This window comes from Aegilops tauschii, unplaced genomic scaffold (genome assembly GCF_002575655.3).
Source record: "Aegilops tauschii subsp. strangulata cultivar AL8/78 unplaced genomic scaffold, Aet v6.0 ptg000261l_subseq_110980:251851_obj, whole genome shotgun sequence".
Classification (NCBI taxonomy): Eukaryota; Viridiplantae; Streptophyta; class Magnoliopsida; order Poales; family Poaceae; genus Aegilops; species Aegilops tauschii.
This window is the reverse complement of record NW_027332533.1, coordinates 1-140,872: the sequence shown is the minus strand read 5'-3', so window position 1 is coordinate 140,872 and position 140,872 is coordinate 1. Positions and strand designations below refer to the sequence as shown.

General features: G+C 45.2%; 2 protein-coding genes, 2 long non-coding RNA genes and 1 other non-coding gene across 5 annotated transcripts; 2 read left to right on the top strand and 3 right to left on the bottom strand.

Annotated features, from left to right (window-relative positions):
• Nucleotides 1–38,835: 38,835 nt before the first annotated feature.
• LOC141028626 (uncharacterized) lies at nt 38,836–42,089 on the bottom strand. The gene is made up of 2 exons (XR_012190851.1): nt 40,148–42,089; nt 38,836–40,073 (listed from the first exon to the last, which is right to left on the bottom strand). It is a non-coding gene; the product is annotated as an uncharacterized lncRNA (long non-coding RNA).
• Nucleotides 42,090–95,401: 53,312 nt separating this feature from the next.
• Nucleotides 95,402–99,974, top strand: LOC141028628 (uncharacterized). Its single transcript, XM_073506109.1, has 2 exons — nt 95,402–99,745; nt 99,961–99,974. Exons 1-2 carry the CDS (start codon nt 98,455–98,457, stop codon nt 99,972–99,974), a joined length of 1,305 nt encoding a protein of 434 aa, XP_073362210.1. The 5' UTR covers nt 95,402–98,454.
• A 21,123-nt stretch (nt 99,975–121,097) lies between these two features.
• On the bottom strand, nt 121,098–126,312 carry LOC141028625 (uncharacterized). Its single transcript, XR_012190850.1, has 2 exons — nt 122,362–126,312; nt 121,098–121,560 (listed from the first exon to the last, which is right to left on the bottom strand). It is a non-coding gene; the product is annotated as an uncharacterized lncRNA (long non-coding RNA).
• A 45-nt stretch (nt 126,313–126,357) lies between these two features.
• On the top strand, nt 126,358–127,469 carry LOC141028627 (uncharacterized). Its single transcript, XM_073506108.1, has 2 exons — nt 126,358–126,870; nt 127,392–127,469. Exons 1-2 carry the CDS (start codon nt 126,358–126,360, stop codon nt 127,467–127,469), a joined length of 591 nt encoding a protein of 196 aa, XP_073362209.1.
• Nucleotides 127,470–130,414: 2,945 nt separating this feature from the next.
• LOC141028629 (small nucleolar RNA SNORD36) lies at nt 130,415–130,494 on the bottom strand. The gene has a single exon (XR_012190852.1). It is a non-coding gene; the product is annotated as a small nucleolar RNA SNORD36 (small nucleolar RNA).
• Between the last annotated feature and the right edge of the window lie 10,378 nt (nt 130,495–140,872).

Genomic DNA, 140,872 nt, shown 5'->3' with positions numbered 1-140,872 from the left:
CCTGGTGGGCACGATACACCAGGGCGCGCTAGGCTTGCCTGGCGCGCCCAGGTGGGTTGTGCCCACCTCGGGTACTTTCCAATCTTCGTTTTTCTTCCGTTCTGCTTGTTCCCCAAGATAAAAAATCTATATATACCTCCCAAACCTATTAGCCTCCGTATCGCGGAGAAATCTCATGTTTTCTTTTCTTGTTGTTTTTTGTCAGATCCAACCCACCATGGCCTCTTCAAGACCTTCAAGGACAAGTTCTTCGACAATGTCATCAACCCATATCTGCGGGAGGTGATGCAACACCCTCAAGCTATCCAGATGCGTGATGGGGTGCCGCACATCCACGATGTGCAAGGACCCAGGGGAACTGGATCCGTGGAGGCCAGGCTTGGAACCATGGAGTAGGACATCTTCAAGTGCAAGGGGATGTTGGAGCGTGGACTCAATGCCAATCACCTCATGATCGCGGACTATACCCGTGATCTCAAGGTGGATGGCAAGCCCATAAAGGACATCATCTTCTCCCTCAACGAGCAAATCAACTTCCTCCATAGCCAGATCCACGTTCTTCAAAGCTAGGTCTTTGAATATGAGGCCAGGTTTAAAGGTATGAGTTTATCTTTTGCCTTTATTTTCTTAGTTCGATCATGGTTATCTTTTGCTATTAGATGAATAAAAGTTTAGTTCGATCCTTTCTTTGTGTGAGTTTGCTTAGTGATCAATCCTTGTAATCGTGTGCAATATATAATATTTAGTTTGAGTTTTGCCTTCTTTACTTTCTTGCTGCAATAAGAATAAAGGAAATAAAAAAGAAAGATCATATGCTAATCTTATGGTAAGTGATGACATTACACAAGGAAAAGTATAAGTAGAAAATTTTATTGTAGATTGACAAACATAGCATTGGTCAATGATGCAACACATAAAAGAATTAATAAGGGAAGAGAAGATTCACATACAAATACACTATCATGGAAATCTTTTGTGATTGTGAGCACCCGCCAAAATATTATATGCCAAAATTGTAGACGTTGGACAAGGAAGACAACTTAATGATTTGTGTTTGTTCATATTCACATAGAAGTAATATTGTCATAGATCCTTGATAACCCACAAGTATAGGGGATCAGTTGTAGCCTCTTTCTATAAGTAAGAGTGTCGAACCCAACGAGGAGCTAAAGGCAGAACAAATATTCCCTCAAGTTCTATCGACCACCAATACAACTCTACGCACGCTTAACGTTCGCTTTACCTAGAACAAGTATGAAACTAGAAGTACTTTGTAGGTGTTTTTGGATAGGTTTGCTAGATAATAAAAAGCGCGTAAATAAAATGTAGGGGCTGTTTAGATGAAGACACAACTAATTTAGTTTTAGTAGAGAGCTTTTTGTCACAAGAAAGTTATTTGTCCCTAGGCAATCGATAACTAGACCGATAATCACTATTGCAATTTTATATGAGGGAGAGGCATATGCTAACATACTTTCTCTTCTTGGATCATATGCACTTATGATTGGAACTCTAGCAAGCATTCGCAACTACTAAAGATCATTAAGCTAAAACCCAACCATAGAATTATAAGGCATCAAGTCCTCTTTATTCCCATACGCAAACCAATCACGATCATCTATTAACCCATAGGACAAAACGGATCTACTCAAACATCATCGGATAGCCATACATCATTGGGAAATAGTATATAGCATTGAGAACCATGTTTAAGTAGAGATTACAGTGGGTAAAAGAGGGAATACACCGCTGCATAGAGGGGGGAAGAGTTGGTGATGACGGCGGTGAAGTTGTTGGTGTAGATTGCGGTGATGATGATGACCCCGACGGCACTCCGGTGCCACCAGAAGCGAGGGTGAGAGATCCCCCTCCTTCTTCTTCTTCCTTGACCTTCTCCCTAGGTGGGAGAAGGGTTTCCCCTCTGGTCCTTGGTCTCCATGGCGTGGGAGGGGCGAGAGGCCCTCCGAGATTGGATCTGTCTCTCTGTCTCTCTCTGTTTCTGCGCTCTGGATTCTGCCCTTTCACCGTTTCTTATATATCCGGAGATCCGTAACTCCGATTGGATTGAAACCTTCGCCAAGATTTTTTTCCCGAAAATTAGCTTTCTTGCGGCCAAAGAAGAGCAGCAACCGCCTTACAGGGTGCCCACGAGGGTCAGGGGCGCGCCCCCCTGCCTCGTGGCCCCGTCTCGCGTTGATTCTTATTCCCATATTTCACAAATATTCCAAAAATATTCTCCGTCCGTTTTTATCCCGTTTGGACTCCGTTTGATATGGGGTTTCTACGAAACATAAAACATGCAACAAACAGGAACTGGCACTAGGCACTGGATCAATATGTTAGTCCCAAAAATAATATAAAAAGTTGCCAAAAGTATATGAAAGTTGTAGAATATTGGCATGGAATAATCAAAAATTATAGATACGACGGAGACGTATCAGGTCCCGGAAGAATTGGTCTAAGAAATTAGATGATGCACTTTGGGCTTATAGAACAGCCTAGAAAAATCCTATGGGTATGTCGCCATATAAAATGGTATATGGAAAAGCTTGTCATTTACCTCTTGAGTTAGAACACAAAGCATTTTGGGCAATAAAAGAACTCAATTATGATTTCAAACTTGCTGGAGAAAAGAGGTCATTGGATATTAGCTCATTAGATGAATGGAGAACCCAGGCTTATGAAGATGCTAAGTTATTCAAAGAAAAAGTTAAAAAGATGGCATGACAAAAGAATCCAAAAGCGTTAGTTCAAAGTAGGTGAATATGTTCTTTTGTACAACTCTCGTTTCAGATTCTTTGCAGGAAAACTCCTCTTCAAATGGGAAGGACCCTATGTCATCGAGGAGGTCTATCGTTCCGGAGCTATCAAAATAAATAATGCCGAAGGGACTAACCCGAAGGTTGTTAATGGGCAACGAATAAAACACTATATCTCAGGTACACCCATTAATGTTGAAAGTAATGTTATCCAAACTTTGACACTGGAAGAACACATAAAAGAGTCCTTCCGGAACACTCCAGAATCATGGAAATAAGGAGGTATGTGATACGGTAAGTAAACGGACTCTGAAAAATCCGCGAAAAAATATTTTTTGTCAGTTTTGGAATATTTAGAAAAATATGAAAATAAGAAACTTCTAGGAAAGTGACCCTGGTGGGCACGATACACCAGGGCGCGCTAGGCTTGCCTGGCGCGCCCAGGTGGGTTGTGCCCACCTCGGGTACTTTCCAATCTTCGTTTTTCTTCCGTTCTGCTTGTTCCCCAAGATAAAAAAATCTATATATACCTCCCAAACCTATTAGCCTCCGTATCGCGGAGAAATCTCATGTTTTCTTTTCTTGTTGTTTTTTGTCAGATCCAACCCACCATGGCCTCTTCAAGACCTTCAAGGACAAGTTCTTCGACAACGTCATCAACCCATATCTGCGGGAGGTGATGCAACACCCTCAAGCTATCCAGATGCGTGATGGGGTGCCGCACATCCACGATGTGCAAGGACCCAGGGGAACTGGATCCGTGGAGGCCAGGCTTGGAACCATGGAGTAGGACATCTTCAAGTGCAAGGGGATGTTGGAGCGTGGACTCAATGCCAATCACCTCATGATCGCGGACTATACCCGTGATCTCAAGGTGGATGGCAAGCCCATAAAGGACATCATCTTCTCCCTCAACGAGCAAATCAACTTCCTCCATAGCCAGATCCACGTTCTTCAAAGCTAGGTCTTTGAATATGAGGCCAGGTTTAAAGGTATGAGTTTATCTTTTGCCTTTATTTTCTTAGTTCGATCATGGTTATCTTTTGCTATTAGATGAATAAAAGTTTAGTTCGATCCTTTCTTTGTGTGAGTTTGCTTAGTGATCAATCCTTGTAATCGTGTGCAATATATAATATTTAGTTTGAGTTTTGCCTTCTTTACTTTCTTGCTGCAATAAGAATAAAGGAAATAAAAAAGAAAGATCATATGCTAATCTTATGGTAAGTGATGACATTACACAAGGAAAAGTATAAGTAGAAAATTTTATTGTAGATTGACAAACATAGCATTGGTCAATGATGCAACACATAAAAGAATTAAAAAGGGAAGAGAAGATTCACATACAAATACACTATCATGGAAATCTTTTGTGATTGTGAGCACCCGCCAAAATATTATATGCCAAAATTGTAGACGTTGGACAAGGAAGACAACTTAATGATTTGTGTTTGTTCATATTCACATAGAAGTAATATTGTCATAGATCCTTGATAACCCACAAGTATAGGGGATCAGTTGTAGCCTCTTTCTATAAGTAAGAGTGTCGAACCCAACGAGGAGCTAAAGGCAGAACAAATATTCCCTCAAGTTCTATCGACCACCAATACAACTCTACGCACGCTTAACGTTCGCTTTACCTAGAACAAGTATGAAACTAGAAGTACTTTGTAGGTGTTTTTGGATAGGTTTGCTAGATAATAAAAAGCACGTAAATAAAATGTAGGGGCTGTTTAGATGAAGACACAACTAATTTAGTTTTAGTAGAGAGCTTTTTGTCACAAGAAAGTTATTTGTCCCTAGGCAATCGATAACTAGACCGATAATCACTATTGCAATTTTATATGAGGGAGAGGCATATGCTAACATACTTTCTCTTCTTGGATCATATGCACTTATGATTGGAACTCTAGCAAGCATCCGCAACTACTAAAGATTATTAAGCTAAAACCCAACCATAGAATTATAAGGCATCAAGTCCTCTTTATTCCCATACGCAAATAACCTACTTACTCGGGTCTGTGCTTCTGTCACTCACGCCACCCAGCACAAGCAAATCATGAACATATTGCAAACCCTACAACGGGGATCCCTCACGCTTGCGCGACACGGAGAGCACCATAGGACAGCACCAATAATAAAACATGCAACTCAAACCAATCACGATCATCAATGAACCCATAGGACAAAACGGATCTACTCAAACATCATAGGATAGCCATACATCATTGGGAAATAGTATATAGCGTTGAGCATCATGTTTAAGTAGAGATTACAGTGGGTAAAAGAGGGAATACACCGCTGCATAGAGGGGGGAAGAGTTGGTGATGACGGCGGTGAAGTTGTTGGTGTAGATCTCCGTCACGATGATGGCCCCGGCGGCGTTCCGGCGCCACCGGGAGAGAGGGGGAGAGAGCCCCCCTTCTTCTTCTTATTCTTCCTTGACCTTCCCCCTAGATGGGAGAAGGGTTTCCCCTCTGGTCCATGGTCTCCATGGCTGCGGAGGGGCGAGAGCCCCTCCGAGATTGGATCTCTCTCTCTCTCTCTCTCTCTCTCTCTCTCTCTCTGTTTCCTTCTGTTTTTGCGTTCCTTGATTCTGCCCTTTCACCGTTTCTTAAATTCCCGGAGATCCGTATCTCCGATTGGGTTATACTTTGGATATAATTTTATCCAGATATTGGCTTTCTTCCGGCGAAAGAAGGGCACCAAACACCTTACAGAGTGTCCACGAGGGCCCTGGGGCGCGCCCCCCTTCCTCGTGGACTCCTCGGGCATCGTCTCACGTTGATTCCTTTTCCCAAAAATCGTATATATTCCAAAAAAAATCTCTGGAAGTTTTTATCGCGTTTGAACTCCATTTGATATGGATTTTCTGCGAAACAAAAAACATGCAACAGACAGGAACTGGCACTGGGCACTTGATCAATATGTTAGTCCCAAAAATAGTATAAAAAGTTGCCAAAAGTATATAAAAGTTGTAGAATATTGGCATGGAACAATCAAAAATTATAGATACGACGGAGACGTATCAGCATCCCCAAGCTTAATTCCTGCTCGTCCTCGAGTGGGTACATGAAAAAAAAGATAATTTTTGATGTGGAATGCTACCTAGCATAATCTTGATCACGTAATCTAATCATGGTATGAATATTAAGACACGAGTGATTCAAAACAATAGTCTATCATTTGACATTAGGACAATAATACTTCAAGCATACTAATAAAGCAATCATGTCTTTTCAAAATAACATGGCCAAAGAAAGTTATCCCTACAAAATCATATAGTCTGGCTATGCTCCATCTTCACCACAAAAAATATTTAAATCATGCACAACCCCGATGACGAGCCAAGCAGTTGTTTCATACTTTTAATGTTCTCAAACCTTTTCAACTTTCACGCAATACATGAGCATGAGCCATGGATATAGCACTATAGGTGGAATAGAATATGATGGTGGAGGTTGTGTGGAGAAGACAAAAAGGAGAAAGTCTCACATCGACGCGGCTAATCAACGGGCTATGGAGATGCCCATCAATCGATGTCAATGTGAGGAGTAGGGATTGCCATGCAACGGATGCACTAAGAGCCATAAGTGTATGAAAGCTCAAACTGGAAACTAAGTGGGTGTGCATCCAACTTGCTTGCTCATGAAGACCTCGGGCATTTGAGGAAGCCCATCATCGGAGTATACAAGCCAACTTCTATAATGAAAATTCCCACTAGTATATGAAAGTGATAACTCAAGAGACTCTCTATATGAACAACATGGTGCTACTCTGAAGCACAAGTGTGGTAAAAGAATAGTAACATTGACCCTTCTCTCCTTTTCTCTCATTTGTTTGTTTTTTTGTTCTTGTTTTTATGGTGGGCTTATTTGGCCTCTTTTTTTTATTTGGGCTTTTTTGGCCTCTTTTATTTTTCTTAAAGTTCGGAGTCTCATCCCGTCTTGTGGGGGAATCATAGTCTCCATCATCATTTCCTCACTGGGGCAATGCTCTAATAATGATGATCATCACACTTTTATTTACTTACAACTCGATATCTAGAACAATATGACTCTATATGAATGCCTCTGGCAGTGCTAGGATGTGCGATGATCTAGCATAGCAAAGATATCAAAAAATGGACAAGCCATGAAAATATCATTATAGCTATCTTACGATCATGCAAAGCAATATGACAATGAATGCTCAAGTCATGTATATGAAGATGATGGAAGTTGCATGGCAATATATCTCGGAATGGCTATGGAAATGCCATGATAGGTAGGTATGGTGGCTGTTTTGAGGAAGATATAAGGAGGCTTATGTGTGATAGAGTGTATCGTATCACGGGGTTTGGATGCACCGGCGAAGTTTGCACCAACTCTCGAGGTGAGAAAGGGCAATGCACGGTACCAAAGAGGCTAGCAATGCTGGAAGGGTGAGAGTGCGTATAATCCATGGACTCAACATTAGTCATAAAGAACTCACATACTTACTGCAAAAGTCTATTAGCTATCAAAACAAAGTACTACGCGCATGCTCCTAGGGGAATAGATTGGTAGGAAAAGACCATTGCTCATCCCCGACCGCCACTCATAAGGAAGACAATCACAAAATAAATCATGCTCCGACTTCATCACATAACGGTTCACCATACGTGCATGCTTCGGGAATCACAAACCTCAACACAAGTATTTCTACCAATCCACAATTACTCATAGCATGACTCTAATATCACCATCTTTATATCGCAAAACTATTGCAAGGAATCAAACATATCATATTCAGTGATCTACAAGTTTTATGTAGGATTTTATGACTAACCATGTGAATGACCAATTCCTGTCATCTCTTTAAATAGATATAAGTGAAGCAAGAGAGTTTAATTCTTTCTACAAAACATATGCCCACGCTCTAACAAATATAAGTGAAGCAAAAGAGCATTCTACAAATGGCGGTTTTCTATGTGTAAAGAAACAGGGAATCCAAACTTCAAATGGTATAAGTGAAGCACATGAAGCATTCTATAAAGCCATACTCAAAAGATATAAGAGAAGTGCAAAGAGCATTCTATAAATCAACCAAGGACTATCTCATACTAGCATGGTGCATTACTAAAATAAAAATAAAAAGCACACGACGCTCCAAGATTTACGCATATCATGTGACAAATAAAAATATAGCTCCAAGTAAAATTACCGATGATCGTTAGAAGAAAGAGGGGATGCCTTCCGGGGCATCCCCAAGCTTAGTTGCTTGGGACTCCTTGAATATTACCTTGGGGTGCCTCGAGCATCCCCAAGCTTAGGCTCTTGCCACTCCTTATTCCTTCATCCATCGTGATCTCACCCAAAACTTGAAAACTTCAATCACACAAAACTTAACAAAACCCTCGGGAGATTCGTTAGTATAATAAAGCAAATTACCACTTTAAGTACTGTTGCAAACTCATTCATATTTTTTTGCATTGTAGCTACTGTATTTTAACTTATCCATGGCTTATACCACCGATGAAATCGATAGTTTCATCAAAACGAGCAAAACAATGCATCAAAACAGAATCTGTCTTAAACAGGATAGTCTGTAGCAATCTGAACATCTACCATACTTCTGTAACTCCAAAAATTCTGAAAAACTTATGACAAAATAAAAAATTTGTATAGAAGTATTGTGCAAAAAGTTTCAGAACCGTTTGACTTTCCAGTAAAAAAATGTAAAATCACGCACTACAGCCTAAGTTTCTGTTTTTACACCGCACAAACCAAACAAGCAATCTAATCATCCTAAAGGCAAATCTTGGCACATTATATTTATAATACAATGGATTTATACAAGGGGATAATTATTTTTGTTGAAAAGTTTCTGTAATTAAGATTCACAAAGTTTCCATGGGCATGAACAAAGTTCAAGGCATGCTCCCACTTTAACAATGCTCGTCTCTCTCACTTTCACTTTTCTTTTTGAAAAAGTTTTAGGTTCCCCTCTTTATTTTTTTTGTTTTTAACCTTTATAAAAGCACTCAACAAAAATAAACGACTCTCTAAAACTTCCGGGTTGTCTCCCTGGCAGCGCTTTCTTTAAAGCCATTAAGCTAGGCATATAGTGCTGAAGTAATGGATCCACCCGGATCCCAAGGTATATCAAAGCCAATTTTAATTAACAATGATTTGTAATTTAGTAGTGAGCACAAAGTAACATATATCACGTAATGACGAAGTCTAACTCTCTTCCTATGCATCGGCATGTCATAAAAGAACAATTCATGCACACAAAGTAAAGGCCAATGCATAGTATAAAAAGTTTCTTGCAATTTTATCGTATTGGAAACATAGAGAGGCGGAGATGTAATTCCTCTCTCATAATAATTGCAAGTAGGAGCAGGAAGCACATGCATATTATACTCACCAAAATCATCATGTGTAACGGTAAAAGGCAACCCATCAATACAATCCTTAATAAGCACAAACTTCTCCGATATAGTGTAGTTGGGAGAATTCAAAAAGATAATAGGACTATCATGCGTGGGTGCAATAGTAACAATTTCATTCTTAACATAAGGAACTATAGCAAGTTCATCTCCATAAGCATCATTCATATTGGCATCATGGCCACAAGCATAGCAAGCATCAAGTTCATCAAAAAGGGATATTTCAAATTAATTAAAGGGATCATAGCAATTATCCTTCGGTAAGCACGAAGGGAAATTAAACAATGTATGAGTTGGAGGGTTACTCTCATTAGAAGGTGGGCACGGGTAGCTAATCCGCTCTTCCTCCTTTTGTTCTTCGCTCTCCTCATCATCCTTTCCATCCAATGAGCTCACAGTTTCGGCAATTTCTTCTTCCATAGATTCCTGCAAAATATTAGTTTCTTCTTGGACAGCGGAGACTTTCTCAATAAACGCATCAATATCGGCATTATATTCATAATTCTCATAGCAATATTTAAGCATAGGAAAATTTTCAGGCCTATAAACATCATCATCAAAAGCTTCATACTTTTCAAACAAAGATTCAATTTGATATGCACCCTTAAAAGCAACAAATTCTTCTATTCGTTCCACATCTTAGTAATCATATATACCATTAGCATAAGAAGCCAAGGTTTCATTATCACTAAATTTGCATGAAAAGGGAAGGTGTGGAGCCTTCATATTAGAACAACAAGTATAATTATATCTCAAGCATAGTTGCCGAGCATACCAATGCAACATATGAGTTTGATCCCATAATGGTTTCCTTTTTTGAGTCAAGCGATAATCCCTAAAGTATTCACGTTGATCCAACATGTCTCCCATTATATAGTTGAATGGGGTTTTCTCAGGATTATTAAAGTAGTGCATAATATCTTTCACATAATGAGCATCGAGGGTATTAGGAGGTTCCCCATCGCCATGAGTAGCAAGTACACCTAATTTTTTTGGCATTTCATGTTCCATATCCATAACTAAAGATAGAGAACAACTTAGAACAGAAAATGAAAAATACTTAGTGATAAAGCAAACAAGCACACACAAGAATATTCACCCCACACTATTGCTCCCCGGCAACGGTGCCAGAAAAAGGTCTTGATAACCCACAAGTATAGGGGATCAGTTGTAGCCTCTTTCGATAAGTACGAGTGTCGAACCCAACGAGGAGCTAAAGGCAGAACAAATATTCCCTCAAGTTCTATCGACCACCAATACAACTCTACGCACGCTTAACGTTCGCTTTACCTAGAACAAGTATGAAACTAGAAGTACTTTGTAGGTGTTTTTGGATAGGTTCGCAAGATAATAAAAAGCGCGTAAATAAAAAGGAGGGGCTGTTTAGATGAAGACACAACTAAGTTAGTTTTAGTAGAGAGCTTTTTGTCACAAGAAAGTTATTTGTCCCTAGGCAATCGATAACTAGTCCGGTAATCACCATTGCAATTTTATATGAGGGAGAGGCATACGCTAACATACTTTCTCTTCTTGGATCATATGCACTTATGATTGGAACTCTAGCAAGCATCCGCAACTACTAAAGATCATTAAGCTAAAACCCAACCATAGCATTATAAGTCATCAAGTCCTCTTTATTCCCATACGCAAACATCCTACTTACTCGGGTCTGTGCTTCTGTCACTCACGCCACCCACCATAAGAAAATCATGAACATATTGCAAACCCTACAGCGGGGATCTCTCACGCTTGCGCGACATGGAGAGCACCATAGGACAGCACAAATAATAAAACATGCAACTCAAACCAATCACGATCATCAATGAACCCATAGGACAAAACGGATCTACTCAAACATCATAGGATAGCCATACATCATTGGGAAATAATATATATAGCGTTGAGCACCATGTTCAAGTAGAGATTACAGCGGGGAGAAGAGGTGTTACACCGCTGCATAGATGGGGAGAGAGTTGGCGATGACGGCGGTGAAGTTGTTGGTGTAGATCTCCGTCACGATGATGGCCCGGACGGCGTTCTGGCGCCACCGGGAGAGAGGGGGAGCGAGCCCCCCTTCTTCTTCTTCTTCTTCTTCTTCTTCCGTGAACTTCCCCCTAAATGGGAGAAGGGTTTCCCCTCTGGTCCATGTTCTCCATGGAGGCGGAGGGGCGAGAGCCCCTCCGAGATTGGTCCCTCTCTCTGTTTCCTTCTGTCTGTGCAGTCCCTGATTCTGGCCCTTTCACCGTTTCTGAAATTCCCGGAGATCCGTAACTCCCATTGGGTTGTACTTTGGACACGATTTTTATCCGGATATTGGCTTTCTTGCGGCGAAAGAAGGGCACCAACCGCCTTACGGAGTGTCCACTAGGCCCTAGGGAGCGCCCTACCCCCTGGGGCGCGCCCCCCTACCTCGTGGACTCCTCGGGCATCGTCTCACGTTGATTCTTTTTCCCAAAAATCACATATATTCCAAAAAAATCTCTGGAAGTTTTTATCGCATTTGGACTCCGTTTGGTATGGATTTTCCTCGAAACAAAAAACATGCAACAGACAGGAACTGGCACTGGGCACTGGATCAATATGTTAGTCCCAAAAATAGTATAAAAAGTTGCCAAAAGTATATAAAAGTTGTAGAATATTGGCATGGAACAATCAAAATTATAGATACGATGGAGACGTATCAATCCTTCAACATGTGGTGCTTGCCCCTATCTTTGCTAGCCAAAAATTCCGCACTAAGTAGAGATACTACTTGTGCATCCAAAACCCTTAAACCCTATCTTGTTTGAGAGTCCACCATATCTACCTATGGATTGAGTAAGATCCTTCAAGTAAGTTGTCATCGGTGCAAAAAGGGCAATAAAAATTGCTTATAAAAATGTGAGATCATTTAGTGTAAGGGAAAATCGAGCATTGTACGAACTTGTGATGGTGAAGAATAAAAGCGACAGACTGCATAATAAAGGTTGCCATCACAAGGGGCAATATAACGTGATGTTCTCTTGCACTATGGGGTTGAGCATACAAACAAAAAGCTCATGGCAACCTCTGCTTCCCTCTATGAAGGTCCTATCTTTTACTTTAATGTATTTACTTTTATGTAAGAGTCAAAGTTTTTCTCTCTATTCCTTTTATTTTTCTCCTTTGGCAAGCATCATGTGGTGAGGAAAGATCTAGGCACATATGTCCAGTTGAATATGGCTGGCATAAGTTATTATTGTTGACATCACCCTTGAGGTGAGTGTGTTGGGAGGCAAAACTATAAGCCCCTATCTTTCTTTGTGTCCGGTTGAAAGATTTTGCTCCTGTTTACACGATGAGTATTAGCAATCATAGAAGACTAAATGATGGTTGAGTATGTGTACTTGCCTAAAGGCTCCGATACGTGACCCTTTCTGAAAAGATGATGAATTGTAGTTGCAAAGTTGACTGAGAACATAGTTTGTTGGTTTCCAATAGAGTTTATGCTTTATACTTCATTGTTGTGATGAATTGTCACTTGTTCATGAGAAGTCTATGATAAAAGTTCTATAATAAAAGTTTTATATTGAAGTTTGTTGCTGTTATAATAAGTCACATGATGCTGCTATGTCCGTATTTTGTTTTTATCGATAGCTCTCTCTCTAAGCATGTGGACATGTTTTTCGATTTCGGTTTTCGCTTGAGGACAAGCGAGGTCTAAGCTTGGGGGAGTTGATACGTCCATTTTGCATCATGTTTTCCTACTGATAATTATGTTGTTTTATTGTATAATAATGCTTTTTGGAATAATTCTAATGCCTTTTCTCTCATAATATGCAAGGTATGCACCAAGGGGGAGAATTCTGGCAGCTGGAAATCTGGACCTGAAAAAGCTACGTCAAGCTACCTATTATGCACAAATCCAAATAAGCTGAAACTCCCCGAGGATATTTTATGGAATATTTAAGGAATATTGGAGCAAATAAGTACCAGAGGAGGGCCACCAGGTGGGCGCGCCAGGAGGCCCAGGCGCGCCCTGGTGGGTGCTGCCCTCCTCGGCCCACCTCCGGTGCCCATCTTCTAGTGTATAAGTCATTTTGACCTAGAAAAAATAAGGAGAGGACATTCAGGACGAGAGCGCCGCCACCTCGGGGGGGGGGGGGGACTTGGGCAGGAACACTTTTGCCCTCCGGCGGAGCGATTCCGCTGGGGGAACTTCCCTCCTGGAGGGGGAAATCATCGTCATCATCATCACCAACAACTCTCCCATCTTGTGGAGGGCCATCTTCATCAACATCTTCACAGCACCAACTCCTCTCAAACCCTAGGTCATCTCTTGTGTTCTATCTTTGTGTAAAAACTATAGATTGGTGCTCGTGGGTGACTAATAGTGTTGATTACATCTTGTAGTTGATTACTATATGGTTTATTTGGTGGAGGATTATATGTACAGATCCATTAGGCTATTCAATACCCCTCTGATCTTGAGCATGTTTATCATTTGTGAGTAGTTACTTTTGTTCTTGAGGTTACGGGAGAAATCATGTTGTAAGTAATCATGTGAACTTGATATGTGTTTGATATTTTAATGGTATGTATGTTGCCATTCTCTTAGTGGTGTCATGTGAACGTCGACTACATGACACTTCACCATATTTGGGCCTAAGGGAATGCATTGTGGAGTAGTTATTAGATGGTGGGTTGCGAGAGTGACAGAAGCTTAAACCCCATTTTATGCGCTATTCCGTAAGGGACAGATTGGATCCAAAAGTTTAATGCTATGGTTAGAATTTATTCTTAATACTTTTCTCATAGTTGCGGATGCTTGCGAGAGGGTTAATCATAAGTAGGAGGTTTGTTCAAGTAAGAACAGCACCTAAGCACCAGTCCACCCACATATCAAAATTATCGAAGTACCGAACACGAATTAAGCCAACATGATGAAAGTGACTAGATGAAATTCCCGTGTACCCTCAAGAACACTTTGCTTGTCATAAGAAACCGTTTTGGCCTATCCTTGGCCTCAAAAGGATTGGCTACTTTGCTGCACTTTTATTACTACTATTGTTACATGCTCGTTACCAAATATCTTGCTACCAAACTACTTCGCTACTTTCAATTTTAGCACTTGCAGACATTACCTTGCTGAAAACCACTTGTCATTTCCTTCCGCTCCTCGTTGGGTTCGACACTCTTACTTATTGAAAAGGGCTACAATTGACCCCATACACTTGTGAGTCATCATTTACTGCACATGGAATTAACTCACACACAAGCACACAAATATGATTTTTCAAACCGTTATGGTTAGCCGTTGCATGTACATGTAGTTCTAATTTGAATTATGATCATTAAATGGCAATAAATGACTTAAATGTCTTTAAAAGGTCAAATGACCCCTGAAATTTTCCAAATTTTCACATGACATTTGTATTAGTGCACGTTAAATGTAAAAAAATGAAGGCCGTAAGGGGAAGCTATCTCCCGTTCGTCATCAAACATGCATTGTTCCCTCTCGGAACCACGAGCCTTCTAGTGAGTTGCTTCGGTTTGTGAGGGGTGTGTGTGTGTCCAAACTTTCGCCAAACATGCCAATTTTTTTACCACATCATATTGGTGGCATGACATTACATCAAGCAAGGTTTCCTGTGTTTCTGATCTATTTTTAATTTTTTCGAATTTAAATGCCATGGCAGTCCATGCTTAATTGTGTCATAGACATTAGACCAATATGTTTGAAAATTCCTTCTACTTTACTGCACATGGAATTAAATCGCACACAAGTACACAAAATATGACATTTCAAACAGTTATGGTTAGCTGTTGCATGTACATTTAGTTCAAATTTGAATTACGGTCATTAAATGGCTAGAAAATCACTTAAATGTCTTAAAAGGTCAAATGACCCCTGAAATTTTCCAAAATTTGACATGACAGTTGTATTAGTACTACAAATTTTCTCATAAATTTAAAACACCATCCGTTGCCACTTTACTCCAAATTCGTCTTTCACAGCTAATAAAAATTTCTGCAACATCACACACAGTTGTTTTGTAGGAACCGTTTGCGATGAAAATTTCTGTGTCTATTTAAGTCTTCTTCCTTAAACTTCGCCGGCTCGTCTGCTCCAGTGCCAGCAACCCCCGAATGCACGAATCCCGATCCCCATTCCCACACCCCCTTCTTGCAAAGATGGCACCGTGGAAACACTTCGTGAAGGCCTGTATGATGGCCGCGTCCTCCCCGAGCGCCGCCGCCTGCGCCGAGCGCGCGACCGCCTACGCCGAGAGTTCCGCCGCATCCGCATTGAGCGCGGCCGCTTCCGCCGAGAGGGCATCTGCGCAACCGACAGGGCAGCTGCAGCAGCCGAGACGGCTGTAGCTGTTGCTGTGACGGCAACAGCAACACCGAGAGCGCTCGAGCTGCCGTTCGTGCCGTCGATGTCGCCCTGGCCCCGTTCGAGGCCATCCACGCCAAGATATTCCAGGCACCTCAGAATCGAACATGCAACCCACGTCCAAAAAGGCGGCGGTGGCCATGAAGCACCTGCTTCCTCATGAGATCGCCGAGCGGGAGCTGGAGATCCAGGAGGTAGCGTTGACGAGGAGCACCGGGAGGAGGAGTTGCGCGTGCCTTGGAGGAACCGGCGGTGGAGTACCAACGCGAGCTCTGGCGCAGCCACTACTACGAGTACTAAAACCTTGAGGGTGGCACCGAGGACGAGGGCGAGGACGCAATCGACTTCAGCAAGGGGACGCGGTGTCCAACAACGGCGCCATGTCGCCAGGACAAGTCATCGACGTCTCATCTGACACCGGCGATGCATAGGCCGGCGCAGCGGCGGATTTGTTAAAATTATGCATACTTAGGCTTTGTTTTTAATGCTGCTATTTTGTTAGAGCAATGTTTAGGTAACTGGCTCTATTTAATTACTAAGATTGCTCGATTCAGTAAGTGTGGTCTGTGTGCTGTGCGTTTTTTTGTGTGCCCAAGTTAGCAAGCGATGTTAAATTATGCAATGACGTACCCGGGGCATCTAGTGTGCGCCTAGTAGCATCTCCTTACAACATATAGAGGGGCATTCCCTTACAACATATAGTGCATAAAACATAAAAGGAAAATAATTAACTAGACACGTGCTAACAACAACTTTTATGATTGGATCATGTTTTAGTGCATTTTTTAGTTCACATGGCCACATAAATAAAATGCAATGAAGAAACTTTAGGCCCGAAAAAACATTAATAGATAGCACGATAGAGGGGCATCGGGTACCCTAGTAGCATCCCCTTACAACATATAGAGGGGCATCCCCTTACAACATATAGTGCATAAAACATGAAAAGAAAATAATTAAAACTAGACACTAGCTAGAAGACACGGGCACACACGCCCCAACCAACACAACACAAGCTAGATAGAAAGACTCGGCCAGCAGAACACTCGAACAACTCCTTGTCCCCTCCTTAGTCGGTGCCCCTCACTCGTCGTTCTCCGGCATCTGGTAGGGGAGGGTGTGCATGCCGTTGGGCTCGGGGAAGATGTCGTGGAAGTTGGTGAAGATGTTGTAGGTGGTGAACATGATGAACTCGCATCCACACCAAAACACCTGCCCGAGGAGGTGGTAAGCATCATAGGGGTTGGTGAAGGTGACGTAGAGGCCGATGACAATGCCGTTGACGCCGCCATCATACTTCTCGTGGAGGTGGAACATGGGCGGAGTGCCCGGAGCGAGGTGGCGGTAGCCGGCTTGGAGCAAGAAGCGAGTCAACTCTCTAGGGCCCCTCCACCTTGAGATGGCCCACACCCTCAGGCTATTCTCGACGATGACTCCAGGCGGGTACTCCCTCTCCGTGTCGGTGTGGAACGACACCTATGGGATCACCAGAATCCCTACTACGGTTGCTGGGGCGCAGGGTTGCGAGAAGAGTAGGGCTAGTAACCAGCACAAGGATCGTTTACCCAGGTTCGGGCCGCGAGGATGCGTAAAACCCTAGTCCTGCTTTGGTGGGTGTATTTCAGAGAGTTCTTGAGCTCTCGTACTAGCTGTGGTGAGTGCGTGGTTCGAAAGAGCCGAAGCCTTCTCCAGTATGCCATGGGCCTCCTTTTATAGGTGAAAGGGGCTACCACAGTGGCATCCAGGAGGTGGAAAGGCGTACAGTATTGCGAGCTTATCGCTCATATTACAGGACAAGATGCATTTAATGCGTAGCTTAGGTGTCCCCTTGCTTTATTGGGGACGGGGGCGAGGCCCGTCCCGTCCGCCGCCGCTCCTCCTCGCTCTGACACGCGCCCTGACCAGTGAGGCATGCGGTGCCATGTAGGTAGGCAGGCAGCTGAGGGGGTGCGATGGTGGAGCCTTCATGAAGATCTGCATGCCACCACACGGGCGCTCGATGAGTTGGCCTGGGAGCTGCATGTTGCCACGCAGGTGCCTGCCCAGCTGGTTGGGCTGGCAGCTGCATGTGAGCGGCGGTGGAAACTTGGTTGGTGCGGGCCTGGCGGTGACCCTGCTGACGTCCTTGGTGAGGGCCTTGCCAGGTGGCCCAGCAAGGGTCTTGCCGGGTGGCCCAGCAAGGGTCTTGCCGTGGCGCGCTGTCATCCCCGGCAAGGACCTTGCCGGGGGTTTGGTGGCCTTCCTCGACAAGGATCTTGCCGAGGGTCGTCGTCTTCTAATCCTCATCTGACCTTGAGTGTTCCTTGTCTTCACAAAGATCTGCATGCCACCATGGAGGTGCCTCCCGAGCCCTGGCCCAACGTGATGTTGGAGACCGTGGGCTCAAGGGTGGCTCGCTCTGTTGGTGCGGGGCGAGCTGCCTCGGCAAGGGTCTTGTCGGGGGAACCTGCTTCGTCCCTCTGCTCTTTGTGGTCTTGGCATTGGCGTTGCTCTGATCATCTTGGGCTTCGGTCTTACCTTGGCTCACCTCCCCTGTTTTGCTTGGTGTGCCCGTGGGCGCGGCTCCGACTGCCCGTGCACAGGTAAAAGGGGTACAAAAGTGCGCCCATCTTTTTGTACACCTACAGGAGCCCCCGGGCCTGGGCCACACATAAGCGCGACACATTGTTGGGCCAGGCCCAAAACAATGCGCGGGCAGGCGGGGCGGTTTTTACCGCGGTAAAACTTTTCGCGCGTTGCGCTTCCCACGACCCGCGCGCGGCGCGGCGTGGCGTGGAGGAGTGCGCGTGACGTGGGCGGCATGCGTGGGGCGGTTTCGACATGCATGCGTCACATCGCAATAAAGAGGCGGCTTGTGCCTTCCCCGTAAAAAGAGGCAGGCGTGGAGGCGCGGCTCATTTACTGAGCTGGGCCGGGTCGCGGTCTTCAAGGCGTCGACTCCCCATGATCACGGGGTGGGGAGAGGTCGCTTCGCCTGTCTCCTCGCTTCTGCACGTCCTCCACGCGTCCTTCATGCGCCTGGGGTGGCAAGAGGTGGAGGCGGGAAACCGGGCCGTCACTGGTTGGGGCAACGGGTCGGTGCTGATTCCCTGCGCCTCTGGTGGCTGGATTGGCCGAGCGGGGCGGCCGAGCCCCGTCCCCGCCTCTTTATAAAGAGGGGGAAGGGGGGATGGCGTCCCGCACTCTTCTGTCATATATCTCCTATCGCTTCTGCTTCTTCCTTTCACTCGCCATGGAGAAGGGGAATCCTGGTCCCTCGACGGTGGCGGCGAGGGTCGCCGCCCGACAGCGCGTCCCTCCTCCTCCTGAGCCCGCGATGGTAGAACCGGCCGCGAGGGGAAGGGGGAGGGGGCGAGGTCGTGGGCGAGGCCGGGGCAGAGGTCGTAGTGCTCGGAGAAGAGGAGGACGGGGCGGCGCGCCGGCTTCGACCCCGCCAATGATGCCTTTTCCGACGGAAGGCCATGTTGGAGACCAGCCCCGCGAGTTCTTCATCAGGCTGCACCGGCCTCCGCGTCACCGTCTTCGTCTTCCCGCCCCGTTCGCTCGGGAGATGGAGTGTGACCCGCCCCAATCACTCAGATTGCACATGAGGGGTTGCGGGAATGGGGGCACACGGGTCGACGTCGACTTCCCGGCTCCTCGGGTCATGTACCTCCGTCGTGGGTGGAAGACGTTCGCTCGCATCCACAGCCTGACGGCGGGGCTCGTCCTCTACTTCAAATTAATGGAGGACGGCCTGCTCTCTGTCAAGGTCTTCGGAAACTTCGGGACTCGCCTGAAGTGCTGCGTGGGGAGCTCCTCCGATGGAGATTCCGACGATGGAAGCTCTTCCTTGAGCGAAAGTGATGAGGAGGACAGTGGGGCAGACGGCAGGGACGAGTCCGACTAGGCGTCGGACGCCCCGCGCCTGGGCGGGTGCGGCAGCAGCTGCATCTGCACCTGGCCGCTCCTCCGGCAGAGTTTTGCCGGGGGAGGGGCCAGCTCCTTGAACTTCTCGGGGCCGTCTCCTTGGGCGGCTGGCGTCGGGAGGCTGCGGAAGAGGAACAGGGCGGGCGGCAAGGCCGTCAACTCGGAGTACACAGGCACCGACGCCTTCATCACATACTGCCGGTCCTGCCGCCTCGTCTTCCAGCTCCTTTCCCGGCACCGTCATCACCAGCCCGCCCCTGGGCGGTCACCAAGGTGTTCTCTTGGTGCTTTCTGTTGCTCGTAGCTCGCCTAGGCGCCCCTTTTGCCCTTTTGCCTCCTTGACCTGCCTCCTGAGGAGATGGACAAGAAAGGGATCACGGGAATCTTACCTCTTTTTTAATGTGTAAGCCTTCGGGCCTTGTTAAATTTAGAACTTGTAATCCCCTTGCTCATGTTTTTCATTCCGTATGAACTGTACCTGTATGGGATGTTTTTAATGAAAAAGGGATGCTTGCCGGGTTTTTCGTTCGTGGGTAGACCCCGCGACAAGGAGCGAATCCTTGTTATTATTTAAGATAAACGTTTTTCACCCGGCAACAGGCCTTGCCGTCCCCCTCACTTCACTCGACCATTCTCGCGCTCTTGGCGGAGGCAGGGATAAAGTGGGCTTTAGGCTCCTCGTTCTACCTCCTTGCCGCCGCGGCTACAACCAAACCCAGACCTAGGAAATAATCCTTAGGTATAGGAAAAAGGGGAGCACGGTAGCCTAGAGATAAAACGAGGTTTCACATGCCCCAGTTCCTTTCCGAAATGCATGACAGAGGATGAAAGACTTATCTGGATCTGCAGCCCCCGGGAACCTCATCTTGCCGCGGTTGGATCCTTTTGCTTGCAGCCCCCGGCAACTCTGGTTTGCCGGGGTCGGGACGCCGGTCCGTTTCCTTTCTTCCAAGTAGCTCAGTAGAAGTGCTCATGTGCCCTGTGAACCAAAGGAGGACAGAAAAGAAATAGATAGACGCGTACTCGGCCTCTAAGCTAGGGGTTAGTCGTTGCTGAGCACTATGAACCCTAACCAAGGAAGAGACTCGACCTAGCACGCTTGCTATGACTTAGGGTGCCAGCGCTTAATTTATTTATGCTCAGGGTCTGCGCCTGGCTTTGTACGAAGGGTTACATGCCTTGCCGGCAAAGCTTGTACAAAAGGTGGCTTGCCGGGAGGCCCGGCAAGCCGCGCCTTACGGGTAAAACTTGTGAAGATGCTCGATGTTCCAGGAGTTGCTCACTAGGACAGCATCTTCGGTCTCCAGGCGGACTGTGCCGGGCCTGGTGACTCATATTACCCGATAAGGGCCTTCCCACTTCGGCGTCAACTTGTTGGTATTCTTGGCCGACTGAACGCGCCGAAGAACAAGGTCGCCTTCCTCAAAGCTTCGGGCATGAACCTTGCGTCTATGGTAGCGGTGCAAGGCTTGCTGGTAGCGCGCTGCTCTCACAGCCGCCCGAAGACGATCTTCCTCAAGGAGTGTTGCGTCATCTTGGCGCAATTGCTCTTGCTCAAGCTCATCATAAGCGAGGACTCGAGGTGACCCGTATATGAGTTCCGTGGGGAGAACTGCTTATGCCCCGTATACCAGGGCAAAAGGTGTCTGGCTGGTGGCTCGATTTGGCGTTGTCCTGATCGACCAAAGAACCGCCCGCAATTCATCAATCCAGCGCCTTCCGCTCTTGCGCAGCTTGTCAAAAGTCTTTATCCTTAGGCCTCGCAACACTTCAGCATTTGCCCTCTCCGCTTGGCCGTTGCTCCGTGGGTGTGCCAGGGAAGCAAAACAGACCTTGCTGCCGAGGTCTTGAATGTATTGCATGAAGGTGTGGCTTGTGAACTGCGTGCCGTTGTCGGTGATGACTCTGTTTGGCACACCAAAACGGCAGACCGGCCCTTTGAAAAACTTGACAGCTGACTGAGCAGTCACCTTTCTCACTGCTTCCACCTCCGGCCACTTTGTGAACTTGTCGATTGCAACGTACAAGTACTCAAAGCCCCCGACAACGTGGGGGAAAGGGCCCAGTATGTCAAGCCCCCAGACCGAGAATGGCCAAGAGAGAGGGATTGTTTGAAGGGCTTGGGCTGGTTGATGAAGCTTCTTTGAATGGAACTGACATGCTTCACACTTGGTTACTAGTGCCATCGCATCCTGGAGGGTGGTGGGCCAGAAGAAACCTTGCCGGAACGCCTTTCCGGCAAGGGCCCTCGACCCTATGTGGGAGCCACATATGCCTCCATGTATCTCCGCCAACAGCTCCAGTCCTTCCTCCTAGGGGATGCACTTCAATTTCATGCCGTTCGGCCTTCTCCTGTACATGACATCATTGACGAACTGGTACAGGGCGGACCGACGGGCTACTTTCTCTGCTTCTTCCTGCTCCTCAGGAAGCTCCCCTGTTTGGAGGAATTGGACGGTATGCTGCGCCCACGCTGGAGTCTGGGGCTCGACGGCAAGGACCAAAGGCATTTCTTCCGCCATGGGAGTGGCTCTCTCTACGGCCAGGGCTTGACGCCCTGCCGGAGCCAGTTGCTCTTGGGCAGGCTCAGCGTCCGCGGCAACACCCTTGCCGGCAGCCCCAGGGGGCTCGGTAGGAAAGTACTTGCCGGGACCTGACTTCCTCCGCTTGTTCTACCCCGTTGATGGTTCGATGGATGGTTGAGTTAAACGGAGCAAAAAGGTACCTGGTTCCACACGTAGCTTGAATGCGGCACGCTTTGACAGGTAATCGGCGGTGTCGTTCTCCATTCGGGGGGCGTGCTCCGCTTGGATACCGTCAAAGCGCTCCTCCAGCTTCCTCACTTCATCTATGTAAGCTTCCATCAATGGGCTCTGGTAATCCTTGTTGACCTACCTGACCACAAGCTGCGAGTCACCCCTGACGATGTGCTTCTTAACCCCGAGGTCTGCCGCGATCCTGAGACCGGCAAGCAATCCCTCGTACTCAGCAGTGTTGTTGGTGGACATCTCCCAGGGAAAGTGCATATGGATCACGTACTTGATGTGCTCTCCGGTAGGTGCGACGAGCAGCACACCGGCACCGGCGCCTTGTAGCGAGAAAGCCCCATCAAAGTACATGATCCAGTCGCGATCTGCCTCCTTGCCGGGGAGAGTGGTCTCCTGGATTTCTTCGTCAGGCATTGAGGTCCATTCTGCAATAAACTCCGCCAAGACTCTGCTCTGAATTGTCGAGGTACTTTCAAACTTCAAACCAAAACTTGACAACTCCAAGGCCCACTCCACGATCCTTCCGGTTGCATCTGGGTTATGCAGTATCCGTTGCAACGGGAGGCGGGTGACGACAGTGATCTCGTGGGCTTGGAAGTAATGACGCAGCTTCCTCGAGGCCATAAGAAGGCCGAAGAGCAATTTCTGCACACCGGAGTACCTCGATCTAGCTCCCTGCAAGAGGGAGCTGACAAAGTAAACTGGGTGCTGCATCATCTTCTTCTGCACCACCTCACTTGACTGCGCGGGCACTGCCTTGGTGGCATCAGACTCTGCCGGGGGCCTCGCGTTGCTGGCACCAGGCCCTGCCGGGGGAATCTTGGGCTTGCCATCCGCTGGTTCTGCCGCCGTCACTGCCTCCTCGTTGACCTCCCTCTGTGCCACTAGCGCGGCGCTGACCACTTGATTCGTCGCCGCCAGATACAGCAGCAACGGCTCTTGTGGTTTAGGCGCAACCAGTATTGGCGTGGAGGAAAGGTATTTCTTCAGATCCTGCAACGCTGCCTCGGCTTCTGGGGTCCATTCCATTGGGCCTGTCTTCTTCAAGATTTTGAAGAAAGGAAGGGCGCGCTCGGCAGACTTGGAGATGAATCGGCTCATGGCGGCAACGCAGCCGGTGAGCCGATGCACATCCTTGATCCGCTTGGGCGCCTCAATCTGCTCAATAGCCTTGATTTTGTCTGGGTTTGCCTTGATCCCGCGCTGCGACACAAAGAACCCGAGAAGCTTGCCGGATGGAACACCGAAGACACACTTCTCAGGGTTCAGCTTGAGGTTGATCTTGCGCAGGTTGGCAAATGTCTCTTCCAGATCTTGCACAAGAGTTGGCCCGTCCTTAGTTTTGACTACTATGTCATCCATGTACGCCTCCATATTTCTATGGAGCTGGGGTTCAAAACCAATTTGGACTGCTCTTGCAAATGTTGAGCTAGCACTCTGCAACCCGAAAGGCATCCGTAAAAAGCAATACGTGCCACATGGGGTGATGAACGCTGTCTTTTCTTCATCCTCTCTTGTCATGAAGATCTGGTGGTAGCCCGAGTAGGCATCGAGGAATGATAACAGATCACACCCGGCTATGGAGTCAACAATCTGGTCGATGCGCGGCAACGGGAAGGGGTCCTTAGGACAAGCCTTATTGATATCTGTGTAATCAATACACAGCCTCCACTTCCCATTCGCCTTGCGCACCACTATCGGATTGGCCAACCACGTCGGGTGGAGCACCCCTCTCACCAAACCTACCGCTTCCAACTTCCTGATCTCCTCTGTGATGAACTCCTGCCTCTCTAGAGCCTGCTTTCTGACCTTCTGCTTGAGAGGCCGCGCATGAGGGCAGACAGCTAGGTGGTGCTCAATCACCTCACTGGGAACACCGGGGATGTCGGATGCTTGCCACACAAACACGTCGACATTTGCCCGCAGGAAGGTGACGAGCGCGCCTTCCTATTTGCTGTTGAGGGTGGAGCCTATGGTGAAGGCCCCTCCCGTGCCATCCTCCTTGGCGGACACCTTCTTGGTCTGCGGTGGCTCGGCTCTGGATTTCTTGCTTTTGCCGATAGAGCTCTCTGGCACGTCCTCGATGGTAGCACAACACTCCGAGGAGGTGCGCTTGCCGGAGTGGGTGCGAGAGGTCTTGCCGGGCTTCTTCTTTCCTCCCGGGCCTTCAGCGGCAGGAGCAGGCGCCTTGACGGCAGCTGCTGCAACTGCTTCCCGGTAGAGTTGGTCGGCGAAGATCAGCGCGTCCTTCTTGTCGGAGGGGACGGACATGATGGTCAATGGCCCGGGCATCTTTAGCATGTTGTAGGCATAGTGTGATGCTACCATGAACTTGGCTAGTGCTGGGCGGCCGAGGATCCCGTTGTAGGGCAAGGGGATCTCGGCCACGTCGAAGACGATCCTCTCCGTTCTGTAGTTCAACTCCCCTCCAAACGTCACGGGCAGGGTGACCTTCCCCTTCCGCTGGCTCCTCCCCGGATTGACCCCTTGAAACGTACCTGTTTCCTCTAGGTCTCCATCAGGGATTTGCAATCTTTTGATCACGACAGGTGAGATCAGGTTCATCCTGAGGTTGCGTATCATTGGTGAGACCAACAATGGCAAACACCCGACCGCGGTTGTGCGGTCAGGGTGGTCCTCGGCGTCAAAGATGAGGGGCGTGCTGGACCACTTCAGTGGCTTCTGAGCGTCAAACAACGGCTCTGCTGCTGTAATCTCACGCGCCCACTGCTTGAGCTGGCGGTGAGAAGTATGCAGCGAGGTGCCGCCATCGACGCACATGGCCTCCGTAGCCTTCTGAAACCCTTGCTCACCGGACTCGTCATCCTCGTCATGATCATCGTCTTCTTGTTTCTTGTCACGGCCCCGGGCAGGCCTCTCTTGCTGGTTGTCCTTGCCAGGGGCGGCTTCCTTGGCCGCCACTCTTCTTGCCGGATCCCTCAGCACCGTCCTGGTCCTTCTCCTTGTCCCGCCTCTCGTACTCAACTTTTTGCTTCTCAGCAAGCAGCTCGACTTGTCGGCAGTTCTGGAGGTCATGGCCCTTGGTGTGGTGGATCTTGCAGTATTGCTTGCCGGAGCTTCCTGGCTTGTCGGTAGCCGCCAAGGCCCGGCAGGCGGCGCACCCTGCAATCTCCTTGCCGGGGGCGTCTGCCTTGACCTTCTTGCCGGCACCGGTGTCGTCAGATCCCTCAATGGCAAGCACGGCCTTGCCTTTGCGTTTCCTGTTGCGACGCCGGCCCTTCTTCGTCGGGGTAGCGGCGTCTTCATCGGTAGAGTCGGTTTCCGCGCCTGCGTCTTCGCCGGGGTACTTCCTTCCCTCTTTAGCCCGGGCGCACCTATCGGCCGGAACGTAGAGCTCGGCCACATCCTTAACCTTGGTCATCGCCAGCTCTTCGCGCATCTTGCGATTGCGCACGTTCTGGTGGAACGCGCTGATCACAACGGTGGGATGAACGTCGGGGATGTTGTACTACACCCGGCTGAATCTCTGGATGTACTTGCGCAGGGTTTCCCCTTCCTTCTGGGGAATGATATGCAGATCACTGGCCTGGCCATGAGCTTGGTGGCCTCCTGTGAAGGCGCCAACGAACTCATGGCACAGATCCGACCAGGAAGAAATGGAATCCACCGGCAAGTGCATCAACCAAGACATCACATTGGGCTTCAGCGCCAGCGGGAACTAGTTGGCAAGCACCTTGTCGTCGCGAGCTCCAGCAGCCTGCATCGCGATGGTGTAGATGCTGAGGAACTCGGACGGATGGGTCTTGCTAGTGTACTTCTCGCCGACGTCGGGCTTGAACATGCGGTGGGACGGCCACTGGAACTGCCGCAGCTCACGAGTAAAGGCCGGGCAGCCCACCTCGTAAGGTAGGCCGCCGGAGCCCCCCGGTGTCGGGTAGTCCATAGTGTGTCCCGCCCGCTTGTCTGACTGGCGACGTGTTTCGGGCCGGCGCTCGACGGTGGTTCGAGCGTCTTCGTGAGCTCGTTCCCGAAGGACCTGGCGTTGGTCGCGGAGGGTCCGCGTGTCGGACGACGCTATGGAGATGTTATCACAAGCGTCGTCATGACGGGCCGACGCCCGCGGCGGCTGGCAAGGAGGAGGAGAGTGCACCATGGCAGCAGCTCCCCCGGTCCTCCCAGCGCCAGCATGTGGTGGCTCGGTGGAGCACCGAGCCGAGGGCCCCGTCGGTCACGGATCGTCTTTGTTGGCGACGGCGACGAGGCTCCGGACGGTGGCCCTCCACTCGTCAAGCTTCTCCGCAGCAGGAGGGAAGTCGAGGAGCAGATGCGCATGCGCTAAAGCTTCTGCTGGCGTGGGCGGCGGCGACAGCTGCGTGGATCGCGGCGCGCTTCGACTTCTAACTACGTTGGAAGGAGCTCTGTTACGACCCAGCGGCTGCGTGCCATTTTCGCCAGCACTTCGGCGGGCATGCTGAACCCCTTCATCTTGCGGATGACGCACAGGGCTCTTCCGACGGCGGTGCCCAGGGTCACCAGCGTGGTGACACTGCTCGGCGCGCACACCATGGGAAGAGCGCGCAGTGGTCGCCAGTGTGGACGTCCTGGAGGTCGCTGCGCCGCCCGGAGGTGGCACAACGACACCCCTGGAGGGCCCCGCGCTGCCTGCGGGGAGGGGGGGCAGCTCCGTCTTTGGATCTGGCGACGTGCGGCCGGTCGTCTAGTGCGCGAACGACGCCGCTCGCCAGGCTCTGACTGCCAGGGCGATGCTGGTGCTCGCGGACCGCGGCCTGGGTCCTGTCCGCGACCGGCCCACTGCTCGTCCGCACCGGTACGGGCTGTTCGGCTCCCAACGAGCCGATCGCTGTGGTCGTCTTCTTCTTAGGACCGATGGCGACGAAGAACTGCCAGGCTAACTACTAGACCAGATTCTCACAATTGCGCCCCCTACCTGGCGCGCCAAAGATGTCAGTGTGGAACGACACCTATGGGATCACAAGAATCCCTACTATGGTTGCCGGGGCGCGGGGTTGCGAGAAGAGCAGGGCTAGTAACCAGCACAAGGATCGTTTACCCAGGTTCGGGCCGCAAGGATGCGTAGAACCCTAGTCCTGCTTTGGTGGGTGTATTTCAGAGAGTTCTTGAGCTCATAAACTAGCTGTGGTGAGTGCGTGGTCCGAAAGAGCCGAATCCTTCTGCAGTATGCCATGGGCCTCCTTTTATAGGCGAAAGGGGCTGCCACAGTGGCATACAGGAGGTGGAAAGGCGTACAGTATTGCGAGCTTATCGCTCGTATTACAGGACAAGACGCATTTAATGTGTAGCTTAGGTGTCCCCTTGCTTTATTGGGGACGGGGGCGAGGCCCGTCCCGTCCGTCGCCACTCCTTCTCGCTCCGACATGCGCCCTGGCCAGTGAGGCATGCGGTGCCATGTAGGCAGGCAGGCAGCTGAGGTGGCGCGGTGGTGGAGCCTTCACAAAGATCTACATGCCGCCATGCAGGCGCTCGATGAGTTGGCCTGTGAGCTGCATGTTGCCACGCAGGTGCCTGCCCATCTGGTTGGGCTGGCAGCTGCATGTGAGCGGCGGTGGAAACTTGGTTGGTGCGGGCCTGGCGGTGACCCTGCTGACGTCCTTGGTGAGGGCCTTGCCGGGTGGCCCGGCAAAGGTCTTGCCGTGGCGCGCTGTCGTCCCCGGCAAGGACCTTGCCGGAGGTCTGGTGGCCTTCCTCAGCAAGGATCTTCCCGAGGGTCATCGTCTTCTAATCCTCATCCGACCTTGAGTGTTCCTTGTCTTCACAAAGATCTGCATACCACCACGGAGGTGCCTCCCGAGCCCTGGCCCAACGTGATGTTGGAGACCGTGGGCTCAAGGGTGGCTCGCTCTGTTGGTGTGGGGCGAGCTGCCTCGGCAAGTGTCTTGCTGGGGCTACCGAGGCTGCTCCGGCAAGGGTCTTGCTGGGGGAACCTGCATCGTCCCTCTGCTCTTTGTGGTCTTGGCCTTGGTGTTGCTCTGATCATCTTGGGCTTCGGTCTTACCTTGGCTCACCTCCCCTGTTCTGCTTGGTGTGACCGTGGTCGCGGCTCCGACTGCCCGTGCACAGGTAAAAGGGGTAGAAAAGTGCGCCCCTCTTTTTGTACACCGACACTCCGACACGGTGCGAGGGCGACGGTAGGTAGGGCCGTGGAACTGCATGGTGGCTCGAGTGGTGGATTTGGCTCGAAAAGAAGAAGCGGAGGAGGCTTGAGAGATGAGTGTGAGAGGGATGAGGAAATGGTGCCCTTTTATAGCCGCGTTGCAGCCGTAGTCAATGTACACAATGCCTTCGATCGTTTTCTCTCCTCCGATCGTGGTGGCATAATTAATTGCACAAAAACGGCACATCATCCAAAGAGGCACGGGCGGCACAAGCGAGATGCTTCGTTTTGGACTTGCATCGGCGGTGACAGTAAGGATGCCGCGTGAGAAACCATTCATCCGCGCTCAAGATTCCCGAGGGCCTCTGTGAGCTCGTCGTTCTCTCTGTCCGAAACGAACGTCCCTTGCTGCGCTTTTTTGATATACTCCTGAAGCTTCTCGATGGGTGTGTTCAACTGCTCGTTGGTCCAAACGCACTTCCCTGTTATAGGGTCCAATTTTCCCCCAACCCCGAAGAACCAAGTCCTGCAACGGTCTGGCCAGTGTCGCGTCTCTGGTTCGATCCCTTTATCAATGAGGTCATTCTCAGCCTTGTCCCACAACGACCGGGCTTTCAGGTAGCCACCTGACCCCGTGCGATGGTGATGCTCCTTCTTTGCAGCATTTTTCTTGTTTGTCGCTGACATCTTCGCTGCTCTCTCAGATTTCTTTTTGGTGACAAATGCGGGCCACTGATCTTTGATCTTCTCAAATCGGCCGATGAATTCTGGAGTCTTGTCTTGGTTGACAAACGATGATTTCAGCTCATTCTTCCACCTCCTGAATAGCCCAGCCATCTTCCTAAGAGCATAAGCCTTGATCATTGGCTTTTTAACTGGATTCTCCGGATCTTCCTCTGGCGGGAAGGTGAAATTTTCCTGCAGCGCGGTCCAAAGATCAGCTTTCTGCCTATCGCTGACATAAGACACCTAAGAGTCTATGTCCTTAGGATTCAACCATTGCTCGATGCTGATCGGAATCATGTCCCTAACTAGAACCCCGCACTGAGCATTAAATTTTTGCTTGGTCCGGAGGGGTTCAATCGGTTGGCCAGCGCGATCAATTTCGATGATCGTGTATGTTTCATCCGTGCGCAACTTTCTCTTCGGGCCTCGTCTCGTTACCGAAGTGTTGCTCGATCCGGAGGGCTAGAAAAGAAGAAAAAGAAGAGAGTTAATATGTGTACATACCAAAAACAATTAATGCATCAATTAGCTATACAGTCAGCACATGCTTAATTAATTAATATATATACCTGGCCGGACTCCGTTCGATCACCGGAGCCGTCATCACGGTGTCCTTCCTCCTCGATTCGGTCACCGGAGCCGTCATCACGGTGTCCTTCCTCCTCCATTGTTTGATCATCGTCGTAGCCTGCTTCTTCATCCTGTCTTTCCAGACCATCGGTGCATGTGTCGTTAAGAAACGACAAGACGGCATCACTTCCTTGTGCGATTATCTCCCCCAACACCGCTTCTTTTGCTTCGTCTCGGGGGTGCGGATCCATAGTTTCTGCAAATATTTACAAGATGGCAATTATTATTCAAACATGACAGATGAATATATTAGTGGCAAACGTAGAACTAGCTAGCAGCACAATAAGGAATCATATTAGTGGCCTGGCCTCGACGCTTCTCTAGGGTTTCGGGTGGCCTCGGCAACGCTTCAAGGGTTTGGGGTGGCCTCAATAACGCTTCAAGGGTTCAGGGTGGCCTCGACGACAACGCTCTTTTAACTTGGTAAATTTGGGTGGCCTCAAGAGAGTTTGTCGATCGGGTAGGGGTGCGGCGGGAGGGGGTAGGAGACCGACATCGTTTTTTTCTAGGGTTTGGGAGTCCTCGAGAGTTTTGGTCGAGCGAGAGGGCCGGGGGGTGCTCCCGTGGTATAAGTTATCACGGTCGAGAGGGGGTATATATATCGACCGCCCCTCATGTCGAAGTTATCTGGGAGGGGGTTATATCGAAATTTTGTTCTTTTTTCCTCTTCTTATTTATTTCTCCTCTTCTTCTCCTTTCTTCTTCTTCTTATTTTCGTTTTTCCTCTCCTTCTTTTTCTTCTTCTTCCTTCTTCCTAGCTAGATATATAAAACTTTTCTAAAAATATAACTTTATATATATATATATAACTTTTCTAAAAATATGCATATATAACACTTTTTCTTCTTCTTCTCCTTCTTCCTTCTCGCTTCCTTCTTCCTAAATATATAAAACTTTTCTAAAAATGAAACTAACCTAAAATGTACTAAATCAGAGAACATATATAGATAAAACTTTTCTAAAAATCTAACTTTTGCATATATATGAACATATATACACAGAGAACATACATACATATATACATTTTTATAAAAAAGCAAAAAGCAAATCATCATATATATGAACAAAAAATCTGAAAAAAAACAGGACATATAATCATATATACACACATACATATACTCACACATATACATATAATCTGGAAAAAAACATCATATAAATGTGGGAAAAAACAGGGAGGAAGTGGGCGGCGCTGGCCTGACCAGCGTTGTCGGGGCAGGGGCAGAGCAACAGCGGCGTGGTCGGGGCGGGGCAGGGGCGACGGCGGCATGGTCGGGCCGGGGCAGGGGCGGCGGCGGCGTGGTCGGGGCGGGGCGACGGCGGCATGGTCGGGCGGGCCGACGGCGGCGTGGTCGAGGCAGGGGCGGCGGCGTCAACGGGGCAGAGGGCGGCGACGGCGTTGACGGGGCGAGCTCGGGCAGCCTGGCGGCGTCGTCGGGCCGGGGCAACTGCAGAGATGAGTGTGAAAAACGCAAAGTGTTTTCTTATATACAAGGGCCTTAGTACCGGTTCGTGCCACCAACCGGTACCAATTCCCCCCCTTTAGTACCGGTTGGTGCCACCAACCGGGACCAAAGGTCTCTTTTCGGCAGCCTAAAGGGCGGGAAGCGGCGGCCTTTGGTCCCGGTTGGTGGCACCAACCGATAATTCATTTTTTTAAACTTATTTGAACTTCATAGTTTTTCTGTGTTCAAAATGCACCATTCAAAGCCACATCATCAATTTTCAACCCTTTCTGACTTCATTTGTTATTTTTCATGCATTTACTGATTTTTTCCAGCTATAAGACCCTGAAGAAAAGCACTACAAATAAACTCTGAAAAGGTTGAAAGTTGGCATGGTATCATCCTTTCACCCACATAGCATGTGCAAGAAAGTAGAGAGGCTTACGGCAAAAACTGGATGCACTTCATGTACAAAACAGACAATCTCTTTCGAAGTATCAGGGTTTCATACGGAAACTCATCTGTTACAAAGGGATTTCATTTTTTTGAATTTATTTGAACTCCATAGTTTTTCTGTGTTCAAAATGCACTATTCAAAGTCACATCATCAATTTTCAACCCTTTCTGACTTCATTTGTTATTTTTCGTGCATTTACTGATTTTTTTCAGCTATAAGACCCTGAAATTGAAAAGCACTACAAATGAACATGGATAGATAAGTGACCAAATTAATAGTAGTTCATCATCACATTAAAACCAAAGTACATACATAGTTCAAATTGAACAACATATAGCTCTCCAGAGCATCTAGTTAAACCATACATTGAAACTATGTAAAACCTCTCAATGCAACAACAAATGCGATCATAATCACAACTAAGGTAACAATTGATCCAACGACATAATGATACCAAGCCTCGGTATGAATGGCATATTTTCTAATCTTTCTAATCCTCAACCGCATTGCATCCATCTTGATCTTGTGATCATCGACGACATCCGCAACATTCAACTCCAATATCATCTTCTCCTCCTCATTTTTTTATTTTTTCCTTCAAGTAATTGTTTTCTTCTTCAACTAAATTTAACCTCTCGACAATAGGGTCGGTTGGAATTTCTGGTTCAACCACCTCCTACATAAATAAAATCTATGTCACGTTGGTCGGCATAATTGTCATAAACAATAAATGAACCAAATAGTTATAAAAAGATAATATATACCACATCCGAATCATAGACAGGACGAGGGCCGACGGGGGCGGATACCAGAACCATCGCACTATATAATAACAAGGAATAATAAAAGTAAGAAAATTAGACAAGTATCTACCTGAAGTAAGAATTTTTTTCTTTCAGAAAGAAGATAAGAACAAGAGGCTCACCACGGTGGTGCCGACGACGAGATCGGCGCGGGCGATCGACAGCGGTGAAGACGGGGACGGAACGTGACGGACCGCTAAACCTAGAAAAATCTCGGGGAAAATGGAGCTCGGAGGTCGAGTTTCGAGAGAAGAAATATTAACTAGTGTGGCTCAGACATTTCATCGAACACCTCATGTGCATAGGAGGTGAGCTAGAGCACCCAAATGCCCTCCCTTCGCCGGCCAGCAAAAAACAGAGCAGTGTGGAGTGCTCTGCTCGCCGGCGATGGGCTATATATAGGCAACTCATTTGTCCCGGTTCGTGGCTGGAACCGGGACCAATGGATGTGGGCCAGGAGCGAGGCCTATTGGTCCCGGTTCGTGCCTAGAACCGGGACAAATGGGTCCAGATGAACCGGGACCAAAGCCCACGAGGCCCCGGCCGGCCACCTGGGCTCACGAACCGGGACGAATGCACCCATTGGTCCCGGTTCGTATAAGAACCGGGACTAATGGGCTGGCCAGGCCGGAACGAAAGCCCCTTTTTCTACTAGTGTCACCTTGGCGTTATTATTTCCAGCTCATGCAGATTTCTGGGAGAAAGTGAGGATGTTTTGGAAATAGAAATTCTTGCGCTGCAGGAAAGGATTTCATTAGCTTTGTGGTGGAGTAATTTACCCATTGATGTTGAGTTAGACTGATTGGAGGCGGTGGCTATGGTGAAGAGTAGTGAAACAAATCTATCAAAGTATTCTTTTCTTTCCCTATATATCTTTTCCCTAGTAATAAAGCACGGATTGAGCCTCTCGGGTTCACCATCATAATACGCTTCTTTCCGTGAATTTACGCTTTCGTTATTTTACTTTGCTATCCGAGGTGGTACTAATTTCAAACCCCCGTTAGTACAGTTTGTGCCTTGCTGGGGCCTTTCCCGTGCAACCTGGTCCTCGCTTTGCTGGGCCTATATGCCCAGCGGACTTCCATGATCCGCTTAATAAAAATAAAAAAAGGTGAAAAGAAGGTGCTCATGTAGGATTCGAAGACAGGACCTCCTGTTCCATCAAGAAGAACGCAACCAACTGAACTCCATTAAGCTTATGTTGAAAACTGATGTTCCTTCTCAAATAATTAGTCCCACCTCACTTCTTTGCACTAATTCTCACCAATTTAAATACGGGGGAGTTAAACAAGTCAACAAGCAGCCTCGAGACTTGATATAGAGAGATAATGTGAGAAGAGAACTTGGAAGGGCCCTGTGGAGGGAGAGAGAAGAAAAGGCATGTATCAGACGTGAACAAGGACATGGCTGGCGACTATGTCAGGGAGATGCCGATGAGGACGCAAGGACATGGCTGGCGACCATGAGACGGTGACGAAGACGCTGAAGATCGTGGAGCCAACTTCCCCGAAGGGCAGAGCAAAGAAACAGTGACCTTGCTCAATGGCGATGCAAGAATATGCTTACGTGATTTCCAGGAACAGCATCATTTCCTGACAGATATCTTAGAGCTTTGAATAAATAAATAAAACTGTGTTACCCTAAAAAAGGGGATGGTGCCTTTGCATGGTCTGTACTAGCGTGTTAACTCTCACACCTTTTCCCCCTCTTATTGGGTTATTATTCTGTAATTATTTGACCTAATTTTTTTAATTTATCAACAAACTGTTCTTCACATTAGGTTATCATTTGGTTTCAGAACACACCCAAGAACAACGCACCCATAAATACCTCATATATTTCTTAGAAAGACATAATTTCGTAATATTTTTCTATAAGATACTTTTTAATTTAATCATGAAAAGAGCAACAATGGCAACATAAAGTTGGTGTGACATATACGTGGAACAATCACATTATCAAAAAAAGCAATGACAGCAAAAAAAACTATCACATAATGATACTATGATGTGATTTTGGTGCATATTTTTTTCATAAAAGAAATCCTATGAATTTCAAAAAAACGAATGTTTACTACTTAAATCCTAGCCTGTACAGGTGCATGTAACATCCCAAATTTTCAATTTGGTATGTTATACATAGATCATCATTGCATATCATGTTTTATTGCATTTTGGCAAATCCTCGATAAATCCTAAGCAACTCAAGGACCCTCGGAGAGAGTTGGGGATTTTCTCGAATTTTCATATTTGATTTTCATCAAATGATAAGACGAGGATTTTGGTTTTAATTATTTTTCTCTCCGGAAAAATATTTCATTTTAAAATAAACGAGAGGAGAAAATATGACTTCTCCAAAACAATTGAAATACTGGAGGAAAAATGTTAAAAACATTATTTGGAATTTATTTGGATTTTAATTGCAATTTTTATTGCATTAAAAATATTGCATGTTTTGAAATTATTTATTTTTGATTTTAAAAATGTTCACCCTATTCTAGATTTTCTAACTAGACGGGGAAAATTTATTTCATATTTTTCTGATTTTTATTTATTTTTCTACGCAATATTTTCCGCGGTACTTTTAAAAAAAAACGCGCACGCGCCGACTGGGCCAAAGGCCCAGCCGACGGCCCGCCCCGTCGCCCCTCTCCTCTCTCCCCACACCGCCGCCGCCGGAGTCCGCCAGGGACACGACGCCGCCGCCGCCTCGGGTGCCCCCTTCCCCAAGCACCTCGGACCCCCCCTTCCATAAATAGGACCCCCCTCTTTTTCCTCACCGCCGCCGCCGCCGACATCGCCGCCGCCACCCGCATCTCGCCCGCCGCCGCCGCCTTTTGCCTCGTCGCCGCCGCCGCCGACCCTCGCCGCCGGAGCCCCCCCCCCCCCCCCCCCCCCCGAGCCCCGCACCCCTCGCGCCCGAGCCCCGCCGCCGGAGCCCCTCGTCGGAGCCCGCCCGTCGAGGTACTGCCGCCGGCCGTCTTCGTTGTTGACCGGTTTTTTGTAAAAAAAACCCTTCGTTTTAAAAAAAAACCCTAGATCGGTTTTTTTCGGTTTTCTTATTTTGCGAGCGTTCACCGAACCGTTCGTTTTAACGAACGCGTTCGTCGGTTTTTCTCTGTTAAAGAACGTCCGTTATTTAACCGTTCGTCCGTTTTTCTTTTCGACGGATTTTCTCGTTATTTTCTCAGATTCGATCCCTGATCGAATTTTCGAATCTGTTTAACTTCTCGCTCGTTTATCGGAATCAGGCGATTCAAGCGCCTAGAGTTTCGTCTCGAAATTCTCTTTCCGATTAATCTACTCAAACAAGTTTTTGCTACAGTAAAATTTACCCTAGATCCAGATTAGCAAACGAAGTTTCTTTCTTTCGCCGTTTGACTTTCGTTGCTTCTTTCGAGTTGATTCTTTTTGCAAACCGGAGTTCTTAAGTTGAACTTTCTGGTTGGATCTTTCATTCGAGTTTTACCTGTGCATTAGTTGAGTACTGATTGTATGCTTGTTTGTTTGCGATAGAGTACCCGGAGTGTGCCGCTTGTTACTTCGAATCGCTAGGTTTTGCGGATCATCAGCAAGGCAAGTAACACTTTGATCATACCCCGTTCATACCCAGTTTTTATTGCATTAGATCTATTCCTCAAACATTGCATGATTAGGATCTAATAAACTGTGGGTTTTGGGAAGTAGTTGAGGTAGTACCTATTACCTGTTTTATTATCAAACCCTTGGGAGTTACTTCTACGTTGCTTTTATTATTGCCATGCTATGCTCGTAGACGTGGATTTGGGTTTGAGTGATATTCATGACAGATGTGAGATTGATAATAATGGTTCAACTTAAGGTGGCAACTAAAACTCACATCTGGGTGGATTGAGGCACCTGGAGAACCCAGTGTTGTCTGTATGTATAAGGTCCGCCACCCAGGCTCAAAGGGATCATAAGATTATTCATGCTAGAAACTTCCGTGTGCAGCCACAAGCTATTATGGGCTCTAGCATAGCTGAGTAGGTTACAGGATCTCTTGAAGAGGTGGACTAGCAGATGTAGGGGAAAGTAGGTGTACCGGTCCATCCAGAGTAGAGAGTGATTGTTTCTGAAAGACTGTGTCTCGGTCATCCGTTTCTCAAACATCATGCAGTGCGAGAATCAAGCGGAGGCGATCGAGTCTTGTGGGGAAAAGTGCGCAAACCTCTGCAGAGTGTACAAACTGATCATGATTAGCCGTGTCCCCGGTTATGGACAACTTGAGTATCTAGTACCTGGATTATCATTTGAATCTCATCACCGTGATACTATTAATTAATTTTGTTGGGTTAATGATGACACTTAATTGGGATTGAGTTGGAGGTACCTTCTCAACGTTTCAACCACCATGATAGTTAAATAAAATTTATTCCTTTGAAGTAGGATAAAATTGGCTTTTCGCAAAACTGTAACCATAGAGCTTTCCACCAGCCATATATGCATGTAGTATAGCATTATTATTGTTCATTGCTCTCTATGTGTTACTTTGCCAGCATATTCTATGCGCTGACCCGTTTTCGGGCTGCAACGTTTCATGTTGCAGACTTTTCAGACGACGAGTAAGGTGCCTTAGGTTGTGGTCTTATACTCAGTGATGCCGCTGGAGTTGATGGACTCACTTATCTTCCAAGTCTTCCGCTGTTATCGTTATTAGATGGCCTTAAGCCATGTTTATCATACTTAATCTCTTTGGAGATATTCGATGTAATAAGTGTGTGATTGCTACTCTGTTATAAATCCTCCATTTGTACTGTGCGTGTCAGCATTACTGATCCAGGGATGACACTGGTGCACAGCAGCACAGGCCATTTGAGGTCTGGTCGCTACAGTGCACAGGCTGAGTTTTTAACGTTCCCTTGCGCTGGCATGGTACAATGCGACGTGCGGTGGCTGAGTTCATCGCATTGGGATTTCTTTTTTTTTTGCAGGGACATCGCATTGGGATTGACCATGCTCGGGCCCATTGTGATTTGGTGAACACCGCCGATAAAAAAATAGATTAGGTGAACACCGGGGTCATTGTTTGTGAAGGCGGAAGGACGACAAGTGACGACATGGGTGAGATGTCATGTTAAAATAGAGAACATGGACAGGAGGGGGGACTTGAGCAATGCTTATATGGTTATAGGCCTGCGTGAAGTTTTTTCCTTCCGTTGCAACGCACGGGTCTTTTTGCTAGTATTATATATATCTTTCCTCTTTCCCAAATAATAATAATAATAATAATAATAATAATAATAATAATAATAATAATAATCTTTCCCTAATAATAATAAAGCACGGATTGACTTTGTCGGGTTCACCGTCACAATATGTTTCTTCCCATGAATTTATGCTTTCAGTTTGAATTTAAAACACACGAGGTGGTACTAATTCGAGGAACCGTCTGTAGTTTCGTCCATCATTATGATGATTTCATCCTCCGTCAACGATCCAAGGCAGAAAAAAACTGTTCTTCGGTGGGATAGAACTCAAAACCACCAGACCTAACATGCCAAGCCGTCGCCAGTTGAGCTAGGATGTTTTCGTGTTTGAGAGAAAAGGTTTCGCACCTGTCAAATAATCCCAGGCGGCCGACGCAAAAAAAAATCTGGACTAAGCTGGATTGCAAGATATGAGAATACAATGTTGATTATCCTATTAAATAGACCCACATCGCTCCCTTAGATCTATTTTTCCTAATTTATATACGTCTTGATTTTCTTTTGGATATCGAGGAGCCATCTCAGGAATCATTATGGAGGAAATCAGACGTCTCATAATAAGGAAGGAAAGAGGCATTGAGAGAATATAAGGAAAGAAAGAGAGGGATTGAGATAATAAGTAAAGAACGAGAGATTTCAGATGTGATTAAAAATCAAACAAGGAATGAGAATAAGGAAGGAAAGAGGCATTGAGAGAATATAAGGAAAGAAAGAGGAATTGAGATAATAAGGAAAGAACAAGGGATTTCAGATGTGATTAAAAACCAAACAAGGAATGAGGAATTAAATCATGACCGGGAATGAGAGAAGGAAACTTTCATGTGCGTGTGGAAGATGAGGCAGAAAACAAAGGGATCGGCCATGATGATTGAGGACTACGCCACACTCCATTATGAGTTAGATATATATAAAAAAACATGCGTACAATTTTTTTATGGAACATGCAAGTTGAGACTTGAGCACATACAAAGAAAAACATGAGCATATACAAAATTAGATGTCTTTGCACTGGAGAAAAACTTAGATCGTGGCCAATCATGATTTTGAGTTATTCAAAAAAATATTTTTTGCGGGGGGAGTTATTCAAAAAATTAATGTGATGTGCGAACGCACGGCTTACACAACATCACCCACGGCGGACATGACAGGGCCATGCAATCGGATCATCATCACATGTGCGACCGGTCTACCAGATCAGACGGTCTGGTGCAAAAATATCATGATTTACCTACATGGTCGAGGCCGATGAATTTCTTCTTTTGTGTCTAAATTTGTTGAAACGCTTCGTTTGTAACTGAATTGGTAGGTGTTTTGTTTAGGTGCATATGCCACAGTTGAACCACTTGTTTATATCAGAACTGTTGACGTCAAGAACTAAGATATGACGTTGTAATACTAATATTTGACGTACCGAAATTTTTAACTCAAGAGAAAAATATTACGTATAACACATGCAAAAAAAGTCTAAATCACAATAAAAAGGTGTTCATTTTTTGTTGGTCATGCTATACTTTTCTGAGAACAGAAAACATCTTTACTCTTATTTTTCTGATCAACTCACTAGCACCCGTCATCAAAGTACAAGGAATCGGACTCGGAGTCCCTACTTTGTGCAACTCAAACCGCACTTTTCTCTGTTATATCATAGAAAGATGTGTGATCTTTGTAAAATGCTCCTCATATTATGTTGTTTCTCAAACTCCGCACCTTTCTCTGTTATATCATAGAAAGATGTGTGATCTTTGTAAAACGTTTCTCATATTATGTTGTTTCTCATGTGACAATGTGGAGGATTTCAAGGAGTTTGTTGATATCATCACGGTTCATGATGTGAGCCATTGCATTATTAAAGTGGGTTTTTTGTCTCCCGTTGCAACGCACGGGCATTTATGCTAGTAATAATAAAGCACCGATTGACTTTGTCGGGTTCAGCGTCACAATACACTTTCTTCTCATGTCATAATACGCTTTTACGATTTGTATAGACAAAAGGTGATACTAATTTCATCCGTCCGTCAAAACTTTCGTCGTTAAAATTCTTGCGTTCCTGCGGGCGTTGAGAAAACATCGCCCAACCTAAGAAACGCCCTGATCGTCAGGCTTTGGGCCCTACATGTATGTCAGGCTTTGGGCCATACATGTATGTTTATTTTTTGATGATCTGGACCTTGCATGCATGTGGTCCACCATGCCGAAAAAATAATATGATTCTCTCCAATGCTTGTTCGGCTAAATAATAATCCCACATCGCTTATTTACACCTACTCTCAGTGATTCATATACGTACCCACTGATGATTCAATAAGCGACCAATCAGTGAACAGAGATGCAGAGTATGAGGCAGATGTAAAGATCACATCCGTTCCGAAGAAACACCTGGCCACGCGCACAGGACATCTGTACATATACATCTGACAATAAACTTCGGGCTCCAAATGGGGGATCAAGCAACACCGGGGAACTAACTTCATGACCACCACCTCTCTCCCTGAATTGAAGAACAAGCAGATTGATTTGAGTCGAACGCCACAAATCACAAAGAAAGCATGAGCCGAAGCTTACCTGGGCCGAGCCCGCCTCCCCACCACGAGATCCCGCCGCTGCAGAGAAAACCCGATGCCGCTGTCCGCCAACCGGGCTTAGCCCGACGGCCCTACACTGGCGACGGCGAGGGAAGGCAGGAAGGCTGAGAAGGGGGTACCGGCGACACGATTTGGGGCTCGGCCAGTGTACTTTTCTGGGGACGACGCGAGGGCGGAGGGAATGAGGGAGAGGAAGAGAATGAGTGCTCGGCTTGTGTAGTTTTTCGGTGGTACTTACTTTCTGTCGATCTGATTCAGACTAATCCGGTCAAATGAGGGTTCGATGGAACGACACGTATTGTAATTCTTGTGGCATACTGGCCGCTCGACACAGCCGCCATGCCGTTGGTAAGTTTTCATTATTTTCCTACATAAAAAGCAAGGATAGATAGCCGGATAGATATGCATGGTGCATCTCTCTATTTTTTTTTTTTTTGCGGGTGAAAGGAAGATTTTATTTCATCAGTCAGGACATAAGTCATTCTTACAAATATCAGGGGCGTCTCCTGGTCCCGAACCCAACCACACCACAATGCGACCTTCTATCCGTCCAAAGGAGGCCAGATAATAGCTTGCACCATTCTGTTCCCTACGAATATGAGTTAGCTTGAACATCCTCCCTTCCCTCAAAAGCCTTTGAATTTGGTCAACCAACATGGTATAGCGAGACCGGTCTCTGTCCGGCCCATTAATCATGTTAAGAGCGACAAGGCAGCCCGTCTCTACTTCTATCGGTATCACCGTCCATTGCAGGGCGAGGTTGATGCCCTCCATGCAAGCTGAGAGCTCAGCCTCCAATGGTTCTGTACATGTGTGCAACTTTCTACAGGATGAGAAAATGATGTCACCGATGGAGCCGCGCAGAATCATGCCCACCCCCCAGTTCCCGATGTGGCACAGAACGATCTGTCAACGTTCAATTTTGCCCATCCTTGAGCCGGAGGAGACCACCTAGGTGGGGCACCATTGATGGGCTGAGCATGCGGTAATGGCTTGTTGGGAGTCACCACATCCACAACTTGCTTTCCTTTAACTGGATCCGTACCTGGGTTGTTCTGCACACCAATTAGTGAGTCCATGTAGCTTAGAAGATACCTCTTGGATGCTTCAACTGGGGGGGGGGGCTGCTTATGGTGTGTTATCTCGTTGCGAACGTGCCAGCAACGCCATAATGTCATCATGAGCTCCAATCTCTCAGTGTCCCGCAGGTCGCAAAACGTTTGGGCAAGCTACTCAGGGCCCGTCCATTCAAACGACGCTGGCAGGGGGATCCGCCACTGTTCTGCCATCGCTTGCCAAAGTGCCACCGCTCTAGGACATCTGCAAAATACATGAAACGTGTCCTCCGGCTCCAACGCGCAGAGGGGGCAGTCGTCAAGGACTTCCAAACTACGCCGTTTTTTATTAACCCATGTTGGTAGACAATCTGTGATCACACGCCAAGTGAAGGTGCGAACCTTAGGAGGAGCAGGGCACCTCCATATAGAAGCCCAGACGGCTCGTCGCCCATCCGGTGCCCTGCCCGCCGCGACTGAAGAGGATCGAAGATGATCCTCCAGAGCAAGTCGGTAAGCACTCCGTACTGTGAAGCAACCATTCTGCTCCGGTCCCCACGCAAGAAGATCCTCACCCATACGAGGTGAAGTTCGAATTTTGGCAATCTCTTCTGCATCCACCGGAAGGAACGTGTCATGAATAACGTCCATACGCCAACCACCATGATTATCCAATAACTCAGACACCCGGCGGAGACGGCTTCGGCCTTGTGGTGTCACCGGTCATCCTCCCCCATTCCGTGGAATCCATCGGTCTCTCCAAATTCTAATGGACCTGCCGTTCCCCACGCACCATACTAAGCCAGACTTGAGAAGTTGCAGCCAGTGGCGGAGCTACATGGGGCCAACCTGGGCCATGCCCCCCCAAGCTCACAAGAAAACATGTATATAGTCCTTTGTGTTAGGCATATTTTCCATTAAAAATCTGCTAAAATAGTTATGTTTGCCACCCCCCCTCTAGCCCATGGCCCCCCCATAATTTCGGCTCAAGATCCGCCACTGGTTGCAGCCCATGTTCAACTGTCTGCCAAGTCGCCGAAGCTCCTCCTGAGAAAACCGTATCTTCCAAGCTTCCATTCGGGTAGTACCTCGCTTTCAAAAGACGAGCACACAGACTCTCCGGATTGGTCAAGAGCCGCCATGCTTGGCGAGCGAGCACAGCTTGGTTAAAAAGGCGTAGGTTGCGGAAGCCAAGTCCTCCTTGCACCTTTGGTTTTATCAAATGGATCCAAGCACGCCAATGCATCTTTCTCTTCCCCTTATCAACTCCCCAAAAGAAATTTCGTATCATTCTCATGAGGTCCTCACAAGTGGACGCCGGTAGTTTAAACACACTCATAATATATGTGGGGATCGCTTGGGCGATTGATTTTATGAGGACTTCTCTTCCACTCTGAGCAAGCTGACAACCATCCCAGTCAATCATTCTCTTGATGTACTTTTGCTGCAAGTTTTGGAACCTATCCTTAGACATGCGGCCCCTTGGAGTAGGAAGACCCAGGTAGCATTCCTCAAAACTATGTTGTTGCACCTCCAAAACCTGAATAACAGCTTCCCGGTCATCCACACGACAATGCTCACCAAAGAGGATAGAACACTTCTGCGGGTTGATCAATTGTCCAGTGGCATGTGTATATTTTGCTAGTCTATCCCTAATAATAATAAAGCATGGATTGACTCCATGGGTTCATCGTCACAATACGCTTTCGTCCAATTGTATTACGCTTTTACGATTACGTTTTGGAATTAACCGATGTGGTACTAATGGAACAATTCGTTTTTGCCTCCGTGGTAGCACGATGGCAGACTTGGGCCTGCTTTAGGCCCTGTTTGGTTCATAAGTCCTAGGACTTTTTTTAGTCCCAACTTATAAGTCCGAAGTTCTTAAAAAGTCCCTACCTATTTGGTTCCTGGGACTTATAAGTCTCTATAAGACCATATTACAACTATAAGTCCCTATAAGTCCCTCCTTGAGAGTCTTATTTCATAAGTCTCAAATGCCCACTTTAAGTTCCTATAAGTCCCTCCCATTTGGTTTAGATGGAACTTATAGGGACTTTTTTAAGTCCCTAAACCAATAAGTCCCTAGAAAGAAACACCCTCTTAGTCCAGCCCATACACGATTTTTTTATAATAAGTAATAAAAACTGGTACGCTGGTGGGGTCCGATCTCCTAAGAAGATTATATTCGTTCGTCGTTGTTGTATGGGGTTCGTCCTCCTTCGATCCTGCAGCGCCGCGTCGTCGTGCACGCTGGCTTGTCATCAGCCTTGCAGCAGCGCCAGCTTCCTCCACGGTCCACGGCTTGCAGCAGCCACCAAAACTGGGCGGCGACAACAGCCCTCTCCTCTGTCAGCTGTCATTCACTGGCAGGCGCCGCCGCCGTTCCGTCCTGTATGTTCTCTCCAGTGTGGATCGAACGCAGGCAACGAGAGCGTCTGGACGGCGAGTAGCAGGGCATGCGTGATGTCAGACGGCGAGTAAGAAGCCAGCGCCAAAAAGGGACGCGCTATACCTGTGCCTGGACTGCTCGGATCAGATTCAGAGGGGAGACCTGCGGGTTGCCGATGTGTGCTCAGATCGGGTATCCACACGAATCAGGAAGGGGTGGCAGTTAGGAATTTGAGCAGGTCTAACAATTCAATTTTGATGGGATCGGCACGGCGGATGGCGGTCATGGCGCGATTATTTTTCCACCCTGCTGCAGTGTTGTTGTTGTTTTGATCTGTTGGCTCACTCTCTATCTCCTGGAGGCCGTTGCTAGCTTTGTACTACTACTCCGCAAAAGAGGGAGGCAGCCAGGCAAAGCGAAGAAACTTTCTCTGAAAATGATCATGCCGCATGCCAATAGATGATGACAATTAATCCGTCCCTGATATGTCCAATTCCACAGTCAAAAAGTCGTACTGCTAATCCAATAATTCCAGTGTGATCTATGGTGTCCGAAAACCTAAAGAATCCCTTTGCAGTCTTTCAAGCAAGGAGTTCCGTGCAAGTCTAGGACATATATATAGTTATGTACCTTTGCAACGGGAGAAAAAATACCACACACTCGTAATTTACAAAAAATTGTCTATAATCTGAGAATTTGTAGTTACGGCCCAAACAAAGATGGTCTTAACCTACAAAAGCGCAGTTCAAGATACCACATATATTCTATTCCAACACGGCTTGCATATAGATTTAATCCGTACAAAGAAATGGGCAAGTGATTAGATTTATTCATGTCATGTATGAAATGGGGTATTGTTACGGGTCGGTAAAGGAAAACGATAAAAATAGACGATGACACATTAGCACACTACGGAGACATGTGTGCATAAAGGCCGGTTTTCAGTTTAAGCATCACCAACTTAGGGTAACTCTAGAACACTTTTTTTCACATACATATTTATTAAATACATGAAGAGTTGTTAAAAGATACATGATTTTTTAAGCATAAAGAGAGATTTTTTTTGTCTGAAAAAGAACATTTTTGTATAGTCTCCTATGGACGCAGGTACTTGTGTCCATATTTCATCACTATTTCTTGCCATACATGTCATAGGTATTGGTCCTTAGATAGTATTTTTCTCCAGATTGTTAACAGGTAAAATAACATCATATTCAGATTCTACATATTTTTCTAATCAAAATTCATATATAATATGTTAAATTTGAAGTTACGGTTTAGAAAATATGAGTATTTTAAAAACATTTAATATCTAGAATACCTATTTCTTTTATTAATTGGTATAGATATAGATATAGACTAGCTGCAAAAGCTAGCCGGCAACTTTACCTCTCTATGTATAATCATCTTTCAACGCCCTGCGGCGATTAGAATAGCGATCTAGGTTTTGACCGCCGCCGCCAGCGGCGGCTGTCGTTGATCCTGTGTTACAGGTCATGGGCATCTTCATGCAATTACTTTGATGATCTGACGAGAGAAGGAGACGTGATGCGTTCATGCATGGATGTGTTGCTCCCGGCTGATGCGTTGATGCAGTGTTCCTAGCTACAGCCTAGACGCTGCTGATAATGCGTTGCTCCCGGCTGTTTGAAAGGATTTGACGGCTGCGTTGTTCACGTCCCAGCGCTCGCTCCGCGGTGCTGGTTTTTTGTCCCGGCACAGCTCCACTCAAGGTGCTGTGATCGGTTTATGGTTCTTACTTCGTCAACTACTATTTGTCCCTTCGCATCGCAACTGCGGCAGGTTTCTTAGAACAGTTTGTCTGATTTGTTTCGGAGGAATTGAATGTAATGGGGATATTAAGTTGGAATTGCCGAGGGCTTGGGAACGCCCCGGCGGTGCGTGCTTTGCTGGATGCCCAGTGAAGATGTGACCCCGAGGTGATGTTTTTGTCGGAGATACACCTTGACAGTTATCCGGCTGAGTGTCTACGTCGAAGGCTCAAGATGGACCAGAAGTTTGTTTGTCCCAGTGACGGAAGGAGAGGAGGTTTACTGCTGTTATGGAAAAATAATGTTTTTTTTTTAAGATCCAGCAAAATGCTGGCTTGATTCGATTTAGCAGGAAGCAGCGGAAGAACAACACGATGAAGATCCGAAGATCAAAGAAAAAGAAACGACAGCCCTATTAGCTGCCGAGCTACCATCACAGCCAACACGACTACAAAGCAAAAAGGGCCTGTCCTAGGCTAAGCGTCACCGCCGCGTCACTTGACCAACGCCGGTATCCTCAGAAGACAGCAGCAGCTCCAACTAAGACTTTCTTTGTCAACGCACCATCCACCCTTGAAGCAGAGTGCAGGCAGATGGCGGAACTCGATCGGTCCCAGACAAAGCTTCGTCTTGGACTTATCAGCGATGGCGTACATTGCTCCTGGAGCTTCACCAAAAACAGCGGCGAGCACCGGAGGAGCGCCACATAGAACCTCCAAGCAGTGTCTCAAAAACGTGATGCTCCCAACAAAGGAACGACGTCGGAGACGCCGTCATCACGCCGATCCAACCGGACCTAGGCTTTCGCCCGGAGACACTACCAACCAAGCCCGAGGAAGATGCCGACACACCTCGGTGGCGCCTCCAAGGAGGAAAATGACACCCTCAGGCGCCATCGGCACTGGCTCTTGTTGTGCAGGACTTTCGTCCGTATCGTCGCACACCTCCGCTCAAGCCCTACGGAGCTCGTCCATGTCGTCTCACACCGCCGCCGCCGCAGCACCTTGTTGTTGAAGCCGTGAAGGCATGGTCCACCTCCCCACGGCGAGCATGCAGAGGCCAGATCGGGCCCCGCATCCCGCATCTACCACGGCTGGAGCCTCCCTGCTCCAGCAAGCGCAGCCCTCCCAGATCCAGCGCGGCCCATCAGTGCCCTCGACGCCCTCCACTCGCCGCCCGGTGCAGTGCCGGCGCCGCCCTCCGCGGTGCCCACCTCCGCGCCAGGCCAGGAGCAGCACGGGGCTGAACTCGGGCCCTCATGGCGGCAGCGCGCCAGATCCGCGCCACTGCCACCGCCGGACTGCTGCCCAGCCCTACGCCGGCCAGATCCGCACCGGCCCTCATCCCCGCGCCCTCCTCCTCCTTTACCGTGACCCCTCTCGGCGCCCTCTTCCTCCACCTCGCCATCTCCCGGGCGCCGCACCAGATCCGCTCGCATGGACGCGCCACTCGACGCCGCAAGCCGTGGAACAGCCGCCCATCGCCCGACGAAGCCTCCCCCTGCAGCCAACCATAGAGCGCCTCCGACCCGAGGAGATCCGCCGTCGGGCCGCGCCCCGCCGCGAAGCCGGCCATCCCGCGCCGTCCTGGCGCATCGCGGGGAGGGGAAGGGCCCCGCCGCCGCCGACGTACGCGCGGGCTTTGCCCGGCGCCGTCCCCTGGCGGCGGCGAGGGAGGGGGGCGAGGGTGGAGGGGGGCTGCGGCGGCGGGCTGGGGTTTTCGCCCGGCCGCTCGCGGGAGCGGACGAGCGAGCGGAAGTCTGATGTCTCGTGCAGCACGACCGGACTCCATGGAAAAATAATGTTAAAGTTCAAAGATTAGCATTAGACTCTATGTTCATTGATGTAAGAATTGAAGAAAGTAATAACGTCAGTTGGCGCTTGACTGGGATGTACGGTGAGTTTAGATGGGAAAATAAACATATGACGTGGAGTCGTATGCGACAGTTGCATCGTAGCAACAACTTACCGTGGCTGCTGATCGGTGACCTGAATGAGATCCAATATCTACATGAGAAGGAGGGTGGAAATCCAAGACCAATCCAGTACATGCAGGCTTTTCAAGAGGCAATAGATGACTGTGAATTGCATGACATGGGGTATATTGGTGATCCCTTCACATGGCATAGAGGCAGAATACGTGAAAGACTAGACAGGGGACTAGCCAATGATGGCTGGTCGGTCTTGTTCCCTGATGCAGCCTTACAAAATTTGGAATATAATCACTCTGATCATCGGCCCCTATGTGTGGATACAGACTATTTTTCTCACAATCAGATGGGAGGAAATAATGCACAGGTCAAGCGTTTTGAGGCAAGATGGTTGAGGGAAGAAAGCTTTAATGATACTGTTCTTGATGCTTGGACAAATGTAGGTGCTGATCCTAATGCTACAAGTATTTATGAGAAGCTCAATAAAATGCATGCAATATTCCACGATTGGGACCAGCGTGTCCTTAAGAAACAAAAAAAAAAAGGTTGCGCAAGGCCCAACGTGACCTTGAGAGAGTCATGGCTGGTCCTATGAACGATGATAGTGACGTAAAGAGAAGGGAATTGGCTGAATTGATTGAGTACTTGCTTGAGTTGGAGGAGATTCAAACAAGACAGAGGTCACGGGCGACCTGGCTTACGAGCGGCGACCGTAACACAACGTTTTTTCAGGCCTTTGCCTCGGCAAGGAGGAAAAGGAACTACGTCAAAAAACTGAAAGATGAAGCAGGGAACTGGCTTGAAGGTATGCCGGAATTAAACACTCACATTCAGAATTATTTTACTCACCTGTTTACTTCGGAGGTGCAGCATACAAATCCAAATCTTTTACAAAAGGTTCAAACGCAAAGTAACTGAGCAGATGAATGATTTCTTGATGGCACCATTCTCAGCGGATGATGTTAAAAAAGCAGTGTTTAGCATTGGGGATTTAAAGGCTCCGGGGCCTGACGGACTACATGCAATATTTTTTAAGAAATATTGGCATATCCTAGGAGATGAGATCACTCATGAGGTGCTATTTGCTATTAATTCAAGACAGATTCCGAATGAAGGGAATGACACAACTGTTGGCATGATACCCAAGATTGACAGTCCAGAACGGGTAACTCAATTCCGTCCCATAAGCTTGTGTAATGTTCTTTATAAAATCATCTCTAAAATGCTTGCACTTCGGTTGAAAAATATATTGCCTGAGATTATCTCCCCTACTCAAAGTGCATTTGTTCCTGGAAGGATGATCACGGATAATATCCTTATAGCTTATGAATGTTTGCATAAAATAAAGAACAAGAGGGCTGGTCAGACTGGACTATGTACGGTTAAATTGGACATGCACAAGGCATATGACAGGGTGGAATGATCCTTTTTGCATGATATGATGGTGAAGTTGGGTTTTCATGAACAATGGATTGAAATGATAATGGCTTGTGTTGGCTCTGTTAGATACAAAATAAGGTTTAACTCTCAGGAGACGGATGTTTTCACCCCGACTAGGGGTATTAGGCAGGGGGGTCCACTCTCCCCCTACCTTTTTCTCCTTTGTGCAGAAGGTCTTTCTAGTTTATTGCAGTTTGAAGAAAAAGCTGGCGGCATAGAGGGAATTAGAGTGTGTAGAAATGCACCATCAGTATCACACCTTTTATTCGCTGATGATTCTCTGATTCTCATGAAAGCAGACGTTTTAAATGCAGCTTCCTTACAACATGTTCTAGATGCCTACTGTGAAAGCTCGAGACAATTGGTGAGTTTGGCTAAATCTAGTATTTTTTCAGTCCTAATACACCTGCAACTTCTAGGACTGAAATATGCCAGGAGTTACACATTGATACTGAGGCATTATCAGATAAGTATCTTGGGCTGCCATCTATGGTGGGTGCAGATAGGAGTGACTGTTTCAGGCATTTTTATGACAGAATAAAAGAAAAATTGAAGGGATGGATGGAGAAACAATTGTCTACTGGAGGGAAAGAGATATTACTTAAATATGTAGCCCAGGCCATCCCAGTCTTTGCGATGTTTGTTTTCAGCCTGCCCAAGGGCCTATGCAAGGAGATAACTGATTTCATAGCACAATTTTGGTGGGCGGATGACGAGGAACACAAAAGAATGCACTGGTATACATGGTAAAGCTTTGCTACCCAAAAAGTGAGGCGGGTATGGGGTTCAGAGATCTCTATTCTTTTAATCTTGCCATGCTCTAAAGCAAGTTTGGCGGTTGATCACTAACCCGGATTCCTGTGTGCAAGAGTATTGAAAGCTAAATACTTCCCTAATGAAAGTTTATTACAAGCTACCCTGAAGAGTGGTGCTTCGTTTACGTGGCAAAGCATTATGAAAGGTCTTGAAACATTTAAGTTGGGGTATATCTGGAGGGTTGGTACCGGTGAGAACATTAACATCTGGAGCGACCCCTGGATACCGTCTAGTCCGGACAGGAGAGTTTAATCAAACCGGGGGCAAACACTGATATCACGAGTACATGATCTAATTGACCCTATGACTGGTTTTTGGGACGAGGAACTGATCAGATCTATATTCATATCGGTTGATGTAGACAGGATCTTGCAAATTCCCCTAAACTATGGGGCTTTCGAGGACTTTATCGCATGGCACCCGGATCATAAAGGGTTTTTCTCTGTAAAATCAGCATACAAAGTACAATGGATACGATCTTTCCAGGCACATGCAACGGTGATGGCGCGACCTGGAGGCTCAAGAACTCCAGCAGTGTGGAGTACACTATGGAAACAAAAGGTCCGATGTAAAATTCAAATTTTTTGTTGGCGTGCTCTACATGGTATTATTCCGCTAAAGTCCATACTCACGAACTGTCATATTGGAACTAATGGGGCATGTCCTATATGTCATCAAGATGCGGAAGATTCCGCCACCTACTGTTTGATTGTTGCAATGCCAAGCACCTCTGGGAACGCCTAGGCATTGCGGGAATGATTGAGGAAGCAAAGTTGATTGATCGCTCAGGGTCAGTTATATTGGAACATCTACTCCTTGCACCAGATTTACCCTTGTCACTGAAACCAAATATTACTGTCAAACAAGCTCTTATGGTGGGCAGCTGGTACTTATGGTGGATAAGACGTGAACTCACTCATGATGGTAGACCACCACATCCCACGCGGTGGCATATGTCCGTCCTGGCAATTGCTAGTAATTATCATGAAGCTAATCGCAAAGAAAATGATAATAGAGAGATGAAGTACGTGGACAAAACCAGACCTCATGTTCATAAAGGTAAATGTTGATACGGCCTATTTTGCAGATGAAAGTGCAAGAGCTTCGGCAGCTGTAATTAGAGATGATAAAGGGAACTTTTTAGCAGCACAATGCAAATATATACCTCATGTTGCAGATGCAATGATGGCTGAAGCAACGGCGATGCGTGATGGTCTAGTGTTTGCAAACTCCCTAGAGTTTCCTCGTGTGGAGGCGGAATCAGATTCCTTAAACGTCATAAACTTTTGTGATGGCCAATCTAGATGGTGGGATGCTGCAACAACAATTTTCGCGGAATGTGTGGATGTTTCTTCTTTAATAGGGAAGGTTGTCTTCAAGCATTGTTTTCGTTCTTCCAATCAAGCGGCGCATGTGCTAGCTAACTTTTCTTATTGTAATAAGACCTCTTTAAACTAGACAGACGAGTTCAGGGTTGTCTGATCTCTTCGCTTGTGGACAATGTAATGCCTATGTTAAATCAATAAAGCTAGCCATGATGGCTTTCCCTCAAAAAAAGGTATAGACTAGCTGCCTCTAGTACATGTACTATATAGATTTGTATGTATGTGGTTCCTTTTTTCTGTGGCAAAAGGGTTCAAGGCTAGCATTTTTTAATATATAGCACATTTATATAAAATTTTCTTGCAATTCTCACTGAAATCCATATTCATTCGGTAGTTTTTCTGTAACAATATAAATGATCTTTCAGTCGCAATACCAGTATTTAGAACTAAATCTGATGGGACTAAATTGCTAACAAATCCATGTTGTATAACTTGACACACATGCAGGTTCTGAAGGCCCAACACTCTCCCTTCCTGTTGTTCCAGGTTAGGTTTCCATGGCGCTTGACCAAGACGAAGAGTTGTGCTGGGACAGCAATGTAGTCAGTTCATGGTCACAGGTCTGCGATTGCTATAATTTAGATTAAGTCCCTCCAATTTATTAATTTGAGTTCAATATATAAGCTCAAGGTTGCAAATTCACAACACATCGGCGAGCTACACAATGTCGCTCTAAATTTCTACATGACATTGAACTTCAAACAGAACGCCTCCGTAGTTGAAGATGTGCTCTTAGATTATTAGTTTATTGGAAACGGTGATATGGTCTGCATCCATTAGATTAAGGTTATATGCAAATGTATAGATAGATGTATCAATCCATTTAGACAAAGTTTCAGTTTCTTAGCCTCAATGTGTTTGTAATATTATTATTTTGGAAAAGGATCATTTTATTAAGGCAACAAGCCAACACAAATAAGAAAACCTGGCCGCTACATGCTACTAACTCTAAACTGAAAAGGTTCTAAATCGAGCGACTTGACTGGAGCTCTATCTTAAAGATTTGATCATAATAGAGTTTGGCAGGTTCCCCCGCAAAGAAAAAAACAGAGTTTGGCCGGTTAGGTGACACACGTCATTAGATTTGTTATGAGCATTGCAATATCCCATGTTACACAGCTAAGCAAATTAATCAAGATTTCCATCTAACATGCAGTAGAAACAGATACATGTAATTGTCAATATCAGTGTGCCGGTGAAGAAACTCAGTCACTGCCAAAGTACTGTTCTCTCATGCTAAAGCTTAAAAAAACTGCATGCACAATTTGTTTGTTTCAGCACAAGAAGTTCAAATTTAATATGCCTATCGCATTTCATGGTGTATGATTAACTTGCTTTTTGTTGTTTCTATTTGCCAAAAATTATTATTCATGGTCGGTTATTGACGTTTTAATACAATCAACCTTTTCAAATATATTTAGATTATATTAGGAAACTGCAGCTATGTGTTTCTGAGGTAGAGCTCCTAACAGACTGCTTTTGCTTCCTTACTTGCTTCCATTTTAACTATAGATCGTTATTAAGCTGGACCTCCGAGCCATAGAGTCCATAAGGAAGTGTTGAAATACTTGCAGATCATGCAAGTTAAGAGTGGCTTTAATACTTTTGAGTGGACATAAAGTAATTTTAAGATCAATAGTTGATGTTCTCTCTCTTAAGAAAAGACTGACAATTGATGCCAACGAGCCGAATGGTCCAGCACACAATAATGATTTTTCTTCTTCTTCGTAAAAGAATTATGTTTTCTAATTATTATATAGGAGGGCACCTCCATTCTCTCTCTGGATTTACTAACCACATGCCACTGGTCAGACTAGCTGCACACAGAGTGTTGCAATCAAAAGTGTTCTGCTACCTAATAATATTAATTAAAGGTCGTTTCAAAAACAAATTAAAGGTTGATCTGAGTGAAATACAAGCAATTGAAGATAATTTGAAGATCTTGATCCTGCAGCATCAGACTATATTCTGGTTTTTATAACATGCAACAGACTATGTATAGGAAAGTGTACTTTTTGTGAATCATTTTGTTCTCGCTTCTCTTACTGTACTGTATCAGTTTGTTCATGTTCTGATTCGTCAGGGTTTTGTTCATATGAAAGGAACTTCTGCAAACCATTTTGTCAAATTGGCATGGATATGTATTCTCAAACGCTAACATCAATTTTTAATTTCTGATAGATCCAGCAAGCTGGACTTGACGCTCAAAGGACCTTATAAAGTTCTAACCAAAGATGACAACGTGGATACAGTCAGATTTTAAAGTGTTTTTTTTCAGACACGTGTCAAGTTATGTATTACTTTGTTCTAGAAGAGCGGTGAAACGGTGAGAAATAGTACAAACTGGGGAGAGAGAATCATGCCTTTTCATGTTTCACATTAATCTTTGTGCACGTCCTGATGTCATTACTAGAAAAAGGCTTATCCCCAATATCTCTACTAATGGCGCACCATGATGGTGGTGCGCCACTGCTATATAGCAGCGGCGCATCAGAATCAGGTGCGTCATTGCTATGTTTTTACTAATGACGCACCACAAGAGCAGTGCGCCATTGCTATATTTTTAGGTCGATCTCCCCACCACCAGACATCGCAATTGCGCACCGCACCTAGGTGTGCCACTGCTATGTAGCATAGCAGTGGCACACCTAGGTGCGGTGCGCAATTGCGATGTCTGGTAGGGGTGTGCCTGCGTGTGTGTGTGAGGTTAGTAATGGCGTACCAGGGAGGGTGCGCCATTACTAACGTCTCAGACACACAAACACACCCACCCCCCCGGTGGATCGCCTTTTAGGTTTTTTAAAAAATAAAAGAAAATGATAAAAGATTAATAAAAAATCAAAAAAATAGATGCCCATGTGTTATATATTCTAGTTAGGAAAATTAACAAACATGAATTTTGAATTTTTTTGCGAAAGGCCGCCGTGTTTCGGTAAAATGGCCGTAACTTTTGCATACGACCTTCGATGAAAAAGTTTTTTATATGAAAAATCATCTACTCGAAAAGTTATATCCGAATTTGACGGGCTCTGCCCGTTATCGATTTTCTAGAATCCTCAAAAACCTAATAGAAAAAAATTACGATGCTTTTAAGATCTGGAGGCAAAAAAATTCGAAAAAATAAAAAAATTTAGTAGTGGCGCACCGTGGGTGTGGTGCGCCATTAGTAATTTTCCCGCCTTCCAAATTCAAAAAAATAAACAAAATTAGTAGTGGCGCACCATGGGTGTGGTGCGCCATTACTAGTTTTGAAATTTCAAAACTAGTAATGGCGCATCACACCCATGGTGCGCCACTACTAAGTCTGTAACGTCACAACCACAATATATATTACCTCTTCTTCCTCTTCCTCCTCCCCTCCATCACTTCTTCCCTTTTCTACCTACCTCTTCTTCCTCCTCCCCTCCTCCATGCCCCTCCCTCCTCCTCACGGCTCTCCGACGACCTCCTCCTCCCTCCTCCTCACGGCTCTCCGGCGACCTCCTCCTCCTCCTCTCCGGTGACCTCCTCCTCCTGCTCACGGCTCTCCGGCGACCTGCTCCTCCTCCTCTCCGGCGACCTCCTCCTCCCTCCCTCCTCCTCACGGTCTCTCCTCCCTCCTCCTCCTCCTCCCTCTCTCGTCTCTCCTCCCTCCTCCTCCCTCCTCTCCTCCTCTCCTCTCTCCTTCCTCCTCCTCCCTCCTCTCCTCCTCTCCTCTCTCCTTCCTCCTCCTCCCTCCTCTCTTCCCTCCTCTACTTCCAGCCACATGTGGAGCTCCCCGGCACAAAGAACGTACCAGATCCAAACAAAATTCGAAAAAATTGCAAAAAAAAAATCGTACCAAATCCAGATCCAGATTTCAAAATTTTAGTAGTGGAGCACCTGTTCATCTTACCAGTGGCGCACATGTATGGTTAGTAATGGCGCACCAGGTGGTACGCCAATACTATCTGGATTACTAATGGCGCACCAGAGGTGCGTCATTACTATTTGTTACTAGTGGCGTGTTAATAGTGACGCACCTATAGTGCGCCATTAATAGCAAAAACAGGTGCGTCACTAATAGCCTTTTTTCTAGTAGTGCATGTTATCATCTTTTTGAACCATATCAATAACCGTATTGTCAAGCATACTGTCAGATATAAGCTTCTACTTTTTCCAAATGATTTTGTAAAGGTGAGATTTTGAAAATATGTGTCTCCATTATGTTTATTGTTACCAAACTCGGGATATGGCATGCAACAGTGCCATCAAGTTATGTTCAAGGTGAGAGCTTGATGCACGTAGCTTCTTCACGTCCACTTTGATGCTTCGGGAAGCAACAATAGTGTACCCTTATCATTGATGTTTATCAGAATTGGATATAAGAAATGATGTGTAATGCACACAAAGTAAGTTTTGCGATTTTCTTGCCCGTTCACTAGAAGAAAAAGGGCCATTTGTCCCGGTTCGTAAGGCCCATTTGTCCCGGCTGGGGAACCGGGACTAAAGGGTCGATACTAAAGCCCTATACCTTTAGTCCCGGTTTTTACACCAACTGGGACAGATGGGCCTCCACGTGGTCGCTGCGGCCAGCCCGGTGCTACCAACCGGGACCAAAAGGTATCTACGCGTCAGCAGCTGGCAGGAGCTGAGATTTTTTTTGAAAAAGGGTGGTTTAGGGGGTTTTGGAGGGTTAATTTAGGGTGTTAGATAGCTAATAAATAGAAAGCTCTCTTATCTCCGTGCTTGGTCGACGCTGCGTATTATATGTATAGAGAGGCCCTTGACACGCTAGCTAGTAAGCAAATGAAGGAAACCATTAAGTACAGAAGTTCTTCATGAACATATGCATACCGAGAGAAGTGATATCGACATCTCCTTCTCCGAGAGATTGGGCGAACAACAAGTTTTCGTATATCTATTAAACACTCACATACAGAATTATTTTACTCACCTGTTTACTTCGGAGGTGCAGCATACAAATCCAAATCTTTTACAAAAGGTTCAACGCAAAGTAACTGAGCAGATGAATGATTTCTTGATGGCACCATTCTCAGCGGATGATGTTAAAAAAGCAGTGTTTAGCATTGGGGATTTAAAGGCTCCGGGGCCTGACGGACTACATGCAATATTTTTTAAGAAATATTGGCATATCCTAGGAGATGAGATCATTCATGAGGTGCTATTTGCTATTAATTCAAGACAGATTCTGAATGAATGGAATGACACAACTATTGTCATGATACCCAAGATTGACAGTCCAGAACTGGTAACTCACTTCCGTCCCATAAGCTTGTGTAATGTGCTTTATAAAATCATCTCTAAAATGCTTGCACTTCGGTTGAAAAATATATTGCCTGAAATTATCTCCCCTACCCAAAGTGCATTTGTTCCTGGAAGGATGATCATGGATAATATCCTTATAGCTTATGAATGTGTGCATAAAATAAAGAACAAGAGGGCTGGTCAGACTGGACTATGTGCGGTTAAATTGGACATGCACAAGGCATATGACAGGGTGGAATGGTCCTTTTTTGCATGATATGATGGTGAAGTTGGGTTTTCATGAACAATGGATTGAAATGATAATGGCTTGTGTTGGCTCTGTTAGATACAAAATAAGGTTTAACTCTCAGGAGACGGATGTTTTCACCCCGACTAGGGGTATTAGGCAGGGGGGTCCACTCTCCCCCTACCTTTTGCTCCTTTGTGCAGAAGGTCTTTCTAGTTTATTGCAGTTTGAAGAAGAAGCTGGTGGCATAGAGGGAATTAGAGTGTGTAGAAATGCACCATCAGTATCACACCTTTTATTCGCTGATGATTCTCTGATTCTCATGAAAGCAGACGTTTTAAATGCAGCTTCCTTACAACATGTTTTAGATGCCTACTGTGAAAGCTCGAGACAATTGGTGAGTTTGGCTAAATCTAGTATTTTTTTCAGTCCTAATACACCTGCAACTTCTAGGACTGAAATATGCCAGGAGTTACACATTGATACTGAGGCATTATCAGATAAGTATCTTGGGCTGCCAGCTATGGTGGGTGTAGATAGGAGTGACTGTTTCAGGCATTTTTATGACAGAATAAAAGAAAATTTGAAGGGATGGATGGAGAAACAATTGTCTACTGGAGGGAAAGAGATATTACTTAAATCTGTAGCCCAGGCCATCCCAGTCTTTGCGATGTCTGTTTTTAGCCTGCCCAAGGGCCTATGCAAGGAGATAACTGATTTCATAGTACAATTTTGGTGGGGGGATGATGAGGAACACAAAAGAATGCCCTGGTATACATGGTGGAAGCTTTGCTACCCAAAAAGTGAGGGGGGTATGGGGTTCATAGATCTCTATTCTTTTAATCTTGCCATGCTCTAAAGCAAGGTTGGTGGTTGATCACTAACCCGGATTCCCTGTGTGCAAGAGTATTGAAAGCTAAATACTTCCCTAATGAAAGTTTATTACAAGCTACCACTAGTAGAAAAAGGGTCATCTGTCCCGGTTGGTAAGGGCCTTTTGTCCCGGTTGTTGAACCGGGACTAAAGGGTCGTTACTAATGCCCTAGCCCTTTAGTCCCGGTTCTTACACGAACCGGGACAGATGGGCCTCCACGTGGCCGCTGCGGCGAGTCCAGGCAGGAGGGCCTTTGGTCCCGGTTGGTGGCACAAACCGGGACCAATAGGCATCCACGCGTCAGCAGCTGGCAGGAGCTGAGGTTTTTGTTTTTTTAAGGGGTGGTTTAGGGAGTAATTTAGGGTGTGTTAGCTAGCTAACAGAGAGAAGTGTCCTCTCTTATTTTCGTGCTTGGTTTGCCAACGCTACTGCTATGCCTAAACATGGCTTAGATTAAAGTGAAGGTGACATGTGGTGCATGTCGAAAGTAATAGTAATCCTAACTTGATCAAGTTTGGATTAGTACTACTTTCAACATGCACCATGCATGTTGCCTTCTCTTTAATCCAATCCCCATGTTCATTTCACCCACTGATATATAATAACTCTTCATGCTCGCATCATGCATCATCGCAATAATAAGTCCTACTAATCATCATCATACAACTTCTACTCGTTATTAATAACAAGTCATACGATCATCATCCTCATAGTCATCGAACCAACCCTACTTAATTGTTCTTAGCACATGATCATCAGTATTAGGTAGGACCTAAATACCCTCATTAAGGTAAAATAGCATAAAACAATATAGACCCTGACTCTCCATTATGGAGAATAGAGATCATCCTGTCTCCAATTCTTGCGCTTCGCTTCCTTTTGCTTCCAAGAACCTCCTTACGACTGTCCATACATTTTTTCCATTCCTTGATTTTCATGTCTCCACTTCTTTTAGAAATCCAGTATGGACAGGTGAGATCCGTAGGATGACCTGGCCGTATGTTCAAAACATCAATGCGACCATTCTGATATATCAGATGAGGCACACAATCATTCGGGATTATCTGTTGAAAAACATAGTAATAACTTCGTAGTTAGCAATGTAGTTAAGTTTTAAAAGAATTTATGCAATAGATGCACGGATGTCGTAATAGTAAAAAATCTTACCATGACATCTCCATGGATGTTACCGTAGTTCACCACGTGCACTAGTGGCACGTATTGACCATAATGTGGAGGAGTTTTACAATAGATATTTTAATTCTCAAGATCAGTACAAAATGCGACCAGGTGATTTTTCTTCTTATAAGTTAACTCAGAGCCATCGGTGTAGTAGGTTCTGTCTACCATCTCCCGCACATTGTTTGAACATTCAAAATAAGCTGTCAATGAAAATAAGCTGTCAACTATTTTGAAATGAACAATATAAATTAGTTAATAACTATGTTTGAGAAACTCACATGGCGGTAGAATTGGAGGCGTATCAACAAGGACCCAAATGTCCATATTGTCTTGGTCGATGTTAGGATCACCAAGATCCATGGTGAAAAGCATACCCTCATCAAAACCATACATCTTGCAAAATGCTTCCCAATTTTTGCAACCAAAATGGGTTACACTCTCAGAATTATACAGATTTACTTCAAAATCCATATCATGATGGGTCCTTAGGTGAATTTTCTTTGTTTCCATACTTTCATGGTCTTCAAAACCCATCCTCTCCAAGACATAGCGTCTTGCATGGCATGGGATAAGCTAGTCGAATTGTAAAAGATGAAAAGTACACGTTGAAATAGTTGAAGTCGTGCTTAATTACGAAAAAAATAACACTTTATCGTCGTTGCGTACCGTTTCAACATCGAAGGTCTCCTCCAGCTTAATGCTGAAGCGCCGATCCTCGTCTAGGTGAGACCTGTCGCACAGACCTCGGTCGTCGTGGCACCAGTCGCACTCCCCCGGAAGACTTTCATCGCCGAGTACGACATTTCCTATGTTCATAATTTAAATATTAAACTTGTACAATTAAATATATGTACTAAAAAACCTAAATTAGATCATTATTATTCAAGACGGGTTGACTATCATTCTGTCGAGTCTTTTCTTGAAAACTCTCAGCTCACGTATATATGATGGAGACTCTCCCTCACTGATTCCTCTCTGACATTTACGACCGTCGGTGATGGTGGCTCCTCCTTTTGTTCCAGAGTGCATTACACCAAATTGGCTAGCACACCGGAACGAAGGAGAAGCTACCCCCACGACAACAGTCGGGATTCTTCGTCCTCTCATATATGGTGGAGACTCGACGGACTTAAAGTCAACCCGAAATATCGTTTAATTATCTTTCTAAAAAACAAAAACCCTATATTCTATTTTCTCTTCTTCTCCTCCATTCCTTTCTTCTTCTCCTCTTCTTTTTCTTCTTTTTCTTCTTCGTATTTATTTCTCCTCTTCTTCCTCTCCTCTTCTTCTCCTTTCTTCCTCTTCTTATTTTCCTTTTTCCTCTCATTCTTTTTCTTCTTCTTCCTTCTTAATATCACTTAGCAACTTTTGCAACGATAGGGGGGTGGGGGGGTGCTCCCGTGGTCTAAAATCGGTCTATGCACGATAGAAAATTCTGACAAAATACATGAAGTACTATTGCTTGTTTTTTTAAAATGTTCAAATAGAAAATTTAGGAAAAAAATTAAAGGTTTTGCCTAATGCATTGTTCATATGAATATACAAACATTTGCATATTCTACAAAAATCCTAACTTCTCTATGAACAAAAAAAAATCCTAACTTTTCTAAAAATCTATGAACAAAAAAAAATCCTAACTTTTCTAAAAATCTATCTTTTGCATAGATGAACATATATATATATATATACACACAGAGAACATACATACACATATACATACATATATACATTTTTATAAAAATGCAAAAAACATATATATACTCAGGCGCCGGCGGCGTGCTCGGGGCAGGGGCGGCGACGAGGGGCGGCGACGGCGTCGGGGTGGCGCGGGGCGCGGGCGGCGATGGGGGCGAGCGTCGGGGCGGCGCGGTGAGGTGACGGCGACGGCGAGGGGTGGCGCGCGACGACGGCGTCGGGGCGGCGCGGGGCGCGGGCGGCGACGGGGGCGGCGACGACGAGCGCGAGCGACGGGGCAGAGGGCGGCGTCGGCGGCGGGAGAATGAGGAACTGAACGAAAATTTTCACAAGTCCTGCTTATATACGAAGAGCATTGGTCCCGGTTCGTGGCACCAACCGGGACCAATGCCCACCTTTAGTCCCGGTTGGTGCCCCTAACCGGGACCAAAGGTCTCTTTTCAGCAGCCGAAAGGGCGGGAAGCGGTGACCTTTGGTCCCGGTTGGTGGAACCAACCGGGACTAAAGGTGGGCATTGGTCCCGGTTGGTGCCATGAACCGGGACCAATGCCCCCTTCTAGTCCCAGTTGGTTCGACCAACCGGGACCAAAGGCCTGCGCCTGCCAAAGCCGCGGTGCGGTGGGATGTTTAGTCCCACCTCGCTAGCTGAGGAGCTACCACACTTGTTTATAAGCGCCGCTCTGCCATCTCTCTCGAACTCCTCTGAATTGCAAGCCTTTGGACCTAATCTCACACAGCGATGCTTGTGGGCCTACTGGGCCTTCTGCAGGCCTGAATCATGGCCCATGGTTGGGTTTCTAGTCGTAATCAGGCAGTGGTGGCCCAGTAGGTGGCATTTTTTTTTATCTTTTTACCAGTTTTTTTGTTTTCATTTTTGCTTTGTTTATTTTATTTAGTTTCTACTTACAACAAAATACTTATTGTTGCTATTTTATTTTATTTTATTTTATATTATTTTGTTTCTACTTATTTATTAAAGTTTATTTTGTTTCTGCTTATTTATATTATTTTGTTTCCACTTATTTATTAAAGTTTATTTTGTTTCTCCTTATTTATTTTATTTTGTTTCTAATTATTTATTTTCTTTTCTTTTTGCTTATAATGTTTTGAACAGAAAATACTTTGATAATTTTAGCTGCATAAATTTTATATAATTTTAGTTTGATTTTATGAAAATTCTTTTTGCCTTTTAATGTTTTGAACAGAAAATACTTTCATAATAGTAGTTGTTTTAGTTGATCATAACAGGATATTTTAATTGATTAATTTTAGTTCATTCTTTTAGCTATTACTTCTTTTCTTTGCTATTAGTTCATTCTTTTGAGCTATATGATCGTGAAATTGAAAAAGTATTACAAATGAACTCTGAAAAGGTTGAAAGTTGGCATGGTGTCATCATTTCACCCACATAGCATGTGCTAAAAAGTTGAGAGGGCTACGGCAAAAACTGGATGCACTTCGTGTACAAAACGGACAATCTGTTTCAAAGTATTAGGGTTTTGGACGAAAACTCGTCTGTTACAAAGGGATTTCATTTTTTTGAACTTATTTGAACTCCAGACTTTTTCTGTGTTCAAAATGCACCATTCGAAGCCACATCAGCAATTTTCAACCCTTTCTGACTTCATTTGTTATTTTTCATGCATTTACTGATTATTTTGAGCTATAAGACCGTGAAATTGAAAAAGTATTACAAATGAACTCTGAAAAGGTTGAAAGTTGGCATGGTGTCATCATTTCACCCATATAGCATGTGCTAAAAAGTTGAGAGGGTTACGACAAAAACTTGATGCACTTCGTGTACAAAATGGACAATCTCTTTCGAAGTATTAGGGTTTCGGACGAAAACTCGTCTGTTACAAAGGGATTTCATTTTTTGAACTTATTTGAACTCCACACTTTTTCTGTGTTGAAAATGCACCATTCGAAGCCACATCAACAATTTTCAACCCTTTCTGACTTCATTTGTTATTTTTCATGCATTTACTGATTATTTTGAGCTATAAGACCGTGAAATTGAAAAAGTATTACAAATGAACTCTGAAAATGTTGAAAGTTGGCATGGTGTCATCATTTCACCCACATAGCATGTGCAAGAAAGTTGAGAGGGTTACGGCAAAAACTGGATGCACTTCGTGTACAAAACGGACAATGGTATCATACTCGTCTGTTACAAAGTTGGCATGGTATCATCATAATAGTTGCGGGAGAAAGTCTTCACTTTTTCTTCGCTTGTGTCATTTGCTTATTGCGCCGTAACCATGGATAATCTTCATCGTTTATCAGGATGCTTGGGTCAGCCTTGACTTTGAAGGGAGGAATTTCATGAAACTTTTCATAATCTTCAGACATGTTTGTCTTGCCCTCCACTCCCACGAGTCCCTTTTTCCTGAAAGAACTATGTGGCGCTTTGGCTCATCGTATGATGTATTCGCTTCCTTATCTTTTCTTTTTCTCGGTTTGGTAGACATGTCCTTCACATAGATAACATGTGCCACATCATTGGCTAGGACGAACGGTTCGTCAGTGTACCCAAGATTTTTTAGATCCACTGTTGTCATTCCGTACTGTGGGTCTACCTGTGCCCCGCCTCCTGACAGATTGACCCATTTGCACTTAAACAAAGGGACCTTAAAATCATGTCCGTAGTCAAGTTCCCATATGTTCACTATGTAACCATAATATGTGTCCTTTCCCCTCTCGGTTGCTGCATCAAAGCGGACACCGCTGTTTTGGTTGGTGCTCTTTTGATCTTGGGCAATCGTGTAAAATGTATTCCCATTTATCTCGTATCCTTTGTAAGTCAATACAGTCAAAGATGGTCCCCTGGACAACGAGTACAGCTCATCACAAACAGTGTTGTCACCTCTGAGACGTGTTTCCAACCAACTGCTAAAAGTCCTGATGTGTTCACATGTAATCCAGTCGTCGCACTGCTCCGGATGTTTGGAGCGCAGACTGTTCTTGTGTTCATCGACATACAGGGTCACCAAGGTAGAGTGATCTGTAGAACTATGTACTGTGCTTGAGACCAAGAATATCCGTCCCTGCATATTATTGAGTCCCCTCCAAGCATGCCTTTTCCAGTCAGTCTCCCCTCATACCGCGATTTAGGGAGACCTATCTTCTTAAGGCCAGGAATGAAGTCAACACAAAACCCAATGACATCCTATGTTTGATGGCCCATGGAGATGCTTCCTTCTGGCCTAGCGCGGTTACGGACATATTTCTTTAGGACTTCCATGAACCTCTCAAAGGGGAACATATTGTGTAGAAATACAGGCCCCAGAATGACAATCTCGTCGACTAGATGAACTAGGACATGCGTCATGATATTGAAGAAGGATGGTGGGAACACCAGCTCGAAACTGACAAGACATTGCGCCACATCACTCCTTAGCCTTGGTATGATTTCTGGATCGATCACCTTCTGAGAGATTGCATTGAGGAATGCACATAGCTTCACAATGGCTAATCGGACGTTTTCCAGTAGAAGCCCCCTCAATGCAACCGGAAGCAGTTGCGTCATAATCACGTGGCAGTCATGAGACTTTAGGTTCTGGAACTTTTTCTCTGGCATATTTATTATTCCCTTTATATTCGACGAGAAGCCAGTCAGGACCTTCATACTGAGCAGGCATTCAAAGAAGATTTCTTTCTCTTCTTTCGTAAGAGCGTAGCTGGCAGGACCTTCATACTGCTTCGGAGGCATGCCATCTTTTTCGTGCACGCATTGCAGGTCCTCCCGTGCCTCAGGTGTATCTTTTTTCTTCCCATACACGCCCAAGAAGCCTAGCAGGTTCAGGCAAAGGTTCTTCGTCACGTGCATCACGTTGATTGAAGAGCGGACCTCTAGGTCTTTCCAGTAGGGTAGGTCCCAAAATATAGATTTCTTCTTCCACATGGGTGCGTGTCCCTCAGCGTCATTCGGAACAGCTAGTCCGCCGGGACCACTTCCAAAGATTACGTCTAAATCATTGACCATAGCAAGTACGTGATTACCGGTACGCATGGCGGGCTTCTTCCGGTGATCTGCCTCGCCTTTGAAATGCTTGCCTTTCTTTCGACATTGAAGGTTGGTCGGAAGAAATCGACGATGGCCAGGTACACATTCTTCCTGCATTTGTCCAGGTATATACTTTCAGTGTCATCTAAACAGTGCGTGCATGCGTGGTATCCCTTGTTTGTCTGTCCTGAAAGGTTACTGAGAGCGGGCCAATCGTTGATGGTTACAAACAGCAACGCATGCAGGTTAAATTCCTCCTGTTTGTGCTCATCCCACGTACGTACACCCTTTACATTCCATAGTTGTAAAAGTTCTTCAACTAATGGCCTTAGGTACACATCAGTGTCGTTGCCGGGTTGCTTAGGGCTTTGGATGAGAACTGGCATCATAATGAACTTTCGCTTCATGCACATCCAAGGAGGAAGGTTATACATACATAGAGTCACGGGCCAGGTGCTGTGATTGCTGCTCTGCTCCCCGAAAGGATTAATGCCATCCGCGCTTAAACCAAACCATACGTTCCTTGGGTCACCTGCAAACTCAGCCCAGTACTTTCTCTCGATTTTTCTCCACTGCGACCCGTCAGCGGGTGCTCTCAACTTCCCATCTTTCTTACGGTCCTCACTGTGCCATCGCATCAACTTGGCATGCTCTTCTTTTTTGAACAGACGTTTCAACCATGGTATTATAGGAGCATAGCACATCACCTTCGCAGGAACCCTCTTCCTGGGGGGCTCGCCGTCAACATCACCAGGGTCATCTCGTCTGATCTTATACCGCAATGCACCGCATACCGGGCATGCGTTCAGATCCTTGTATGCACCGCGGTAGAGGATGCAGTCATTAGGGCATGCATGCATCTTCTGCACCTCCAATCCTAGAGGGCATACGACCTTCTTTGTTGCGTATGTACTGTCGGACAATTCGTTATCCTTTGGAAGCTTCTTCTTCAATATTTTCAGTAGCTTCTCAAATCCTTTGTCAGGCACAGCATTCTCTGCCTTCCATTGCAGCAATTCCAGTACGGTACCGAGCTTTGTGTTGCCATCTTCGCAATTGGGTACAACCCTTTTTTGTGATCCTCTAACATGCGATCGAACGTCAGCTTCTCCTTTTGACTTTCGCATTGCGTCCTTGCATCGACAATGACCCGGCGGAGATCATCATCATCGGGCACATCGTCTGGTTCCTCTTGATCTTCAGCTGCTTCCCCCGTTGCAGCATCATTGGGCACATTGTCTGGTTCCTCTTGATCTTCGGCAGCTTCCCCCGTTGCATCATCACCATATTCAGGGGGCACATAGTTGTCATCGTCCTCTTCTTCTTCGCCGTCTTCCATCATAACCCCTATTTCTCCGTGCCTCGTCCAAACATTATAGTGTGGCATGAAACCCTTGTAAAGCAGGTGGGTGTGAAGGATTTTTCGGTCAGAGTAAGACTTCGTATTCCCACATTTAGGGCATGGACAACACATAAAACCATTCTGCTTGTTTGCCTCCGCCACTTCGAGAAAATCATGCACGCCCTTAATGTACTCGGAGGTGTGTCTGTCACCGTACATCCATTGCCGGTTCATCACGGTGGTGCCGGCGACGAGATCGGCGCGGGCGATCGACGGCGGTGAAGACGTGAATAGGACGTGACGGGCCGCTAAACCTAGACAAATCTCGAGGAAAATGGAGCTTTGAGGTCGAGCTTCGAGAGGAGAAAGCTTAACTAGTGTGGCTCGGGCATTTCATCGAACACCTCATGTGTATAGGAGGTGAGGTAGAGCACCACAAAGCACTCCCCTCGCCAGCCAGAGAAAAACAGAGCACTGCTCTGCTCGCGGGCGAGGGGTATATATAGGCACCTCATTGGTCCCGGTTCGTGGCATGAACCGGGACTAAAGGGCAGCCTGTGGTCCCGGTTCAAGCCACCAACCGGGACCAATGGTGGTCGGCTAGGAGCGAGGCCCATTGGTCCTAGTTCGTCCCACCAACCGGCACCAAAGAGGCCAGACGAACCGGGACCAATGCCCCCACGAGGCCCGGCAGGCCCCTGGCCTCACGAACCGGGACCAGTGCCCCCATGGGTCCCGGTTCTGGATTGAACCGGGACTAATGGGCTGACCCGGCCTGAACCAAAGCCCTCTTTTCTACTAGTGTACCCTGAAGAGTGGTGCTTCGTTTACGTGGCAAAGCATTATGAAAGGTCTTGAAACATTTAAGTTGGGGTATATCTGGAGGGTTGGTACTGGTGAGAACATTAACATCTGGAGCGACCCCTGGATACCGTCTAGTCCGGACAGGAGAGTTTTATCAAACCGGGGCAAACACTGATATCACGAGTACATGATCTAATTCACCCTATGACTGGTTTTCGGGACGAGGAACTGATCAGATCTATATTCATATCGGTTGATGTAGACAGGATCTTGCAAATTCCCCTAAACTATGGGGCTTTCGAGGACTTTATCGCATGGCACCCGGATCATAAAGGGTTTTTCTCTGTGAAATCAGCATACAAAGTACAATGGATACGATCTTTCCAGGCACATGCAACGGTGATGGCGCGACCTGGAGGCTCAAGAACTCCAGCAGTGTGGAGTACACTATGGAAACAAAAGGTCCCACGTAAATTCAAATTTTTTGTTGGCGTGCTCTACATGGTATTATTCCGCTAAAGTCCATACTCACGAACTGTCATATTGGAACTAATGGGGCATGTCCTATATGTCGTCAAGATGCGGAAGATTCCGCCACCTACTGTTTGATTGTTGCAATGCCAAGCACCTCTGGGAACGCCTAGGCATTGTGGGAATGATTGAGGAAGCAAAGTTGATTGATCGCTCAGGGTTAGTTATATTGGAACATCTACTCCTTGCACCAGATTTACCCTTGTCACTGAAACCAAATATTACTGTCAAACAAAGCTCTTATGGTGGCCAGCTGGTACTTATGGTGGATAAGACGTGAACTCACTCATGATAGTGTAGGAGATATGCCCTAGAGGCAGTAATAACAGTTATTTTGTATCTCCAAAGTTTGTAATGAATGTTTAGCTTCCATGCCATAACTGCAATGATTCCCGAGTCTGCAATATCCACGAGGCTCGGAGGGAAACTCATGTGCACGTGTGGTATACTAAACGGTAAAATGTATTCCTAGTCTTGCCTCTAAGACTGGCTCATGTATTGCATGATGATCCTGTTTTCCTGATCATGGGCATGTCTATGCTGGCAATTCTGAGGGCGCGATGTTGGTAGAACACTTGTGTTGAATCGACCCAAATTGATGTTAAGCTATGAGATACCTTCGTCACAAGTTTATGGTTAATATCATTGAGATAGTTAATGTTTGCATAATTCCTTAGACCATGAGAGTATCAAGTTCCTTCGTGCTTGCTTCGTGAACTTTGGGGTTTGTTAAACGTCATCCGTAACTGGGTGGCTATTACGGCAGCTTTCGGGTTCACGGAAAAGTATAGGAAGTAACAAGATAGCTCAAGATTGGGATTTGCTCCTCCGACGATGGAGAGATATACTCGGGCCCTCTCGGTGTAACGGTATCCATCATCGTCTGGCCAGACACATTGTGATTTGATCACTGGGATGCCGGAACACGGAAACGAGAAAAGAGAACAAAACCGGTAACGAGGTAACTTGCATGGTGGACAAATTGTTCGTCCATGGGCATGCAATAAATCTCACCTCGGGTGTTTGTGACATATCGCGAAGCAACAGGAATAGCTCACTGCAACTGGAGGTTCACTCGAATATTCATTCGTGTGGGTATAGGGGTCAATATGGGTGTCCACGGCTCCGATGTTGATCATTGATCGGAAGGGGTTCCAGGTCATGTCTATACTTCACCGAACCTATAGGGTCACACGCTTAAGGGTCATCTATCTGCTGAATACTAGACAGGGAGTCTGAGAGAAAATCACCGAAAAAGTTTCGGACACCGAAAACTTTCGGACAGCGGAATCGTACCGCAGAGAGAGGTCATCGGATAAGTTTCGATGATACCGAAAAGTTGTTTCGGGATACACCATTAAGTCAAATTGGTTTCGGCACTTGCCTGATAATTCTTGGAGGATGCCAGAATCATTCTGGAAGCTTTTTGGAATTTTCTGAGATAAAAACCGGAAATGTTCCGGAGCTGCCGGAGCCACTTCAGATGCGTTTTGCAGATAAAAATCACTAAAACCGGAATTGTTTCGGAACGCGTTGAAAATCATTTTAGTGGGTACTGGAAATGTTCTTAGCCCACATAAATATTTTCAGTTCGATCAGACGCTGAAAAATGTCGTCGTGAATAGTGAAAATCAGCTTTATGGTTACTTTATGGAAAGCCACCTTTTGGGGCTTTGCTCCAAAAGATCTTGGGGATGACATGGATGGATAGGACCCATTTTTTGGGCCCCTCATGGGGGTGTGGCCGGCCACATGGGGTATCCCCCCTTGGGGACCCTTTTGTTCATTGGTTTCACTTCTAGGTCCTTGTGGAAGGACTTCATTCATGTGCATTTTGGGGTTTTGTGTGAAACTACCCTACCCCTTGGGATTTCCTATAAATAGAGGTGGAGGGGCAGCCCTCCACACTCATCCCTTGCTCTCATACACATGCCATGCATTATCTGGCTTCTTCTCTCCCTCCCACGAAAAGAGTTTCGTAGAGCCGTAAGCCTGTCTGGGTTCCGGCAGGAACTAGTTCTGGACGGCGAAGCCCTGCCGGATAGCTGACACCGTATGTGTGCAACCCCGTAGAGAGATTGTAGTTTCGATCTTTTGCCCGAGGGGCTGTTCGAGTGTCCTCCCGAAGGGCTGTCCGAGTCTCCGTCCGAGTTTCGAGGGTCCTCCCGAAGGGCTGTCCGCGACATTGTCCGGGGGACTGTCCGACCGCCTCCCGAAGGGCTGTCAGGAGAGGGAGTACATCCTCGCGGTTGGGAGGTTGTAAATCCTAGCTGCGGGGATCTGCACCGACGATCTACACCGACTCTTCTTCCGCTGCGCTTCGAGTCGGTACGGATCAGATCAAACCTTGTATGCAGTCTCCATAGTGGTCCTGGGCGTGCTCGCTATACCGAAAATTTTCGTTTTCTGTCGCGTTCCCTTACAGTGGCATCAAGAGCCGTGCTATGCGTAGATGCAGGTTATGATCTAGAATACATGGAGATGTATGGGTATTGCATAATATAATTTTGGAGTAGATGAGATCTATTGCTGAAAATTATTTATGCGGGTGACAGATGAAATCTGTTACCCGACGTTCTTGCTGCTTCCCTAGAATTTGCGTTTGCTCAATCTCGAGACAGCATGGTGGAATTTGACAAAGTTCTGGCAATCCGTGATCCTGATTGATCATGGAAGTGCTATCAGTTCTTTGGGTTCTGCCATAGTCAAAAGAAAGATGAAATTCGCAGATGAAAGGGCATTGCAGATATGATCTGCACGGGGGTCATGCGTATGACGAAGTTTAGTATGGGGCTCGAGATTTAATTATCTCGTGTTTCATACACCCCGAGATGTTAATCTAGCAACTTGAATAATCATACTTGATGATAAAACGTTGGCAGCTGCGGTTTAAGTCAAAACCTTAGAAGCCACGTAAAATAAAATTTTGCATAAACCGATTAGAGGCGTCTAACTTGGTTTTGCAGGATGTGCATGTGATGTGGTATAGCAATGCTCATATTCTATTTGATTATGTATGAGATGACTATATGATGTAACTAACATGACCTGCGTGTCATGATTCTGCATGATGGCTGGAGCCATATGATTGCACTTTAATGACCTGCGTGTCAACCTTAAGTAATGCACTTATTTTATTAGCTATAGAGATAGCAATATTATCTGGTGCATCGACAAGGTGGTGGCAATCTTCGCGAAGGTGAACACCGACGCAAATGCCGAAGACGAAGAATTGAAAGACTTCTCCGTCAGAAAGAGGCTATACCATATCATGCTATTATGAATTGCCTGAGATGTTTATCCCTCTTGATGCACCCTTCTTGATTGCGCGGTAGTCGCTTTTATTAGGGTGATCTCTCACTTCAAATATCAAGTAGTTAGTGTTCTCCCAAGTGCAGCACCGTCACAACATCTATCCTTTCGGGGTGCGCCATGGATGCATGGGTACGAACGATTGGAGAAATGTAAGGCGGGTGAGGTTAGACCTCGCAGCAAGATCACTTGGTTGTCTTGACGTTCATGGCAGGATCGTCCTGAGCTCGGAACACACGCATCGAAAGATGAACAAGAGTCACATAGAGATGTGATCGGCAAGTTGGCCTACCAATTGAAATCCTTGTCATGAGATGATGATTCTATGACGTTGAATTGATATTTGGATCTTGAATCACTCAAAATCAATTTTGAGAGATATTGATTTGAGTGAGAGCACACTTTAGAATAAAAATGTTTATTCACTAGTGCAAATTTCATTATAAACAAAAGTCTAAGTGAAACTTGTGTTTTCCGTTGTAGATCAAATGGCTCGCAACACCGCGTTCAACTTAGGCCCGATGTTAGAGAAAGAGAAGTTAGCTACGACTGGAAACAACTATGCGGACTGGGTCCGTAACCTGAGGATTGTCCTCAGGAGCGCTAAGAAATTGTACGTGCTTGAAACTGCTCTTCCAGCTAAACCGGCGGCAGATGCACCGGTAGATGAACAAAATGTCTGGGCCACTAAGGATGATGATCACAACTTAGTGCAGTGCCTCATGCTAGCTTGCATGACTCCAGGGCTTCAAAAACGTTTTGAATTCCATAAAGCCCGTGATATGATCCGGGAATTGGATGCTCTGTACAAAGAAACCGCAAAGTCTGAGCGATATGATATCATGAAGGCTTTGATGGATTGCAAGATGGCTGAGGGTAGTTCAGTTGGTGAACACGTGGTCAAAATGATTGGCTATTCTGAAAGGCTTAAAGCCCTAGAATTTCCACTTCCACCTGGCCATATGATGGACATGTTGCTTTCTTCACTCCCCCCGTCTTACGACGGTTTTGTCATGAACTACAACATGACAGGGATGGAGAAGACACCGGAAGAGGTGCTCGCCATGCTGAAAACTACAGAAGGAGGACTGCGGAAAAATCGCAAGCAAGTGTTGCTTGTGAATAAAACCGCCAGTTTCAAAAAGAAGAAAGGCAAGCCAAAGAAGGGCAAGGGCGCCGGTAAGACCGGCTCCCAAAGCAACTCTAAGGGCGGAGCCAAGAATGAAACTGAGTGCTTCTACTGCAAGGGCACAGGACACTGGAAGAGAAACTGCAAGAAGTATCTGGAAGATAAGAAGACCGGGAAAACCGGAAAAGGTATAATTGTTATACAGGTTAATGTCATTGACGTTTTGCTTGCTAGCGAAAATTCTAAGTCTTGGGTATTTGATACCGGATCGGTTGCTCACATTTGCAACTCGATACAGGGGCTTCAGAAGGTGCGCAAGCTGGCAAAGAATGAAGTCGTAATGCGCGTCGGGAATGGCACTGGGATCGCCGCTCAAGCCGTCGGCATTATGCCTCTAAGTCTCCCTTCAGGATTTATCTTAGAACTAAGTAACTGTTATTTTGTTCCACTGTTGTGTAGAAACATTATCTCCGGATCATGTTTAGTACACGATGGGTATTCGTACAAGTCTGAGAACAATGGTTGTTCACTTTATTGTAAGGATATGTTTTATGGATTTGCACCCATTGTTGGGGGCCTTTTCATACTAAATCTTGAATGTGAAAATGATGTCTTTAACGTGAATGCCAAACGCCTTAAGAAGGCTGATACCACCACCACTTACTTGTGGCACTGTCGGCTTGGCCACATCGGAAAGAAACGTATGCAAAGACTCCAGAGAGATGGAGTTTTACCGTCCTTTGATTTTGAATCATTTGACACATGCGAAGCTTGTCTGATGGGGAAAATGACCAAGACGCCGTTCACGGGTCATCCTGAACGGGCGGGTGAATTATTGGAAATAATACATAGTGATGTATGTGGTCCAATGAGCACAGCCGCACGGGGTGGGTATTTCTACTTCGTGACTTTTACTGATGATTTAAGTTGGTATGGCTATATCTACTTAATGAAGCATAAGTCGGAAACCTTTGAAAAGTTCAAAGAATTTCAGAATGAGGTAGAAAATCATCGTAACAAAAAGATTAAGTTTCTGCGGTCTGATCGCGGAGGCGAATATCTTAGTCATGAGTTTGGCCAACATCTGAGTGACCGTGGAATCGTTTCACAGCTTACGCCTCCCGGAACTCCACAGAGAAACGGAGTATCGGAAAGACGTAACCGAACCCTGTTGGACATGGTAAGGTCGATGATGTCTCTTACAGATCTGCCGATATCTTTTTGGGGTCATGCACTAGAAACTGCCGCTCACACACTAAACAGAGCACCGTCTAAGTCTGTTAAGACGACACCACATCAGATGTGGAATGGAAAGAAACCCAGTTTGTCGCATCTTAAAATTTGGGGATGTGAGGTACATGTAAAACGTTTACAACCTTCCAAACTCGATCCCAGATCAGACAAGTGTAACTTTGTAGGTTATCCAAAAGAAACAATTGGGTATTCCTTCTACCTACCCTCTGAGCACAAAGTGTTTGTAGCTAAAAGCGGAGTCTTTCTTGAGAAAGAATTTCTCGCCAAAGAATTAAGTGGGAGGACAGTACAACTTGATGAGATTAGTGAATCTTCGGTGACTGTTGATCTGGCTAAGGAACCGGAAGAAATTCCGCTCATTATCCCTGCAACTGAGCCGGAAGTTGTCGCATATGATGCGGAGACTTCAGACAATGTTGTAACTGAACCGCGCAGATCAGGTAGGGCTATCCAGCCACCTGAATGGTTTCATAATGAAATCTTCATTCTTGAAGACGATGAACCTGCGCACTACAAGGAAGCGATGGCGGGGCCCAGCTCAAAGGAATGGCACAAGGCCATGAAATCCGAAATGGAATCCATGTACGAAAACCAAGTTTGGAACTTGGAAGAACTTCCTGAAGGCGTAAAGCCGATTGGTTGTAAATGGATTTTCAAAAGGAAGACAGACGCGGATGGTAACATTACTATCCACAAAGCTAGACTTGTCGCGAAAGGGTTCACACAAGTTCCAGGAGTGGGCTACGACGAGACTTTCTCGCCGGTAGCTATGCTTAGGTCTGTTCGGATATTACTAGCAATTGCTGCTTATTTCGATTATGAAATATGGCAGATGGATGTCAAAACGGCTTTCCTAAATGGAAACCTCAAAGAGGATGTATACATGATACAGCCAGAAGGTTTTGTCGTTCATAAGGATGCTGGAAAGGTGTGCAAACTTCAGAAAGCCATTTATGGTCTGAAGCAAGCGTCAAGGAGCTGGAACATTCGTTTTGATGAAGTGGTCAAAGAATTTGGCTTCATCAGGAATGACGAAGAATCTTGTGTTTACAAGAAATTTAGTGGGAGCGCAAAAGCATTTCTAATCTTGTATGTGGATGACATATTATTGATTGGAAATGACGTGAATTTTCTTAGCGAAATAAAAGACTCATTGAAGAAAAGTTTTTCAATGAAAGACTTAGGCGAAGCGGCATATGTATTGGGCATCAGAATCTATAGAGATAGATCAAAACGCCTGATAGCGCTTAGCCAAAGCACGTACATTGACAAGGTGTTGAAAAGGTTCAACATGGAGAACTCCAAGAAAGGCCTACTCCCCATGTCACCTGGCACAGTGCTTTGCAAAAATCAGAGTCCTCGGACTCTGGATGAGCGAGTACAAATGAATGATGTTCCATATGCCTCGGCAGTTGGTTCTATTATGTATGCCATGCTATGTACAAGACCAGATGTTTCCTATGCGCTAAGTGTTAGCAGCCGGTACCAAAGTGATCCAGGGTTGGAACACTGGGCCGCAGTCAAGGGTATTCTTAAGTACCTCAGAAGGACCAAGGATTTACTCCTTGTGTACGGAGGTGATGAAGAGCTCATTGTAAGTGGTTACACTGATGCAGGCTTCATGACTGACCCAGATGACTTCAAATCTCAATCAGGCTATGTTTTCATATTGAACGGCGGCGCAGTTGATTGGAAAAGTTCCAAACAAAAGACTGTGGCAGATTCTACGACGGAGGCGGAGTATGTTGCCGCTTCAGAAGCCTCCAAGGAGGCGGTATGGATCAAGCAATTTCTTGAAGACCTTGGTGTGGTTCCAAGTGCTCTGGACCCGGTGGAAATCTATTGTGATAATAGTGGCGCCGTGGCTCAGGCAAGGGAGCCAAGTTCGCACCATAAGACAAGACATATTCAACGCAAATATAAACTCATTCGACATCATGTCGAAGAGGGTTTAGTGAAAGTACGCAAAGTTCACACGGATCTGAACGTGTCAGACCCGATGACAAAGCCTCTACCCCGAGCAAAGCATGAGCAGCACCGGATAGCCATTGGTATTAGGGAAGCCATGTAACTGGATTATGACTCTAGTGCAAGTGGGAGTCTGTAGGAGATATGCCCTAGAGGCAGTAATAACAGTTATTTTGTATCTCCAAAGTTTGTAATGAATGTTTAGCTTCCATGCCATAACTGCAATGATTCCCGAGTCTGCAATATCCACGAGGCTCGGAGGGAAACTCATGTGCACGTGTGGTATACTAAACGGTAAAATGTATTCCTAGTCTTGCCTCTAAGACTGGCTCATGTATTGCATGATGATCCTGTTTTCCTGATCATGGGCATGTCTATGCTGGCAATTCTGAGGGCGCGATGTTGGTAGAACACTTGTGTTGAATCGACCCAAATTGATGTTAAGCTATGAGATACCTTCGTCACAAGTTTATGGTTAATATCATTGAGATAGTTAATGTTTGCATAATTCCTTAGACCATGAGAGTATCAAGTTCCTTCGTGCTTGCTTCGTGAACTTTGGGGTTTGTTAAACGTCATCCGTAACTGGGTGGCTATTACGGCAGCTTTCGGGTTCACGGAAAAGTATAGGAAGTAACAAGATAGCTCAAGATTGGGATTTGCTCCTCCGACGATGGAGAGATATACTCGGGCCCTCTCGGTGTAACGGTATCCATCATCGTCTGGCCAGACACATTGTGATTTGATCACTGGGATGCCGGAACACGGAAACGAGAAAAGAGAACAAAACCGGTAACGAGGTAACTTGCATGGTGGACAAATTGTTCGTCCATGGGCATGCAATAAATCTCACCTCGGGTGTTTGTGACATATCGCGAAGCAACAGGAATAGCTCACTGCAACTGGAGGTTCACTCGAATATTCATTCGTGTGGGTATAGGGGTCAATATGGGTGTCCACGGCTCCGATGTTGATCATTGATCGGAAGGGGTTCCAGGTCATGTCTATACTTCACCGAACCTATAGGGTCACACGCTTAAGGGTCATCTATCTGCTGAATACTAGACAGGGAGTCTGAGAGAAAATCACCGAAAAAGTTTCGGACACCGAAAACTTTCGGACAGCGGAATCGTACCGCAGAGAGAGGTCATCGGATAAGTTTCGATGATACCGAAAAGTTGTTTCGGGATACACCATTAAGTCAAATTGGTTTCGGCACTTGCCTGATAATTCTTGGAGGATGCCAGAATCATTCTGGAAGCTTTTTGGAATTTTCTGAGATAAAAACCGGAAATGTTCCGGAGCTGCCGGAGCCACTTCAGATGCGTTTCGCAGATAAAAATCACTAAAACCGGAATTGTTTCGGAACGCGTTGAAAATCATTTTAGTGGGTACTGGAAATGTTCTTAGCCCACATAAATATTTTCAGTTCGATCAGACGCTGAAAAATGTCGTCGTGAATAGTGAAAATCAGCTTTATGGTTACTTTATGGAAAGCCACCTTTTGGGGCTTTGCTCCAAAAGATCTTGGGGATGACATGGATGGATAGGACCCATTTTTTGGGCCCCTCATGGGGGTGTGGCCGGCCACATGGGGTATCCCCCCTTGGGGACCCTTTTGTTCATTGGTTTCACTTCTAGGTCCTTGTGGAAGGACTTCATTCATGTGCATTTTGGGTTTTTGTGTGAAACTACCCTACCCCTTGGGATTTCCTATAAATAGAGGTGGAGGGGCAGCCCTCCACACTCATCCCTTGATCTCATACACATGCCATGCATTATCTGGCTTCTTCTCTCCCTCCCACGAAAAGAGTTTCGTAGAGCCGTAAGGCTGTCTGGGTTCCGGCAGGAACTAGTTCTGGACGGCGAAGCCCTGCCGGATAGCTGACACCGTATGTGTGCAACCCCGTAGAGAGATTGTAGTTTCGATCTTTTGCCCGAGGGGCTGTTCGAGTGTCCTCCCGAAGGGCTGTCCGAGTCTCCGTCCGAGTTTCGAGGGTCCTCCCGAAGGGCTGTCCGCGACATTGTCTGGGGGACTGTCCGACCGCCTCCCGAAGGGATGTCAGGAGAGGGAGTACATCCTCGCGGTTGGGAGGTTGTAAATCCTAACTGCGGGGATCTGCACCGACGATCTACACCGACTCTTCTTCCACTGCGCTTCGAGTCGGTACGGATCAGATCAAACCTTGTATGCAGTCTCCATAGTGGTCCTGGGCGTGCTCGCTATACCGAAATTTTTCGTTTTCTGTCGCGTTCCCCTACAGATAGTAGACCACCACATCCCACGCGGTGGCATATGTCCGTCCTGGCAATTGCTAGTAATTATCATGAAGCTAAATGCAAACAAAATGATAATAGAGAGATGAAGTACGTGGACAAAACCAGACCTCATGTTCATAAAGGTAAATGTTGATGCGGCCTATTTTGCAGATGAAAGTGCAGGAGCTTCGGCAGCTGTAATTAGAGATGATAAAGGGAACTTTTTAGCAGCACAATGCAAATATATACCTCATCTTGCAGATGCAATGATGGCTGAAGCAACGGCGATGCGTGATGGTCTAGTGTTTGCAAACTCCCTAGGGTTTCCTCGTGTGGAGGCGGAATCAGATTCCTTAAACATCATAAACTTTTGTAATGGCAAATCTAGATGGTGGGATGCTGCAACAGCAATTTTCGCGGAATGTGTGGATGTTTCTTCTTTAATAGGGAAGGTTGTCTTCAAGCATTATTTTCGTTCTTCCAATCAAGCGGCGCATCTGCTAGCTAACTTTTCTTATTGTAATAAGACCTCTTTAAACTAGACAGACGAGCCCCGGGGTTGTCTGATCTCTTCGCTTGTGGACGATGTAATGCCTATGTTAAATCAATAAAGCTAGCCATGATGGCTTTCCCTCAAAAAAAGGTATAGACTAGCTGCCTCTAGTACATGTACTATATAGATTTGTATGTATGTGGTTCCTTTTTTCTGTGGCAAAAGGGTTCAAGGCTAGCATTTTTTTAAATATATAGCACATTTATATAAAATTTTCTTGCAATTCTCACTGAAATCCATATTCATTCGGTAGTTTTTCTGTAACAATATAAATGATCTTTCAGTCGCAATACCAGTATTTAGAACTAAATCTGATGGGACTAAATTGCTAACAAATCCATGTTGTATAACTTGACACACATGCAGGTTCTGAAGGCCCAACACTCTCCCTTCCTGTTGCTCCAGGTTAGGTTTCCATGGCGCTTGACCAAGACGAAGAGTTGTGCTGGGACAGCAATGTAGTCAGTTCATGGTCACAGGTCTGCGATTGCTATAATTTAGATTAAGTCCCTCCAATTTATTAATTTGCGTTCAATATATCATGTTAGCTTTATCCCATGGTGAGTTCATATATAAACTCAAGGTTGCAAATTCACAACACATCAGCGAGCTACACAATGTCGCTCTAAATTTCTACATGACATCGAACTTCAAACGGAACGCCTCCGTAGTTGATGATGTGCTCTTAGATTATTAGTTTATTGGAAACGGTGATATGCTCTGCATCCATTAGATTAAGGTTATATGCCAATGTATAGATAGATGTATCAATCCATTTAGACAAAGTTTCTGTTTCTTAGCCTCTATGTGTTTGTAATATTATTATTTTGGAAAAGGATCATTTTATTAAGGCAACAAGCCAACGCAAATAAGAAAACCTGGCCGCTACATGCTACTAACTCTAAACTGAAAAGGTTCTAAATCGAGCGACTTGACTTGAGCTCTATCTTAAAGATTTGATCATAATAGAGTTTGGCAGGTTCCCCCGCAAAGTAAAAAAACAGAGTTTGGCCGGTTAGGTGAGACACGTCATTAGATTTGTTATGAGCATTGCGATATCCTAGGTTACACAGGTAAGCAAATTAATCAAGATTTTCATCTAACATGCAGTAGAAACAGATACATGTAATTGCCAATATCAGTGTGCTGGTGAAGAAACTCAGTCACTGCCAAAGTACTGTTCTCTCATGCTAAAGCTTAAAAAAACTGCATGCACAATTTGTTTGTTTCAGCACAAGTAGTTCAAATTTAATATACCTATCGCATCTCATGGTGTATGATTAACTTGCTTTTTGTTGTTTCTGTTTGCCAAAAATTATTATTCATGGTCGGTTATTGACGTTTTAATACAATCAACCTTTTCAAATATATTTAGATTATATTAGGAAACTGCAGCTATGTGTTTCTGAGGTAGTGCTCCTAACAGACTGCTTTTGCTTCCTTACTTGCTTCCATTTTAACTTCAGATCGTTATTAAGCTGGACCTCCGAGCCATAGAGTCCACATAAGGAAGTGTTGAAATACTTGCAGATCATGCAAGTTAAGAGTGGCTTTAATACTTTTGAGTGGACATAAACTAATTTTAAGATCAATAGTTGATGTTCTCTCTCTTAAGAAAAGACTGACAATTGATGCCAACGAGCCGAATGGTCCAACACACAATAATGATTTTTCTTCTTCTTCGTAAAAGAATTATGTTTTCTAATTATTATATAGGAGGGCACCTCCATTCTCTCTCTGGATTTACTAACCACATGCCACTGGTCAGACTAGCTGCACACAGAGTGTTGCAATCAAAAGTGTTTTGCTACCTAATAGTATTAAAGGTCGTTTCAAAAACAAATTTAAGGTTGATCTGAGTGAAATACAAGCAATTGAAGATAATTTGAAGATCTTGATCCTGCAGCATCAGACTATATTCTGGTTTTTATAGCATGCAACAGACTATGTATAGGAAAGTGTATTTTTTGTGAATCATTTTGTTCTCGCTTCTCTTACCGTACTGTATCAGGTTGTTCATGTTCTGATTCGTCAGGGTTTTGTTCATATGAAAGGAACTTCTGCAAATCATTTTTTCAAATTGGCATGGATATGTATTCTCAAACGCTAATATCAATTTTTAATTTCTGATAGATCCAGCAAGCTGCACTTGATGCTCAAAGGACCTTATAAAGTTCTAACCAAAGATGACAACGTGGATACAGTCAGATTTTAAAGTGTTTTTTTTCAGACACATGTCAAGTTGTGTATTACTTTGTTCTAGAAGAGCGGTGAAACGGTGAGAAATAGTACAAACTGGGGAGAGAGAATCATGCCTTTTCATGTTTCACATTAATCTTTGTGCACGTCCTGGTGTCATTACTAAAAAAAAGGCTTATCCCCAATATCTCTACTAATGGCACACCATGATGGTGGTGCACCCCTGCTATATAGCAGCGGCGCACCAGAATCAGGTGCGTCATTGCTATGTTTTTACTAATGGCGCACCACAAGAGCAGTGCGCCATTGCTATTTTTTTGGGTCCATCCCCCACCACCAGACATAGCAATGGCGCACCGGACCTAGGTGCGCCACTGCTATGCTACATAGCAGTGGCGCACCTAGGTGCGGTGCGCCATTGCTATGTCTGGTGGGGGTGTGCCTGCGTGTGTGTGAGGTTAGTAATGGCGCACCAGGGAGGATGCGCCATTACTAACGTCTCACACACACAAACACACACAAACACACCCACCCCCCCGGTGGATCGCCTTTTAGGTTTTTAAAAACATAAAAGAAAATGATAAAAGATTCAAAAAAATTAAAAAAATAGATGCCCATGTGTTATGTATTTTAGTTAGGAAAATTAACAAAATGAATTTTGAATTTTTTTGCAAAAGGCCGCCGTGTTTCAGTAAAATGGCCGTAACTTTTGCATACGACCTTCGATGAAAAGTTTTTTATATGAAAAATCATCTACTCAAAAAGTTACATCCGAAATTGACGGGCTTTGCCCGTTATCGATTGTCTAGAATCCTCAAAAACCTAACAGAAAAACGTTACGCTGCTTTTAAATCTCGAGGCAAAAAAATTCGAAAAAATAAAAAAAATTAGTAGTGGCGCACCGTGGGTGTGGTGCGCCATTAGTAATTTTCCCGCCTTCCAAATTCAAAAAAATAAACAAAATTAGTAGTGGCGCACTATGGGTGTGGTGCGCCATTACTAGTTTTGAAATTTCAAAACTAGTAATGGCGCACCACACCCATGGTGCGCCACTACTAAGTCTGTAACGCCACAACCACTATATATATTACCTCTTCTTCCTCTTCCTCCTCCCCTCCATCACTTCTTCCCTTTTCTACCTACCTCTTCTTCCTCCTCCCCTCCTCCATGCCCCTCCCTCCTCCTCACGGCTCTCCGACGACCTCCTCCTCCCTCCTCCTCACGGCTCTCCGGCGACCTCCTCCTCCTCCTCCTCTCCGGTGACCTCCTCCTCCTCCTCACGGTTCTCCGGGGACCTCCTCCTCCTCCTCTCCGGCGACCTCCTCCTCCCTCCCTCCTCCTCACGGTCTCTCCTCCCTCCTCCTCCTCCTCCCTCTCTCCACTCCCCTCCCTCCTCTCCTCCTCTCCTCTCTCCTTCCTCCTCCTCCCTCCTCTCCTCCTCTCCTCTCTCCTTCCTCCTCCTCCCTCCTCTCCTCCCTCCTCTACTTCCAGCCACATGTGGAGCTCCCCGGCACAAAGAACGTACCAGATCCAGAACAAAATTCAAAAAAAATTGCAAAAAAAAAAAATTGTACCAAATCCAGATCCAGATTTCAAAATTTTAGTAGTGGCGCACCTGTTCATCTTACCAGTGGCGCACCTGTTCATCTTACCAGTGGCGCACATGTACGGTTAGTAATGGTGCACCAGGTGCTGCGCCACTACTATCTGGATTACTAATGGCGCACCAGAGGTGCGTCATTACTATTTGTTACTAGTGGCGTGTTAATAGTGGCGCACCTATAGTGCACCATTAATAGCAAAAACAGGTGCGCCACTAATAGCCTTTTTTCTAGTAGTGCATGTTATCATCTTTTTGAACCATATCAATAACCGTATTGTCAAGCATACTGTCAGATATAAGCTTCTACTTTTTCCAAATGATTTTGTAAAGGTAAGATTTTGAAAATATGAGTCTCCATTAGGTCTATTGTTACCAAACTCAGGATATGGCATGCAGCAGTGCCATCAAGTTATGTTCAAGGTGAGAGCTTGATGCAAGTAGCTTCTTCACGTCCACTTTGATGCTTCGGAAAGCAACAATAGTGTACCCTTATCATTGATGTTTATCAGCTTTGGATATAAGAAATGATGTGTAATGCACACAAAGTAAGTTTTGCGATTTTCTTGCCCGTTCACTAGTAGAAAAAGGGCCATTTGTCGCGGTTCGTAAGGCCCATTAGTCCCGGCTGGGGAACCGGGACTAAAGGGTCGATACTAAAGCCCTATACCTTTAGTCCTGGTTTTTACACCAACTGGGACAGATGGGCCTCCACGTGGCCGCTGCGGCGAGCCCAGGCAGGAGGGCCTTTGGTCCCGGTTGGTAGCACCAACCGGGACCAAAAGGCATCCACGCGTCAGCAGCTGACAGGAGCTGAGATTTTTTTTTTTTGAAAGAGGGTGGTTTAGGGGGTTTTGGAGGGTTAATTTAGGGTGTTAGCTAGCTAATAGAAAGCTCTCTTATCTCCGTGCTTGGTCGACGCTGCGTATTATACATATAGAGAGGCCCTTGACATGCTACCTAGTAAGCAAATGAAGGAAACCATTAAGTACAGAAGTTCGTCATGAACATATGCATACCGAGAGAAGTGATATCGACATCTCCTTCTCCGAGAGATTGGGCGAACAACAAGTTTTCGTATATCTATTAAACACTCACATTCAGAATTATTTTACTCACATGTTTACTTCGGAGGTGCAGCATACAAATCCAAATCTTTTACAAAAGGTTCAACGCAAAGTAACTGAGCAGATGAATGATTTCTTGATGGCACCATTCTCAGCGGATGATGTTAAAAAAGCAGTGTTTAGCATTGGGGATTTAAAGGCTCCGGGGACTGACGGACTACATGCAATATTTTTTAAGAAATATTGGCATATCCTAGGAGATGAGATCACTCATGAGGTGCTATTTGCTATTAATTCAAGACAGATTCCGAATGAATGGAATGACACAACTATTGTCATGATACCCAAGATTGACAGTCCAGAACTGGTAACTCACTTCCATCCCATAAACTTGTGTAATGTTCTTTATAAAATCATCTCTAAAATGCTTGCATTTCGGTTGAAAAATATATTGCCTGAGATTATCTCCCCTACCCAAAGTGCATTTGTTCCTGGAAGGATGATCACAGATAATATCCTTATAGCTTATGAATGTGTGCATAAAATAAAGAAGAAGAGGGCTGGTCAGACTGGACTATGTGCGGTTAAATTGGACATGCACAAGGCATATGACAGGGTGGAATGGTCCTTTTTGCATGATATGATGGTGAAGTTGGGTTTTCATGAACAATGGATTGAAATGATAATGGCTTGTGTTGGCTCTGTTAGATACAAAATAAGGTTTAACTCTCAGGAGACAGATGTTTTCACCCCGACTAGGGGTATTAGGCGGGGGGGGGGGGGTCCACTCTCCCCCTAGCTTTTTCTCCTTTGTGCAGAAGGTCTTTCTAGTTTATTGCAGTTTGAAGAAGAAGCTGGTGGCATAGAGGGAATTAGAGTGTGTAGAAATGCACCATCAGTATCACACCTTTTATTCGCTGATGATTCTCTGATTCTCATGAAAGCAGACGTTTTAAATGCAGCTTCCTTACAACATGTTCCAGATGCCTACTGTGAAAGCTCGAGACAATTGGTGAGTTTGGCTAAATCTAGTATTTTTTCAGTCCTAATACACCTGCAACTTCTAGGACTGAAATATGTTATAGATGCCTACTGTGAAAGCTCGAGACAATTGGTGAGTTTGGCTAAATCTAGTATTTTTTTCAGTCCTAATACACCTGCAACTTCTAGGACTGAAATATGCCAGGAGTTACACATTGATACTGAGGAATTATCAGATAAGTATCTTGGGCTGCCAGCTATGGTGGGTGCAGATAGGATTGACTGTTTCAGGCATTTTTATGACAGAATAAAAAGAAAAATTGAAGGGATGGATGGAGAAACAATTGTCTACTGGAGGGAAAGAGATATTACTTAAATCTGTAGCCCAGGCCATGCCAGTCTTTGCGATGTCTGTTTTCAGCCTGCCCAAGGGCCTATGCAAGGAGATAACTGATTTCATAGCACAATTTTGGTGGGGGATGATGAGGAACACAAAAGAATGCACTGGTATACATGGTGGAAGCTTTGCTACCCAAAAAGAGAGGGGGGTATGGGGTTCAGAGATCTCTATTCTTTTAATCTTGCCATGCTCTAAAGCAAGTTTGGCGGTTGATCACTAACCCGGATTCCCTATGTGCAAGAGTATTGAAAGCTAAATACTTCCCTAATGAAAGTTTATTACAAGCTACCCTGAAGAGTGGTGCTTCGTTTACGTGGCAAAGCATTATGAAAGGTCTTGAAACATTTAAGTTGGGGTATATCTGGAGGGTTGGTACCGGTGAGAACATTAACATCTGGAGCGACCCCTGGATACCGTCTAGTCCGGACAGGAGAGTTTTATCAAACCGGGGGCAAACACTGATATCACGAGTATATGATCTAATTGACCCTATGACTGGTTTTTGGGACAAGGAACTGATCAGATCTATATTCATATCGGTTGATGTAGACAGGATCTTGCAAATTCCCCTAAACTATGGGGCTTTCGAGGACTTTATCGCATGGCACCCGGATCATAAAGGGTTTTTCTCTGTGAAATCAGCATACAAAGTACAATGGATACGATCTTTCCCGGCACATGCAACGGTGATGGCACGACCTGGAGGCTCAAGAACTCCAGCAGTGTGGAGTACACTATGGAAACAAAAGGTCCCACGTAAAATTCAAATTTTTTGTTGGCGTGCTCTACATGGTATTATTCCGCTAGAGTCCATACTCACGAACTGTCATATTTGAACTAATGGGGCATGTCCTATATGTCATCAAGATGCGGAAGATTCCGCCACCTACTGTTTGATTGTTGCAATGCCAAGCACCTCTGGGAACGCCTAGGCATTGCGGGAATGATTGAGGAAGCAAAGTTGATTGATCGCTCAGGGTCAGTTATATTGGAACATCTACTCCTTGCACCAGATTTACCCTTGTCACTGAAACCAAATATTACTGCCAAACAAGCTCTTATGGTGGGCAACTGGTACTTATGGTGGATAAGACGTGAACTCACTCATGATGGTAGACCACCACATCCCACGCGGTGGCATATGTCCGTCCTGGCAATTGCTAGTAATTATCATGAAGCTAATCGCAAACAAAATGATAATAGAGAGATGAAGTACGTGGACAAAACCAGACCTCATCTTCATAAAGGTAAATGTTGATGCGGCCTATTTTGCAGATGAAAGTGCAGGAGCTTCGGCAGCTGTAATTAGAGATGATAAAGGGAACTTTTTAGCAGCACAATGCAAATATATACCTCATGTTGCAGATGCAATGATGGCTGAAGCAACGGCGATGCGTGATGGTCTAGTGTTTGCAAACTCCCTAGAGTTTCCTCGTGTGGAGGCGGAATCAGATTCCTTAAACGTCATAAACTTTTGTGATGGCCAATCTAGATGGTGGGATGCTGCAACAACAATTTTCGCGGAATGTGTGGATGTTTCTTCTTTAATAGGGAAGGTTGTCTTCAAGCATTGTTTTCGTTCTTCCAATCAAGCGGCGCATGTGCTAGCTAACTTTTCTTATTGTAATAAGACCTCTTTAAACTAGACAGACGAGTTCAGGGTTGTCTGATCTCTTCGCTTGTGGACGATGTAATGCCTATGTTAAATCAATAAAGCTAGCCATGATGTCTTTCCCTCAAAAAAAGGTATAGACTAGTTGCCTCTAGTACATGTACTATATAGATTTGTATGTATGTGGTTCCTTTTTCTATGGCAAAAGGGTTCAAGGCTAGCATTTTTTTAATCTATAGCACATTTATATAAAATTTTCTTGCAATTCTCACTGAAATCCATATTCATTCGGTAGTTTTTCTGTAACAATATAAATGATCTTTCAGTCGCAATACCAGTATTTAGAACTAAATCTGATGGGACTAAATTGCTAACAAATCCATGTTGTATAACTTGACACACATGCAGGTTCTGAAGGCCCAACACTCTCCCTTCCTGTTGCTCCAGGTTAGGTTTCCATGGCGCTTGACCAAGACGAAGAGTTGTGCTGGGACAGCAATGTAGTCAGTTCATGGTCACAGGTCTGCGATTGCTATAATTTAGATTAAGTCCCTCCAATTTATTAATTTGCGTTCAATATATCATGTTAGCTTTATCCCATGGTGAGTTCATATATAAACTCAAGGTTGCAAATTCACAACACATCAGCGAGCAACACAATGTCGCTCTAAATTTCTACATGACATCGATCTTCAAACACAACGCCTCCGTAGTTGATGATGTGCTCTTAGATTATTAGTTTATTGGAAACGGTGATATGCTCTGCATCCATTAGATTAAGGTTATATGCAAATGTATAGATAGATGTATCAATCCATTTAGACAAAGTTTCTGTTTCTTAGCCTCTATGTGCTTGTAATATTATTATTTTGGAAAAGGAACATTTTATTAAGGCAACAAGCCAACGCAAATAAGAAAACCTGGCCGCTACATGCTACTAACTCTAAACTGAAAAGGTTCTAAATCGAGCGACTTGATTGGAGCTCTATCTTAAAGATTTGATCATAATAGAGTTTGGCAGGTTCCCCCACAAAGAAAAAAACAGAGTTTGGCACGTTAGGTGAGACACGTCATTAGATTTGTTATGAGCATTGCGATATCCTAGGTTACACAGGTAAGCAAATTAATCAAGATTTTCATCTAACATGCAGTAGAAACGGATACATGTAATAGTCAATATCAGTGTGCCGGTGAAGAAACTCAGTCACTGCCAAAGTACTGTTCTCTCATGCTAAAGCTTAAAAAAACTGCATGCACAATTTGTTTGTTTCAGCAGAAGAAGTTCAAATTTAATATACCTATCGCATCTCATGGTGTATGATTAACTTGCTTTTTGTTGTTTCTATTTGCCAAAAATTATTATTCATGGTCGGTTATTGACGTTTTAATACAATCAACCTTTTCAAATATATTTAGATTATATTAGGAAACTGCAGCTATGTGTTTGTGAGGTAGACCTCCTAATAGACTGCTTTTGCTTCCTTACTTGCTTCCATTTTAACTTTAGATCGTTATTAAGCTGGACCTCCGAGCCATAGAGTCCATAAGGAAGTGTTGAAATACTTGCAGATCATGCAAGTTAAGAGTGGCTTTAATACTTTTGAGTGGACATAAACTAATTTTAAGAGCAATAGTTGATGTTCTCTCTCTTAAGAAAAGACTGACAATTGATGCCAACGAGCTAAATAGTCCAGCACACAATAATGATTTTTCTTCTTCTTCGTAAAAGAATTATGTTTTCTCATTATTATATAGGAAGGCACCTCCATTCTCTCTCTGGATTTACTAACCACATGCCACTGGTCAGACTAGCTGCACACAGAGTGTTGCAATCAAAAGTGTTCTGCTACCTAATAATATTAAAGGTCGTTTCAAAAACAAATTAAAGGTTGATCTGAGTGAAATACAAGCAATTGAAGATAATTTGAAGATCTTGATCCTGCAGCATCAGACTATATTCTGGTTTTTATAACATGCAACAGACTATGTATAGGAAAGTGTACTTTTTGTGAATCATTTTGTTCTTGCTTCTCTTACTGTACTGTATCAGGTTGTTCATGTTCTGATTCGTCAGGGTTTTGTTCATATGAAAGGAACTTCTGCAAATCATTTTGTCAAATTGGCATGGATATGTATTCTCAAACGCTAACATCAATTTTTAATTTCTGATAGATCCAGCAAGCTGGACTTGATGCTCAAAGGACCTTATAAAGTTCTAACCAAAGATGACAACTTGGATACATTCAGATTTTAAAGTGTTTATTTTAGACACGTGTCAAGTTGTGTATTACTTTGTTCTAGAAGAGCGGTGAAACGGTGAGAAATAGTACAAACTGGGGAGAGAGAATCATGCCTTTTCATGTTTCACATTAATCTTTGTGCACGTCCTGGTGTCATTACTAGAAAAAGGCTTATCCCCAATATCTCTACTAATGGCGCGTCATGATGGTGGTGCGCCACTGCTATATAGCAGCGGCGCACCAGAATCAGGTGCGTCATTGCTATGTTTTTACTAATGGCGCACCACAAGAACAGTGCGCCATTGCTATTTTTTTGGGTCCATCCCCCCACCACCAGACATAGCAATGGCGCACCGCACCTAGGTGCGCCACTGCTATGTAGCATAGCAGTGGCGCACCTAGGTGCGGTGCGCCATTGCTATGTCTGGTGGGGGTGTGCCTGCGTGTGTGTGAAAAGTTACATCCGAAGTTTTTTATATGAAAAATCATCTACTCGGAAAGTTACATCCGAATTTGACGGGCTTTGCCCGTTATCGATTTTCTAGAATCCTCAAAAACCTAACAGAAAAAAAATACGATGCTTTTAAGATCTGGAGGCAATAAAATTCGAAAAAAATAAAAAAATTTAGTAGTGGCGCACCGTGGGTGTGGTGCGCCATTAGTAATTTTCCCGCCTTCCAAATTCAAAAAAATAAACAAAATTAGTAGTGGTGCGCCATTACTAGTTTTGAAATTTCAAAACTAGTAATGGCGCATCACACCCATGGTGCGCCACTACTAAGTCTGTAACGCCACAACCACTATATATATTACCTCTTCTTCCTCTTCCTCCTCCCCTCCATCACTTCTTCCCTTTTCTACCTACCTGTTCTTCCTCCTCCCCTCCTCCATGCCCCTCCCTCCTCCTCACGGCTCTCCGACGACCTCCTCCTCCCTCCTCCTCACGGCTCTCCGGCGACCACCTCCTCCTCCTCCTCTCCGGTGACCTCCTCCTCCTCCTCACGGCTCTCCGGCGACCTCCTCCTCCTCCTCTCCGGCGACCTCCTCCTCCCTCCCTCCTCCTCACGGTCTCTCCTCCCTCGTCCTCCTCCTCCCTCTCTCCTCTCTCCTCCCTCCTCCTCCCTCCTCTCCTCCTCTCCTCTCTCCTTCCTCCTCCTCCCTCCTCTCCTCCCTCTACTTCTAGCCACATGTGGAGCTCCCCGGCACAAAGAACGTACCTGATCCAGAACAAAATTTGAAAAAAATTGCAAAAAAAAATTCGTACCAAATCCAGATCCAGATTTCAAAATTTTAGTAGTGGCGCACCTGTTCATCTTACCAGTGGCGCACCTGTTCATCTTACCAGTGGCGCACATGTATGGTTAGTAATGGCGCACCAGGTGGTGCGCCACTACTATCTGGATTACTAATGGCGCACCAGAGGTGCGTCATTACTATTTGTTACTAGTGGCGTGTTAATAGTGGAGCACCTATAGTGCACCATTAATAGCAAAAACAGGTGCGCCACTAATAGCCTTTTTTCTAGTAGTGCATGTTATCATCTTTTTGAACCATATCAATAACCATATTGTCAAGCATACTGTCAGATATAAGCTTCTACTTTTTCTGAATGATTTTGTAAAGGTGAGATTTTGAAAATATGTGTCTCCATTATGTTTATTGTTACCAAACTCGGGATATGGCATGCAACAGTGCCATCAAGTTATGTTCAAGGTGAGAGCTTGATGCACGTAGCTTCTTCACGTCCACTTTGATGCTTCGGAAAGCAACAATAGTGTACCCTTATCATTGATGTTTATCAGAATTGGATATAAGAAATGATGTGTAATGCACACAAAGTAAGTTTTGCGATTTTCTTGCCCGTTCACTAGTAGAAAAAGGGCCATTTGTCCCGGCTGGGGAACCGGGACTAAAGGGTCGATACTAAAGCCCTATACCTTTAGTCCCGGTTTTTACACCAACTGGGACAGATGGCCCTCCACGTGGCCGCTGCGGCGAGCCCAGGCACGAGGACCTTTGGTCCCGGTTGGTAGCACCAACCGGGACCAAAAGGCATCCATGCGTCAGCAGCTGGCAGGAGCTGAGATTTTTTTTTTGAAAGAGGGTGGTTTTGGGGGTTTTGGAGGGTTAATTTAGGGTGTTAGCTAGCTAATAGAAAGCCCTCTTATCTCCGTGCTTGGTCGACGCTGCGTATTATACGTATGGAGAGGCCCTTTACACGCTAGCTAGTAAGCAAATGAAGGAAACCATTAAGTACAGAAGTTCGTCATGAACATATGCATACCGAGAGAAGTGATATCGACATCTCCTTCTCCGAGAGATTGGGCGAACAACAAGTTTTCGTATATCTATCCGATGCTACTGGCTATATATATACAATATTAAGATCTCTTACAATATAATCCCCTAATTATATATGAACTCAGCTGCAACATGGTATTCTCCGGCTTTATTGATGACGTGGTCAAGAAAGACTCCCGCCAATTCCTCTTGAATTGCTTTCATGCGATCTTCTGGTAGGAGTTCATTCCGCATCCGCCACGTCTAATTTGAAGAAGGTGATTAATACATATATATGAATGAAACTCAACAGAAATGATGGTGTAATAAAATGAAATTGTGAATATTATTGCTTACGCACCTCATATTGGCTTTTAGAGTAGCACCGCTTATTTTTGCAAGTCGCGTTGTAGATGAACTCGCACACGTAGTATCCACAGTAATCATTCCCTTGTTCCTGGCACAAGCACTTTACGAGAAATAGAGGTCAATCAAACTGATAATAAAAGCATTATAAATGGCATTAATGAAAGTAGCTAGAATCAACGGGAGATGCACGGAACTAGCTAGCTAGTAGTACTTACTTTCGGGTATGTAAATTGCAGCTCCCTCGGCAGTCCTGGAGATTGTGCGGTTAATACTTTCCAAACCCTCCGAAACAAAGAAAATAATTACTTGACATCAGGAAATGAACAAAAAGTTGCCGATATGGTGCGATAATGATCGATTGAACTTACTTCTTGAGAATTTTAGTCATGTCCGCATAGGTCTCGAGATCTTTTCGTCTCGGGTCTAAGACGATTACTAGTCCCTGCTCAAGCTCAATCTCCAGGAGAATATAGTGGAAGCTGCGCACGCATGCATAACTCATCAATTACATTACTATAACCTCGAGTAATAAGGGAAACCGAATATGCACAAGACAGTAACACTCACTTGAAGTTGTAACGAAAGAGTATTTTATCTTTGTTTTGATTTATTACCAACGATTTGGGCAAGTTGGCCTCGGTTTCTTTGGCTTAAAATTTAACCATAAATTCATCTATGAGATTTGTGTTAATGAACCCAATATCATACATTTCTGCTTTTCTGCATTCGACGATCTTCAATCTGCATAATATAGTGAGGATAATTATAAATACATGCAATGAAAGAGCTGAGCTATATATAGAGACTTAATGACAGAAGTAGTACTTACAGACAGTAGCAAGTGACCATTAATTTATCGAGGGCCTTCTGATTGAAAAACTAGAAGAACTCCTCAAATGGAATAGACAACAGATCAATTCCAACGAGGTCGTGCTCCTCTTTAACTCTCAGCTTCAAAGTATCCGTCCCCCTAGACTCTCTGCAGGTTTCCATGTACCAATCATGGAATCTTCGCATCATCGTTGTTAGAGATCTTTCATCTTTGACGAGAGGCTTCCCGTAATGGTATTTGTGTTCGTCCACCTCCAAGAAATCATAATGTACATCGTCGGGCAGGTAATCTCCAAGATTGGTATTGGGCAAAATCTCCGGATGATTAGAAACGATATCGCTAACCAACTTGAGCGGGGGGCACGATTGGTTCGCTTGTTCGTCGAGCTGGGCAATTTTTTTCCCAGCTCGTCATTCTGCTAACCTTCGATCACTGATAGTACTTCCCGACCGCTCCGCATCGATATATACCTTTTCAGTAATGCACTCATAGTTGTTTTTCTGTCGAGACGGTGGTGGTTTCTTCAGGGCATCGACAGTGCGCTTTACTTTCACCGGATCTATCTTCTCCTCCGGAGGTGGATGTTTCTTTGCTTTCACCGCTGCAAAGAAGTCCCTCACTTCGGCTTTCACGATCTCCGCGTTTTCCTCCACACTCATCTCGTATGGTAACTTCTCTAGAGGCTTGAGAGATGGACCGAATCTGTATTGCCTCCCGCCTCTAGCTGTACTGCTAGACGCTGGAGCAGACGGAGCGGCTGCGGCTGTCTTCTTTCCTTGCTTACGTGGCAGAGGAGAAGGACTACAACGCGCCGGAGCAGCCGGAGCGGCGGCGGGTCTCTTCCGCCCTTGCTGACGAGGCGGAGAAGGAGGAGGTTGGCTGCTCGGGCGCGCCGGCGCAGGCGGAGAAGGAGGCGGAGTGCCGCCACACGCCGGAGAAGGATGCTGAGTGCCCTGATCACTCGCCAGAGGAGGAGGCGGAGGAGGAGGCGGAGTGCCCTGACTCGCCGGAAGAGGAGGAGGAGGAGGAGGAGGAGGAGGCGGAGGCGTCCAGTTCGGAAGGTTAATGAGCTCCTTCCGCCGTAGGCATGGAGTCTTGAGAGCATAACCCAGCCGAGTCTCCCCTTCACCGGTAGGGTGGTCAAGCTCGAGGTCCTTAAATCCCTCCGTTATTTCGTCCACCGTCACCCTAGCATATCCTTCTGGAATTGGACGGAGTGAAAAGTTGCGTTGGGTTCAGGAGGTCAAACAGAGCCGACAGCCGCCTTGACTTTGAAGTTGTGCCATTGCGTCATAAGGTGGCAATGTTGAGACTCCGTGATAGCATCCACGGGGTAGCTAGTAGGAGCCGTGAAGACAGGCTCCAGCTGAAGCAGCTCGGTGGAAGCCACGCTGCTTCTCCGCTGAGATGGCGGGGTAGCTTCGGGGGTAGCTTCGGCAGGTCGCTTCATGCGAACTGCTTCTCGTTCCTCTAGCCCTTGTACCCTTGCGTGCAGCGCCTGGAGTTGGGTTTGCTCCACTTTCTTCCTCCTCTCCTGACATTTGTAACCGCCTACGTCCGGAAACCCAGCCTTCCACGGAACGGAGCCTGGCGTGCCTCATGTCCGTCCAGGGTGCTCCTGATTCCCGAGGGCCATTGTGAGCTCGTCGTTCTCTCTGTCTGGAACGAACGTCCCTTGTTGTGCTGCATCAATATACTGCTGAAGCTTCTTGACGGGTATCTCAAGTTGGTCGTTCGTCCAAACGCACTTCCCTCATACAGGGTCCAAGGTTCCGCCAACCCCAAAGAACCAAGTCCGGCAACGGTCTGGCCAGTTCAATGTCTTTGGTTCGACCCCTTTATCAAGCAGGTCATTTTGTGCCTTGGCCCACAACAGCCGGGCTTTGAGGTAGCCACCTGACCCCGTGCGATGGTGAAGCTCCTTCTTCGCAGCATTTTTCTTGTTTGTCGCTGACATCTTCTTACTCTTCTCCGATGTCTTGTGGGCCACAAATGCGGGCCAGTGATCTCTGATCTTCTCATACCGGCCGGTGAATTCTGATGTCTTTTCTTGGTCGACAAACGATGTTTTCAGCTCATTCTTCCACCTCCTGAATAGATCTAACATCTTCTTAAGAGCATGAGACTTGATCAATTGCTCTTTAACTGGCTTCTCCGGATCCTCCTCTGGCGGTAGGGTGAAATTTGCCTTCAACGCGGTCCAAGGATCATGTTTCTGCATATCATTGACATAAGACACCTCAGGGTCTTCCTTCTTAGGCTTAAACCATTGGTGGATGCTGATCGGGATCTTGTCCCTAACAAGAACCCCGCACTGAGCAGAAAAGGCTTCCTTGGTCCGGATGGGTTCAATCGATTGGCCATCGCGTGCGATTGCTGTGATCGTGAACCTTTCATCCAAGCGCAACTTTTTCTTCGGGCCTCGTTTCTTTACCGAAGTTGTGCTTGATCCGGAGGGCTAGAAAAAAGAAGAAACACGAGAGTTAATATGTGTACATACCAAAACAATGAATGCATCAATTAGCTAGTCAGCACAGGCTTAATTAATATATATACCTGGTCGGACTATGTTCGGTCACCGGAGCCGTCATCACGGTCTCCTTCTTGCACCGGCATTCGGTTACCGGAGCCATCATAATCATGTCTTTCCTCCTCCATTGTTCGATCACCGTAGCCTGCTTCTTCACCCTGTCCTTCCAGACCATTATTGCCGTTAAGATACGACAAGACATCAGTTCCGCCTAAGATTATGTCCCCCAATACCTCTTCTGCTGCCTCGTATCGTCCGTGCTCCATTGTTTCTGCAAATATTACAACATGGCAATTATTATACAAACATGACAGCAGGTGGATATATTAGTGGCAAACGTAGACCTAGCTACCTAATCACAACAAGGAATCATATTAGTGGCCTCGACGCTTCTCTAGGGTTTGGGGTGGCCTCGGCAACGCTTCAAGGGTTCGGGGTGGCCTCGACGACAACGCTCTTTTAACTTGGTAAATTTGGGTGGCCTCGGCAGCGCTTCTAGGGTTTGGATCAACTTGTGCACATTGTGACCCTCTACGCACCCTATTTCCCGACCCTCGACCCTCGAACCCTAGGCCCCTCGACGACCCTCGAACCCTCGACCCTAGTTCCCGACCCTCGCCCCTCGAACCCTCGGCGACCCCCCCCCCCCCTCATGTCGAAGTTATCGGGGAGGGGGTATATCGACCCCCCCCCCCTCCTCATGTAAGAAGAGGAAAAAAGATCGAAGAAGAAAAGAGGAGAAGAAGAAAGGAATAGAGGGAAGATCGAAGAAAAAAAAGAAGAAAAAAAGAGGAGAAGAAGAAAAAATAGAATTCTATTTTTTTTCTTCTCCTCTATTCCTTTCTTCTTCTTCTCTTTTTTTCTTCTTTTTTTCTCTTCTTATTTATTTCTCTTATTCTTCCTCTCCTCTTCGTCTCCTTCTTCTTCTCCTTCTTCCTCTTCTTATTTTCTAAAAATGTAACTTTTGCATATATAAAACTTTTCTAAAAATGTAACTTTTGCATATATAAAACTTTTTCTTCTTCTAACTTTTTCATACATAGATAAAACTTTTCTAAAAATCTAACTTTTGCATATATGAACATATATACACAGAGAACATACATACATATATATATTTCTATAAAAATGCAAAAAACAAATCATCATATATATGAACAAAAAATCTGAAAAAAAACAGGACATATAATCATATATACACACATACATATAAACACACATATACATATAATCTGAAAAAAAAAACATCATATATATGAAAAAAAACAGAGAGGAAGGCCGGCAGTCGGACCGTACGTGGCGGCGGCGTGTGGTCGGGGCAGGCCGGGGGCGTGGGGCAGCGTCGGGGCAGGGAAACGGGCGCGGCCGGGGCGGCGCGTCGGGACAGGGGCGCACGGACCGGGGGCGGCGCGTCGGGGCAGGGCAAGGGCGCGGGGCGGCGCGTCGGGGCAGGGCAAGGGCCCGGGGCGACAGCGACGAGGAGCGGGCGGCGAAGACGACGGCGACCGCGGGGCGGCGACGGCGAGCACGGGCAGCCTGGCGGCGTCGATGAGTTGGGCGTCATCAGGGGGTAAATGGTCGATGAAACTGAAAAATTTACAAGTCCTGCTTATATACACAGCGCATTGGTCCTGGTTCATGGCACAAACTGGGACGAATACCCCCCCCTTTGGTCCCGATTCGTGCCACCAACCGGGACCAAAGGTCTCTTTTCAGCAGCCCAAAGGGCGGGAAGCGAAGGCCTTTGGTCCCGGTTGGTGGCACCAACCGGGACTAAAGGGGGGCATTGGTCCCGGTTGGTGCCATGAACCGGTACCAATGCACCCCTTCAGTCCCGGTTGGTGCCACCAACCGGGACCAAAGGCCTTGTGCTGCCAATCGCGGCCAAAAGTTTAGTCCCACCTCGCTAGCTGAGAGAGCTCGAGAGTGGTTTATAAGCGCTGCTGCGCCCACCCTCTCGAGCTCCTCTCAACTACAGGCTTTCCGGCCTACCTGTCACTTTGTGCATGTGGGCCTACTGGGCCTATTGCGGGCCTGAATCCTGGCCCATGGTTGGGTTTCTAGTGGTATTCAGGCCGTGGTGGCCCAGTAGGTGGCACTTTTTTGTGTTCTTTGTTGTTTTATTTATTTTATTTTGTTTCTACTTACAACAAAACACTTACTATTGCTATTTTATTTTATTTTGTTTTGTTTCTACTTATTTATTAAAGTTTATTTTGTTTATACTTATTTATTTTATTTTGTTTCTACTTATTTATTTTATTTTATTTCTACTTATTTATTTTATTTTGTTTTTATTTATAATGTTCTGAACGGAAAATACTTTGATACTTTTTGCCACATCATCCATTTTCAACCCTTTCTGACTTTATTTGTTATTTTTCATGCATTTACTGTTTTTTTGAGCTATAAGACCCTGAAATTCAAAAGCATTTCAAATGATCTCTGAAAAGGTTGAAAGTTGGCATGGTATCATCATTTCACCCACATAGCATGTGCTAAAAAGTTGAGAGGGTTACAGCAAAAACTAGATGCACTTCGTGTATAAAACGGACAATCTCTTTCTAAGTATCAGGGTTTCATACGGAAACTCATATGTTACAAAGGGATTTCATTTTTTTGAACTTATTTGAATTCCAGACTTTTTATGTGTTCAAAAGGCACCATTCAAAGCCACATCATCAATTTGCAACCCTTTCTGACTTCATTTGTTATTTTTCATGCATTTACTGATTTTTTTTGAGCTATAAGACCCTGAAATTCAAAAGCATTTCAAATGAACTCTGAAAAGGTTGAAAGTTGGCATGGTATCATCATTTCACCCACATAGCATGTGCAAAAAAGTTGAGAGGGTTACGGCAAAAACTAGATGCACTTCGTGTACAAAACGGACAATCTCTTTCGAAGTATCAGGGTTTCATACGGAAACTCATCTGTTACAAAGGGATTTCATTTTCTTTTGAACTTATTTGAACTCTAGACTTTTTGTGTGTTCAAAATGCACCATTCAAAGCCACATCATCAATTTTCAACCCTTTCTGACTTCATTTGTTATTTTTCATGCATTTATTGATTTTTTTTGCGCTATAAGACCCTGAAATTCAAAAGCATTTCTAATGAACTCTGAAAAGGTTGAAAGTTGGCATGATATCATCATTTCACCCACATAGCATGTGCTAAAAAGTTGAGAGGTTTAGGGCATGGACAACACATAAAACCATTCTGCTTGTTTGCCTCAGCCACTTCGAGAAAATTATGCAGGCCCTTAATGTACTCGGAGGTGTGTCTGTCATCGTACATCCATTGCCGGTTCATCTGCGTGCATTATATATAATTACGTGTGTCAAAAACCATTACAGATTCACATGGATAGATAAGTGACCAAATTAATAGAAGTTCATCATCACATTAAAACAAAGTACATACATAGTTCAAATTGAACAACATATAGTTGTCCAGAGCATCTAGTTAAACCATACATTGAAACTATGTAAAACCTTTCAATGCAACAACAAATGCGATCATAATCACAACCAAGGTAACAATTGATCCAACGGTATAATGATACCAAGCCTCGGTATGAATGGCATATTTTCTAATCTTTCTAATCTTCAACTGCATTGCATCCATCTTGATCTTGTGATTATCGACGACATCCGCAACATGCAACTCCAATATCATCTTTCCTCCTCAATTTTTTTATTTTTTCCTTCAAGTAATTGTTTTCTTCTTCAACTAAATTTAACCTCTCGACAATAGGGTCGGTTGGAATTTCCGGTTCAACTACCTCCTAGATAAATAAAATATATGTCAACATGATGGGCATAATTGTCATAAACAATAAATGAACCAAATAGTTATAAAAGATAATATATATATATATATACCACATCTGAATCATAGCCAGGACGAGGGCCGACGGGGGCAGATACCAAAACCATCGCACCATATAATAACAAGCAATAATAAAAGTAAAAAAATTAGACAAGTATCTATTTAAAGTAAGAATTTTTTTTCTTTCCCAAGAAGATAAGAACAAGAGGCTCACCACGGCGGTGCCGGCGACGAGATCGGCGCGGGCGATCGACGGCAGTAAAGACGGGGACGGGACGTGACGGACCGCTAAATCTAGACAAATCTCGGGGAAAATAGAGCTTAGAGGTCGAGCTTCGAGAGGAGAAAGCTTAACTAGTGTGGCTCGGGCATTTTATCGAACACCTCATGTGCATAGGAGGTGAGCTAGAGCACCACAAAGCTCTCCCCTCGCCGGCCAGAAAAAACAGAGCACTGTGGAGTGCTCTGCTCGCAGGCGAGGGGTATATATAGGCAAATCATTGGTCCCGGTTCATAGCTGGAACCGGGACTAAAGGACCCCCTTACGTCCCGGTTCTAGGCACGAACCGGGACCAATGTCTGTGGGCCAGGAACGAGGTCCATTGGTCTCGGTTCGTGCCTAGAACCGGGACAAATGGGTCCACACGAACCGGGACAAATGCCTCCCGAGGCTCGGCCGGCCCCGTGGGCGCACGAACCGGGACGTATGCCCCATAGGTCCCGGTTCGTGACAGAACCGGGATTAATGGGCTGGCCAGGCCCCAGCCAAAGCCCTGTTTTCTACTAGTGGTTGCAACGCACGGGCATTTATACTAGTATTATCAGAGAGATCAAGCAAAGTATGGAGGAACGTGACTCTTCTATTACTCGTATATGTCGTAGTGGCAATAGTGTTAGTCATTCCATGGCAAACTTTGGTAGGGCTAATGGTCGAACTATGGGTTGGCTAGGGTCCGGCTCTGTTGCTCTACGAGATTGTACTCCATAATTTTTTAGTAATAAAGAGTATTTTGCAAAAAAAGAAAAACTCGTCTCAACCAGTTTCCAAGAAAAAACAGAATAACTGGATTCGATCGAGTCCTTATCTTGCACGCATCAGATTCGTATCCGTTTTGAACAACATAATCATTAGTTTTTCTTATTGCACAAGGCATCGATAATTAAGTAGTCGATGCTCTTCATTATATATATGTGTAGAAGCGAATACGGTATTACGGCCGAAGCAAATCAAGTTGGACCGGCGGCGTTTTGCATTGCCTCTCAAACTCACGAGCCGGCTTCGTTTCCGTCGTCGATTTCGCCGACTTCGGTCACTTCAGCCATAGTTAACAACAAGATGCATTCCACCACCTTCCCCGCAGTAAAACGAAGATGCATGTCTCCTTCCCAGCTGCCTCCGGCAACCCGGTGCACCACATCGCGCGACGTGTGCTCCGGCGCATATTCCTGGCCAGCCTGGGAGTCGCTGCATGCAGATTTGGTTTGCCTGGTCGCGTCGGCCTTGCTGGCCAGAGGAGATCTACTGGACTACGTCCGCTTCCGTGCCGTCTGCGCGCACTGGCGATCGGCCACGCTCTCTCCACGCGGCCGCGGGGTTGTTGATCCGTGCTTCCATCCACGCCGCTGGATGATGTTCCCAGAGGACCGTGGCCTTTACCCTGGACATCCGGAGCTGGGTGGCTACATCCGCTTCTTTAACCTAGACTCAGGTGCCTTTGTCCGCGTCTGTCTGCCATTGTTCAGGAACCACTGTATTCTTGATTCTGTCTGTGGCCTCCTCCTCCTCCAGAGGGACAAGGACGCAGCCATCCGTCTTCTACACCCTTTCACCCGTGACATTGTTGAGCTTCCACGGCTCACCACTCTCGCCACACAAATGCCCGGGGGAACAAATTGGTCGCTCCAGCGGATGAGATTCATCTCTACGTGTGCTTCGTTTGTTGCAGGAGTCGTCACTGTCTTGCTTACCTTTAATATGTTTGATGGTGTGGCTGTGGCTACCTCCCTAGACATGCAATGGACAATGCTCAGTTGGGAATGCCCAGCGTGGTCAGATCCGGTTTCATTACACGGCAAGCTATACGTGGTTGATATTCCAGAAATCGATGTGACGGGTTCACCATTGATTTTCGAGCTGGACGCAGCGTACCACCATCGAGCCACACCAAAGCTGATCTTCACATGCCCCAGAGAGAAGCGCCTCTACTCGTGCTATCTGGTAGAGCATGGCTCGGAGATCTTAGTGGTTTGCCATGACGACGATTTCCTATCCCATATTACTGTCTATAGACTTGCCGATCTTGTCTTGGGGAAATTTATCCCGGTAACAGACATCGGAGAAAACACTATATTCATGGGACAAAGGAATATCTGTGTATCTTCCAAGGCATTTCCTACCGTCGAGGCCAATACTATTGTCTACTACCGTCCGATCAAGAACCGTTTTGCACAGTACCATATCAGTAACCGCACCTGGTCACGGGCATTAGATCGGAGCAGCCTAAATGGCCGTGCACAAGGCCCCCGTAGCCCTATGTGTCATATCTTAACTTGCTGCTCTCCCGCGCATTGGTACGTACATATGTGGGTTTTTTTTGGTGCATGATAATAGCAACCATATTGTTATTTATAATACACTTGGTTAACCATGGTTGTCTTTTTTTCTCTGTGCTTGTAGGAACAAAGGACTAGATTACCCATCTACAGGTTGTAGACGACCAGAGTGGGAGGTGAAACAAGAGTTTCGAACTGGGGTACAAACGTCATCAATCTTATTCTACTTGATACTATATAATAGTTTTTTAACCCTGAAAATGCAGAACAATTGTTCTACGGCAATTTTCCGTCATATGAAAGAAGAACAATTGAACTGGGATTTACAATAGGATGTACTACTACGCCATGCAATGTTTTTTGATTCGGATTTAGGGTCTTCTGCTTTTGTATTCTACACAACCAAATTAACTCTAATTAAGCTTGTAAAATGATGGACAAAATCAGTGCTGGAGAATATCAGTGCGTAGCTATTTTCCCTATGATGACGTTGTTCTGCTTTTTATGGTGTTATATAATGTTGATTATATGTTAGCATTGCTGGTATCACCCAATTATGTCTTCTTTTGTGCTTAATTATATATTTATTTCTCTTTCAGGCATAAATTAATGACATCTGTATGGGAAGCTAGCAATGGAGGACTTATGGCACCATGCTTCATGGCAACTGGATCATGTCTAGATCTTGCTATTGCAGTATATCAAAATTGTCGGGCCAGCCCATTAGCATATGTTGATTTACAAAGAGATTAAACGTTATAACTTAATGCATGATTCATGGTTCGGGCATGACAAACATTAATGGAAAGAAATTTCATTCTTCTAATCCTACATGATTTATCACCTTCCACGGTGGAGTAAGGTAGTATTAAAAGCCAGTGGAATTAGCTCTCGCTAGGGTACCTTCCCTGCCCCCCTCCGCTGCCGCAGGCCGGCCTAGCCCCCCCTCCCGCGCGCTGGCCGCTGGCCGCCGGTCACTCGAACCCAGCCCCACCCCTCTCCCCCCTCCCAGATCCGCCATTGTGCCGCCTCCCCGGGAGGTGGCCGGGGCGACGCGTGCCCCCTTCTCTCTCTCGGTGGTCCACCCCCAACTCCCTGCTGAAATTTGGGATGAGCTTTAGGCCCATATAGCAATTTCTGAAAAAATCTCTTAAGGGCCCATGTGGGTTTATTGGCACTAGGTGTAATGGGAAGTTTAGTCCCACCCCGGAAGTTGGAGAGGAGTTGGACCTCCTTATAAGGGTTTCCCTTCTACATGCTATTGGAGCTTGAGAAGAGAAGAGGCCCTCACACACTCCTCCGCCGCCAGCCTTGTCACGACGCGCCGCGGGTTGCGGGAATGAGCCGAGCCGAGCTCACACCTACGTGCTTATTTTTGCAAGTCAAAGAGTTTTCTGACAGCTGGGCCACGATCTGAGACGTCGGATCATGAACTGTCACGGACTCGAACGCCTACATAAGTGTGCGGTGTCTCCTAACCCTAGCCGCCATGAACAGATCACATCTGCTCCACGCGCACGACAGTCGCCGTTCCTTTGATGTTGTTGCCGCCGGTGACTCCATCCCGTCCACCGCGTACACGGTCGACGGGAGAGCAGGTCTCCAAAACCCCGCCTCCCGGATCCTATACGGGAGAGAGACGAATAGGTTTTTGGGAAGCAACTACGCAACTGCTCGCATCCGTTCGTCTGCTTCCTCTTCGTCCGCATCGCCTTCACCACCCTCAGTCCGACGCCGACCGTCTCGCCGTTGAGAAGCTCGAGGCCGACAAGAAGGCCGCCGAGGACGCAGCTGCTACCACCGCCGTTGCGGCCTCTGCATGGCCTACTGGAGGGTATAACTCGTTTATCCCGCTCCTACTGTTTTCTGTTTTAGCCATGCTAGCGTTATACGTAGATCTGTCTGCAATTAGCGTAGTATTCCCTCCGTTCCCAAATATAAGTCTTTCTAGAAATTTCAACAAATGACTACATACGGAGCAAAATGAGTAAACCTACACTTTAAAATATGTCTATATCATCTGTATGTTGTTGTCCATTTGAAATGTCTAAAAAGACTTATATTTAGGAATCGAGGGAGTATGTGCTTGCATGATTGAATATCGATATATGTGATTATTTCTGTCAATGCCAAGGTAGTGATTTACTCATGGATTATATTAATCGAAAAATTGCCTATTTACTCAACACTCCCCCCCCCCCCCGCCACCCCCGGCGCTGGCCCAGGTGTTGTCGGCGGCGGCGGGACTTCCTGTCCCTGCGCGCGCATTTTCCCTTTCTGGGGCAGGGGACGGCGGCGATCGGGGCCCTGCGGGATCCATCTGGGTCCTAGTAGGCCGGCCCCCGGCGCGGCTTCGTCGCCTTCTGCACGGTGGGGAGGAGGAGGAGCTCGGACCGGGGGCGGCGACACCGACGGCGTGCCTGGCGGGAGCTTTACGGGAAGTGAGTGCTCAGCTGGGCCTATGGGACCATGGGCCTGGTATGCTCCTACTATTGCGTCCGATCGGCTACCGTCATTGACAGTGGAGGCTGAGCCCTCCCGCGTGCCGACGGTGCTGCTGCCGCTAGTCCCGATTCCTCTTCCTCGTTGTGCAGACCTCACTTCGTGGTGCCATGGTAAGACAGCGTGGAAGCTTCAAGACCATGTTGGCGCAGGGTGGGGGTCGGTTGGTGGCGGGCTCCGGAGCGCCCAAGGTGAAGGTTGGGATCGGGAGAAATCCCTACCGGCCACTCCGACGCCGACGCGGTGGCGCCTGAGAGTGCCGCCAGACCTTCCTGGAGGGCGTCGGGGGCCACCCTTCCTCTCCCCTGGCCGCATACCGGGGGAAACCCTTGGTAGCAGCGTCGTCGTCATCGCGTCCCTTCTCGGAGGTGTTAATTGGTACCGGCGCTTCGGAGTCTAGGAGCTCGGTGGGAGATTTCCACTGGACGCAGTGGTCGCGAGGCTTCTTCGTTATTGTCGATCCGCCGTTGTCAGCATTTGTTTCTTTTGTATTTTCCTTTTGGGTTCTTTTGGGCGTATTTGTGCTACTTTCGTCCAGCACCTATCGTTGGTTGTATCGGTTGATTGCTTTATAATACAAAGCGGGGAACCCTTTTTTGTCAGTAGGTAGTACTAGTACTTCTAATATTAGGGTCCTCCATGATTGGCAGTTTATGAATGTTATCTTAATTGTGTAGTACCGGCACTCGATGAAGGGTTTTATGTCACGCTAATTGTGTTCAGCCAAATGGATGGTGGCTTGCTTTGGGCTAACCCATATGTACGTGTGATTAGTTATAAGTGTTCTAAAAGAAGTGCGATTAGTAACGAGCACTAGACTATGACGTGTCAGTTTTTTCGTTATTGCAATTGACCTGGAAAGGTGGGTTGAGGAGGATGAATCCCTTGCGTTGTCTTGCCCGTACGTCTTCCTCTTTGGCCAGTGAATTATGAGATGTCCTAATTTCTGGTTTAACTGCTCTTTCTCTGCGTAAGCTTTTAGAGTCAAGAGACTCCTTGGCCAGTCTGAACCCTGTTCAGTTCAATAAGGATACAGTCAGGTTGCAAAATATCTGAGTTCTGCAGTTCACAAGATCGATAAAAGCATGTTAGCCAAGAGTACTCAAGGATTTCTCAATACTACAAGTCTAAATATACAATATTGGAAGTACTAGTAGATATCCCTGTATCACGTAGTAGCTCAGCAGTTGCACATTTGCTTGGCAGTGCAGATCAAAGGATGGAGAAACAAGCCTATTTTCTACTCCCTCTGTCCCATAAAGTCTAGTGTCAAAAACACGTCTTACATTATAAAACGGAGGGAGTACAATTTTGTAGGGACTGTCTAATCTTCAGTAGACTGTTTTCCATTTAGGTTAAAGTCAATTATTTTTTTGTCATATGGTGGGTTGACATGTGTCTTGTTCTCAGTCATGTTGTCGCGGGAAAAGTCGACTGACTTCACCTATGCTCAGATCTATAATACCTAAATAGTTCATCCCCATTATCTTATTTCTTTTAACATGCAAGCTATCCATATCAACAACCCAGGCACATCAACTTTTCCTTATAGACTTACAGATTGGACCCACCATTGGTTAACTAGCTATGGTCAAGCCACGTCATCTATCATCTGCTGATGCCATCATGTTTTTGCACCGAGAAACTATGTCCCAAACGGTGCACTGAGTGCCGTGTGACTCTCGATCTTCTGGTTGAACGCTTAGTTAGGATTAAATATGTCTTCGTTCGCATCGACTGTATCCGAAGAGATATGATTGCTCACCTTTATTTACCATCGTTGGCATCTCAAAATCATTAATCTGAACGTGGCCAGCGCCTCCAGGTCACACCATCATCCACCTTGAAACCAATACGGAGGGGGGAGGGTAGGGAGAGGCGGAACAGAGATAGAACGGCAGCGTGCGGGCTGTGTGAGGTCTGCATCTCGGACCTCCCCAACATGCCGCGGCTGCAGATCCTGCAGATTGCCGCTCAAATCAGCTATCCACTGTTGGCGCCGCCGCCTTGCAGCGCCGGTCTTCTTCTACCTCGAGCTCTCTCACACAAGAGAACACACACACACACACACACTTCTTTCATGGTTTCTCACAGGAACTTATACACACGCACTAACCCGGCCGCTATGCCCGGCCACTAACAGCACGCACACATTGGCCAGCCGCCACACTCGGCGCTGCTAACCCCACTAACTAATTCCTACATGCATGCATGTCCAGCCATCCACTCAACTGCAACGACCTTTTCTCTAGGCCACTAACTAACTCCACGACTAGGCTAATCCTGCATGCACTAACCAACACTACTAGCTTTCCATGTAAACGTGATCACGTCTCTACGTTGGTACACAGCCGCAGCTTTTAGTGTCACATGTCAACTACATGCATGCATGATCTAATCAGCACTAATAACAAGATTAGTTCCAACATCCACACCGGCACGCTGTGCTCACTGCTCACGGTGGCACGAGGTTTGGGACGAGTGGCGGCTCGTGTCCTCCTCACTCAGCCTCCGAGTCCGGTCAGGCGGGTAGCTAGGAGACGGGAGACTAGATCGCGTACTCACGGTGACTCGATCCAGCCAATCACGTCAAGGTGCTACTCAGCCTGGGCGGAGATGCACTCGGTTAGAACCAGACCTTGCCGTCCAACGTGCGGGACATGGCCACCTACCTATTGTCAACTTGATTTTCAACCTCGACGGGTCCCTTACCGGCTGCGGCTGCACACAACACGGGGTGTTTGTTCTGCGACAACCCACCGTGCCTGTTCGCGCCCAGAGACACAAGCACTCTATTGACCGTTTCTGCTCCGGTGCCCCCCCCCCCCAATGAACGCTCGGAGCGTGAAACACAAGGATGGCTGAGATCTGTCAAAAACGATTCGTGAAGAGGGGCACGATCGTCTTTTTTATGTCCGCGTAGAGCGCGCGTTGTCGGTGTCAAAACCGGCAGATCTCGGATAGGGGGTCCCGAACTGTGCGTCTAAGGTGATGGTAACAGGAGGCGGGGGACGATGTTTACCCAGGTTCGGGCCCTCTCTATGGAGGTAATACCTTACTTCCTGCTTGATTGATCTTGATGAATATGAGTATTACAAAAGTTGATCTACCACGAGATCGTAATGGCTAAATTCCTAGAAGTCTAGCCTATATGATTATGATTGCCTCTACGGACTAAACCCTCCAGTTTATATAGACACCGGAGGGGACTAGGATTGTACAAAGTCGGTTACAGAGAAAGGAATATTCATATCGGTACGCCAAGCTTGCCTTCCACGCCAAGGAGAGTCCCATCCGGACACGGGACAGAACCTTCTGTCTTGTATCTTCACGGCCCATCAGTCCGGCCCACGTAACATAGTCCGGACGCCCGAGGACCCCCCCAATCCAGGACTCCCTCAGTAGCCCCTGAACCAGGCTTCAATGACGATGTGTTCGGCGCGCAGATTGTCTTCGGCATTGAAAGGCGGGTTCCTTCTCCAAATACTCCAAAATAGCCTTCCGAACACAGGAAGCGTGTCCGACTCTGCAAAACAAATACCACACACAACCGCAGAGAGTATAATATTTCACGAGTCCAATCTGCTGACAACTTTTAATAGCGTGACATCACGTCACCACCCGGTTATTATTTCGAACCGTTTTTTAGCCTGCCGCCCCATATTTCGAGATGCGGTTTCATTGGCACGTCTTGTCAAAGCAGAGATTGTGTCCCCTTATTGCGGGTTTTTCATCAATACGGGCGTGGGTAACCCAACCGTTCTGTTGGCATGATTCCTCAGGAATAGGCAGGTTTTAAGGCCTAGGAGGAGGCATTTGATATTCATCGCCTTTATAAAGGGGCTAAGACACGTCTTTCTCCTTTACGCCAACCCTTTCCTCAACCTTTCCAACCTCGAGTTCCAGCACCCAAGGTTCAATTTAATTGCTTCGCGTTTCCCAGTCATGTCCGGACCCGGTCCTCAAGGCCGATGGATGGCTTCCTCTGTCACAGAGGAGGATATTGTGAAGCTCCGGGCGGCAAGGTACCTGACCGCGGAAATCCCCCACAGGCTTCCTGCTCAAGGGCAGGTTATTCCTACTCCCAGATCCGGCGAGAGGGTCGTATTCATCTCCCACTTCCTCCGAGGGCTAGGGTTCGCTCTTCATCCCTTCGTTCGAGGGCTCATGTCTATTACGGGCTAGATTTTCACGATCTATCTCCGGACTCCTTTCTTCATGTCTCGGCGTTCATCATTATGTGTGAGGCCTTCCTCCGTATTCCCCCACACTTCGGCTTGTGGCTCAAGACCTTTAATGTGACGCCGAAGGTAGTCGACAGGAAAAAAGCGGAGTGCGGTGGCGCTACAGTGAGCAAACTCACCAATACTCCTTGGCCAAAAGGCTCCTTCACAGAAACTTCCAACCTATGACAGCGGGAGTGGTTTTATATCACTGAACCCCGTGGTACCAAGTGTGCAGCTACACCTGCGTTCCGATCCGGCCCTCCGTTATGGCTTGCATCATGGATTAATAAGGGGCTGGACTGGGGATCAATTGATGAAGTGCGGACGCTGCAAAGCCGCATCCGGAGCCTCATTGAAAAGGACACCGGCCTTATCAACGTAATCCAAGTAATGCTAGTCCGCCGGGTCCTATCGTGCCAGCGACGGCCTCTCCGCATGTGGGAGCTCAATCCGGAAGGACCACGAACCCTTCAGCACTTCTTTGGCACGATGCTCAGAGGAATGTGGAAATTATTCTTCGGGACACGAAAACAGTGGCCGGATACTACAGAAGACCTTGGCCTTGACTGCAACCATCCGGATACCTTAATAAGCACTCAACTCCTGAACACAGCTTAGTTAAATATCTCATAACAATATACTGAGAAAACCATATTCGGCCAGGGCTGGATAAAGAAGGCGGAGAGAATTAGGTGTTCGGCCCCTCTTCCCGAAGACTCAGCTGATCCGGTGTTAACAAGGATGCTGGTTCCGGCACCATATCAAGTGTCGGCGAAGGAAGACAACGAGGAGAGCAAGAAGGCCCAAGGTGGCCCTCATTCTGGAGGCACGCCAGACACCATGTCCGGGGAGATTAGAACTCCCCCTTCTGAAGACAAAAGGGAAGGAGAAACTGGCATCCCTTCTCCCCGTGGGAAGAAGAGGACCGCCTCCGAATAATTGAAGATAAAGGCTTCTAAGCGAGGGAAGATATCCCTGTCAGGCGGTTCCGATTCGGGAGACGACGTTGTCACGCGGTTCCTCCGTAAGGATAAGCCCTTAGCCGAATCGTAAGTGAACAAGGGTGTCTTAAACATATCTCGTTCTTTCCTGGTTGCAAGGGTAACATTTAAAATATATGTTTGCATTCCGGCATGCAGCCTTCCTCCACAGTCCTCCTCCTCGGGGGATCTTCTTCCGGAGATGATGGAAAGCGAGACGCCTCCGCAGACCTCCCCGTCCAATGAGGCAGACGACTCCGAGGTGTCGTCCCGGAGGATCTCTCCCGATCAACAAGTGGTGCGAAGGACAATGAAGACTAGGCCCGAAGGTGATACTTCGGCCGTCCAGGGTCCGGGGTGTGCGGCCCCTACGGGGACCAACAATAAAGGCCCTAGACTATCCGGTTTACAGCCGGGGACGACTCTAGGGGTGAATAAGCATATCCCTTCGAAGGGTGTCCGTACTCCCGCAGCCGTTCCCAGGAATTCAGAGGCGCCGGATACATTGATGGGTATGTTGCAACATGCGTCTGTCTCGGAGGAACATCGTACCTTAATGGGTATGGTAGTTGAGAGGGTTCTGTCCGCGAGAAGCGGATTGAATGAAGCCTTCATGGGCCTGCTAAGAGGCCTCGAGGTATGCAATGTAATATTTTCAATTGTGTTATAAATGCAAAATGCGCCTGTGTATAGATAGTAGCCCCTGAGACTCTGGTTGGCGTCCAAAGGGAGGCGGTCAGAGGATCAAGAAAGATATGCCCAGGAAATAATCTGACTAATTGGAACACGGGCTGTTACATCCCTGGCGACTGCCCAAGCTACAGAGGTTGCAGATCTAAAGCAGAAACTTGATGTGGCGGATGATGACATCGCGTTGATTAACAGGCGGCTCGACGAGGCGCAAGGTATGTCTTTGGGGCAGTCAGTATATGCAAGTACTATAATATGAGCATGACGCTGGGAATTGTATACTGAGATATGCATAACTGCAGATAGTGCCGCCGCAGTTGAGACCCTTCGGGCTGAGCTTGCCCGGGCCAAGGAGCAAGCCAGGTTGAGTAATGCGGCTGCCGAAAGGGCAGCTGCTGAATTAAAAGCCGAACAGGCTGCTCAGCGCCAGTGCGAGGTGAGAATATCTACTATGGCACTTGAGCTAAAGGATGCCACCAGCCGATGCGAATTTCTCAAGGAAGATAACAAAACCAGAACGGCCGATCTTGACAAGGCCTTACAAGAGGCGAGGGAAGCACGGTCCGAGTCCAGAGCGGCTCGGGAGGAGATCCGGCAAGCTGGGGAGATCGCGGCCGGTAAGCCTTTTTTATTACAAACTAAATTCGGCGATCCGAAGTATGCCCCGCTTAATCAAATGTGGATTTCTCCAGACGCATTTTTTGACTTGCTGAAGAGTGTCTCCGATGCGACCCAGTTTTTCCAAGCGCAAGAAGGACATGAGACAGAAAAGCTTTTCTGGTCACAATTCAGCATGCCAAAGCATCTGCTGTTGCTGAACGAACAGATGGCCCAGTGGGCCGAGCTCCACAAGATATCCGGATCTACCATGAAGGACGTCGTGGTCCGGCTGTGGCCGACTGAGCCAATTCCGAATAATTATTTCGGTTTGGTGCAGCGACTTGTTGATGTGGTGCCGCGTATCGATGCCGTTAAGCAGTCAATGTGCATAGAAGGTGCACGGATGGCCTTTGCCCGCGTCAAGACGTACTGGGCGAAGATGAAGGCCACTGATATTGCAACGAAAAGTCCACCCAAGGGCAAGGACCATCACACGCCAGAGCATTATTTTGAGGATGTCCTAGAGGGTGCCCGCTTTATAGAGGGTCGGTGCTCGAAAGATATTATGTTTGAGTGAAATGTACCAAATTGTAAAAACAATATTATGATATATTAGGGCTATGTTTTTATACTTTTGCCTCAAAGTTTTTGGTGCCTCATGTGCGGCCGTTTTTTATATAATCTGAAAGTTTACCAGTTGTCGGCTTCGGCCCCCTCGCGTATAATGCGGGGGTGTTCGGAAAAGAACTTGATCACTCTTGACCCAACGTCTTGGTCCATTAAGGAGGTGTCAATGCGGCGAACCAAGCAATCAGACTATAGGGCTTTAATACTTTCACTTAGCCATAGGAGTTTGACGGTGGGTCTATGATATAGCCCCTGGTATGTACGCGGTTATCCGAATAATGTGCGTTTACATACGTGACCAGAAGAATGGTCCTTCCTGTAATACGGAAGGAATCGCGAAGATTCCGAAGAGTCAGCGAGTGGTTGACCAGCTCTCGCCTCATCATGACAGTCAGTTTTCGGCTTTCTCTACTGAGGTGCTCATCCGGACAAACCAGGACACAATCGCAGTAGTTCTCCCTTTACTACCCTAGCTGATAGAGCGGAACGTAAGATAGTAAGCACAGGAGCCGGGCAACCCAACTATTGACCAAAGACATGATTCGGAGCTGATGCATATAAGGCCAAAACTCGTGATGCCGAAGTATGATATAAAGCTGTTCGGACTTGACGGCAACTCATATATTGCCATATCGAGCCCCTGGCAATATATGCCAAGGTGCGTGCGTGAAATAACCACAGAAGCAAAATTCAGTTCTTTGAGAAAAGTGAATACTGAATGCGGGTTATGTTGATTGGCATCTGAACGATACGTCCAGTGCGATCTTAAAGATTATAACGCTACCACCAAGGCTATTTGACATGCCGGGGATCGAAGGCTGAGAAAAAGGGCACTCTACAGGTTTGGAAGAAAGAGTGCGGTCTACAAAAAGCATTTGGTCCTCCTGCCGCACGTCTACGCTGCCTTGCCTTGGTTAAAGGACTTCTCAGCAAGAATAGTCACCTGTGGTAAAAGATAAAAAACAGTTAGAAAAAGGAAAGAGACTAGTAGAGTGCAGACCGCATTGTAGGTTTGTCCGTATTGTGCTTCCGCTGGTGACCAGGGTATTTTAAGTGCATAATTATGTATGCGCGGTACAAAGTTCGCGGCTATATGGGGCGGACGATGGAGGCCGAACTGCTAATCCAGCTCTGAGGTTGATCGGTCCTGTTTAATGGAGACCGGCGGCTTGACGGCCGACGAAATGCGCGGCTTGATAAGGCCACTTTGTACTTCGGCCGCAATAGCCGTAGTATGCTCCTATGTACGGAGGGAGCATTCCGTATTCCCGTTTATCATGATGATGCGGCGTGTACCGGGCATCTTAAGCTGGCGATAGGCGTAATGTGGGACTGCATTAAAACGAGCAAAAGCGGTACGCCCGAGTAGTGCATGGCAGCTACTGCGGAGCGGGACAATATCGAAGGTCAAGCCTTCGCTTCGAAAGTTGTTTGGTGACCCGAAAACGACTTCCAATGTAATTGAGCCCGTGCAGTGGGCTTCTACGCCGGATATTGTTCCCTTGAAGGTAGTTGTGGTGGACTTCATTCTTGAAGGATCAATGCCCATTTTGCGGACAGTGTCTTGGTAGAGTAGATTAAGGCTACTGCCGCTGTCCATAAGGACTTTCGTGAGATGGAACCCATCGACAATTGGATCGAGGATGAGAGCTGCCGGACCTTCATGACGGATACTGGCTGGGTGGTCCTTGCGATCAAAAGTGATTGGGCGGGCTGCCCATCGGCTTGATTTTGGGGCGACTGGCTCTATGGCGCAGGCGTCCCGTAGCACGCGCTTGCAGTCCACTGTAGGGATGTTCATCACGTATACCATGTTCACTGTTTTTACTTCGGGGGGGAATTGCTTCTGACCCTCGGTGTTTGGTTGGCGAGTCTCTTCGTCATCACTGTCACTGGGCGGCCCCTTCGCCTTTTGTTTGGCATTAAGCTTGCTGACTTGTTTAAAGACCCAACAGCTTCTGTTGGTGTGATTGGCTGGTTTAACGGGGGTGCCATGGATCTGGCAGGGCCGATCCAGTATCTTGTCTAAATTGGATGGTCCGTCTCTGTTTTCCTTGAATGGCCTTTTCCGTTGACCGGGGTTGGAACCACTGAATCCGGCGTTAACCGCCGTGTCCTGCGTTCCTTCATTATTGTTACAATGTTTATGTTTATTGCGTCATGGCTTACCGTTGCCGTCTCGGACTTCGGAAGTGCCCGGATCAATGGTGTTGTTGCTTCTACGGGCGAGCCAGCTGTCTTCTCCCGCGCAAAAGCGGGTCATTAGAGCGGTGAGGACAGCCATGGATTTTGGTTTTTCTTGACCGAGGTGGCGGGCAAGCCATTCATCCCGGACGCTATGTTTAAAGGTCGCGACGGCTTCGGCGTCCGGACATTCGACAATTTGGTTCTTTTTAACTAAGAACCTAGTCCAGAGTTTCCTGGCCGACTCCCCGGGCTGCTGGATGATGTGACTTAGGTCATCGGCGTCCGGAGGCCGGACATATGTACCTTGGAAGTTATTGCGGAAGGCGTCTTCCGAGTCTTCCCAGCTGCCAATGGAGTCCTCTGGGAGGCTGTTTAGCCAGTGCCGTGCTGATCCCTTTAGTTTTAGTGGGAGGTATTTGATGGCGTGGAGGTCATCACCGCGGGTCATGTGGATATGGGAAGGAAATCTTCAATCCATAGTGCGGGATATGTTGTTCCATCGTATGATTCGATATTCATGGGTTTAAACCCTTACGGGAACTCGTGTTCCATTACATCATCAGTGAAGCAAAGGGGGTGTGCGGCACCTCTGTATCGGACCAAGTCGTAACATAGCTCGGATGGAGTTCGTCTGCGGTATTCGGCCCAGTGGTGGTTGTGTTTGTGAAGTCCGGCTAGATGGCCGTCGTCGCGCGTCGGGGCGCCCCCCCCCCCCCCCCCCGTGATCCGTAGATCGATCTGGTCTGACCTGCTCTGTTGTCCAGGTCCTGCTGCAGGTCGTATGTATGACCCCGGGCTGTTGTGTCTCTGCCCTTACGGCAAGGTGGTACGGGCTGGTGTTCGTCTTGAGTTGCCGCTTTGTCCCGTCCACGTGGTGGTCGGTCAGCCGCATTACGCGCTGATGGTACGGGCTCCAGAGCCTCGTCATCGAATTGGGGTAACAATTTGTGCTTCAGGTAACTTTTGGTTGGGCGCTCGAGGCCGTATTCCTCGGCTTCCAGGACATTAGTCCATCTGTCATTGAGCATATCTTGGTCATCTTGAAGCTGCTGTTGTTTCTTCTTCAGGCTCCTTGCAGTGGCTATTGGCCGGCGCTTAAAGCGCTCCTGCTTGAGAGGTTCCTGAGGCATGATGAAATCCTCGTCGCCGAGGCTCACCTCATCCTCGGAGAGCGGAAGATAATTGTTGTCCTCCGAGTCTTTGTTTACGGCCTGTTCATTAGGGCTGAATCGCCCATCTTCCCGTTTACCCTGTTCGGAAGTTGGCTCAATGGGGTCTTCATTGTCTTCGGCATCGTCTGGAGTATTATTTTCTCCTGTGCCGGTATTGCTGTTTTTTCCGCAGCGTGATTTAGAGCGGTGTTGCGGACGTCGACGTTTTGATTGTGTCTCAGGAGGTATATCCTCGACTGGATTTTTCTCATTATCGTCGCCACCCTCTTTGGGTGTATCCATCATGTATATGTCGTACGAAGAAGTGGCCGGCCAGCGTCCGGCGGGCGGCGGGTTTTGGGCCTGCTCTTCTCCGGCATCGAAGCCGTAATCGTGCATGTCAGTTAAGCCTTCAACAGTGGCTATGAAGTGGGTGGAGGGTGGGATGTAAAATTCCCCGCCCATAGCCCCTAGTCCGGGCTGGGCGTGGTTCGGACGCTGCTCCTCTGTAATAACGAGGGATCGCATTAGGTCCAGTGCCTCACTTAAGGGCAAAGTTTGGCCAGGGAAAAGAGAGTTTGTGGGGCACGGCGGGAAGAAAACTCCTGGGTTGAGCTCACACGATATCGACTCCGAAGGTTCGGAGCCGGTGTCCGGATAAGAGTCCGGCTCTCCCGTGCCGGGCTCAACGGCCGCTGACAGTCCGGCGGGCTCAGGGATCCCGCCTTCGGGCCCGATGATGCGCTCCGGATTTAAGGCCAGAGCGGAGGTTGGGGTCGTGAATCTTTGGGAGATCAAGTCTCCTCGGATATCCGCGACGTAGTCCAGATTCCTAGAACTAATCTGGTGACCTGGGATGCAACTGTCGATCTAGTCTAGATGGCCAAGCGAGTTGGCCCGCAGTGCGAAGCCGCCGAATACGAAGATCCGACCGGGGAGAAAGACCTCCCTCAGGGCAACATCGTTGTAGATGATTGACGGAGCCATCGAACCTCTCGAAGACGACGCAGCGGAACTCCCAATGAAAGCACCAATGTCGGTGTCAAAACCGGCGGATCTCGGGTAGGGGATCCCGAACTGTGTGCCTAAGGTTGATGGTAACAGGAGGCGGGGGACACGATGTTTACCCAGGTTCGGGACCTCTCTATGGAGGTAATACCCTACTTCCTGCTTGATTGATCTTGATGAATATGAGTATTACAAGAGTTAATTTACCACGAGATTGTAATGGCTAAAACCCTAGAAGTCTAGCCTGTATGATTATGATTGCCTCTTCGGACTAAACCCTCTGGTTTATATAGACACCGGAGGGGACTAGGGTTGTACAAAGTCGGTTACTGAGAAAGGAATCTTCATATCGGGACGCCAAGGAGAGTCCCATCCGGACACGGGAGAGAACCTTCTGTCTTGTATCTTCACGGCCCATCAGTCCGGCCCACGTAACATAGTCCGGACGCTCGAGGACCCCCCAATCCAGGACTCCCTCACTCGTAGAGCCCTGTACGAGCCCTCATCGGCCCAATTACTTTTGTACGCTGAGGGTATACATGTATTGTACGTGGGCGTTTCGTTTTCCCTTGTCACGTTCCCCTTGTCACGTGCGGCGGTCGTGGGCTAGCCATGGGCCACGCCACGCATGAAAACTTCCAAAAAAGTCCCATCCTATAAGAGGGGGGGACCACCACCGGCCGCATCCCCCCACCATTTCCCCCCAAATCGGCTCACTCCCTCCTTCCTTGGCGCATCGTCTCCCCCTCGTCTCCATCGCCCCGCCACCGCGCCTACTCGCTCAACCCCACCGCCTCCCTCTCTCCGGCGGGTTCTCTTAGGCTTCGATGGAGCAAGGTCGTGGCGCTGCCGCCACTGCGCACGGAGTTGTGGTCGAGGCCGCGAACACCGCGGCAGATGCCGTCCAAGAAGTGGTCGCCGTCGGCGGTGCGGGAGATGTTGCACCCGCAGTCGGTGGATTGGTCGCTGCGGCGGCGGATCTGGTGGAGCAGGGGGTGGTGGGCTCGGACTCCGTCGTGCCGGACCTGGTGGTGACGGCGTCTGGTGGCGCACTGGATGTAGGTGCGGAGGCGAGCGACAAGCAGGTGGTGGATGTGGTAATGCTTCTCGTTCCCCTCCTTTCATAGTTGTAGTTGATAAGCAGAAGATTTAGTAGATAGGGTTTTTATAGTAGATTTGTGATTGAATGCGGCACCCCGTTCTGCTTGTTAGGGTTTTTTGATTGAATAGGGAACCCCATTTCAGAGTTAGGGTTTTTTGTAGTTGATTCGTGCTTGAATGCTACAGAGATCATAATGAGAGTTAGGTTTTTTATATTAGAATCTGGATTGCCGCATGTGCTCAGATTTTGTTCTGTCCTGTATATGTTGTTAGATTTGTTGTGCATATTCCCTCAGTGGGCCACGACAGGGGCTGAGCAGCCACCCAGTGTATCTATTAAAGTTGTTATTGTACAAATGAGGTTAAAATCCTACTTTCTTCATTTGAAGTCTATCAATTAATTGTTGAAATGAACACGGTACGTTTAACTAGTGCGCAATTTCAAAATAGTTAGGAGCTTCACTTCATTATCCATAAACTAAAATTGTAGGTAGGTTTATTTTTGATCTGTAGGATTGTTGTACTTATAAAGTCAACCATAAGTAGGTTTGCTAGACATGCAACTATGCCAGATGACCAACTCATATTAAATTCTTGTTGCATAACTCCATGCATGAATGCCATATGAAATAGTTTCACACCTAGCACCAAAAATTGCACAAAGATTTCCTTTCCTAAAGCTCATGGCATTACAATATACCATCTAATATAAGGTTCAGAGAATAGGGCAGCTGATGCACCACTATGTACATTACATGCATGAGCAGATGAACTAAATGCAATTACTTGTTGTCAACCACAATGGCTCACTGATTGGCAGAATGTACTACCTCCATTGGCAGAGAGCTGAGCACTCACAAGATTAGTGTTGGTGCCCAGTCTGGCATTATAGTTTGAAGGACCACAGTCAGCATGACCTAAAATTTTAGTTTGACCAAGCTATCATTGTAGAATGCTTGACCTTTGGGTACAGTTTAATTTTAGGTCAAAGTATCATTTTAGATTATTAGAAGCACATTGCAGATTGCTTGACCTTTGCATACTGTGTTATGTAGTTAGTAGTATAATTGAATTACTTATATTGCAGAAAGAGGAAGCTGCTGGCACCAAGAGGAAGCTGGCCATTGCTGGGTCCAACAACCCATCTGATTCTGACGACGTCGAGGAGGTGACCCCAAGTTGTTTTTTGTCTGTTTATTAATCTGTGTGAGATGTTGTTTGTTGATGATGCCCTATATGAATGCCTCTAAATTGGAATGTTATGTAGTTTATTCATTGATATCATAAAGTTGTGTTGTTTGGTCATTAATTAGCTCTAAATGGCATATTTGTGGTCTTTGTTCATGAAACCATATCTGAATGCATATAAATGGAAATATTGTGTTTTTTGTCCATTAAATTATTCTAAAATGGAAAGTTTTGTTATACTTCCAATTAATTCCTCTAAAAGTTGTGTTGTTTGTGCATTAATTAGCTGTAAATGAGTTATGTGTGGTGTTTTTTCATGAAACCATATATGAATGCATATAAGTTTGCTATTCTGTTGTTTGTCCATTAAATTCTTCTAAATGGAACTATTATGTTGTTTGTGCATTAATTAGTTGTAAATGGGCTATTATGTTTGTTTGTTCATTAAATTCCAGTAAATGGCAATTATCTGATGTTTGTTAATTACATTACTCTAAATGGGAAGTATGTATTTATGCAAATCATTTGTATGTGCAGTACAACTCTGGAGATGAGGTGGAAGAGTGGAACCAAAAGTCCTTCATTTAGCATGAAGCCAAGAAGATCAGTGAGAAGGGGAAGGCGGCGTACTACAAGTGGGGCAAGTTCAGGTGCCCATACTACACCACTAAGCCAATTCCCAAGGATGGGCTGTATGAGCACCTTATGTTGGATGCATGCGGTTTAGCGACGAGTGTGGGAGCGACGTGAAGATCAGGGCAGAGCATGCAGCCCTCCTGAAGGCCATGGGTCCCATCTAGTCACCCTCTGTGAAGCTGGTAGTGGTACTAATCATCAGTATAGTTGATGATGTTTTACTTTTGCACTAGTATGGTTGTGAACTATGAATCTGGAAGGTGGAAGTGGTTGTGAACTGTTTGAAGGTTGTAGTATGGCAGACTCTTAAGTAATCTAGTATGTCTCTGAAGTATATCAACTGTCTAGATGCAGATCAGCTATGCTTTGTTGCAGTGTTTATATTCTGATGCTGCAATGATCACAGTAGGTGCTTCAATGTTGCTTGACTGACGAGACATGCTGCATACAGTGGCCATGTGCTTGGTAATGGAGTGTGTGAAGAACAACAATGGAATGAAGATTTAAGGGATTTTTGTAATAAAAGCGTGAAATCCAAGAAAGAAATTATCCTATTTATTTGAATTTGTTAACTGAAACTGATTTATAAGAAAAAGAACGAGTAAATGTTAGAAAGAAAAAGTAGTGTTTGCAAAATATAACGTTTGAATTAGCATGGAATTTTTTTGTCGATGTTTTCATCTGTCGCATCTATTTGTCTTACCATTACAAATGTTTTTTATAAAGAAGTACACAAGCCTTATCTACATAGGATAGAAAGTGAAATACATGGACTTGAGGTTTTCATAAGTTAGCATGATTGAATCTTCCATTACAAATATATTATAAAAATTAGAAAATGTTGAAAATCATTTTTGTCAATGTTCTTAAGTTAGCATGATTGAATATTCCATTTCAAATATATTTTTAAAATTATAAAATGTTGAAAATCTTTTTTTGTCAATGTTCATAAGTTAGCATGATTGAAACTTCCATTTTAAATATATTATAAGAATTAGAAAAATTTGAAAATCTTTTTTGTCAATGTTCATAAGTTAGCAAGATTGAATCTTCCATTTCAAATATATTTTAAAAAGTGGAAATTTTGGAGGTGGTCGAAAAAATCACCGCCTTCCGGAGGGACCATTTGGTCTAACTTAAGGCAGTTTTTGAAAAAAGGTGATTTTTTGCACCACCTCCAAATCACCCAAATTTTCTTTTACATGGTGACCCACATGTGCCAAACATGGCTATGAAAGAAAATTTGGAAAAAAACATTTTACAATGCCCCCTTGAGGTATAGACCGATGTTTTGATCGTTACAGTTTCATTGCTACTGCTTTCTTCATGACTTATACATGTTCCTCTTACTATGAGATTATGCAACTCCCGAATACCGGAGGAACACTTTGTGTGCTACCAAACGTCACAACGTAACTGGGTGATTATAAAGATGCTCTACAGGTGTCTCCGAAGGTGTTTGTTGAGTTGGCATAGATCAAGATTAGGATTTGTCACTCCGTGTATCGGAGAGGTATCTCTGGGCCCTCTCAATAATGCTCATCACTATAAGCCTTACAAGCGATGTAACTAATGAGTTAGTTGCGGGATGAAGCATTACGAAATGAGTAAAGAGACTTGCCGAAAACGAGATTGAACTAGGTATGATGATACCGACGATCGAATCTCGGGCAAGTAACATACCGATGACAAAGGAAATAGCGTATGTTGTTATGCAGTTTGACCGATAAAGATCTTCGTAGAATATGTAGGAACCAATATGAGCATCCAGGTTCTGCTATTGGTTATTGACCAGAGATATGTCTCGGTCATGTCTACATAGTTCTCGAACCCGTAGGGTCCGCACGCTTAACGTTCGATGATGCAATAACTATGGACCCGAAGGTCTGTGGTAAACTACTCACGCTTCGTCGGAGAGGTAATGGTGTTGATGTAGAAGCCCTCTATGATCGAATCCCCCTCTGGCAGGACGTCGGAAAAGGCCCCAAGATGGGATCTCACGGGTACAAAAGGTTACGGCGGTGGAAAAGTGGTTCCGTGGCTCCCCCTGATGTTTTTAGGGTATAAGAGTATATATATGCGAAGGAACTAGGTCAGGGGAGCTACGAGGGGCCCACGAGTGTGGGGGCGCCTACCCCCCTGGGCGTGCCCTCCTGCCTCGTTGCGTCTCCGACTTCATCTCGAAGTCTTCTGGTTTGCTTTCGGTCCAAGAAAGATCATCGCGAAGGTTTCATTCCATTTGGACTTCGTTTGGTATTCTTTTTCTACAAAACTCTAAATAGGCAAAAAAAACAAAAATTGGCACTAGACCCTCGGTTAATAGGTTAGTCCCAAAAATAATATAAAATAGCGTATTAATGCTCATTAAACATCCAAAACAGATAATATAATAGCATGGAACAATCAAAAATTATAGATACGTTGGAGACGTATCAAGCATCCCCAAACTTAATTCCTGCTCGTCCTCAAGTAGGTAAATGATAAAAACAGAATTTTCGATGTAGAATGCTACCTAACATATTTATCCATATAATTTTGAGGTAATATCACCTGCAGTCATACAACTTACGCTCAATGTTCAGTTTGGTGCTAAAACTTTAAAAATACGAATTTGTGGTCATCTAACTTGCGTCCTTGTGCACATACGGTCACTTTGCTTGTATTCAGACGTATCCTGCGCTGATGTGGCATGCCAGCGTGGTTATGCCCACTGTCAATGATTGGGAACAGCTTGAACGAGGCGCGCATGTTTTTATTTTATAGAAACACCCCCCGTTCTATATTTAATTAAGCAGCAGCCCCTCAATAACACATGTGTGTACAACTTAATCGCAAAGAGAATAATAAAAAGGATTTGAGGGGATTTGAACTCTAGACATCGTATACACACATGCACTAGCTACATACTCGTGACTATAAAGAGATGTGCCTTCTTTAATATAGACGCAGATTCTTTTTAGATTCCATTTTTCCCCACGTTCAGCCAGGAAACCGGTTCCAAAAAATCTCACCTTTTTGGCCAAAAAATTTCAAATGAAATTCAAATTTAAAAAATCGCAAGTTCAATTCATTGTCGTTCTGATATTGTATGCATACGAGAGATATATATTTGACATGGTTTCTGTCATTTAAATTAAAAAATTCAGGCAATAACATATTTTTCCGGGGACCACAAAAATTTCTGGTAACCGATCTGTTATCAGAAATTCGGTCCAGGAGAAAAAACCTGAATACGAGTAGTTTTAATTTCCAAATATAAAATTTATTGTTTATCTTTTAGACAATTATAGGTACTTGGTGTAGTGGTTAGCTCCTGCGGTTTCACACTTGAGGTCGACGAATGGAATCCATCGGGCCCCTTTTTTCCCCGCGGAATTATCCATGCGCCCAAGTTACAAATTTTTTGTTGACTCACTGATGGGTGGGCCCTGTGTAGATTAGTCTAGTTACCTGGTTAGCCTAACCTGTTGTTAGTATCACACTGATTAGTGGCCCCACCCCTAAATTACCAGTTAGACATGTGTGTCTATTTATCTGATTAACCTGGACAAACTTGACATGTTTTTCTTTTTGAGAATAACTTGACGTTCTTTTGTGTGCAATCAAATAGATTTTAGTTGTGCATGTACAACATCAAGCAGCACTCGTGGGATGGATGTATTGTTTAATTAACAGGATGTTGGTTCGAACCCAATCTACCCCATCCTTTTTTCATTATATTTGACGTCTTTTGTCGTCATTAAATAAATTACATAGGGATTTTCTGAAATGAAAAACGGCGTGCTAGGGTCACCGAGCACCTTGTGCACTCCTAGTCACTGACAGGTGGGCCTCCGTCAAGCTGGCGCGCCATGTGGGCAGGCCATACGGCTAGATACGAGCGAAGTGACCGTATTTGCACGATAACGCAAGTTGGATAACCATAAATTCGTATTTTCAAAGTTTTAGCATCAAACTGAACATTGAGCGCAAGTTCTATAACTCTCGGTGATATTACATCTATAATTTTATTTATTGTGGCATGAACGTTTAGATCCGAAAGATTCAAGACAAAAGTTTAATACTGACATCTATATCTATACCTACTAATAAAAGAAATAGGTATTCTTGGTCCGTCATGGCGTTTTGCAGAAACCCCCTGAGTTTTTATTGTAATGAAACCGTGGTACTGATATAAGTTAAAAAAACGATTCGTTTACATTTTATAATAACGCCTTTGACTTTTAAAATAATCAACGTGCGGTCTTTAATAATAAAAAGAGGTGCACGCTGGGACTCGAACCCATGACCTCTCGCAGTGTCTCGGTACATGCCATAGTTAGTCCGACTCAGTATCAAAATAACACCCAAAAAATATACTCAATGAAAGAGTCCGAATCTTACTTAGATACATACAGGAGTCTGAATCCTACTTAGATACATACACCACGTTCACGTCCAGGGCCACATCATACCGGGCCGTGTATACGTACATGCCATAGTCAGTCCGACTCAGTACCAAAATAACACCCAAAAAATATACTCAATGAAAGAGTCTGAATCCTACTTAGATACATACAGGAGGCCGAAACCTACTTGGAGTCAGGTATCGCTGGTGCTACAAATACACCTGTACCTCCACGTGATTCTTACACAATCTCAAGTCTTCAATTCAATTAAATAGAATCAGTTTCACACGTCGCCTTCTAGATACCTTTGGTTCAATTAAGCTGCTAAGCTCCCAAGTCAGATTAACATCAGGTATTTTCGTTGCGTATTTTCATATACGACATCCTTCAACATCTCTTTCTTTTTGCGAATTCTTCAACATCTTTAGGAACACCGGTACCTGCCATGAAATGAATAAGTTTATCATTAGCAATTTGAAATTTCCGAACAAATAGTACACCAAACCGTACTTTGAGCAACAAATTTACAAGATTTTATATATGATACACTGAATCATATTTAAACATCATTGTTGACAAGGAAAAAATAGATGCAATTATTTGACTAGATTGCACACTGAACTAACATATACAAGTTTAATCAATTTTCCATTTCTAATATTTCTTACACTTCCAAAACTCTCATGCAGGCAAGCATTTTGATCACATTCTCCAGAGATGGATGCTAAGGAAAGAAGAAGGAAACTAGACAGAGAGCGCTATGCACAAATGGCCGATGAAAAAAGAGAGGAAAAACCCAAAAAACGCCGTGAAGGCTATCAACAAAAGAAAGAAAAAATATGCGCACAACAAAGGCAGATATATGCAAAAATGCAGCCGGAACAAAAGAAAGCTAGAATAGAACATATCAATGAATTGAAACGCAACACAGCAAGCAAAGACTCCATTGCACTGGAGAACCCTGCATATATCGCAACTGAAAAAGAAGTTGGTACTTCTACCTTTCCTGATTACAGAAAGCATGTCACACCACGAGAAAGGCAAACATTGCTACACCGTCGTAACAAAGAATTCACGACAAGACAGAGGCATGTATCATCGAAACAAGATGTATCTATGACGGAAACCGGCGATGCCAACACAGAACCTCTACAGCAACCAGAAGAAATGATTTACGGTAATACTAAATTTTACACAATACTCGCGTTCAAAATAAATATACAAATGTTTGTACAACAAACCATCTTTTATGGACAGACATCCCCTCATCAATGTTTCCAAGCATCAAAGAAGCAGATACACCAAGTGACGATCACAATAAGGTGGCGTTGTGGCCAGACATCCCGTCTTCAATGTTTCCAGCAATCAAGGAAGTAGATGCACAAATACAAACATTATACAATGATGTTCACGGTAAGGTTATAAAATTTCCTATATATTTTTATGCAATACAAAAATTACATATAAATAATTACTACACAGGCAAGGATGAGATTATATGTGAGCATGATGCTACCATGAAAGAAGTAGATACACCAACACAATCAATCAATAATGACGATCAAGGTAAGGTCATCAATTCCATATATGTTCTTATGAAATCCAAAGAAATATATTATACAATAAAAAATTGCAACACAGGTAATAATGAAGTCATATTTGAAGAGGACATAAACGAGGACGAATACATGTTCTCTGGTCAAGGTATGCTCAATAGAATTTAAATATATTTTAATCATTATATAGCTTCTGTACTAACTTTTATGCTACAAACCAAACTAGAATGGGACAGAGAAGTGGAAATTGAAATCAAAGAAGGCGAGGAAATGCACAACCCTGATCCTTATGATTTCGTCTATAGCAACATACCCAAAAAAACACGTGCTCAAAACAGAAGAAAATTGCAGATTCTGCCATGCAAGAAAATTCAAGTATGAAACTAAGAAATTATGCTGCAGAAAAGGACAGATAAGACTAGCCAATGCAGATACACCACCTGAACTCATGAGACTTTGGACAAGCAACGACTCTGACGCAAGACATTTTCGGAACAATATAAGATTTTTCAATGGCCACTTCTCGTTTACTACTCTATACTGCCATCTTGACAGAGACACAACTGACATGCGAACAACTGGTGGTATTTACACCTTTCGAGCACATGGTCAGATCTATCACAACATACACTCATTTGGTAATAGTAGATCAGATCCAAAGCATCTAGAGCTATACTTCTACGACGATGATCCAAGCTCAGAGCATCGGTACCGCCATTGCCGCGAGGAAATGTACGAGCAAGACAAGCATGTGATCGGGATAATAACCGACATCCTACGGGATAACCCATACTCTCAACAGTTTAGGAGTTTGGGACGAGCCCAAAACCTTGAGGACTACAGACTCGTCTTAAACCTGGACCAAAGATTGGACCAGAGAACATACAATGCGCCAATAAATTCAGAGGTAGCTGCAGTGTGGATTGAAGGAAATGAAAGAAGAGACACTTATGACAGGAATGTAATACTACATGGAAACAACAACGAAAAAGAGCACATTCGATCATATTACGGGTGCTCTGATCCGTTGTCGTACCCTCTATTCTTTCCAAGAGCTGAACTGGGTTGGCATAGGAAAATCCCAAAGAGGGATACAGAAGCGGAAGATATTGGTGCTGATGATATCAGTAATGATGATGACCCAGGTAAAATTTTCATATACTATTATATTCAAAATTCAATTTAACTAACTTTTGATGTCACAATATTTGCACAGATTCTGCCAACGGCCTGTGGGTAACCATGAAAGAATACTACTGCTATAAATTCCATACACGACCAAGCATATTCAACCCAATATTGCACGGCGGACGGCTTTTTCAGCAGTTTGCTGTAGATACATACATAAAGATTGAAAACTCCAGACTGGGTTACATGTGGCATCATCAAAACAAAATAAGGGCGGATCTATACCAAGGCCTTCTAGACAGCATTCAAGCCGGAGAACAGAATGGAGATGCAATTGGAAAACGGAGAGTACTTGCGTCATCATTTATTGGAGGGCCATGAGATAAAATTCGTCGGTATCAAGATGCTATGGCTTTAGTTAGAAAATATGGAAAACCAGATGTATTCCTCACAATGACCTGCAACCCCAACTGGGAAGAGATCACACGTGAACTACAGTTTGGACAAACACCACAAGATCGCCCAGACATTGTCGTTCGTGTTTTCAAGGCGAAGCTAGAAGAAATGAAGAAGCAACTATTTGAGAAGGCCATTCTTGGAAAGGTTAAGGCATATACATATGTCGTAGAGTTCCAAAAGCGGGGATTAGCACATGCTCACTTTTTGCTCATCATGACTGGAAAATACAAATACACATGTCCGGAACAGTATGACAGAATCATCTCCGCTGAGCTCCCTAACAAGCACAAGTACCCAGAGTTATACAAAATGGTAATCAAACATATGATGCATGGTCCTTGCGGTGCATTGAATAAATTTTGTCCATGCACAAAGAATCGTCCGTCATGCAAGAACAATTATCCAAGGCCATTTAATGAAACTACAATTCAAGGTAAGGACTCTTACCCACTGTATAGGAGACGCAATGATGGTCGGACTGAAACGGTATGAAAATGCCAACTGGATAATAGGTGGGTAGTTCCTTACAACCCATATCTTTTGCGGATGTTCAACTGCCACATAAATGTTGAGATATGCTCGAGCATTAAAGTTGTTAAGTACTTGTTCAAGTACATCTATAAGGGACATGACCGAGCATCTGTACCTGTAACTGACAAAGTAGACGAAGTCGAAATTGACGAGATTAAACAGTACAGAGACGCGCGGTGGGTGACACCTCCGGAAGCACTCTGGAGAATATATGGCTTCGAATTAAGCAAAATACACCCACCAGTCTTGCAACTGCAGCTACATCTTCCAAATATGCACATGGTTTCATACCATGGCATGGAAAAAATAAAGAATATTATCGACCGTGATGGCACAGAAAGATCAATGTTGACCGCGTACTTTGAAGCAAACAGCTTACATGAGAAAGCACGAGGCATACTATACAGAGACTTTCAGGAATATTATACTTGGCAAAGACAAGGGAAGTTTTGGCAAGAGAGGAAACGAGCCGCTGTCTTCCAGGTTGGCAGGATGGTCTCGGCACACCCGGCTGAAGGAGAACAATATTATCTTCGAGTACTCCTAAACCACGTGACAGGCGCCACCAGCTACGAAGACCTACGAACAGTCCATGGACAAGTAATGCCAACCTTCTGTGAAGCTGCAGAAAAACGGGGGCTCATTGAGGCAGACAACACACTAGATGACTGCATGACAGAAGCAGAGTTGTTTCGAATGCCATCATCACTACGAAGGCTATTCGCGGCAATCTTGGTTTTCTGTGAACCCAGCGATGTACGTGGCCTATGGAACAAACACCTTGACGCAATGTCAGAAGACTACAGCAGAAACTGCAAATGCAAGCACACAGTCGAACAGATGGTGCTGAGAAATATCAGGGACATGTGGCACTCAATGGGAAAAGACATAGAATCGTTTCCTCTTCCAGAGATCGACAAACGACATGAGACAACTGGCGACATACCTAGGGAGATCGTTGAGGAGACCTCCATCGAGGTGGACCCTGAGGACGTATCGTTGCATAAAAACCTAAACATCGAGCAGAGGAAGGCCTACGACGAAATCCTAGCCATGGTTGACCGCCAAAGAGGAGGTATATTCTTTGTCGATGGGCCAGGAGGCACAGGAAAAACTTTTCTTTATAGGGCGCTCTTGGCCACAATACGCGGACAAGGCAAGATTGCCGTGGCGACGGCCACTTCCGGTGTTGCTGCTTCCGTAATGCCTGGAGGGAGGACCGCATACTCGAGGTTTAAGATTCCACTAAAAATAGATGATGGAGCTATTTGTAGCTTCACAAAATAGAGTGGGACAGCAAAGCTACTCCAAGCAGCATCACTAATAATCTGGGATGAAGCATCTATGACAAAGAGACAAACGGTGGAGGCGCTAGACAAAAGCATGCGGGACATAATGGATAGACCAGATCTTCCATTTGGTGGAAAAACGATCGTATTTGGGGGAGATTTTAGACAAGTGCTACCTGTTGTCCAAAAGGGAACAAGAGCCCAGATAGTAGATGCATCACTACGCGGGTCGGAGCTCTGGAATTGCATGCGTCAATTGAAGCTTGTGCGCAACATGAGGGCTCAAAACGACCCATGGTTCGCAGAATACCTACTACGCATTGGAAATGGAACCGAGGAGACAAATGATGATGGTGAAATACTTCTACCTACAAGTATATGTGTGCCAAATAAGACGGATGATACCGCCTTGGATAGACTTATTGACAGTATCTACCAAACGGGGAATGCTTACCTAAAAGATCCAGAGTACATCACCTCAAGAGCAATTTTATCCACAAGGAATGACTGCGTAGACAAGATCAACCTAAAAATGATTGATCGCTTCCAAGGGGAGGAGATGGTGTACCACAGCTTCGATTCAGTAGAAGACGACCCACATAACTACTATCCACCAGAATTCCTAAACACCCTAACCCCAAATGGACTGCCTCCACATATGCTGAAGCTCAAAAAAAATTGTCCAATCATACTACTCAGGAACATTGACCCTGCTAATGGGCTCTGCAACGGCACCAGACTGGTCGTACGTGGATTTCAGAAAAATGCAATTGATGCAAAGATTGTGGTAGGGCAGCACTTTGGAATGCGAGTTTTCTTGCCTCGGATACCATTATGCTCATCTGACGACGACATGTTCCCGTTCAGTTTTAAGAGAAAACAGTTTCCAGTCAGACTTAGTTTTGCAATGACAATAAACAAATCACAAGGCCAGTGTCTACCTGCCTGAACCTGTTTTCTCACATGGTCAACTATATGTCGCGCTTTCTAGAGCAACCGCGACATCTAACATAAAGGTACTAACAGGTACACACGATGTGAACAAGGAGACAAACAATAGAAAAAATAAAGGTGACACGTGCACAAAGGAGAAGAAGAAAAGGAAGAATAAGATCAGTACAAGCGATACATACACAAAGAATATTGTTTACACAGAAGTCTTGACCAAATAGGTAATGCAATATTTCAACTTTGTGTTTATAAATTCAGTTTCAACTTAGTACGTTCATTCATGACCAATTTAATAATTTATATTACACATTGGATCTCTAATTTTCTAACCTTAAAATTACTTCTTGTATTCTTCAGAACAATCAAGCTGTCAACTTCGGAGTTAGAATTCAGGACTACTTGATCGTCTTGAAGGAGGATGTCTTCATGTTCTGAACCACTAACTCATTCATGGATATTTATTTATATAATATGGCCAATAACTCATTAATTTTTATTTAAATATTTGATCACTTTGATGATCTCTTTTATGGTTGTACAATCTATGTATGCAAATTTACCAACGATGAGTAGCTAAGGTGAAATTGAGACTTACCGGTCAAAATAGAGACATATTTCTCGCCTTGGAGCTGATGTTGTTGCACTGATTTTTCTAAACATCTTTCGAGAGAAACTCCTTCTCTAGAAAGGATCCATTCTTAGCAACGAATGTCTTGCCTTCGGATCTGTGATAGAAGGTGTACCCAACAGTCTCCTTTGGGTATCCTATGAAGACACATTTCTCTGATTTGGGTTCGAGCTTATCAGGTTGAAGCTTTTTCACATAAGCATCGCAGCCCCAAACTTTAAGAAACGACAACTTTGGTTTCTTCAAACCACAATTCATCAGGTGTCTCTAAAGCATAACCCCAAAACGATAGCGGTAAATGAGTAAGAGACATCATAGATCGCACCATATCTAGTAAAGTACGATTACGACGTTCGGACACACCATTATGTTGTGGTGTTCCGGGTGGCGTGAGTTGCGAAACTATTCCGCATTGTTTGAAATGAAGACCAAACTCGTAACTCAAATATTCTCCTCCACGATCAGATCGTAGAAACTTTATTTTCTTGTTACGATGATTTTCCACTTCACTCTGAAATTCTTTGAACTTTTCAAATGTTTCAGACTTATGTTTCATCAAGTAGATATACCCATATCTGCTCAAATCATCTGTGAAGGTGAGAAAATAACGATACCCACTGCGAGCCTCAATATTCATCGAGCCACATACATCAGTATGTATGATTTCTAATAAATCTGTTGCTCGCTCCATTGTTCCGAAGGACAGAGTTTTAGTCATCTTGCCCATGAGGCATGGTTCGCAAGTACCAAGTGATTTATAATCAAGTGATTCCAAAAGTCCATCAGAATGGAGTTTCTTCATGCGCTTTACACCAATATGACCGAAAGGCAGTGCCACAAATAAGTTGCATTATCATTATCAACTCTGCATCTTTTGGCTTCAATGTTATGAATATGTGTATCACAACCACTACAGGAAATATGTCAACTTGTGACCCTCACTATTGGCCGCTGAAAGGTCATAGTTTTTCATTTGCGACCTTTTGTGACCAAAAACAGAAGGTCAAAAGCTGGCGGTCGTAAACTGAAATTAGTGACCTTCTTTGTGATATGTAAAAGGTCGTTGGTTCCATGACCAAATTTTTTGTCACTAGCAACCTCCTCAGGCCACGTAGGCATCCAACGTGGCAAGCTGATGTGGCACAAGAATCAGCCCGGTCCAATTCGGTTTTCTACATGGGCCTAGCCCAACAATTCGGCCTTTTTAATATAAATTTTTTCTCTTAATTTTCGCTAGCTACATGGGCCTGGCCCAACAATATGGCCTTTTATATTCTAATGCAACCTTTTATAGTCTACTGCTTTTCTATTTTCAGCCATTTTATTTTGCAATGGGTCCCACTTGTCATGCTTAGCTCAAAATTGGTCCCGCACATTATAACTTGGACCCACTTGTCAGGTTTCCATTTCACGGGTATTCAAATCACATACACAATCATTGTTTCGAACAGACTAGAGAGCAAATGAAACTGGTCCAAAATAATACTACATCAATCTATTACAATCGTTACAGTATATTACAACCCAGATATGCCTACTACTGCCTATACAATTACAACACATAATATGCTACCCTTTGCTGATATGCTTCACAGCTTCGGACATGGATTCGCACTTCACCTATGCAAAAATAAGAATAAACATATAAGAATAAGAATAGGTACAGAACATCAAACAGTAGCCAATGAGGGATCCAATAACTTATAATCAAGAATTGACAGCAAATGCCATGTACATAAATAGTATGACTAACACTAACCAGTATGCGTTCATGGAGTGACTAAAATGTTCTCACTAGCTAGGATTTTTTTGGTATATAATATACTGACATGTGCAACTCTCTAAATTGATCATAGAAATGAAAAGTGTAAGAACAAGTTTCAGAATCCAGGCATGTCAAATTTTAAGCACCAGCAAAATAGATCTAACAAACCAGACCATGATAATCATGCATCAGGATTTATGGTTCTAGAAAAACAGTAAAGAGATGGACATACACGCATCAAGCATACCAGCTACTACAATAAGAGGTCCAGATGCTCCAGGAACTGCACTTCGGCAATCGTGCAGTAGCTAGGGATTGAGGAGGATGAGCTTGTTGTATCCATTGTACCTGGGTCATATTTAGGTACACAATTAGCTAATATGTCAACATTTAGTTACCATGAACATAAAACAACGAACCCGGATAAGAATTAGCAGTGTAGTACAGAATGTATCACTATAGCTTTGGGAAATAGTTAAGTCTTGTGGGTATCTAGTTTACTTGCATATGGCCAACACTAACCAGTATGAGTTCGTTCAATAACTAAAAAGTACTCAGTAGCTGACAATGTATAGTTTACACATATAAACCGAAGATTCAGCAAAGGCATGTTGATAAAACAGTGAAAACAATGGTATCTTGTATACTGCCATGCATGAGCACTTCTTAATATTTATATTCATCATCACAACAACCTATAACCACCTATGCTCACTGTTCAAATCTATGCATAGTTCAAAAGCTTGATTTTGAAACATCAAATGTATCAGAATAATCATATGAATCATCATTTTCTCAGCCCATCTACCAAGTGCAATACTTCATCATTCTAGGTAAATTAAGATGTTAAATGACTAAAACTAGTAGTATGCTACAATCATATGGTACTGGTTAAAAAATGTGACCAGAGGACTACACTTGAACACATCACTTGCAATGCCTACTGGAAGGAGCAAGTGTATAGAAGAAAACAAACATTGGACAGGCTGGCCATCAGTCTTAAAAACCTCAATTTTGTATTCATCAAAGAGAATCTCAGGAATATGTTGTTGTAGCATCATCTGACCAGCCAATCGATCATTAACACACGTGCACACACAGAGCAGAGAACGATTTGAAATCAAGTGCAAGAATTGCTGCAACACATAAAACTAGCATGTTACGGTTTGTGGGTGATGGGGAAAATGCATGTGAAGTGCATAAATCACAGAGGGGTGTGTACAATACACACCATCTTTGACAGCAAGCAAAACAGACAGGAATAGAGCATGTCAACTACTGTAAAGCACAATCACTAGCATGGTGGTGAGAGAAGTTTCCAGACGCCAACCATTCTTCTTGCAGGTGCTGGACGCCCCCGCCTTGTAGCGTGAGTGGAGGTAGCACGCAATCTGCACCAACAAAGCACCAAAAACAACATCAATCCCCTGCGTCACAGTCTCACGGACAGCCAAACCCTCTTAATCCTAAAAACAAAAAAGACGTCAGCACCACCGAGGAGGAGGACGCACCGAGATGAAGGTGAACTTCTGGGGCGGCGTGCCGACGCCGATCTCCCTGAAGTACTATCCATTCATGTAGTTCTTGAGCGACACGATGTCGCCCTCCTCCTTAGAGCAGAGGGTGCCGGCTACACCGCCGCCGAGGAGGAGGTCCTGTTGTGCCTCCTCGCCACCGGAGAGGCGCGTGGCGACATGGCTGTACTGGTTGATGGGGCGCTTCTTGAGCGCGTTCCGCACCAGGCCCTCGGCCTCGGACGTTGGGAGGAGGGTTTGCAGCAGCATGGCCGCGAGGAGCGCCAGGTCGACGCCTCTGCAGGTACCCATAGTCGCGATCTGCAGAAAATCGCAGGGCTTAACCGAACCGTAAGAGGAATTTCGTAAAGTGGAGGTAAATCCTAGTGGGGAAAGTAGCAGAGCATGTTGCGGGTCCATGAGAAGAGAAGTAGCAGAGAGGGAGGGGAGAGCTCACCAGAAACCGAAGAGGATCCCGCCGACCGAGCTCACGGTCTCTCTGCAGGAAGATGGGGACGAGGAGACGGCGAGGAGATGGGGACGAGGAGACGGGGCGAGGAGGTGGAGACGGCGAGGAGATGGGGACGAGGAGATGGGGCGAGGAGGTGGAGACGACGAGGAGGTGGATACGGCGAGATGGGGTGAGGAGGTGGAGACGGCGAGGGTCGGGCGGAGGCGAGGAGATGGGATCTGGGGGATCGAGAGGGGACGGGGACAGAGTGGGTGGGGGTGGCGGCGGGGTCGAGGGAAGGGTGGGTGGGTGGGTGAGTTAGGGTTTTTGTTCTTGGGAGAAGCTCCACCGTTGGATGGGTGCGCGATGGATGGCTCAGATTGCGTTAAATTTGGTGATCCGCGTGAAGGCGGTTCCTCGCGTCTCATTGGTCCGACCACTCTGAATTTTTTTAAAACATAACAATGGGCGTAGTTTGTCAAAATGATCTCATATTTTGCATAAGTGTGCATCTTGTAATGACAAACAATGTTGCCCAATAGAGATTTCATTTTCTTTTCACAAAAAATTCATTTACCATTTTTCGAGTGCATAAAAAGGTTTTTTATGAAGAACCTACCAAATACTTACCATTTTTCGAATGCATAGTTTGTTTAAATGCTACAATATTGTGCACAATGGTGCATCTTGAAATGGCAAACAATGTTGTCTAAGGAAGTTTTCATTTTCTTTGGACGGAAATTTCATTTTCCATTTTTCGAGTGCCCAAAATGAGTTTTTTTGTGAAGAACCTACCAAATAATTGTTGCAAAATTGGACCAAATCATTTTTCCAAAACACTAGGCCATATTTAATGCACAGTTGACCAAATGGTTGGGTGTCAAAAGTTTTGATCCACCTCTAGTGAAAACGATAAATTTCCGCCGTTTCAGCTGGAAGCGGGTCAAATTTCAACTACGGCTGCCTCATAGTTTTCTATTTATTTTTCTAAAAATCATTTCTAGGTAAATAAGTATCTATTTAATCAGAGAAACAGCAAAAAAAATCCAAGATTCAACCACTAGCTAGGAACGGTCATTCCCGCTGTTTTGACCGCATTTTGAAACGGGCATACAAAATTCAAACAAAATCAAAAAATTGGAAAACCTTCGCATTGTGTCATTATATGTGACCAAGTTACCAGGAAAAATAACAAGCTTGTAATACGGCAATTCTTTTAAAAAAGTGTTCTCAGAAATGAGCTATCATCTCTGAAGATTCATGGCTTTCAAGCCAAATGATCAATCTTATGGCCACATTCATGGCATAGTTTGTTCAAATGATCTCATATTGTGCACAAGGGTGGATATTGGAATGGCAAACAATGTTGCCTAAGGGAGTTTTCATTTTCTTTGGATGAAAAAGCAATTTTCCATTTTTCGAGTGCCCAAAATGAGTTTTTTTGTGAAGAACCTACCATATATTTGTTGCAAAATTGGATCAAATCAATTTTATAAAATACTATGCCATGTTTAATGCACAATTGACAAAATGTTTGGGTGCCAAAAGTTTTTATCCATCTCTGGTGAAAAAGACAAATTTCTGCTGATTCACTAGGAAGCGGGACAAATTTGAACTGCAGCTGCCTCATAATTTGCTCTTTATTTTTTCAAAAAATCATTTCTAGGTAGAAAAGTATCTATTTAATCAGAAATACATGGTTTGGTAGCGATACGTTGAGGTTTGGATGGTGGCCCAGGGCCCCAACTCCAAAGCGCGTAGACTCACATGCCCGCCGCGTGGTCACCGCGTGACCGTGGTGTTGCCACGCGTTCCGGGTGGCCTAGGCATGTCTAGTGGGTTGGGCACTCCCCTGATAGGTGTCAGGAAGAAGAAGGCAATAGAAGAATCTCACGAGGAGGCTGAACCGGGCTCAAACATGAATTAGCACCCAAGTGTTTGATTAGTGGTACGGGAAATGCACATGGCCAATGGGCCTGAGTTTTGGACGAGGATGATCATCTACTAAGGACACTATCTTGGAAAATTTGCAGCTCAAATGGAGGAGCCTAGGTGTCACTTGCTTTGCAACGTACCACACTGGACAGAAATATGAATGTTGAAGCCACACTCACATGTATTGTTAGATGGGGCTCAAATTTTGTGGAGAGCTATGATTTTGGAATATAGAAGATGTGGCAAAAATTCAGCTCATTAGGATATGCCTAGCCAGTACTTCCTTCACAACAGTTTGAGCTGAAAAAAAACTTTGGAAATTTGCCAAGGAAGATTTACCATTCAAATGGAGTTGAATATTGTCATGAGGCAATGATGTGGATAGTAAAGAATGCCCAATTGTTTTGGGAATTTTGGGAATGACAGAAATATAGGTTGCTTCACAACCTAGGGCAAAAATTGACACATGGACATGACACATAGGCAAAACTGATAAGGTGGCGCCTTGTCATAGCAATAAGTACCAATGCATCCACGTTCACAACCTCATGACCATTTATATTGGTCGTAATCAGGTAGAAATAAGGTCATTGGCGCCTCTTGTCTGCTTTGTGACCATTTGGTGTAAGCAATTTTAGGGTTTGAGCCCTTCCAAGCGAAATGGCCATGAATTTATGACCAATTCAGCTGGGGTCACTAAGAGAAGGTCATAAGTTGACATATTTCTTGTAGTGTACTATCGAGATTCAACAAAAATAGACCACTCTTCAAGGGTGCATGACCATAAAAGATATTACTCATATAAATAGAACAACCATTATTCTCTGATTTAAATGAATAACCGTCTCGCATCAAACAAGATCCAGATATAATGTTCATGCTCAACGCTGGCACCAAATAACAATTATTCAGGTCTAAAACTAATCCCGAAGGTAAATGTAGAGGTAGCGTGTCGACCGCAATCACATCGACTTTGGAACCATTTCCCACGCGCATCATCACCTCGTCCTTAGCCAATCTTTGCTTAATCCGTAGTCCCTGTTTCGAGTTGCAAATATTAGCAACAGAACTAGTATCAAATACCCAGGTGCTACTGCAAGAATTAGTAAGGTACACATATACCTTTGTTCACCTTGCCATCCTTCTTATCCGCCAAGTACTTGGGGCAGTTCCGCTTCCAGTGACCAGTCCCTTTGCAGTAGAAGCACTCAGTCTCAGGCTTAGGTCCAGACTTGGGCTTCTTCACTTGAGCAGCAACTTGCTTACCATTCTTCTTGAAGTTCCCCTTCTTCCCTTTACCCTTTTTCTTGAAACTGGTGGTCTTGTTGACCATCAATAGTTGATGCTCCTTCTTGATTTCTACCTCCGCAGCCTTTAGCATCGCGAAGAGCTCGGGAATTGTCTTGTTCATCCCTTGCATATTATAGTTCATCACGAAGCTCTTGTAGCTTGGTGGTAGTGATTGAAGAATTCTGTCAATGACACTATCATAAGGAAGATTAACTCCCAGCTGAATCAAGTGGTTGTTATACCCCAGACATTTTGAGTATATGTTCACTGACAGAACTATTCTCCTCCATCTTGCAGCTATAGAACTTATTGGAGACTTCATATCTCTCAATCCGGGCATTTGCTTGAAATATTAACTTCAACTCCTGGAACATCTCATATGCTCCATGATGTTCAAAACATCGTTGAAGTCCCGGTTCTAAGCCGTAAAGCATGGCACACTGAACTATCGAGTAGTCATCAGCTTTGCTCTGCCAGACGTTCACAACGTCCGGCGTTGCTCCTGCAGCGGGTCTTGCACCTAGCGGTGCTTCCAGGACGTAATTCTTCTATGCAGCAATGAGGATAATCCTCAAGTTACGGACCCAGTCCGTATAATTGCTACCATCATCTTTCAACTTAGCTTTCTCAAGGAACGCATTAAAATTCAAAGGAACAGTAGCACGGGCCATTGATCTACAACAACATAGACATGCAAAATACTATCAGGTACTAAGTTCATGATAAATTAAAGTTCAATTAATCATATTACTTAAGAACTCCCACTTAGATAGACATCCCTCTCCTACCTCTTGAGCACTGTGTTGGTTTTCCTTTGAAGAGGAAAGGGTGATGCAGTAAAGTAGCGTAAGTATTTCCCTCTTTTTGAGAACCAAGGTATCAATCCAGTAGGAGACCACGCGTGAGTCCCACGCACCTACACAAACAAATAAGAACCTTGCAACCAATGCGATAAAGGGGTTGTCAATCCCTTCACGGTCACTTACGAGAGTGAGATCTGATAGATATGATAAGATATTTTTGGTGTTTTTATGGTAAAGAGTGAAAGTAAAGATTGCAAAAATAAACGGTGCTAGAAATAACTAAGTGTTGGAAGATTAATATGATGGAAAATAGACCCGGGGGCCATAGGTTTCACTAGTGGCTTCTCTCAAAATAGCATAAGTATTACGGTGGGTAAATGAATTACTGTCGAGCAATTGATAGAATTGAGCATAGTTATGAGAATATCTAGGTATGATCATGTATATAGGCATCACGTCCGTGACAAGTAGACCAAAACGATTCTGCATCTACTACTATTACTCCACACATCGATCGCTATCCAGCATGCATCTAGAGTATTAAGTTCATACGAACAGAGTAATGCTTTAAGTAAGATGACATGATGTAGAGGGATAAACTCATGCAATATGATATAAACCCTATCTTTTTATCCTCGATGGCAACAATACAATACGTGTCGTTTCCCTTTCTGTCACTGGGATCGAGCACCGCAAGATTGAACCCAAAGCTAAGCACTTCTCCCATTGCAAGAATGATCAATCTAGTAGGCCAAACCAAACTGATAATTCGAAGAGACTTGCAAAGATAACCAATCATACATAAAAGAATTCAGAGGAGATTCAAATATTGTTCATAGATAAACTTGATCATAAACCCACAATTCATCGGATCTCGACAAATACACCACAAAAGAAGATTACATCGAATAGATCTCCAAGAAGATTGAGGAGAACTTTGTATTGAGATCCAAAGAGAGAGAAGAAGCCATCTAGCTAATAACTATGGACTCGAAGATCTGAGGTAAACTACTCACACATCATCGGAGAGGCTATGGTGTTGATGTAGAAGCCCTCCGTGATCAATGCCCCCTCCGGCGGAGCGCCGGAAAAGGCCCCAAGATGGGATCTCACGGGTACAGAAGGTTGCGGCGGTGGAAATAGGGTTTTAGCTCCGTATATGATGTTTCCAGGGTACATGGGTATATATAGGAGGAAGAAGTACGTCGGTGGAGCAACGAGGGGCCCACGAGGGTGGAGGGCGCGCCTGGGGGGGTAGGCGTGCCCCCCTGCCTCGTGCCTTCCTCGTTGATTACTTTACGTAGACTCCAAGTCCTCTGGATCACGTTTGTTCCGAAAATCATGTTCCCGAAGGTTTCATTCCGTTTGGACTCCGTTTGATATCCTTTTCCTTTGAAACACTGAAATAGGCAAAAAAATAGCAATTTGGGCTGGGCCTCCGGTTAATAGGTTAGTCCCAAAAATAATATAAAAGTGTATAATAAAGCCCAATTCTAAAATAGAATATAATATAGCATTGAACAATCAAAAATTATAGATACGTTGGAGACGTATCAAGCATCCCCAAGCTTAATTCCTGCTCGTCCTCGAGTAGGTAAATGATAAAAACAGAATTTTTGATGTGGAATGCTACTTGGCATAATTCTCAATGTAACCCTCTTAATTGTGGTATGAATATTCAAATCCGGAAGATTCAAGATAAAAGTTTAATATTGACATAAAAGTAATAATACTTCAAGCATACTAACTAAGCAATTATGTCTTCTCAAAATAACATGGCCAAAGAGAGTTCATCCCTACAAAATCATATAGTTTGGTCATGCTCCATTTTCGTCACACAAGAATGCTCTCATCATGCACAACCCCGATGACAAGCCAAGCAATTGTTTCATACTTTAGTAATCTCAAACTTTTTCAACTTTCACGCAATACATGAGCGTGAGCCATGGATATAGCACTATGGGTGGAATAGAATATAATGATGGGGGTTATGTGAAGAAGAAAAAAAGGAGAAAGTCTCACATCAACGCGGCTAATCAACGGGCTATGGAGATGCCCATCAATTGATGTTAATGTGAGGAGTAGGGATTGCCATGTGACAGATGCACTAGAGCTATAAATGTATGAAAGCTCAACAAAAGAAACTAAGTGGGTGTGCATCCAACTTGCTTGCTCACGAAGACCTAGGGCATTTGAGGAAGCCCATTGTTGGAATATACAAGCCAAGTTCTATAACGAAATATTCCCACTAGTATATGAAAGTGACAAAACAAGAGACTATCTATCATGAAGATCATGGTGCTACTTTGAAGCACAAGTATGGAAAAAGATAGTAGCATTGCCCCTTTTTTTGGGCCTTTTTTTTGGCCTTTCTCTTTTTTGGGACAATGCTCTATTAATGATGATCATCACACTTCTATTTATTTACAACTCAATGATTACAACTCGAAACTAGAACAAAGTATGACTCTATATGAATGCCTCCGGCGGTGTACCAGGATGAGCAATGAATCAAGAGTGACATGTATGAAATAATATGCATGGTGGCTTTGCCACAAATACGATGTCGACTACATGATCATGCAAGGCAATATGACAATAATGAACGTGTCATGATAAACGGAACGGTGGAAAGTTGCATGGCAATATATCTCGGAATGGCTATGGAAATGCCATAATAGGTAGGTATGGTGGCTGTTTTGAGGAAGATATAAGGAGGTTTATGTGTGATAGAGCGTATCGTATCACGGGGTTTGGATGCACCGGCGAAGTTTGCACCAACTCTCAAGGTGAGAAAGGGCAATGCACGGTACCGAAGAGGCTAGCAATGATGGAAGGTTGAGAGTGCGTATAATCCATGGACTCAACATTAGTCATAAAGAACTCACATACTTATTGCAAAAATCTACAAGTCATCAAAAACCAGGCACTACGCGCATGCTCCTAGGGGGATAGATTGGTAGGAAAAGACCATCGCTCGTCCCCGACCGCCACTCATAAGGAGGACAATCAAAGAACACCTCATGTTTCAAATTTGTTACATAGGGTTTACCATACGTGCATGCTACGAGATTTGCAAACTTCAACACAAGTATTTCTCAAATTCACAACTACTCAACTATCACAACTTTAATATCACTACCTCCATATCTCAAAAAAATTATCAAGCATCAAACTTCTCATAGTATTCAACACACTCATAAGAAAGTTTTTACTAATCTTGAATACCTAGCATATTAGGACTAATTTCACAATTAAAGCAAATTACCATGCTGTTTTGTAGGACTCTCAAAATAATATAAGTGAAGCATGAGAGAATAATAGTTTCTATAAAACAAATCCACCACCATTCTCTAAAAGGTATAAGTGAAGCACTAGAGCAAAAACTATATAGCTCAAAAGATATAAGTGAAGCACATAGAGTATTCTAATAAATTCCGAAGCATGTGTGTCTCTCTCAAAAGGTGTGTCCAGCAAGGATGATTGTGGTAAAATAAAAATCAAAGACTCAAATCATACAAGACGCTCCAAGCAAAACCCATATCATGTGGTGAATAAAAATATAGCTCCAAGTAAAGTTACCGATGGACGAAGACGAAAGAGGGGATGCCTTCCGGGGCATCCCCAAGCTTTGGCTTTTTGGTGTCCTTAGATTATCTTGGGGTGCCATGGGCATCCCCAAGCTTAGGCTCTTGCCACTCCTTGTTCCATAATCCATCAAATCCTTACCCAAAACTTGAAAACTTCACAACACAAAACTTAACAGAGAATCTCGTGAGCTCCGTTAGCGAAAGAAAACAAAACACCACTTCAATGGTTTATAAACTCTTTTACTAGCCATAGATTCATTAAAATAAGCAAACAACACACGAAAAACAGAATCTGTAAAAAACAGAACAGTCTGTAGTAATCTGTAACTAACGCAAACTTCTGGAACTCAGAAAAAACTACCAAAATAGGACGACCTAGAAAATTTGTTTATTGATCTACTGAAATTGGAATCAGTATTTTATCACGTTCTGGTGATTTTTAACAATTGTTTTTATGAACAGAAAGTTTCTGGAATTTTCAGCAAGATCAAATAACTATCATCCAAGAAGATCCTATAGGTTTCACTTGGCACAAACACTAATTAAAACATAAAAAAATCTAACCAGAGGCTAGATCAAATATTTATTCCTAAACAGAAGCAAAAAGCAAAAAACTTAGATAAAATTGGGCTGCCTCCCAACAAGCGCTATCGTTTAACGCCCCTAGCTAGGCATAAAAATAAGGATAGATCTAGGTATTGTCATCTTTGGTAGGCAATCCATAAGTGGCTCTCATAATAGGTTCATAAGATAATTTTATTTTCTTTCTAGGAAAGTGTTACATGCCTTTCTTTAAAGGAAATTGGAATCTAATATTCCCTTCCTTCATATCAATGATTGCACCGATCGTTCTAAGGAAAGGTCTACCAAGAATAATAGGACATGAAGGATTGCAATCTATATCAAGAAAAATAAAATCTACGGGCACATAGTTCCTATTTGCAACAATAAGAACATCATCAATTCTTCCCATAGGTTTCTTAATAGTGGAATCCGCAAGGTGCAAGTTTAAAGAGCAATCATCAAATTCACGGAATCCTAGCAAATCACACAAAGTTTTTGGAATCATGGAAACACTAGCACCCAAATCACACAAAGCATAGCATTCATGATCTTTAATTTTAATTTTAATAGGAGGTTCCCACTCATCATAAAGTTTTCTAGGGTTATAAACTTCCAACTCAAGTTTTTCTTCATAAGATTGCATCAAAGCATCAACGATATGTTTAGTAAAAGCTTTATTTTGACTATAAGCATGAGGAGAATTTAGCACGGATTGCAACAAGGAAATACAATCTACCAAAGAGCAATTATCATAATTAAATTCCTTGAAATCCAAAATAGTGGGTTCATTAATATCTAAAGTTTTGATCTCTTCAATCCCACTTTTACCAAATTTCGTATCAAGATCTAATAACTCCGAATTTTTGGGACGCCTTCTAGGTAAAGGTAACTCATCTCCAGTCCCATCATTATCAAGATTCATATTTCAAAACAAAGATTTAATAGGAGACACCTCAATAACTTTTAGATCTTCATCTTTATTCTCACAGAAATTAGAAGAACATGCTTTCATAAAGCAATCTTTCTTAGCACGCATCCTAGCGGTTCTTTCTTTGCACTCATCAATGGAAATTCTCATGGCTTTGAGAGACTCATTGATATCATGCTTAGGTGGAATAGATCTAAGTTTCAAAGAATCAACATCAAGAGAAATTCTATCTACGTTCCTAGCCAATTCATCAACCTTAAGCATTTTTTCTTCAAGCAAAGCATTGAAATTCTTTTGCAAATTCATAAACTCCTTAACACTAGTCTCAAATTAAGAGGACAACTTATTAAAATTTCCATAAGAATTGTTG

What these genes read in the sequence shown, in the direction of transcription:
- LOC141028628 (XM_073506109.1), top strand. Translation starts at nt 98,455, where the DNA reads ATGCTCTTCATTATATATATGTGTAGAAGCGAATACGGTATTACGGCC.
- LOC141028627 (XM_073506108.1), top strand. Translation starts at nt 126,358, where the DNA reads ATGAGGGCTCAAAACGACCCATGGTTCGCAGAATACCTACTACGCATT. An exon ending in CAATTGATGCAAAGATTGTG is followed by an intron (nt 126,871 to 127,391) that starts GTAGGGCAGCAC and finishes TGTATTCTTCAG; the next exon opens with AACAATCAAGCTGTCAACTT.